At 41.3% G+C, this 141,984-nt stretch overlaps 11 protein-coding genes across 14 annotated transcripts in view; 6 read left to right on the top strand and 5 right to left on the bottom strand.

Annotated features, from left to right (window-relative positions):
• LOC130177945 (atypical chemokine receptor 3-like) overlaps window positions 1-2,487 on the bottom strand; it is a 6,366-nt gene extending 3,879 nt beyond the window's left edge. The window contains exon 1 of the mRNA XM_056389968.1: window positions 2,331-2,487. The gene's annotated coding sequence lies outside the window, so the exon portion shown is untranslated. The remainder of the gene's footprint in view (window positions 1-2,330) is intronic.
• Window positions 2,488-15,034: 12,547 nt separating this feature from the next.
• LOC130177708 (NAD(P)H dehydrogenase [quinone] 1-like) lies at window positions 15,035-24,532 on the bottom strand. Of its 2 annotated transcripts, XM_056389626.1 has the most exons (7): window positions 23,920-24,532; window positions 23,627-23,823; window positions 16,081-16,245; window positions 15,857-15,987; window positions 15,660-15,773; window positions 15,480-15,581; window positions 15,035-15,402 (listed from the first exon to the last, which is right to left on the bottom strand). In XM_056389626.1, exons 2-7 carry the CDS (start codon window positions 23,637-23,639, stop codon window positions 15,103-15,105), a joined length of 825 nt encoding a protein of 274 aa, XP_056245601.1. In that variant the 5' UTR covers window positions 23,640-23,823; window positions 23,920-24,532; the 3' UTR covers window positions 15,035-15,102. The 2 variants fall into 2 exon arrangements, with proteins under 2 accessions (XP_056245601.1, XP_056245603.1); XM_056389628.1 differs by lacking the exons at window positions 23,627-23,823; window positions 23,920-24,532 and adding an exon at window positions 16,385-16,410.
• A 2,565-nt stretch (window positions 24,533-27,097) lies between these two features.
• Window positions 27,098-27,436, top strand: LOC130177654 (helix-loop-helix protein 2-like). The gene has a single exon (XM_056389555.1). The coding sequence runs from the start codon at window positions 27,098-27,100 to the stop codon at window positions 27,434-27,436; it is 339 nt and encodes a 112-aa protein (XP_056245530.1).
• Window positions 27,437-31,025: 3,589 nt separating this feature from the next.
• On the top strand, window positions 31,026-51,444 carry LOC130177053 (vang-like protein 1). Its single transcript, XM_056388469.1, has 9 exons — window positions 31,026-31,226; window positions 36,306-36,557; window positions 37,453-37,624; window positions 42,971-43,399; window positions 44,073-44,248; window positions 45,342-45,475; window positions 47,476-47,626; window positions 48,476-48,710; window positions 50,983-51,444. Exons 2-9 carry the CDS (start codon window positions 36,487-36,489, stop codon window positions 51,241-51,243), a joined length of 1,629 nt encoding a protein of 542 aa, XP_056244444.1. The 5' UTR covers window positions 31,026-31,226; window positions 36,306-36,486; the 3' UTR covers window positions 51,244-51,444.
• A 3,526-nt stretch (window positions 51,445-54,970) lies between these two features.
• On the bottom strand, window positions 54,971-59,747 carry casq2 (calsequestrin 2). Its single transcript, XM_056389299.1, has 11 exons — window positions 59,234-59,747; window positions 57,566-57,650; window positions 57,313-57,413; window positions 57,086-57,197; window positions 56,525-56,598; window positions 56,318-56,448; window positions 56,157-56,202; window positions 56,025-56,079; window positions 55,697-55,797; window positions 55,500-55,574; window positions 54,971-55,420 (listed from the first exon to the last, which is right to left on the bottom strand). The coding sequence occupies exons 1-11, from the start codon at window positions 59,468-59,470 to the stop codon at window positions 55,160-55,162; spliced, it is 1,278 nt and encodes a 425-aa protein (XP_056245274.1). The 5' UTR covers window positions 59,471-59,747; the 3' UTR covers window positions 54,971-55,159.
• A 1,319-nt stretch (window positions 59,748-61,066) lies between these two features.
• LOC130177485 (potassium voltage-gated channel subfamily E member 2-like) lies at window positions 61,067-62,745 on the bottom strand. Its single transcript, XM_056389300.1, has 2 exons — window positions 62,437-62,745; window positions 61,067-61,519 (listed from the first exon to the last, which is right to left on the bottom strand). The coding sequence occupies exons 1-2, from the start codon at window positions 62,464-62,466 to the stop codon at window positions 61,190-61,192; spliced, it is 360 nt and encodes a 119-aa protein (XP_056245275.1). The 5' UTR covers window positions 62,467-62,745; the 3' UTR covers window positions 61,067-61,189.
• Window positions 62,746-70,015: 7,270 nt separating this feature from the next.
• Window positions 70,016-78,635, bottom strand: slc5a3b (solute carrier family 5 member 3b). Its single transcript, XM_056389297.1, has 2 exons — window positions 78,409-78,635; window positions 70,016-76,206 (listed from the first exon to the last, which is right to left on the bottom strand). Exon 2 carries the CDS (start codon window positions 75,914-75,916, stop codon window positions 73,784-73,786), a length of 2,133 nt encoding a protein of 710 aa, XP_056245272.1. The 5' UTR covers window positions 75,917-76,206; window positions 78,409-78,635; the 3' UTR covers window positions 70,016-73,783.
• A 5,174-nt stretch (window positions 78,636-83,809) lies between these two features.
• dop1b (DOP1 leucine zipper like protein B) lies at window positions 83,810-103,966 on the top strand. 2 transcript variants are annotated; one of them, XM_056389389.1, is made up of 38 exons: window positions 83,810-84,043; window positions 87,125-87,302; window positions 87,765-87,946; window positions 88,049-88,219; window positions 88,538-88,727; window positions 88,916-89,014; window positions 89,470-89,593; window positions 89,686-89,795; window positions 90,474-90,585; window positions 90,676-90,796; window positions 90,929-91,048; window positions 91,214-91,322; window positions 91,717-91,953; window positions 92,043-92,347; window positions 92,447-92,850; window positions 92,955-93,226; window positions 93,313-93,465; window positions 93,634-93,734; window positions 94,098-94,288; window positions 94,407-96,000; window positions 96,446-96,545; window positions 96,643-96,834; window positions 96,991-97,113; window positions 97,217-97,351; window positions 97,465-97,520; window positions 97,622-97,726; window positions 97,962-98,028; window positions 98,766-98,925; window positions 99,387-99,469; window positions 99,553-99,662; window positions 99,755-99,904; window positions 100,499-100,560; window positions 100,932-101,021; window positions 101,133-101,269; window positions 101,365-101,420; window positions 101,517-101,660; window positions 101,811-101,943; window positions 102,749-103,966. In XM_056389389.1, the coding sequence occupies exons 2-38, from the start codon at window positions 87,165-87,167 to the stop codon at window positions 103,004-103,006; spliced, it is 6,894 nt and encodes a 2,297-aa protein (XP_056245364.1). In that variant the 5' UTR covers window positions 83,810-84,043; window positions 87,125-87,164; the 3' UTR covers window positions 103,007-103,966. The 2 variants fall into 2 exon arrangements, with proteins under 2 accessions (XP_056245364.1, XP_056245363.1); XM_056389388.1 differs by having other exon boundaries at window positions 100,893-101,021.
• A 1,783-nt stretch (window positions 103,967-105,749) lies between these two features.
• On the top strand, window positions 105,750-114,354 carry morc3a (MORC family CW-type zinc finger 3a). Its single transcript, XM_056389791.1, has 19 exons — window positions 105,750-105,839; window positions 106,621-106,693; window positions 107,218-107,350; window positions 107,705-107,931; window positions 108,189-108,345; window positions 108,559-108,697; window positions 109,019-109,147; window positions 109,298-109,417; window positions 109,525-109,622; window positions 109,729-109,836; window positions 109,942-110,070; window positions 110,722-110,796; window positions 110,968-111,010; window positions 111,193-111,303; window positions 111,511-111,655; window positions 111,746-111,818; window positions 111,907-112,978; window positions 113,362-113,564; window positions 113,723-114,354. Exons 1-19 carry the CDS (start codon window positions 105,798-105,800, stop codon window positions 113,892-113,894), a joined length of 3,249 nt encoding a protein of 1,082 aa, XP_056245766.1. The 5' UTR covers window positions 105,750-105,797; the 3' UTR covers window positions 113,895-114,354.
• Window positions 114,355-115,738: 1,384 nt separating this feature from the next.
• chaf1b (chromatin assembly factor 1, subunit B) lies at window positions 115,739-124,125 on the top strand. The gene is made up of 14 exons (XM_056389792.1): window positions 115,739-115,788; window positions 116,182-116,309; window positions 116,806-116,938; window positions 117,059-117,179; window positions 118,136-118,239; window positions 118,431-118,527; window positions 118,663-118,747; window positions 119,176-119,269; window positions 119,365-119,434; window positions 119,514-119,605; window positions 119,728-119,887; window positions 120,114-120,695; window positions 122,481-122,569; window positions 123,556-124,125. The coding sequence occupies exons 2-14, from the start codon at window positions 116,184-116,186 to the stop codon at window positions 123,654-123,656; spliced, it is 1,854 nt and encodes a 617-aa protein (XP_056245767.1). The 5' UTR covers window positions 115,739-115,788; window positions 116,182-116,183; the 3' UTR covers window positions 123,657-124,125.
• A 3,185-nt stretch (window positions 124,126-127,310) lies between these two features.
• Window positions 127,311-136,212, top strand: si:dkey-229b18.3 (uncharacterized). Of its 2 annotated transcripts, none has more exons than XM_056389725.1 (7): window positions 127,311-128,733; window positions 129,129-129,202; window positions 129,414-129,639; window positions 131,596-133,577; window positions 133,832-134,050; window positions 134,834-134,974; window positions 135,227-136,212. In XM_056389725.1, the coding sequence occupies exons 1-6, from the start codon at window positions 128,397-128,399 to the stop codon at window positions 134,936-134,938; spliced, it is 2,943 nt and encodes a 980-aa protein (XP_056245700.1). In that variant the 5' UTR covers window positions 127,311-128,396; the 3' UTR covers window positions 134,939-134,974; window positions 135,227-136,212. The 2 variants fall into 2 exon arrangements, with proteins under 2 accessions (XP_056245700.1, XP_056245699.1); XM_056389724.1 differs by having other exon boundaries at window positions 129,411-129,639.
• Window positions 136,213-141,984: the final 5,772 nt, after the last annotated feature.

Below are 141,984 nucleotides of genomic sequence, written 5' to 3'. Positions count from 1 at the left end.
GTCATTCTGCAACATCTGAGTCTAATAAGACTTGAACACAAGCACGCAGTTTTAAATACAGGGTACAGGGGTAGTAGTCTAGAGCAGCTTGGCATGCATGTAACCTTTTGAGTTTAGGGCCGCTGATAGGTCCAACCCTGCATGGTGGTATCTGTCTTGTCTTCAATTTTCCTTTTTTTTTTTTTAGCTGTGATGTCTCTCTCAGCTCCCTAAATGGCAGCCTGCCAGTGTGAAAGCTCAGAGGTGAAAGGTGATAGATCAAAACCAGAACACGGGTGTCCTAACCCTGCGCTTTCCCCGGACTGATTTGTACGCCCACAGAGTGAATTGTGTGCGCAGATCAGCGGGAGGCTTGACGACTGCAAACTGCTCGGACCACGATTTAAAACGAGGGTCACAGGCCACTGGGTGACACAGCACGCCGGAAAGCAGTGAAATGTGACCACAGCAGACATCTGTCTGTGTAGGAGGCTTGCGCTGTACACAGGATAATTGGCACAAAGTCACAGAGGATGGTGAAAGAAAAAGGCGAAGTGAAAATAAGCATATACAAGGACACCTGGACCATATTAAGATGTGCAGCTCTGTAGTGTGTCTTATATCTGTCTTCATTCACTTTACTTGAATATTCCCATTTCACACTGCTTTATTCCTCTACCCCACCATATTTCAGAGGGAAATATTGTATTTTATTTGACAGGTACAGTTAGTGGTAACTTTGCAGGTTCAGGTTTTATACATATGAACATATGATCAGCTTGTGAAAAAAGATATCTAATTACAAATTAAACTACCTAACATTATATAAAGGGGCCAAGGTTGGGCGATATGACAATATACTGAGACAATATAACTTTGACTTCCACCAGAGAATTTGCCATACTATTTATATCTATAATATAATACTTGTGAGTGAACAATGGTGCAAATTATTGAGGAAAATTGCTTTATGGAAATTGTCTTTTTTCCCATAAATGTGATAAAGTAACTTGACTTTTCCAGCATTTAAATACACTAGATTTAGCAAAAAGCAGACATTCCCATTTGGTTATTTTATCTTCTAACTGTTCCATAACAATATAAAGTTCCATATACTGTGATAGAAGTTTTTGTTCTACAGAGGCAAATGAGTGGCTTTATGTTTTTTATGCATTTGGCTGATGAATATTTATGCACTTTTACTCAATTTAAATCCAGTGCTTGCTGTAGAGTATTTTTACATCTCTGCACTGCTTCTTCTACTAATGTAATGGCTATATATCTTCCACCACTGCCTGTGATAAAGCTCTTTAAAGAGATGTCAGATACCTCACATTTAATTTAACTTTCGATTATTTTTGGCCCACTGGGGAGGACTATTCATTGGAATGGAGGGGTTTTCTATGCTGAGATAATCCTTCACAATGGTCTCTGTCTAATTCCCTTATATTATATGGAAAATACCTGGAGGTGCCAGGTAGCCCCACAGGCTTCAAGCTAATTAACCTTTTAACACCCACACCATCAGATAAGAGAGACAGCACATGTAGCCCATCTCTCTCTCTCTCTCTCTCTCTTTCTCTTTCTCTCTCTCTCTCTCTCTCTGAACCTCTCTCTCTCTCTCTGAACCTCTCTGTTTCTCCCCTTTTCAACTCGCTAGTATCCAGTTACAAATTGGCTGAAAACGTCTTTTGTTTCTCAATACACATGAAATAAAAGCGATGGAAGGCCATTTTCATGTGCTAATGCTGCCGACTACAACGGCGCAGGTGCGGCATGTTTGTCACAAGTTTCCACTGCCTGTCTCAACCTACAGGCTTTTAGCTTGGGATAAAATCTTCGCCCTTTAGGACAGGACGTCATGTTTCCGCGTAGATTGCCAACAAATGTGTCGCCTTGTGCGTCATGACAAATATACTGAATCCAGGGAAAGATCCCAGACTGCAAACACATAAGAGTGTCATTGTTGTCATTGTTGATTTATATCAGGCTGGAAACAAACTGCTCTTATCAGATGTCAGCTTGGTATACAGTAGCCTGATTCCGTGTTTCAATAGGGAGGCAAATAAATAGCACAGGGGCACGCTGGGATCATTGTAATGTCCAAAACTCTATGTGTGATACCAGTAACGTAGATAATACAGTAAATTACAAGTGGCTATAGATTTCATCCTGGTTTGGTATCTGCAATAAGTGTTAACAAAGCTGTTCAAAGTTATGCCTTAAACTACAAATATTTAAGACGTAAGCAGTTTAAATGAATCGTAGGTATTGAGCATCTCTTCGCTATTCAAAGTGTTGCTAGTAAGCCGAGAAACTGAGCTTTTCATGAGCTCATTCGATCAGCTTACCTGGTTTCGATTCTTCCTCCCTCTCTGAAGTCTCTTCTCTTTAAATACCAGATGTGTTTTCGCTTCGTGTAGTTGATGGATAACTTCAACTCCACTGCAGGAAACTTGTGCGCTCGATTCCCTCCGACTCCGTAAATGAATATGAGCCTGTTCCTTTTCCTGCACTTGCTGATAGCGTCCTCTCAAGAGTTACGCCTCCAAGGTTGGTCCCAACAGCAAAGCGTATTGACTTGGCATCCCCTCAGGCGTTCAATAAACAGCAAGTAGCCCAACGAGTTTCGGCCAAGCGGGAAAAAAAAAAAAAAAAAAAAAAAACAAGAACATGCTGAAATTCCAGCTTTTCATGCAACATACTGTTTGTAAATGTAATAGGCTACATGATACAACTTTCAAATATACAGTTTGATTGTTTAAGTCAAGATTTTATATGACATACAAAGGTATCTATCTATCTATAACATGGCATGCACTGCACTGTAAGTACGGATTATTCAGTTGTTATGATATATATGTGTATATATTATACACAGTAACACAGTATATGAAAACTTAGGAAATAGTGCATTTTACATACAATCTCAAAGCTTATGTTCTGTAACAGTGATTTAGTTAAGATTTAGTGACTGGTACACATAGGCCAATAATAAAACATGCATCATTCAACAGTAAACTGTGCATAATTCTATATCATTATTGTTAATATTATTATTTAGGAAAGTTGCTATCAAACTTAAGAAATTGTAGCTACATTCTGACACTTGATTTTTAGATGCTGCACTCATGTTCTGTAACATTGATTTTAGTTTTTTTTTCTTCTGCATTTCTTCTGATTTTTGTTATTATTTAAAGGAAGCTATAAATTTGCTTATAATACATAATAGATAATATAACATATTATTAGCATCGTTTATTATACAGTCTAATGTATGAAATCAGTACAAAAGGGGCTCATGATATAAAAACAAACATGTTATAGTATGTTATGTGCTATGTGCTTTTTAAGTGGCGTTGGGATTTTATGATGATTTAGTGACTAGCGTGACTGATGACAAACCTTGAAACCACATGACATAGGGTAAATGTATAATAAACGTAATGTACAATACAAATACACATTAAATTATTCTACATGGGCACCTCCTTGTGCTCCCTGCAGTGCCCCGCCCCAGCTACCTCAATATGAAACCAGAGATGCAGACTTTCAAACCATACAGTCTATACTGCTTCCATCCAAAACCAAAAAAGAGGGTCAAACCCAACATCCAATACCACACAGGTAACTGAATAATGAACCAAAAGCCAGTTTCATGATTCAGTTCACGTTTTAATCTGATGCCAGTTTCTGTTGTCTAGAATCAGTTTGAACAATCTGAGAAAATGAAGGTGCAAAGGGTTTTTGTTTTTTTGTTTTTTTTAAAAATCATTATTAATGCAGTATTTGTCCTGAAACTATGAACAACAACATCAGCTGCATGATCCTTGTTGTTTCATTGTCGTTTGAGCGTTAGTCAGTCTCATTTCAGGCACATCCTCTGGAAGCAACACAAAGCTGTGTGGGAGGCTCATGTGTTTGCTGAAAGCAGCTGAAAGCTCACCTGCAACTCTGGTGGCCTGGCAGCTGCTCCCACCAGGGCAATTAACCCCAAGTTCAATACAAAGACAGGATCACACACTGAAGTACAAGCTGTAGAATCTCCTTAAAGAACGCAGATAGATAGACTTTAGTTTGAATTGTAAAAATTGTGATAATATACTTTGATCTAGCTCAAGTGAAAGTAATTCTTTTGATGTCATGCTGAGTGATTGAAGTACTGACATCGCTAGGTACAGTGAGTCCAGCATGTTTTGCTCAGGAGGAAGATATCATTGACTGGTACAGGTCACCTTACTGCAGTTTATTATGACTGTACACCCTGTTTTCAGTGATGAAATACAGCCAGCAGGCTACTCTGACCACATTAAAGAGCAGAGTAGTGAAGTCGGTTTCAATGAGGCTTTAAAGTGAGCTCCCACTACGCACGCATACCCATTGTCCTCCATATCAGGAGCATCAGGAGGGATTTGTAAGCCTTTCTGATAAGCATCCGTAGCCCTGCAGACTGCTGCCAACCTCTGTTCTGCAGTCCCCATTCACAGGGAAGCCAGACTGGGAACTGCAGGGGTGTTCGTGTGTGTGTGTGTGTGTGTGTGTGTGTGTGTGTGTGTGTGTGTGTGTGTGTGTGTGTGTGTGTGTGTGTGTGTGTGTGTGTGTGTGTGTGTGTGTGTGTGCATGTATGTGGTGTTGTTTGAGAAAAGGCAATCATCATTTAATGTCTGAGGAAGAATCTAATGAAATGAAATTAAGTTACACGGTTGCTTGACATTTTCTTTGTGATCCACAGTCTTCACACACTTTACCTGAATCTCATCAACGTTTACTGAATATTATCTGTTACGACTTAATTTATTTAGTAATTTTTTTTAATTCACTTAAAGCTGCGATAATGAATTTTTAAGATATACTGTATATATATATGATCAGTGAAATGACTTCTTGCAAAAATGAACGAACCAAGAATTATCACCTAACTGTGCAGATCCTCTCAGCTCGAGAGTATTTCAGCTTCTTTCAACTCATTGTTTCGGTTTTCCGGCTCACAGCTTTACTGTTTTTTGGCTTACTCTCAATGCTCTCGACAGAGAGACGCAGCCGGAAGCTGTTTTCATCAAAAAGTGCTGATAAACCCATCGCACGCTACCTCCCCAACACCAAACAATGGACAGACCAAGTTAATAACTAGCTGATGAACATAGTGGAACATTTAGTTACTAAAATGGCAAATATTTCCCTCTGTAGTTGGTGGTGACCAAAAGAGCGGGAAAAAAAAGGGACTGAACATTGGACTTTTTTTTTTGTCCAAAACAGTCCAAAACAGATGAACTCAGAAGGAATGATAATGTTTCTCTGTATCAGCTGGATGTTTATACGTTGTTTATATGCTGGAGTTTTCCATAATAACTCAAAAGGATGAAATGTCATTGTTGTGTTGACTGTTTGTTTCTGCTGCCCTGCATGTGGCCAAAAAATGTTCTGCAGATCAACACCTACATATTGAATGTATGCCTGTCCTGAAAGAGGAGTCACTGCTCCATTTCTCTTGCTTAGATTTCTCCCCACTGGCCTCCTGCTGATACCGAGTTCTTCCTTATCTGAACTGAGGATTTAAGGTCTTACGTTAAAACCCAGCTGAGACAAATTTGTGATTTTGGTTGAAATAAACCAAATTGACTGGATCTGGTACAAGTTGCGACAAGGGCTAAGTTTTCCTTTCGTTGTATATGTTTGAGTTTTATTTGTTTGCTATGCAAACACATTCCCACACAGTACAAGCGGTTCTCATCTGTTCTTTTAATACTTCAGACAAGGCCAAGTTCATCACACATGTCACCGACAGGATAAACAAAACGATCAAGAGATAAGGAGATGGAAAATGGAAGGCGACTGCAGGAGGAGAAGTGGTGACGTAAAAGAAAGAGGAGGGTGGATGGTGGTGTGGGAGAGAAACTTTGGGGAAAACAGAGGAAGACAGATTGAGAGAGTTATTCCTAATGACTGCCGTTTCTATTGTAGTCTAGCCCTATGTCACGGTGGGGGGTCTGACAGACTCAGGCCTATTTTCGTGCAAATCTCCATTCAGAGGGTCCCTCTCAAACTCAACCACATCTTTACCATCAACTGTAAACCTCTATCCTGCCCTGAGGTTCCCCCCTGCATGTTTCTACTCCCTCGCATTCCTCCCTGTCCCCCGCTCCTCTAACCTCAAACATCTTTCACTTAATTACTCATTCATTTACAATTATCTTTCAGGAGGAGAGGGGTCTGTGTGAGTGAAACTGAAAGCAGTTTGCAGAAGGAGTGGATGGAGCATGCAAAGGAGTGTGTGAACATGAGGGACTGCAATGAACCTTTGAAAAAACTTTCACTGAACAAAAGAATGGGTTTTTTGAGGCAGTTTTTTTTTTTTTTTTTTTTCTTTGTCGCTGCAGATATTCTTAACGCTTGTGATGAGGTGATCTTTTGTGTCTCTTAGGGATGTGTTCATGCAGGTGCGTGTTTGGCAGAAAGAGCGCGTCCCTGTCGGGATATGTAGCAATGAAGGCATTCCTCACTTTGACAGAGCATCTCTTACACCAGCCTATGAATGTGAGTGAAATCTGAGAACTGCTCAGATATCCATTCTGCAAAAAAAAAAAAAAAAAAAAACAGAGAAAACACTAAGAGGCTTTGTGTTAAAGAGTGAAATAGTTTTCTTAAACCTACTTTTTTGGCCAATTTGAGGCAGCGAAAAACAAGCTGTAGCGGCATATTATCAGCGTTTAGGTTGAGATGGTGAACTTGTTCACAAACAACAGCGTATTTATACGTCCAGGAGACATAGAGCAACAGTATCATTCATTCGGAGATGTGTTTGTGGCCAAGTGGAAAATGTAAGTCAAATATTTACTCTCCTTTAAGTTCTGGCTTATCTGCTCTACACAAACTCCTGGGGGAAATATTTGGCTCTTGAGGCTTGGTAAATGCTCCCCCTATGCTCATCAGCTATAAGTCTTCATTTTTTGTTTGTCTGTCATCTGGTGCCGGGCAGGTAGCTTACGGTGGGTTAAAAACAGCTGCCTACTCCAGCTGAAAACACCACTGATGAGAGTGGTGAGAGGGAACCAAACCAGTAAAGTTGTGGGCTGTAAAACCCAAACAAAGGGCTGAGAGACGCTCAGAAAGCTCTATAAACCTAGAGCGAGCTGCAGAGTTGGGTGATAATTCTCTGTGGGTTCGTCAGTAGGAATGAGACCTCTCCCACTACATGTAGTAATTTGATCCATTGTTATTATAAAGATACTGAATATAGTAGCTTTAAAATCTTGCCCCTGATCATTGTTTTTCTCTTGCTGTCTCCAAGAGCTTTCTCTTTGCTCTCTCTTCTGCCTGTCTCTTCATGACCTCACTGAATCTGTCAGTGCCTTCATGCTTAGCTTTTGACCATGACTGGCTGTGGTTCATACAGCCCATTAAGTTCGTCTGTCATCTCTTTACGCTGCAGTAACTCAAACAAAATGCATGTTCGGCTTTTCCCCAAGCCATAAAAGTTAGTGTTCACCCCCCGCACCCCACCCCCCACCCTCTCTGCATTCTTGCACACACACTCACACCATGTTCATTAATAGGAGTCAGGTCATTGGGATCATGCAGAAGATGGGTGATAGCTGAGGAAAAGTCTTGCCCTAGGGGACAGTGAGTGTCCAGTATGGATTAGCGAATGACAGAATCTGTCTACAGGCTGCATGAGATGGTGTCCGTCTCACCGCGTTCCCTTGGGGGCTGCAGCTCTAATCTAGAAATCCTATCCTGACAATACTAATGTGTGCTTTACGACACATTGCCTCACCATGCCGATGACATCGAGTTCACAGATAAGGTGGCTAACTTTCACCCCTATTGTCCTGTCACGCTAAATGAAAAATGGACCATCAGTGCTGCAGGAATGTGCTGTGTTTTGGGGAAGCCTGCAGCGATAGCTTCACAAGCCATGTTACTTGTAGGTGTTGCCTTGCCTGACTATGCAAGGGGGCCTCCGCCTTGACGTATAGTCACAGGGATCAAGTTCATGGTTTGACTTATGTTTTAAACTTTTACGTTGCATCAGTGGTAAACAGACTGAAAAATTTATCACAGATAGTATGATGTTTCAATTGAAAAAAGAAGTTTGAGGGAGGCTGAGGGGAAACCGAACACGGTAGGCTTTGTTGGATATAAACACAACTCCACAACACTCAAACAAGATGATGGAATAAGTAATGTAGATAAACATGCAAGAAAAATGATGACACATGCATGAGTCACTTCCACGGAAAAACATCTGAACGGCGATATACAGTAAATATCATGTCATTTAAAAATGAGCCTGCAGCATAAAATTATTGATCGAAATCACCGGAGCAACATGTTACGGAAAGTTACCTAAAGCCATATTTCACTGTCCCAGGTGGCTCCCATTCATGGTCTCGCCACCGATCACACACACACACAAGCCAACGCAGCACTGAAGGGGGATTACGGTCCGGATGTGGCAACCCAGGCAGCATCTGGAGTTGAGCCCTCTGCGCCTGGAGCTCCTAGTGAGGCGCACTAGCGCTAGCGCTCCCATTCATCTCGTCTTTTCCTCATAGTCTCATCTATAACTCTGAGTGTCTACTTACATCTGTTACTCACAGACCAGAACATATGAGGCCATTTGTAGTCTTTCATTGTTTATACTGATGTATGGCAGCGGGAATACATCGGTATTATATCAAGGGAAATATCCAAGTGAGATGCATGAAACAAGAGCCAGAAAGAAGATTGAATCAAAGATAGGAACAAAAGAAGAGTCAACGCTATAGCAAAGGATCAAACAGGAGTGAAGGACAGGATGTGCTGTGTTCACCATGTGTCTTTTGCTTCCGTCACTCTGCAGCCCGTGGTGGAGATAGTAGGTATCTGCTTCTCATTACAATATAGGAAGGGATTTAGAGAGGAGCGCAGTGGCTGACTGCAGTCTTAACCCTGTCACACTGATGCACCAAACCACCAAAAGCCTTCCCCGAACCTCCCAGCCGCACTCAACCTCTGCTTGTAAATATGAAACAGCTTTGCGGCCTCACGTCAGCCTCCCACCACCAGGCACCCTATACATCAGAGTCTGAGTGGAGGCCAATAGCTTTCTGTCCACCCATTCGTCAAAACCACGATGGCAGGCCTTCCGTGCAAGAGTTTTCAAAGTTGCAAAGTGCAGGCTTGCCTGGGCTCTATCACTGCCAGCCGAGCTGAGTGAAGCGCCTGTCAGGAGCCTGATTTGTGAAAGTGTTTGCTTATACGGTGGTGAGCTACGGTCCGGTCCCCTCAGGAATACGTCTCCAGTGAACATTCTAATCCCCATTGAGCAAAAGATGTGTGAAAAGTCCCATTGTGGCAAATGTTTCCTGTGTATTTTCACACTGGTGAGAGGAGAGGACCAAGACAAAAGAAGGATGGAGATGAGGATGAAAAGAGCAAGCCATGAAAGACACATCCTGTAGAAGTTCGTGAAAGGAGGAAGGAGGCAGTGATTGTTATTATTTTTTCCCCCCGTATGTTTTTCTCCCCTTTTTTCGGACCTTGTAAAGAGCTCCTTGGCTCTATTTGTGATCGTGTTCCTCCACAGCTGTTAGTCCACCCTTTTTATAATGTTTCTTACCAGCTGTTCAGGCTGTGATCACCAGCATTGGGCCGTGAGAGAGTTATCTTTGATGCACACGCACACACACACACATACACACACACACACACACACACACACACACACACACACACACACGTTATGTAGATACTTATTTGTATTTATGAGAATATAAAACCATAAGAATACTTTATTTCCTGTCATGCTAAAGGCAGATCAACCTGAGATATTGTGTCTACTGTGGCAGGTATGCCGTCCAGCTAACAGCAGGATTTTCCCAGAAGTAAAACTCCTTTAACTATGTTGTATGTTTGAGTCAGTTGTGAGTAAAGAATTGTTTTGTTGAACTATCAATCTCAGAATTTTTCTCTTTAACAAGGTCTGTGGGAACCTATCTACTTACCGCAAGAAAAGCTTGATTTAAGAGGGTACTGTGATTGGTCTAGTTTAGGGGGATGATTGTGCTCAGATGTCAGAGTGAATTCCTCAGTTTCATAATGATGGGGGACATACAATGGACACTCTGTGATACGAAAGTAAAGGGGGCAGTTGGAGCCTAAGTTAAAGCATAAAAGTAAACGCCGGTAGTTCTTCATTACAAACCTTTCCTGCTGCCAATCTTAATATAACTGCCCCGAACTGTGCCTCTCTTTCTTCATGTATATGCACACATGGACTTACTAACACACACGGGCCAAGTTTGACAAGCTGTGGTTTGCGGTGAGATGTAATTGATTGGATTTTAATGAAGCCCCTGAAAGAGTGAGAGGATGGATGATAAAAATAATTTGCCTAATTTCTCAGCCAGCCTCTTTTTCACCTGAATTTTACCAGCTCTCTCTTTCCCTGCCTGTTTTGGGTCATAGTGTTTAATGGCAGGCCTGTTGTTAACCCTGTGACATCTGGTGGAAACACAAGGACCCATTTACGGCCTAATCAAAACACCCAAAAGTCAACAAAGAACAATCAGTCACATCTGGCTCAGCACTGCATTCTTAACTCAGATTTCACCTCATTTTAAAGAATCAAGTCTTAATGTTGTTTGTGTTTGTCATATTTGCATTTTGAACTTTATTCCAATCCTTTAAAAGGTAAATGTAAGTTTGTTTCATCGCTGAATGTGGTTTCTTGCCATGTAGCGGTGGTGGTGGTAACAGTCACATGCCAAGAGCTTTAGCCATTGTTGGTTTACGAGACAAAGAGGTTATAATACGCCCTGTGATCAGTGGTACTTCGCCATCCTCTCAAGATGAATTGAGGGCACACTGAATGCTACAGTGATGCTAAATTCAGTAGAGAAGAGGTGACAGAAATAGGAGCAAAACAAGAGTTAACATTGGCCTCACTTGTCAGTGTTGGAAACAAGGAATAAAGTTTGATGCTGAACTCATAACATTTCTTCTAGAATTGTAAGTAAACAGCTGTTAATGTTAACATTGGCTATGCAGCGATAGCAAAAACATAGTCATAGCAACTTTAAAGGGAATAGTTTGACATTTTGGTGAATTTGTTGATTCACCACTTAAATGAGATGATTAATACCACTTTAACATCTGTATAGTAAATATTAAGCTATTCCTGGTAGCCAGTAAGCTTATCTTAGCATAAACAACGTAAACAGAAAGTAAGCCTGGCTCTTTCCGAATGTAACAAAATCAGCCAAACAAGACATTATGATTTGCAGCGTGGATCGAAACGCAGGCGCAGACTATCACTTAAGCTGAAAGAAGAGGATTAATAAAAAGGGTAGGGAGGAATGAGTGTGGAATGAGTGTGGAGGTAGCTGGCTGAGGCAGTGGGCAGGAGGGCGGTGCAGAATGGCCGGACCGGCTGGGCAGGGTGGGTGGATGAATGGGGGAGAATGGCGTGGGCTGACTGGAGGTAGCAGGTGGTCGTGGGTTGGAGAGCATGCAAGCAAGCAGAGAGGCGGTTGAGTTAAGAGATAATGATTAGCTAAGGAAACAACAGAAGGAAACAATTCACCGAGAACACTAAAGAGGCCCGAAGCGATGACTACGACCATAGCAGAAACAACGATGTGGCGACAAGTGAGAGAAGAGTCAGAGTAGATATACTGCAGGATGATGAGCTTGATGAAAAGCAGGTGTGTGTGATCAACAGGGAACCGGGAGCCAGGAGAGTCAGGGAGGGAGCGCCACGCCCACACCACACAGACACAGACACAGACACAGATACAGAGAGACAGACAAGGCAGCACAGGAGACACAGGGGAAGGGGGGAACACAAGGAAACACAAAGGAAACCCAGAGGCATGGCAGTGGCCGTGACACAGCACATCTAAGGCTCACTAATTAATACCTTACATCTTGTTTCTTTAATCTGTGTGAGTCCCAAAATGTAAAAACATAATTTTGTTGTTTTACAGAAGATTATGTGTCTGACTAGTCATTCACTGGCCTGAAGGAGTTGGCAGGTTCCCACTGGAGACTCCAGGAAGTTACTGTGCCTGAACAAAGGATTGTTCCGCACTTAACCACCTGTAATACCACAGCGTTTCATTTTTTCCTTTTGTTTTTTGTTCAGATTAAACAAACAAGATGTAATGTGTTCATTAATGAGCCTTAAACGTCCTGTTTGGTGGATTTTGTTACTTGAACAAAGCCATGCTAAATGTTGCTCTCTGTTTCCATTCATTATGCTAAACTAAGCAAACCTCCTGCTACCAAACAGATACAAGGCTGGTGTCAATCTTATAGAAGTTTTAGCAACAAAGTACTTGTTCCAAAATGTGAAACTATTCTTTAATACAATCTTAGCTTGATGTTAATTTAAAACAAACTCCTTGCACTGTGTGTTTGGTGAAAAGCTGGAGTTCACTCAGACTTCAGGCTTCCTCTAAACGTTTTGTTGCTATTTTTTATCTGAATAAATGTGTGTATTTGAGCCTAAAACAGGACTGCGCTTCCGGAGACTCTGTTCCATGCCTGGTATAAGACGGTGCCCACTTCCTCCCATTGAGCCAGCCAAAAATGGATTTCCCTGCGGCCAGGGTGGGAGAGCTGGGATGGACAATGGGAGAGCAGGATGGACACCCGATCAGATAGGGTATAACCCTTTCATACATAAACACTCAATGCCCACCACTGCAGCGATTCTAACTCCAACACTATGGGTCCCTGTCTGAGACAATGATGCATGAAAGCACTCCTTAAACCCTTCAAACTGATAATGGTAAAGATTTAATCATGTTGCCGTGGAGATCTATTGATACAGAGTCAGTGTAATTACGAGGATGAAGTAAATAAGCGCATAAAAGTTCACACATTTCAAACACTTAACGCTTCTGTCATTTCTCAAGGCACAATTTAATCACACTGTCATCTACGACTCCTCTCATGTTGTAAGAGAGTGTTTAGCTGTGAGGCCCCATGTAATATTAGACTGCAGAAATGAAATGCCATAACCAGCTCAGTGGGTAACTCACTAAGCTTCTTCTGTTTTATGACAGGAAAAAAAAAAAAAAAAATGGAAACGATCTGAACATGCTGCAGAGACAGGTGATTATGAAACTGGACCTGACTCCACACAAACAAACACACTTGTGACCTTGTGAAACCTCAGCTGTGAAATATGTACACTGTCAAGTTCCTACATGTCACAGGCAGTGGTCTGGACATAAGAGTGCAAGGCCATTTCCTTAAGTGTGCCCCCGAACCCCCACCCCCACCCCACTCCTGCCTCCATCTCATTTCCTCCATACCCAAACAAAAGCTGCTTCTCTGGGAAAAGAGCTCGGCCACTTGCGTTTCTGTGTAGAGCACGAACCTGCATGCAAGCAGACTCTGGTCGCCAGCTTGTCTGTATACAAAGTAGAGAACTCTTCAGGTCAAACCAAGCAGCATGTGGGGACATTTGTTTGATTTGTTCAAAATAACAAGTCCAAAACAAAGTGCTCAAGAGGACATTAACTCAGCTCACCCAAACACGAGGGTTAAAACTTCCACAAGAATCAGCAAGAGATGAAGCATTTATTGCACAGGCAGAGCCAAAAGAGCTGTGTTCATCACCACCCTCCAGCTTTGATCTGGCTGCTGGGTAGGAGTGGTTTACCCAGGTGGGTTCCCGCTGTCAGAACAAGCTCCTTGTTTAGCATGTTTCTCATGGACCGCAGGCTTCAGCTAGAATCCCTTCTCCCCATCAAAGAGGGAGTAAAGGAAAAGGGGCGTTTCTCCCGAGAGACCCAGCAGATCTAAGGAGTCAGAACCATATCATTCTGGATATGGAACAAAGAGGATACCAATTTTTTTCTACTTGGGGGTCAGTGGAAGCAAGCTGTGAACACAACACTGACCTCTTAAAAGTTGATATAGCAAACTTGTAAACAGTTGCTTATTTACACATCCTGCAGTTTGGAACACCATTAGCATTCATTTGCGGTTGTGTTTCTGGCCAACTGTTTTTGGTTGCTACCACCTCCTGAGGGAAATGTTTTTTTTAGCTGTGAAATGCTCCACTATTTTCCACCAGTTTGTTTGGTGCTGAGCAGGTAGTGTATGATGGGTTTTTCCACTTCAAAACAAAAATGACACCTTGCAGTGAGAGTTAACCAAAACACTAAAGCTGTGTGTCAGCCAAGCAATGAGCTGAAACTCGCTATAGGCCTTAGTCGCAACAGGAGCTGCATATTTGGGTGATAATTCTCTGCAGGATCATCACTAAGAGCAACTGCGCTTAGTGCTATTGTCATGGTACATTATGAATTAGATTATAGCCGCTTTAATATAGTAATGAATGCACTACACATAAGATTAATGTGCAGCATTAAGACAGATTAAGACCATTAAAATGTGAGTAACTTGGAGAAGCAGGAATTTTCACAATGTCAGAGTTGGATCCAAGTTGGGGGGGGGGGGCAGCTGATACATTGATATCATCTGTGCATAAATGTGAAGTCTGAAATCAGGAAGACTGGTCTTATTTAAAAACACCCAAAGTCTTGGAACAAAATTGAGGGGAGAAAACCCCCCCACCACCACACACCTTGAAAGTGTTTACTTTAAAACCAAGCTGAAAATTTAATCAGCCCAGCACAGCAGAAAATTTCTTGCTCTCAGTTTAGAGACACAATGCTGTAGCGTCATCTACGCATCAGTGAAATATTTGCTAATAAGATCACAGCAGAAGCTTGGAAATGGACAACATGTGATGTAATACTTGCCACTTGTGCAGAAAACAGCCTATAAAATACTTGTTGCCAGCATGTAACAGTCAGTGTATGTCTCCATTAAAGCAGGACACAAGTCCAACAACCATGCAGTGGTTAATGCATTACACACAAGACTGTAGAAGATGAGTGAAATATTGTACAAATGCTGACCATAAGTCTTTTTCCATGACGATTACCTGGCTGTGCCTTCTGTATATTTACAACTCAGTAGGAACCATTGGTCCAGCCCTTCATCAGGGAATAACCAGCAAGAAACTAACCAAGACCGTATGCATTACAAGAACTCAGAATATTAAAGTCAGATTTATTGTAATTGAAGACAGGTATGACACTAAATGGAGCCCTGCATTTTTCAGACTCCACATTTCATCTGGTTGTTTGGTGGCAGTCGTTTTCCCAGGTGGATCCCCACTGTAAGTCCAAACTCCTTGGTGGCATTTTTCTCATGGACCTCAGGCTTCAGCTGGAAACCCTTCTCCACGTCAAAGCAGTCCATGGGAGTAAAGGTAAGCGGCTCTTCTCCCAGGAGAAGAGGCAGCCGTTTACGCCATTCCTCCAGCATGGTGCTGCGAGCCTGAGAGGCAACGTGAGATGGAGCCCAGAAGATCTGAGGGGCCAGAACCTGGAAGCCACAGTAGTGCAGAATACCGTTCTGAAGAGAGAAATAGTGTTAGTTATTGGTCAAATTACTGGGTGTTTGATTCAGTTCATTCATGCAGAAAAATATACCTGCAGTGGCCACAGTGTGACATTCATGTCTCCATTGATGCCAGTTGCACTGAACATGGACTCATGAGAACCAGTGGTGAAGGACAACACGGTTTTCTTGTCCTGTGCAGAAAAGTCAAGAAATTGAGTTGAGAGTTGGGCTTTAGACTAGTAATGCAGACCTCTTGCTTGATCCCTTACCTTGAAGATTCCATGGCTGTATCGCTTATCATGTGAATAGGCAAAGCCCAGGGTGAGTACCCGGTCAAACCAGCCCTTCAGGATTGCAGGAAGAGAGAACCAGTACATGGGGAACTGAGAAAAGCGAAGATGTTAAAATTAGTTTTAGTAAGAGCTTAGGGCTTAGCACAAACACATTACTGCCACTCAGGCTCTACCTGAAAGATGATTAGGTCTGCTTCAGTGACTTTACGTTGTTCTTCAGTGATGTCAGCAGACAGTTTCCCTTCCTCCCACGCCAGTTTTGTCTCCTCTGCGTAACGAAAGTGTTCCGCATTCTTAGGTTCCCCTGCAGCAACAAAATAAAGAGTTTCCTGTAGTGCTGAAGAGCAATCTAAAAAAAAGGTATGACATTTTTAATGCCTGTAGGAAATGTATATACCAGTGATGTCTTCAGCAGTAGCAGTGGCTTTAAACTTCATAGCATACAGGTCAGATACTTCCACCGTGCACCCCTGAGCAGTTAGAACTTTTACTGCAGCATCTTTGGCTGCAGCGCTGAATGAGCCAGCGCTCTGATGGGCGTACACAATCAACACTTTCTTCGCTGCCAAGACAAAAATTGCAGATTTGAAAATGTTATCATCAGACACAGTGAAAGCCAAACCCAAATGTGTGATATTCAATCTTAATCAGAGAATCGAATAAACACTCCCAAACTTTTCAACAACTCCAAAGAAACTCACCCATTTTCAACTCCTCAAAAAGCAGTTTAACCCACTGCAGAACTCAAGATGCTGCTTTTATACACCAGGCCTTGTTGCTCATTTGCACTCTCACAGGTGCTGTCAGTCAGCAATCAAGATCATTAACCAATCAGCAGGCGATGTAGGAGTATCTCTCAGGACTTTTTTTTTTTACTGACTCTGGAAAGCATTTTTAAACAGGGAGTGGAATTTATGTCCCACTAAAAGCCAAGACTATGTAGATTTTATCAGTGAAGCAGCTGCTGATTTAGCCACTTTTAAACACAGGGTAAATTTACCATAGTACTCTTGCACATGCATCTCCTACTAGTAATGTATGTCTTCCTATTTTAGCCTGGCCAGAAAGAGAAAGAGTCAATGTTTGCCCGGGCCTGGGTTTTTGTGTCCATTCTATATTATGTGTGTGGGTATTTGAGAGCATGCGTGTCAGTCTTTTTCCCCTGTCTACAAGATGTTTAAAAATTGTGTGCCACTCCTTGTGTCTTCAAACCACATCCAAGCAAATGTGGTTGAGTGATCCTCTCACTCTGCTGTTACTGGTTTTCATCTCTGTTTGCCTTTACATTACTTTCCTCTAAAGAAACAGTTGCCTGCGGTTGACTCCGCTCACGAATGTTTCCCCCGTAAAAGAAAATAGTCTCAGCAATGGGCATCAAAGGCAGACATGGGCTGGCACACATCTGGGACCAAAATCAGTCCTAAGTACCATCTATGCAGGCACTGTGAGGGGGTGGGTGGTGAAGGTGGTGGTGGGGGTGAACAACTGCTTCACATTAGTACATAGGCACACATGCATGCAAAGACACCACATGAGTGAGACATATGGATACGCTTTGTCATCTGTCTTTCCTCCCATTGTCTCTCCTTTTTCTCAGTCATTGAGATTGATTTGAGTTTTAAGGGTTTGCAGGTATTTGTCAAACCACCCCATGGACTGTTCAAATTTAAAATCATGAGAATCATGAGGCATTCTGGTGTTTATGAGGCCGGCTCTTTTCATCTCTGGGGCCTCTCTATTTTTTACACCATCACCACACACGTATGTTGGTGTTCACTGCGCCTCACACCGAGCCGCTGGAGGCATTCCCTCTGTTGTGACAGGAAGGGATCATGTGTTTTTTTGCTGGGAGGTACGTTTTCATGGATTGTGATGTATTGAGCTACATGATCCCAGGCTGTTTTGTTGCAACATTGTGTGCTGTGCTCAATAGTATGTTTCACACTTTCTTCCACATGTGTCAGGTATTTGACGTGTGCTTTCTCGAGGCCTGGTTCACAGGTTTCATTCAGGCCTCCTGGTTTTTGACGCACAACATAAAAGGAACATCTGCAGGCCATCTTTAGGATTCCCTTTACAGTACCAATAACAGGCAAATTATAGCATACATAGGGGTATAAAAAAGGTACAGGCACAAAATTACAGAGGATTTCAGGATGTTTTACTTCATAGTAAATTCTGGTTAATTATATTAAAATATAACCTACAGTGCCATCATGTGGCCAAGCTGAGAACATACAGCAATTTTGCCCTCTATATCTTGCCACACTTTAAATAAAAATGCTCAAACATAAATAAGTTGCAACACCATCCAGATGCTAGAAAAGTAAAATAAGATTTGATTATTTATTGTAAATGTTACAAGGACCAAACACCATCCTGTCTATGGATGGATTAACAAACTGGTTCAATCAGCCTGTGCATATTCTCATTTGTCCAGTTCATAGTATCCTAAAGGAGTTTTAAATCGAAAAAACAACTGGACTTGATTATTTGTCTGGGAAGACGTTTCACCTCTCATCCAAGAGGCTTCATCAGTTCATGTACGCATCAGGACCAGTCCCAGCCTGTGTCCTTTAGGAAACTGGTTCAAGTTCTGTCATACTGAGTGTCTGAGTTGAGTAAGGTTACCACATTTGGTCCAGTAATTATTCATATCATACTTTTGTTGATTTGTTTTTCCTACAGTTGCAGAGCATATATTACAGCTGCAGAACAAACAAACAAGTTTGGCAGTAGCAACAATTAGTTTACTAGAAGAAAATGTTACCTGCATCACTGGTGCCCTATGATGATTCACTATGTTTATCCAGTAGTTTGTGTCTCTTTTACGACAGGATTTAGACAATATCCTTTTCATGTATTGCACAAACAGAATCGTGAAGTTCAGGTGAGGACAATTTTTTTAAAATAACATAACATTTTGAATATCTATCTGTACATACTATATTGCTATACTATATTATTTATTTATCTTTTGTAAATTTTTAATATTTGATTTTCTCATTTTGAATTTCTTTTGTGCTGTCCACTTGGCTGCTGTAACACTGCGAATTTCCCCCCTACAGGACTAATAAAGGACTATCTTATCTTATCTTATCTTATCTCATCTTATCTATTTGATTAAAATGTCTTTGGAAAAGAGGAAGAACTGCAATGGGGTGGGCTGGGAGCACCTTTTTTTGTATTTGTGCTTTGGACCTCATCGTCCCATACTCTCATTGCCATCCTTTTATTTACCACTAAATGGCGATAGTAGCTGGGTTCTCCTCCAGTCAAGAGATTAATTTGATTCAGTTTATGGTTTAATCACAGTTTGTGAATATCTGCCAGAGGGCTGGGTGGTTAAGGCCAAAGTGAGTAATGGCCATCCAGATGGTGAGTCATGAATTATCCTATATACTGGCAGAACAGAGTCATTGTAAAGCATGCAAACTGCAACCTTTAACAGATTAATGTCACTGATCTAATCACTGAGATGACTATAAGTAAACAGAGCACCAGGGTTTACTGTACTTCTTGATACTTTTGGCAGACTCTCGGCACTGCTGCTTGGCAGGGGTACAGATCATAAGTAATTGAAAACATGGCAGCCAGAGGAAGCTGAAGTCTTGCAGAGGCCTCTTTAAAAATTGTGGGTATCTTGCAGAGCAGGGCTCTTTCCCAAGTGATCAAACGCATAAGGTTTCTCTGGATAACGGAGAGTACTTTTCACATACGTGTTATCACTACTTGATGGTAAATTTATTATCAACATTGGACAAGATAAATCATGTGTGACTGAGATGAAAAAAATAACCTGTGTACTATGAGTATTTCCTTGACGTACAAGTCCACCAGAGAGCAGCTTACACCAGTTGCCTCACTTGCAGTGAGGACATCACCATCTGTCTTCACTTTGACTTGGTAGCAGCTGCACCATTGTTGGATATTCATACAGCATTTGGAGTTGGAGGATGTAATAAAAGTTTGTGATTGGTTAAATATTATATTCATATCAGGCAAGAGCTCCGTTTTATAAAGTTATATCAAACAGCTGCTTCTGTGGTTTCCACTCTCAATCCAAAAGCTGCTGTTGTGATTTTCTAATGAAACCGAAGTGGCCACAAGTAGGAACATCTGGTGTGTCCTTAAAGACTTGAGCGTGTTGTTGAGTCAGTGTTGACAGTGCAACAGAGAGCGCTAACAAGCAAGAGTCTGTCATTTGTACGCATATTCATTCAAAGTGTTGCCGTAAACACACATATCTAATCATCTGCTACATCTGATATATATTAGATATTTTGATTATCACCTGAAAAACTGAGTCAACTCTTTTATCCTCTGACTGTTTTTACTTTTTCAAAAACCATGTACATGTACATATATATATATATTATATATATATATATATATAAATGTACTGTATATATATCTTACAACAGGCATTATAGGCGTCATATAATAATAAAAATTATAATAATAATATTAACATCTCACAATGCCTTGTGTATTATCAAAGACAGTCTGTGCATATTACATTTTAGAATTACTTCTGACAGAAGTAGTTTGCATTCCTGGTTGGTATAGACCAAGTCCTCAGCTCCATTATAAAGGTACAATAAGTATTTGCTATTGCTATCAACTGTAATTCTGATTTTCCTGGCAACAGATGGTCCTGAAATAAGGAAAGGTTCTTGCCTCCTGTTGCAAGTAAACAAAAAAGAAAGCAAAGAGAAGAGGAAATGAAGCCAAATTGACATTGTGCATTTTCAAAATAGATAGAAATAAAGAATCTGGGGCGTCGTGTAGCGTAGTGGTTTAAGCAGGCGCCCCATGTGTAGAGGCTACAGTCCTCACTGCAGTTGGCCCCGGTTCGAATCCCGCATCGGACGGCCTTTCGCTGCATGTCATTCCCCCTCTCTCTGCCTCCCTGTTTCCTGTCACTCTCCACTGTGCTGTCCATTAAAGGCATAAAAGCCCAAAAAAATATACTTAAAAAAAAAAAAAGAAATAAAGAATCTGTATAAAAGTGCAGACACGACCTTGTGACTTTGATCACTTTGTGTCTTCTAGCTTGCCATTACTTTTCTCTTTCACTCTTTCAGGTTAAATGTGATTTTCAATGCTCCCTGCCATTTGCATTTTTTACATTTTGTTGAGTTTGAAAATTCTTATATATTTTAACTGCTATACTTCAGTGGACCAACAAATGCAACATAATCTTTTTTCTCTCTCTTCTGTCGTCATCAGGATAACAAGTCATTATATGTTTGTCAGCCAAGTAGGGTTTCCTGAGCCGTAACCCCTGAAGGCAACACCATAAAGTGATGTTCACTGAACTGTGATAGCATCTAGCAGTGAAACACTGTATTATTAATAGACTGAATGATAGACAGACCTTGTGCATATTTATTCAATGTTACAACACAAGCGCGTACTGAGATAAGAGTCACTGCTTCCAGAGTAAAAGCTCTGAGAGAAGTGAGAATCTCCGTCTTTACCTCTGTCACATTAACGTGTCTTACAGCTCTCCACTGTCCATTATTTGCCCCCTGAGGAGCTAGAAACAGGTGTTCTCGGTATTGTCTGTCTCACTGAAGTGGTTGAAAAGAAGTCCTGTTTAAGTAAACAACAAACTGAAGTTGCTGTTTTTAAGTTTGAAGGAGACAATTCTTAAACTTTAACTCGCATTAAACATCACACAGGCATTTCCCAGGTGTAATTGTCAGGTGTGCAGCAAATCCATCCACTCTGCTTTTCCATTTAAGCTTCTCTGTATCAATTATATTTAGTTAAGGGTCTGTTTAGTGCCTCATCCTCCTCCTCAGAGTTGTTCTTTCAGTTTCAGACAGTTGGGAATTTTGTGCATCGGCCTGAAAGCAAAACGGAATCAAGTGCCAGATTGGAATGAAAGCTGTATTTAATAAAGTTGTTTGTTTTGTTGTCAATAAACAGAAGACGGGGGGACAGCTCCATTGAATTAAATCAGGACATTGCTCTTCACTTTACTTGATTAACAGTTTTTCCTTAGGCCTATACTTCCCATACTTAAACGTTTCCTGAAAAGAAATAAGGAGACTCTATTCATAGGGAAAGGTTAGAAAACTGTTCGCTCTTATGTGTTGATTTTAAAAACACTCTTCAAAAGAACTGCTCCATTTAAAAAGTTAATATTTATTAATCATTAATGTATAGTTGTAAAATGTATTCCTTCATATACAGTATGTTTTGAGATTGGCTTGCCAGTAGATAAATTGCATAATGTGGGTTTAACTGACCTGCTGTACACAGATTAAAAGATCCCATATTATGTTGGCTGGAATAAATCAATTGGAAGTGTAACAACCAGAAGTCTGTCAAATAAAGTTACTACACACTTATTAACTAACTTTTCTGTGACCTGTAATGAAATGGACAGTTAACCAAACTAAAGGGACTATATACGTGACACATTATATACAACTAGATGATGTTGAGGTGTCAATAAGTAGCAATGTGTTTAAAGTAATGGGACTTTTTTTTCATGCCACAGACCATAGCTTTCATAACAAACCAGTTCATGGTTTGGTAATTCTATCTTCATATATAATCCTCATGTGTCACCCTAAAATCACACACTGTAAATGCAAATGTTGAAGTAGTTTAATTTTAATTTGATCCCTTCCTCAGTCGTCCTTTCTGTCTGGTTACCATCTGCTGTCATATTTTGTTTCTGCTGATTTGGAATCAGATATCTAATCAATCAGCTTTGTCACCATGGTTACAGCGGTGAGGAGGAAGAGGGGAGTGGAGGAAGGAAAGAGAGGTGAGACCATACAGCTGCATTTCTCAAGGCTTTTGGCACAACTTCCAAAAGAAGAAGAAAAGAATGAAGAATCGACTTTATCCTCTTTAATTCATTATTGAAGGAAGATGAAGCACTTCAGAGAAATAATGTCAATAACAAAAGCCTTCATCACAAATTACACTTCCATGAATAATGCATTTGTTGGGGAAAAAAAAGATGGGCAAGAATTGACTGATTGTATCAGGGCTGCAATAATTATTTTTCATTGTTTATTAATCTGGTGATTTTTCCCCCGATCAATCAACCATTGATTTTTTAAAATGAAAAGAAAATACTGAAGAAATACATATCACGAGTTCCCAGAACCCCAGGTGACGTTATCCAGTTTGTTTTATCAAATCAAGGGTCCAAAGACAAAAAGTTACTCAATTCAAAATGATATAAACAGAGGAAAAACAGCAAATCTTCACTTTCAAGAAGCTGCAACCAGACAATATTTATCATTTTGTGCTTAATGTTAAATCATTAAACCAAATTGATGAATTTTCTGACTGATAGATTATCGACTAAGATAAGAACCCTGGGAAGATGGGTTCAAAATGAAAGTCATCTTATTTAACACACACACACACACAAGTGCATGCATGAACAGACGAGGAGGAGGAGATGAAAATGTAAGGCTTGTGGCTCTGGCCTTTAAACAGATGGTGTCCAGACTGAGACAGATGAGGGAGAGAGGGAGGAGAGGACACAAGAGAGACTATGTGGAGAGTGGCACAAGGCAAAGAACTGAAATTAGAGATTCTGCTGAAATCACATGGTTACTGCTGTTCAGGGGTCCAATTTTACACACACACACAGCTAAGACAGCATGCTTTTTGTATAACTAAATTTAAATATTTCAAATGCAGGTGGGAAAGAACATTAGAACAGATTAGGTCATTTGGTTGATCTCTAAATCATCTTGGCATTGCTTGAACGTTATGCATGGCCAGGTGTTTAATGTAGACACCCAGTTAATCTCTAATAACCCGTAGAGTTAAAATTCTGACAGAATGGATGAGTGGATCGGGCATCACATAATCATCGAGCCTCCTTTTGAGGTGGGCTGCAGTCAAATGAAAGGTAGATAAATAAAGTAGCAAAAGAAGAATAAATACAGTTTATTTCTTACTCTTTGTTGCCATGGTTTCCTGTAAGTCACAGTGACTCGTCGATCCAAACTTTGTCTCTTTGAATGCCGATGCGCATGGTGATCAGGATGGAGGATGAATAAACGAAGGCCATTAAACATATATCCAATCCAACAAAACGTTTTATTCTCTCTTAATTAAACATGAAAAGAAGGAAGACACACATGGGCTCCAGGTTCTGAAAGGATAATAAAGATCAAAATACTAATTAAAGAAATAACGATGAAGAAGCTTCTCAAAGACAAACAAATTGAAGGAGTAACACACTTCTTACCAGAAACTGCCACTCCATGTGAAGGTGAAAAAACAGTGAATAAATGGAGTGAAGCCCTTAAATAGTCTTGTCGTGCCCAGTTGAACTCTATCAGGTAAATGAGGGGTGGAGGGAGAGAAAACAAGAGCCAATCAGTGATAAGGAAAGGAAAGGAAGTGAGGTAGGTGAAGAAAGGAAGAGGAAAATCAAAGAAAATAGGGATCTTTACAACATAATACTTGCAGCAGAAGGGCAGAATTGACATTATATAGATGATATACTTCTTATATGTGATCTATTTACTGATTTATGTGATTTGTTTGATAAAACCACCCGACAGAAAAGAACACCACAAGAGGAGACAATGGCTTTGGCCTGTAACAGTACAACCCTTTGTCTTGGTCTCATGGTCCGCTCCGTTCTTGTTTTTGGTTTAGATTTTTTTTTTTTTCTTTTTTGAATGATGTCTGTTCTGCAATTACTGCAGACAGCTGGGTTACAGCGAAACACACACTACAGCCACTACACACACACACACACACACACACACTCATGACCATGTCAACATCACACCCTCCAACCCTCAAGAGACTGACCGTGTCTTTCATTATATACCACGGAGCAAAGCTTTTCTCTGTAGCTCTCCCCTGAGTATTTTAAGCCGGGATGTTTCTTTTTTTTCTAATTGTTGTACCCACTCTTTTAAAATGTGCAGTGTATATGATGTTGATAGTTTAACAGTAAATCTGATGTTATATTCAGTGGAAATGAAACAGCTACATTAGGCCTAAACAGACTGAGGAAAAGCAAAGTAAAGGAGACATTTCCTGCCCTCGAATCCATCAGGTCATCACTTAGAAAGATACTCAAATATTCATGTTTACTAACACAACTATTTTGAGAAATCATCCTCATCACATTACGTGTCTTTCCTCCAGTGATGAGCAGTGTATCCAGGCCATTTCCCAGTTGACAAGAAAGAAATGGTCACATGGTGGTTTGGAGAGAATGATAATGATGTTAGCCATATGCCAAGGCCTTCTCAATAATCACACATGATCCCAACTGAGCATTTATGGTGCCATTTCTGACAGCGTCTGAGGAAACATTTTCTACCATCGGCACAGAGGTGGAGGCCCATCGGTGATTTACTCACAATGATTATGTTAGTAATGATTAGCACTGACATTTCCCTCTTAGAGATGAGCAGATCAAAATGCCAGAGCCACAAGGCTACTCCTACCACATCTGACCACACACAACAGACTACAAACACACAAACTCATCCACAATATTAGGCTGTATACTATTCTATATTTCAAATAGCTTTCATGGCAAAAGATAGAGAAACCTTTATTAAAGTTGGTGTCCATCTTTTTTTATTCTTGTTTGGATAAATGAGCTATTTTAAAGTTCAGCTCTCAATTCATTTTCAACACAGACTGCCTATCCCTTCCCAATCTCCTAACCCGGTGCCTCTATCACCACTGGGCCTATTAAAGTGCTGCAAATGGCAGAGCATGTGGTGAAATTTTACAGCTTATGATCAAACCAAGTGCTATCCACAGGCCCACTCACCCCTCTTAAAAGCCTGTCTTGTCACCAGCCCCAGCTCCACCAGCACCGATATGACCCAATCTTCCTTGACTTGAAGGCTTTTAATGAAGTCTTTTAATGGGTAGACCACAGAAGATGTTTCAGTCTTACCCCGATGGAGGCTTTTTTTCTTTCTTTTTTTTTGTTTCTGAGATGAGACTTTAAAACAAATTTTACAAAATTTTCTTTCTATTTAGACACAGGTGCACACTTGACCTTACACAAGTGAAATCTTGGAAAACATGGCGTCAGTGTTAGCAGTTTCATGTCACGTGGATTTTACTCAAATGACTTTCATCGACAACACAGAGTGAAACGTTTGCACAAACAAATCTGACAGTGAACGTCTCTCCTGAATAAAAGTGAAAGAAGGGAGAGGTTTGGACAAATAAACACCCTCTTATTATCCCGCCTTTTATGGAGAGATGTGCGGGGGTGGGGGAGAGGGGGGGTCTTATCTTGCGCACATCCAGGCAAAGGTTTGATGAAAGAAACAGACAGAGCAACAAACCAGACTGTCTCTCACACTGAAGGAGGAGATGCGTATTAGACACCATGATGGACAGGGATGAGGACGAGCCGGACTGCATGTCTACTTCACCCGAAGTCAAACCTAACCCCACGTCCTGTTCGCAGCTCTTTAACTCGACTTAAACGAATCAAAACCAGGGACAGCATGGAGGCTAATGGGGAGAAAACTTTACCCACCTGCGCTGACTGTTTACTAACGAAGCTTTATGTGACATTTTGAATCAGCTGCATCTGGTTCTTTGAATGAGCAAGGTAAGTTCAAATTTTAATGTTGTTCACTAATAGTGATTCCGCTCAGGCTCAGCTGATCGCAGAACTAAGATTGTGTAAAACTTTAAAAAGGCAACTCGTGTAAGAACCATGATGAAATTGAAACACAAAAAGAATAGAGAATTGACCTTCCTAGCTTCTCCTTCTGATCCCTGATAAATAACAAGTTTAACGCAGAAAAGAAATACGGTAGCCTATAAGTTACATCAATAAGAATGTTTTCCTTAAAACAAATAAAGAAACGCTTCCATCAATTTCCAGTGTTAATTATTTTTACAAGGCAGAATATATTCTGTTTTCTACCGCATATTGATTCGACTTTTCAATTGTTTTAACTGAACAAAACAGAATTTAAAATATTTATTATTTTACTAAATGACTCGATAGTGCACCTGCTGTTTGATTTTGTGGTTAGGAAATTGTTTCAGCACCTCGGACAGCGCCGGTGGCTGAGTAACAGTCACGAAGTCCCGTCACAAGGGGGCAGCACGAGTCCCTCATATTTTAGGGCTCTTTGTCCCATAAATGTTTTTCAACTTGGCCAAGAAAGAATAGAAATATGACAACTAAAAAAAGCGACAACCACAGATGTAACGAACAGAAAGAATCACATTATTGCTAAAATAGGCTAATAAAGGCTAACTGTAAGTCTAGCCTACTACAAAGCTAATTCTAGTTCCTAGTTCTTGGTACTTTATCATAAAGTTACAACAGAAGTCAAAACAAAACATCACAACAACAGTATTTCAACTAACTTCTGCTGTTGTTCTCAGGACATTTGCAGCTTGAGGACAGGAGCACGATGCTCAGTCCTGACCGGCCCGAGCCCGAGCTGTGCTGGGGACAAACAGACACAGAGACCCCGTTGGACGATGCTCAGTGTGGCTCCATGTCAGCCGAGCCCGTGCACGTGCCCGCCCTCAGCAGGGAGGAGAAGAGGCGGAGGAGGCGCGCGACGGCTAAATATCGATCCGCGCACGCCACCAGGGAGCGGATCCGTGTAGTGGCCTTCAACTTGGCCTTCGCAGAGTTGAGAAAACTGCTCCCAACGATCCCACCGGACAAAAAGTTGTCCAAGATTGAGATCCTGCGACTCGCGATTTGTTACATCTCCTACCTCAACCACGTGCTGGATGTTTAGGCTGTAACGTGGTGCCCAGCTGGAGGAAGGACAGAGGCAAAATTACTATCTGATAACAGCCAGGAAGGATATTGATCCAGGATTTGAGAAACACCCTGTATGTGAGGGGTTAAAGGTCATGTTAAACTGGTGGAGTTCCCCCGAACACTGACACACTGTAGCCTGCTGCAAATCCTGTGGTTGTTATGGGAATATCACATTGACTTGTCACCTTGGGAAACAGCAGCAGCCTGCAGCACTGCTGTAGGCTTGCGGTCATGGAAAGGATGGAGAGAATGTGAATTATTTCTGAGAGCTGCTGTATGATATTTATGTTTCCAAACTACTAAAACATTTCAGTGCTTGACCTTGTACGCCTTGTCTTTAGTCTGCTGGCCTCTATGTTGTGACTTGGATTCCTGTTTGCACCAATTTGTAAATATATTTATTTCAAATAGTCAAGTAGTCTTTTGTGCGCTTTTGCTATGTGGGATTGAGCTGCAGCTGAATTTGCATTCAAAATCCATATGTTGGAAATAAACTGTGACAGCTTAAAATGTTTAAGAACCCTGTTTATTGCTGTTATATAACAATATCTCCGAAGCCATTAGGTTTTGGTTTTGCAGAGGCTGATTTCAAGGCCTTTTTAGATTTCATCTTAAAATGTGTCTTCTAAAAGCATTTTTATTTGAGATTTTTATTTTTATTTATTTACTTATTTGTTTAGGGCTTTAGCTTTTGCTTGGGGGAGGGTTTTTCTCCCTCTGGATGGGGCAGGTGTTTCACCAGACAAACCACAACATCCATATGATGGCCGTTGCCATCCATCTGCCTCCTCTCTGGGGGCACACACACACACACACACACACACACACACAGACACACACACACAGACATACGCACACGCACACACACACACACGCACACACACAGACATACGCACACACAGACAAGCACACACATGCACACATACAAATAAGACATTAATGTGAACGAAGAAGAAGAAGAATCCAGGTCATGGTATCTCTTAGAACCACGGGACATTATATTTTAGGTTCTGTGTCTCTTAAAGCTTTATTTTATGTTAGTGTGTGGCAGTAACAGGCCAAATACACATTTTAGAATTGTTTCCAACACTGGCTATACTATCGTACTGTCAGCAGCAAACAGTAAAAGTCTATTTCTAAATACAAGTGGGACAGAACAGAGAAACTACGATCATATCTAAAGTTTTGGTTCAGTGTTTTCTGGATTAAGGTGAAAATGTTTTGTGTAAGATATGAATGTAGCAGCACCACAACAAGGGTAACCTTGTAAGGGAACCTGCTGTTAAAGCTTTTTTTTAATTATCTTCAACAATGTTTAGCACAACTGGCCTACTTTCTTTATCATTTCATTTAGTTAAAATAGATCATACATAATTTATAGTAAAATAAAAAGAATAAATAAATCATTGAACATTTGAGGTTTTCCTCAGTGTTTTGACATACTGCCCTGTCTTTCCACATCACCAAAAGATGCCTTTTATATCGTAGGAGATCAGGCTGTGAATGTGAAGTCCCATTTGTCTCCTTGCCTTTTATCTCCATTAGTCAGAGGCTGTCTGCGCTATTTCTCTCGTCCCTTTATGCGAGTCTCTGCGGTGTAATGTGGCCCAGGGGGCTCTGGGTATTGTTCATGTCCACTCCAGCAGTAAGAGTGACAGCCTTTTGTCTACACACTGCACATTACACACACTACACACTGATCTACTCACTGAGTATGTTAGGGAATAGAGGGAGAGACGCCGAACCTAACATCATATTTTAAGATAAATGGGGCAGGGAATGTTATTAGGCCCATACATAGCTTTTTATTTTTAGCCAATATGGGTAAAATACTAAAACTTCACTGGAACTGTGGGCTATTTAAGTCTGCCTACAGCTCTTTTTTACACCACAGTGTCTGGAAATTATTGAATTTTTTCTTTAAGTTAAATTTACTTTCATGTGTGAACAGGTTCGGAGCTGTGGTTTGATGTTTTTCTGGACATTCCTTCTCTAAACGTCCTTCCTGCAGATATAATCTTCAATTGGGAAAAGACTCGTAAGACAGTGTTTGGAAGGAGCAACACTGCCCTCTGATGGAGTTTCATAGAGGGAAATCTAACTGTAAAAAGTTCATATCCACTTCTTTTATATGCTTGGTATATATTTTGAAAGGAGTGTTGCTTGTATGGACATATGTATCTGTATCATGACAGTATTTTTTTTTTCTTTTTTGCACAAGATCTTTACTTGATTTCACCTGGCGTCACAGGTGCCATAACTGATTAAGCCTATTTTCTGTGTGTGTGCCTTGATTAATTGAAAAAGCTGCTTTATTTGCATTGAGTTACTGTTCTTCAATCATATCACATCAGCTTTATCAGCAAATGTATTGTCATTCAATTGCAGGTGTTCAAATTTAGAAAGAAGTGCCCGGACAGAACAGCTGAATTTGTTTTGAGGTCAAGAAGAAACTTTAAAACTCAACACTTCTATATTGGATATTACTGATGTTATCGTTGCTGTCGCTTTTGTTGTTGTTCTTGATGCTGACAGTAAATAAAATGTGGCAAACATTTCTTGAACTTTTTTTTTTCTTGCAGCCTGTTACCACTGTGGCATTTCTTGTATATTCTCTCTCTTATATTCTTATGCTGGCATATGTGGCCCTATTGTATGTGTGTGTGTGTGTGTGTGGTAATAAGATTACACAAAAAATAATTCAGGAATATGGACCTTCATTATTTCAGATTCAGCTGAAATAATGAAGATCTTAAAACTAGATTTTCACACATAATCAGATATTTATGTAAGACCCCTCTTAGAGTCCTTATCTGTGAACATGGGGCTTTTGGGGCCCCTGGGAGTTGCCTGGTTGGTAATCCAGCCTCAACCGTTTTTCACAAGCATACCTAATGATTTCAGTATAGGTTAGTGGAATGATTGTGGGTGGATATTTTTGGATATTTCTTTGATCTTATTATGTAATGAAAAACCACAGGCTTTTATATGTCTTTGCATGATAATAAGTGTTTGACAAGGTATTTCAGCAAATAAAGTTTGATAAAGTTCAAATTCTTAAAAACGCATTTACTCCCTTTCCCTTGTTGAAAAATTGAGTAGGTTTTGTGATTATGCAGGACAATCAAATATTTTTCATGTCAGAAGTTTAACTGTTGGACACAAGATAACTGTTTCACTGTGTAGGTGCACTGAAGGCTCCGAGTTTCCACATCACACCCTCTGTAAGTTTCACACTGGACCAGTGGCTTCTAAACCAGTGATGTAATGTCAGAAAAATCAAAGGCAGATTCAAGGTGCATATAGGGAAACTCCCCTCTTTCTGCAGATGCATGTGAAAACAGCCTTCTATGCACATACATCACTTTGCAAAACGAATGTTAATCATGCAAGTGAAGAAACAGGCTACACTTTTCTTCTTTTTTTTTTACTTGATTGGACAGGTGTCTTTAACTTGACAGGGCAGATACAGGCTACCAACTTCACCTCGTTGACGCTCCTGTACAAAGCAGCTCTAAAGCACGACCTCTTGTGGGCTACGGCTGAAAATAATCTTTTTAGTGCACTTGGAGTGGATTGTACCTCCATGCTGCCTTCCTCTCCTCTCTCTGGTCCTGCTTATCACAATGGCCAGGCTCGTATGAGGGAGCTGCCTCTCAGTTCACTACAGTCTCGCCTCACAGCAGCAGCCGCAGCAGCTCCAGCGTCGGCAGACTCACACCGAGGCGCAAGTGAGGGAATATGACACACATCTGAGGAAAGAGGTAGGTTTAAAGAAATGTAATCGCGATGCTGTGTTCATTACACCGGCTATATCCTGGCCAAAAAGCCTGAGACACAACCCCACAGAGGAATTACTGATGAAGTTCAATGCTGTCGTCGTTGGGGAAAAATGGTTTCCTTCAAACCAGACACCTTTAGTCTGTGCTCCTCCTAACCTACATTAATGTGGAGGTTAACCTATTGCTTTATATCTGCTCCAGTACCTCTCATGTGTAAAAGAATATACTGAACCAACAGAATGCATGTATTATTTCAGGTGATGCTCGCTTATATGTCCCACTGTGGGTAATTGGCTTCCGGATGCGACTTGAAACGAGATCTATTGTAACCGAAACTGCAGCTGTGTAATAGAGAAGTAACGCCACATGCCTTGCTCTCTCTGCCTCTCAGACTCAGGAGCCTATAAAATAAAGGGCGTTTCAGTGTGTCGCCATCGGCAGCAGCAGCAGCAGCAGCTTTCTGGACAGCACACTGTGCACAGCTGGATGAGGTGTTACTATGGCTGAAGACGTTTCACGTGTGACACTATCGGTGTCGTCTCTTTCACAGTGTCCCTCAGTCAGAGGCATGATGCTGCAGTGAAACTGTGCGGAACATACTACCATGTATTATTGAGGAGTGCTGATAGGTGATGTGTGGAGAGGCTGAAAGGACGCTGTGAGGTATGGGAACGCCTTCAATAGGCTAGATTAGTCAGCCCCTGGAAGCCATTCTTGCCATGAATGATCAAAAGAAAGTGTTGTTGGCAGTGCTTTTGTCATTGTTCTCTTTTTAAAGTGTGTTTTCTGGCTGGCAGGGCAGAGTCAGAGAGGTGTAATGAGAAATGGAGCCACCTTTCAGCTCCCTCCAGGCTACAGAGGAGCATTAGGATCCTGCAAAGCTGGGATAGCACGGTGTAAAGCGTGATGCGTTGTAGGGTTAGTGTACAGTAGTGACATGGAAGCACTGCTCTTACAGTAGGAATGTACTGAGGTATCTCTTCCACAACCCTCCCACCCGGTATCACCTCGCTCCCTCTCCCTGCTCTACTCTACTTTTACTTAGTTCCACATGAGCAGCTCAGAGGGGACTAAGTTTGCATTCCAGAGAACTGTGTCAGGTCTTAACTTTCTCCTCTTACTCTGTGGGTGTGCGTGCATGCGTGTGTGTGTGTGTGCGTGTGTGTGTGTGTAAGAACAGCAGGGTTGGAGTGATTGAGAGTCTATCCAGTCACTCAAAGGTCACAGGTTTAGCATCTCAGCACATACCCCAACAAATGTGTTTGTGCCAGGAATCCAATGTCAGATTTGTGACAGCAAACAATGAAAGGAAAATACACAGGAAACAAGTATGTAATTACATCATGTGTCCTGGTGGTGAGGTCACTGAAATAAGTTTTTTTTTTTTTTTTTTTTTTAAAGGCTGTTTCCATGGGGGTTTCGCATCTTTGCATCTTTGGCTCAGTTTGTGTTATTTGATTCAGTCAGCGATGCTATATGTTAATCAGCATCTGCTCCTCTGGGTTATCTGACATCCGTGACTGGACTGGAGATTACTATCACTTTTAATAACAGTGGGTGTCAACCTTTATTTTATTTCAGAGAGGTTTTAACCAGCTTATTCGACTATGTTACTTGTGTGTGCTTCTGCATTATATGTTCTATTTTTGCTCTTAAAGAAGGTATTTTATGTTTAATTGCACAAAATTGATATACAGCTGAAATAATTGCTCAATGAATTGATTAGTTGATCGACAGAACATGAACTGGCAACAATTGGAATATGAAAGTTTGTGGACATTGGTTGGACAAAACAAGCAATTTGAAAAAGACTGCGGTGTCCATTTTCACATTTTGTAGACCAAAATAGAGAATATCAGTTTAATTGATAATGAAAATAGTCATTAGTTGCTGCCCTAAAATATTTTCATTTGTATATTTTGTGCAGTAGATGGAAAATTTGTAGACTGCTTTTAAATTGTGAAACAACTGATAAAGGAAATAACAGAGCAGACAGACAGCTGCTGCATCTGGCAGATTTTGGCATGATGCCACCAGGGCAGGGCACACATGAAGGAGGGAAGGAAAGGCACAAGGGCTAATGGGTGTGAGGGCGGGCACAGATGCCATGGTAACCAGGCCTCAGCATGTTCTCTCTAGATGAGCTATGGGGCTGATCTGTGCCATTTAGGGTGATAATGCTGCATCACACTTCGATGCAATCTCAAATTCCACACCTCTTTTTCTCTGCCCAGTTTGGAGGTCACGTGCCCCTGCAGGACACTGCAATACAATCCCATATTCTCAGGATCATTATTAAGTGATGAGTTAGGTCAGCAGGGGGAAAAAATGCTGCAAAGAATCTGACCTATCAGATGTTGCAGCTCTCCCTACAGATAATCACACATATTTGTTGCAATAGTGCCTCTCTCCTATACATAACAAATAAAATTTAAAAATGAATCCATACTTCTACATGAGCCTGTACCATTGAGTTTGTCCACGTGCGATTACAGTAGCCCCCACTGCGCGACAACCTCCATCCGCTAAACAAACACATTAATGAGTTTGTTTTACATTAGTGTCACTTTCTGCCCTCATGAATCTCTTTCTCTGTGCAGCCAACCAGAACTGTCTACAGCGATGCCACTACGCTTCACCAGACAATATATTTCCTGCACAGACTCCCTTACAGAGGAGCGACAGAATCTTTTGGATGGGTCAACTAACAGTAAAAAAAAAGGGGGGCTGCAGCAGATCTCTGATCCGCGTTGTTATTCCCGCATGCTTTATTCATAGTTATCCGTTGGTTTGTAACTGATAGTTTTTCTTACCCCGTGGCTGCGATTTTCCACATGGCCTGGTTCACTAAGCCTCTTCATGCTCGTCTCGTGGATGAGTGGCTTCTCAGGGGGATCATCTTGGCCCACATACCACTGCCACACGTTCAGAGATCAGCACTCAGGGGGTTAACAGCTTTTATTCAAATCATAGCCTCATTCATTTAACCATACTGGTACTGGGTGTGATGAGAGGCCATTGTTTGCTCTTTGTGCCCCCTCCCTGTGCCCCCCCACCACCACCACCTCACTCTCTCACTCAGGCACACACACATAAGTGTATCACGCAAATTTACTCTCAGCAGGGGTGATTGATTATTGCTTCGAGATGGGGCCTCCTGCCTCCGGTGTTGCCAAGGCAACAGTGGACGCTCTGGATGTGGGTTATAGATGAGAGATATGACTGTCCTCTGTCAAAACTCTGGTTTGTGTTTAAAATTTGATGCTGCGACATCAGCTTTGATGCTATGAGTGCTATGTTCTACTGTGTTGCAAGTGCATTATTCATTGACGTCCTGCATATCTGCAGCTCCATCTTTTTCAGCACTATGCTCCCTTGCTTTTAATAGCACAAGCAATTGCATCAGTGGAGAATGATGTCATACTCACTCTCAGAGAAAGTGGGCTTTCTGTCACTACAGCATCTTTTTATACCTGGATGCTACAGGTCTGTGAGATAATACAAATTCTAGCATTTGTCCTACATGAGTAATACTATAGGTTCTGGCAGTGATACTATGTAAAAGATATGCATTATATAAAAATCCTTAATGGAAAATCTGTGGTTTCTCATATGCATCAGCCACATTTCCCTCAATCGGTAATGAAGGGAAAGAAAAACACTCATATCATCTTAATGGAAATCAGCTACATTGCAGTGTAGCTTCTTCCAACCATCACTTCCACAAAATGATGTCTATGCTGCTGTGTGGATTCACATCCTAATATGCTGAATGGGCTAATTTAGTGTTTGTATGCACCACTGGCTGCAGAGATAACAAATAGCCTGTAAACAATGAGGGGAGTATAATCCCAGTAAGTGAAAGGAAACTGGGCCGAGGTTTGGTGATTGGCAGGTGGACAGGGTGTAGATTAAGGTCTAAATGAATGGTCATGCATGATGAAGCAAGAAGACATCCTCGTGCATCACACAGTGAGTCTGGTGTTCTCAGTCGGAATACAACAACAGGATGGAGAGGCGGTTCATGTGGATACAAACCTGAGAATTCATTTTCAACTATTTAGTTGAATTTTTATGAACCATACTGAACCATAGCTATCACAGATTTTGTTTTTCATTTACTTTAATTTTATTTTACTGTTTTGTCCATTTTTAGATTTTAGCAAACTGGTAGGAATGAAAAACATATGCTTGCTGGGTATATTATATATAAGTGAGTTCAGTCCACTGGTTTTAGACTTTTAGAATAAATGAAAAATCCAAATCATAAAATGAAAATTTCCTTTACATGAGATTTCCTAAATCCAAACAGCAGCCCAGTCTATCAATCTATTAGCATCTTGTAAAAGTAGATATCGTATTGTTTCCAATATGGCATTTCCTGTCACCTCTTCTAATAGTGCTGTTTGAAACTGGTTGCTCTGGCCTCTGTTTTCTCCCTGAAGCTCTTGTAGGTTTTCTCGACTAAGAATTTTATTTGGTTTAGTTTTTATTTACCCTCACTATATTTAACCAAGAAGTCTCCTGAGATTCATTATTCCTTTTACAAGAGAGACCTGGCCAACGTGGCAGCATCAAGATGAAGTCACATTAAAAAAACAAAAAAACAGACATAATTAATTTGAGAAGTGTAGGCTACATTCTGGCATGAAGGCAGTGTTTCCAAATAAAGTTTGTCTTATATGTAATGAATATGTAGTTTTGCCAAGTTCAGAACCGACTCTGGGGACACCGAAGATTATCCACTCATTATCAGTCCTACCGCTGTTATAGGAACACGCATTATACAGAGGTAGACAAGAATAAACCTGCCTGGCCCATACATTAATAATTGATCATTTTATGTATCTACCTTCCTTACCAGCCCTACAATACAGAGCAGTTGTAATAAACATGGTTGGTTGGTTACGCTGATATTTCGATCACTGGTCGTTCTGTTCTCCTTGGAAACGCGTTGAATGGTAAGAATCAGCAAAGTCTTGAAATGTGTCAGCTGTTAGCTGGCTCTATCTGATGCATGATTTGTTCCCTCTCATACCTTCCTATTTCTCCATCTCTCAGGTCAATGTGGCTACTAAAGCAGCTCTCTGGGGTAGTAGTCAGCCATCGTGGATTCCTGAGGCTCGTCTCTATAGCAACCCATTCCTCCTCCTGAGCATTGCTGCCAACTTACCCTCTCTGCCACGCGACGACTCTCTCCTCATCCCCCCTGCCCAATCACCGCCTCTGACCTGCGTTTGGAATGGACACTGAGTCGACCCACTCGGGCTACTCCTATCACTCCAGCCGCTCCGGGAGATCAAACCGACATGGGTATGTTTCCTGTCTGTCTGCCTCTCCATCTGATGTGTCTGCTCCCCCACTGTACCTGTCTATCCCTCCCTTTTTGTTGTTTTTGCTGGATCATCTGTTGCCCCTTTGCTTTGTTTTTTTTTTTTTTACCTTCGGTGCATATTGAGTTTGTTGTGTTTGCCCTCTGTTCGGGCGGGCAGCATGTTAGTCGTAGCCAGATAAATGAGATGAGAGACTAAGAGAGAGACAGAGCGGGAGCAAGCAAGAGATTGAGACAGACAGAGCTCATGGATTAGGGTCGTCACAGATGAGTGGCTCTAACCTATTTCAGTGATTTACTCTACTGTCTATTCTGCAGATGAGAGAAGCATTTGATTTACGTCCTGTCCATTCCCCATTCCTGTGATTGTCTGCTGGAATATTCATAGTCTTCCCTTCCCACCAGCTTTTTGCCATGAAGGGCTGTGGCAATTATTTTCATTATCAATCTGTCCATTATTTTCTTGATTTTGTTGATTAATCATTTGATCTATAAAATGTTGGTAAATGATGAAACATTTGAGATGCTGGACCCAGAGTTGTTTTTTTTGGCATCTTTATTTCTAACAATATTTAAACAATGATTCAAATATCAAAATTCTTACAATCAACTTATATACTTAATGTTTTATCTTTAGTTGTGTATGTGTTTTGCTTGTTTGCATGAATATATACCTGAAATGATTAATTATGGGGATTTGAACTCCCACTTCAAACTTTTACTGTGTTTGTGTGGTATTTTTTTTTCCAACATTAGATGAGCAAAACAATTAATCAAAAAAATAATCACTAGTTAGTATATTGGAACATTAGGGTTACGATCTTATATTTATGTTTATGTGTCTATATTTCTCTCATTCTTGTGTTTGTTTCCCAGGGATCGAAGCCGTGAGCGGCACAAGGCCAGCAGCAGCAAAGACAGCAGTCGCTCTGAGAGGTCTGTTGTCATCAACCCCCCCGACACACCATCCCAGGACTCCCCTGTTCACAACGGAGAGCCGCTGCCCGGAGAACCCACACCAGCGGTAGATCCTGGCGATGAAGCCCAGGTATTGATACTGAAGACAGCACAGTGCAGACCGGAGTAACCTGTGAACAAACGCAGGCTGTGTGTTTTTGAGAGGCATAGTTTCAAACAGTCTTTGCAGTAATCACATTCCTGTAGAGGAAATCAGAAGGCCCAGTAATCCAGCTATGAACTCCACACCCCGACCTTATAAACTCATCCTCACACAGCTGGCTACGCATTGCCTCAGCGCCTGACACATAATAACAATGGTGACAAGGGATCAAATAGGTCACAGGATTAGCATCCCTCTTGTATGCCCGAACGGATTTGTACAGACAATGCTGTGTGTGTGTGTGTGTGTGTGTGTGTGTGTGTGTGTGTGTGTGTGTGTGTGTGTGTGATACTGGGTATAACTGTCAGGCCTGATAGCTTTAAAGCAGAGCAAATTGGTACCAGTCATCGCATAAAGCTGATTTTGCTGAGCTCTGCGAGCAAACTAGGTTTTAAGTTGGCACAGGGAAGCGAAATGCTGTGATAACACAGCTCAAAGGCAGAGTGGATCTTTAACTACGTCAACTGTACAGGGATTTAGGATGCAGTCCAATATTGTGATCACTGTTTAAAGAAGTAGGTGGATGAGAAGATCAATACTACTTTCATTCTGCTATGCTAAGCTAATTTCCATATATTCTAAATTCCAGCTTCATAGATAGATAGATAGATAGATAGATAGATAGATACTTTTCTTATCCCCTAGGGGAAATTCATATTCAGCAGACAGAAATAATGGTGGCATCTATCTTCAAGAAAGCGAAGAAGTGTATTTTTCAAAATGTCAGACTACTTTTCAATGCAGAGGGGTCAGGTAATGAATGCAATGAAAGGTAAAGAAAACATGGTGAGATGCAGACAGACATTTAGAGGAGGAAAAAAAAAAGAGTTATAGATATCCTTCTCTAGAGGGAACTCTGCCCAAGGCTGCCGTCACAGGCTCTCTGACCTACTTGAAATCTATAGTAAGAGGAGAGTATTTACTGTTAGTTTATGTGTAAGAGAGAGCAAGAGAGAGAGAAGAAGTGCGTGTATGTAGAGGGCCTGAGTACGAGTCGCCTGCAAAAAGGTGTACTTCCCCACACTGATAGTATTATTTAATGTGATTAGGATTTGGACATGTTTTCAGCCAGACTTTCTAACACTCTGAGGTCTGACCTATTTTGCCGTCTATGCTCAGCATCCCCTTCTGTCTGGGCAGCCACATTCCACGCTGTCATGTGATTGTCAGCTTGTAGCTTACATCCATTGTCGGCAGTGTAAGGTAATCTGCCATTGTACTGCATTAGCCCTCCAGACTAATGTGTCCAAATGGCACACCAGCGCACCACCGTTACCATCACCACCATTACCAAAACTTCACTCCTGCCAGTGCTTTTTTTTTTTTTTGGAGCAGATCTTTTCGAAACATGCAGACAGACATTCTCACAGACTGAGATTAGCCTTAGTATCCAGCCAAACGCCACTTTGAGGAAAGCTGATATGAATAATCCTCTATGTTTACACGCATGCCTATGACATAAGGATACGCTCTTGCACCACAGCTTCTGTGCATGTGTGTGTGTGTGTGTGTGAGTCATAGAGCGAGTGCCAAATCTGTTACTGAGACTGTCCACGCTGCTTTGTGAGACTTAGACACTGTGACTTTGTGCCAGAAGGCAGCAGCTTCAATTTCCTCACGTTAGCTCTAGCAACAGCAAAGCGTATGGTGAGGAGCACATATCCTTGTTTTGGCATTCCACACTTTGCTCAGCTTATTTATATGGGTGTAAAAACACCTAGTCACAGCTAACCACCACAATCAAAGGAATGGAGTAAATTGAATGAAACCTGTCTTGTCTCACAGGTCCTATGACTCATTTTAACACAAACACACACACACACACACTCTGACACTAATACCCTCACCAACACCAGCGCAAACAAACCAACATGTTAGTGTCAGTCTAACCTCCACCCAGGCCAGTGGGGCTCAGCCATTGTGTTTTCTGGCTGGCAGACTGTTATGTGTGAGTCTCTGTGAGCAGTGCTAATCAGTATGTTGTTGTATTGTTGTGCTTTGTGATGGTGGAACAGGCCTAAGCATAATCCATATTCACCCTCTGCCAGAGGAAAAGACTGCCAAGCAAGTGGGCAGCCGACGCACTGCTCCCTCTCTCTCCCTCTCCTGCAACCCTCCTCCGTTTCATTCTCTCAGTTATTTACACTTTCCCCTCACTTTACAGTATATAGAGATCAGGTCTGATTAGTGCAGCGTTAATCTTGGGGATTAATCCACTGAGACTTAATGGCTGCTTTTAACAGTCTATTAGCTCAGTCAATGATACACTGTCTTCCTCCACTAAATGAGACATTAGCATGAAACCTTGTCTGTATAAAAGTCTGGCTTTATAAACACCTTGGCAGAGAGACTGTGTGTGAGACTGAAATATTCAGATCGCACATTCAAATAGAGGCTGATGAGCTATTAGGGTGCATATGTTTAAGTGAACTGTGGGGAAAAAAAAATGTAGTTGAAATAAAATAGATGCAAGCTATTTGCATCCACACTAATGTTTTGAGGTTGTTACCACACAAATACGACAGGAAAATAACAAAGTAAATCTCTTTATTCTCTCTCAGTCCACAAGCAATAAAACTGTGCCTCATAGCCAACATCTGGTGAGGAGTGGCACAGACAGTCTGGTTTCTCTGCTGAGTCTGAGCTAGTTAATCCTGTGATGTGTCCCCTTCTGCTCTCCGTGAAGTATTTAAAGGGAAGAATTCGACATCATCAGAAACATTTTCACACGCTTTCTTGCAGAGCACTAGATGAGTCGGTTGTCTCATACTGTGTCTATCTGTTCAATGCGAAGCTACAACCAGCAGCTGCTTAACTCGGAATAGTTTAGTCGCCAGACAACAATCAGAGACACCAGGGAGAAGTCACTGCACCCAGCCAACAAAAACTCCCACAAAAAACAAGTCATAAAAACAAAAATTGTCATTTTTACACTTTGATTTGTGTACAAATGAAACAAAGGAGATGTAATGTGTTAAATAGTGAGAGGAGTTAGCGGTTCCAAGCTGTTCTCCAGTCTTGCGAAGCTAAGCTAACAGGCTGCTGGCTCCAGCTTCGTATTTATTGCACAGCCATAAGTGTGGTATCAGTCTTCTCATCAAAATCTTGCCAATGAAGTGAGGAGGCATATTTCCCTATAATGTTGAGCTGTTCGTTTGATGCTGCCAAACTCAGTTTAGTTGCACTCAAATGAATCTTTTTCTGTTTCTGTCGTCAAAAAACAGAAGCAAAAGCATAAAATACCAATACGATCAAGTTCATTAATGATAACTGTTTATCTGCCAAACAATAATTCAGCTACAGGATGCTGATGAACTCAGGACATCAGTAACTTATGAATGTGAAGTCATGTCGTGAAATAGTCATAGATAAAGGTGTAATTACCATACCTGTACCATGTAATCGGCTACATTGATTTAAAATTTTGTAAAAGCTTCATTATATCCAGTCTGACCAAAAACCCAAGGACGTATTTTCAGATTTCAGATTTTGAGTGAGAAAAAACATCAATCTATTGTGGGGAGAAAAGGAAGCATTTTCAAATTTATCCGGCCCCCGGTTTTCCAAAGAACTAATTAGCGTCTATTGAGGTGTGGAATGGCACACAGTTTACAGATACTGTTCTAAAAGGTTGGGACCCTGTTAAAGAGAGTTGGCTTAAGAGAGAAAAAGGAGCAAAAGAGGAAAGATGTGAGCTGAATAAAAATGAGACTGGACAGTAAATGGAGCTGACGTTACACTTAACGAAGCTGACCTCTGGCTTCATACATTACTCTGGCAGACGGATACCCCCGTTGCTATCTTACACTCTCATCGCTGCCATCCCCCTCTCTCACTTTCCCTGCGTCTCCTCCTCTCATTCATCTTCTGGCTTCTGTTGGCATCTGCTCCTCCTGCACGGCTCAGTTAATTGGCTGTGAACAGTAATAGGGGCAGAATTCATATTTATGTTGCATTTTCGTGATTGGAAATATGCAAATTCAATGTTGAGTTCATAGTTCACATTCCACAAATAGCAGCAGGGTCAACTTTATCTGTAAATGTTTAAAGTAACTTTTAAATGGCCCAAAATAGCACATTTTAGAGTGGGATACAGGCAGGTGAAAAATAATGTGATTGTCGTTTCCCTGCAGGTTCATTTCAGGTTGCTTAGGGGTGTGTGTGTGTGAAGCCATAAAGGCTTATTCTGTTCAGCTTGTCATTTTTTATCCCTCATCCCTCTCACTGCAGCTGACACTCCTGTCAATGGTTGTAGTTGGAGATATGCACAATACAGTGACACTCTGGGGGACAATGAATGGCTAATTACATGAATTAATGGCAGGCCCACAAAAAAAAAATAAATGCCTCTTTAGAACAGACTTGTCATTAATTTATTCTCCCTGTGTCTCTTTGTTGAAAAGATTTATGCTTAAAATTACCCTGCTGGCAAGGAAGAAAAAAATGTGACTCTAATTTGCAATGATGGGCTTGGAAAGCTTCAGTTGTTGCGGTTCAGTGTTTGTGTGTGTGTGTATGTGAATGTGTATGTGTGTGTGTGTGTGTGTGTGTGTGTACCTTCATATGTCAGCATGTGCAGCTTCCTGCCAAAGTGAGCATTACTCCACATCCCATCCTGTCATCCTATATTACTTCAATGGGACTTTGAAGGCTTGTCATAATGAGGCAAAACTCCAAGAAAATCAAATGTCTCTAAATAGCATGAAGAATGTGCTGTGCATCATGCAAAGAAGGGAGTAAAATAGAAGAATGGAAGCATTATTGTCTGTGTGATTCAAGTTTCTATTTACCAGTTAATTTGCTACTTTCTGGTGAACTTTACTCTGGTTAGTCTATTTTTCTAATGGGTTTTATTGACCCTGCAGGTTTTGAGATATTTGGCTCAGCTTTATTTGAAAAAAACAAAACACATTTAGAGCTGCACTGAGCAATATTTTTGCATCAACAATGAATCAAAAGAATATATGAAATGTGAAAGGTATCAGCCATAGAAACAGATCCACAGAAACTTATCCAAATCTGCAGTTCCCCTCCGCTCTCCAGAGCATCTTTCAGCTCACTGTTTTGGTATTCGGAACCACAAAAAAAGTTCTGATAAACCCACCATATGCTACATGTCTGTCACAAGTTTCTGTCAAAAATCAGTTTTTTTTATCTTTTGTTTGTTGTTTGCGTTTTAAATTTGAGCGAAGTGACCCACTAAGCTCCAACACAGATAATCGAGAAAAAAAAAACCCACCTTTCCTTCACCTTTCTTTCCGTTTCCCCTTTCAGGATGATAACTGGGGCGAAACCACCACCGCAGTGACAGGCACCTCAGAGCTGAGTGTTTCCCAGGAGGAAGTGGTTGGACTGGGGAAGGGAATACAGGACAGGACCCAAGGCTTCCGTCGCTATCTTCCCCTAGCTGTGGGCTCATGTGTGGGGCTGCTGGTGCTGGCGACGCCCCTGGTCTTCTTGCTTCTTCCAGCTGTAATGTGGCCCGACAGACTGCAGGCTTGTGGTGCAGCCTGCGAGGGCCTCTTCCTCTCCATCTCCTTCAAGCTGCTCATCCTCCTAGTGGCCATTTGGGCCTTGTTTCTCCGACCGGGTCGCGCCAGCCTGCCCAGGGTGTGCGTGTACCGTGCCTTCCTCACTACACTCACGCTCCTGCTCACCATGTCTTATTGGCTCTTCTATGGAGTCCGGATCCTCGATGCACAGGTGGGTTTGAGACTGTCGTTATGGCTATAAAGATTATATGTACCCTCTGTCATTCTTTACAAAACATTTGTTTTAAATTACTGCTATTCTAGGTTTGAAATTATATTTTTTGTAATTCAATCAAGAGTTTAAGGCATTCATTTTAAACAATGCTGAGGCTGATGTATCAAAGCTGCGATCTGAAAATAATGCACAACCAATCGGAATCAACAAATGATTGTCCTCAAATTTATTTTTCATTAAGCTTATTCTGACTTTTTTTTCGCACACACAAGCATATATCCATCCATCCATCCATCCATCCATCCATCGTACACTGTGCTGTGTATGTATATAAGAAGGACTTGGTGATACAAGTGTAAATCACAAGATGGAGTTTTTTATTGTTTGATAGCTTTGGGATTGTTTTCAAAATGTAATTTTAGGAGGTTGAAATGAATAACCATTCCAATTAAATGTTTTATCTATTATAATTGTGTTTTGGTTCAATCTAATTTGTGACATATTTTATGTCATCTGTTGTTTGTATCTAACTGTTATTGTCACTGCCTCATGACTGTTTTGAAAACAGAGAACATTTTTCATCTCAGTGGTAATTTGAGTTAATAAAATTAAAAGTTTTCATCCAACAGCAGTGAACGCTCTCATTAAACATGTGATGTGGTCCAAGCAGGATGAGGACTACCATGGTATCGTCCAGTTTGCGGTGTCCCTCGTGGACTCCCAGCTGTTTGTCCACTACCTGGCCGTGGTGCTGCTGGAGCTCCGCCAGCTCCAGCCCTGCTACAGCGTGTGTGTCATCCGCTCCACAGACGGGGAAACACGTCACTACAACATAGGACAGCTCAGGTATAAATGCTCACTTGCTGTAATTACCTTGTCTATTATCATTCTATATATGAATTTCCTGAAGAAACCGATGAGGATGTCAAATAAGCCTGTACTTTTACGTGTAAATATGACCTCTCTGTACAGTGCACACTGAGATACACACAGTGTCACTTGGTCAGTCTTTACACTCTACCATTGAAGTATGTGTGTAATTGGAGGCCCATGTCCACAGGGAAGACTGGCACAGGCAGTAATTGAGTTACTCATCAGTCTCCTTGTCTAGTTTGCTCAAGGCGGGTTATTCTAAGAATCTGGGGGGAGGGATGAGAAAGTGCCGGACACAGACATTCATCCTATGGCTGTTTTCCTTTGTTTGTGCTTTGGACAAGCGTGTGAGAACGACAGCATAAGGAAACAACAGCGATAATTAGATAAGATTTGTGTGATGCGGCTAAAAACGTAATGGATTTATAATTGACTTATACTTGTCTTGTTCTTGCCGTGATTTAGAATGAAATTGCACATAGTAAACAGGAAGTTAAGACCTGCACAGGAGGCAGAAACAGACTATACACATTGTATCAACAGCTTCCAATAATTTAAAGGGGAACTGCACCTATTTCACACACCCTTTTGTGGGTTTAGAGGGAAACGTGTGAACTCTGATAAATTGGGGCTGAGGACTACAAGTTTGAAAAGGAAAAAAAAACTGGGGGTGTGGAAGTTGAAAGAAGAGAGCTTGCCACACCTCTGCAGCCCGCTCCTTATCTCCGCTTGAGGCTACATTCGCAGCTTCTGACATAATGCACCCAAAATCTCAGACCGAACTGTCAGCAGTCGAGTTGCATTGTGGATAATGCAGGTGCTAGGTTTTGAAGAATGTGTGGAATGAGAAAGACAATATCTCTGATTCTGCTGCATCCATTTTGATCCAATAAAAGAAGTGCAATGCAATATTTTACCTGAAGAAACATTTTAATCACAAAGAAATTTTCATCAGGCTTTAACAGGCAACATACAAAAGCAGATCAAAAGAATCAACAGAACCTTTTGTTTGTCTTAATCCTACTGTCTCTGAGTCTCCACTTTCTACCTGTCTCATCTTGCACAGCATTCAGAGGGCTGCTCTGTCCATTTTGGAGTATTACTACAGAGATTTTCCACTCCATAACCCAGCACTTCTCTCTGCCTCGAAGCACCGGGCTGCCAAACACCTGGCCGGGTTAAAGGTCTACAACGTGGACGGTTAGTCGCCGCATCTGTCCCTATAATTCCCTCCCATATTATGTAATGTTTCAGTTGATGTCCCTCTCAGTGCTTCACTGGTTCCCAGGGGCCAGTTTCACAGAGATGTTTTAAACTGGTTAAGTATGATCTCAGATTAGTCTAATGCAAGTTAGTTTCACAAAATAAAGACTGACTTGTGTTAAACCTAAACAATTAGCCACCTTATCCACAGGCTAACTCAGAACTAAGAGCTGTGTTTCCATAGTAACAATCAATGACACCTGTTAACCAGTGTTTCCAGGATATCAATCAGTGACACCTGCTGACCAGTGGCACCCAGCAGCAAAAAAAGTTTTTAGACATCATTTTTAGACATAATTTAGACACATAACTGAAGTCTGATTATTAGTTCGATCTAAGCCATAGTCAGAGTCTTTCTTTACTATGTCTTCCGCTCTCTTGTGATGTTTTTTACCTCCATCTCCATCCTATCTGCAAGCAGCTTTTAAAAACAAACTGAGAACATACCTTTTGGACAGTAAGTACAGATAAAAGTCTTCAACATCACTCTGCACAGCACTTAATCACAGGAAGCTGCTAATTTCACGGTTCAGTTGACTCCCTCTTTACAGCACTCTAAAGCCTCCGTCCCTCACATAATGTATATATTGCATCTTCAGAAAGCACTCTACTGCACACACATACACCAACTCTTGATATATTGCTTCCCTGCACACATCCTGTACTGCCACATATTGCACCTTGTCCTGTAGTGAAAAGGGTCCTCCGCTCACCACCCCTCAATCCCCGACCTATAGAGTACAATGGATTTGATGATCTATGGCAGGGATGCAGTATGGGGATATGGTGTCCTCATAGCACCTCCTACCCACCCACCCCACCCCCTTCACTATCAAAGTGCAGCGGAAAGGCCTCTAGAGGGCTGTGGAATTTCAAGCCTTAAATAATTCATCAGAGTAACGCTCATTTCACACATACTCCCACATCTCTCCTTCCTCCCGCTCAGCCCCGTCTCCAGCTCTGCTCGCTCTTGCTCCCCCACCTCCCCCTCTTCCCATTTCATTTTTTCACTCACTTCAACCCCCTCCCACCCCCCACCCTCTTTCTCATTCAGTCATTCACAGTCACTTTTCTCATGGCATGAATATGTAGGCCAGGAAGTTAAAGACACTAATGTTTACTCATATTTTCAGTGGAAAATATTTACAATGCTCCCTGTGCAAATTATCCAACATTCTTTCCACAGTATATACTTAGGTGGTTTTCATCCATGTTTTATTACTACACTCAATGTCTCCATCTCACCTGCACACACACACACACACACACAAACATGCAGATTAGATTATTAATGATTTATATCCTTACCTGACCTGCAGCGTTTACTCTCTATAACCTCCCCCAAACTGTGCTGATCTTCATGAATATGGACCAGCTCTTACTCCCCTACAATGAAACCCCAGGAACTGTAATATACTGCTGTACAAGCTCCATTAGCTTTATGAGTTTGTCACACAAATCAGTAAATTCACAGATCAGACAAGAACTATGGCCTTTGAAGTGTAAAATGATGAATATCTAATCCACCCCACCCCCTACACGCCCAGTGAAAAAGGTTTCTGTGGAAAAATGTGCATGCTTCCAGTGGAAATTACCTCTTTTCTCAGTGCTATAATTAACATTCTCTGTGACTGAGACACATGATCTGGCAGGATGCCCCAGATAAGTTACGAAGAATAGCACACAGAGTCCTTAAATCTTTCTCAAAAGTCTGTGGAGCACAAAATGGGGGAAATAGTGACCAAGTTGTTTGATTTACAGTTCTTTTACACCTCCAGTGATGTGTTAGATCTTAGCTGTCCTCCAATGTGACCTTTTCTTTCCATGCTTCAGATTGAGAAACAGCCCATTAATCAGAGGCTGGTGGGGTCAGGTACCATTTCTTCCAGCTCAAACTGATATACCCAATTTGCCTCTGTCCTCTCCTTTTGGTGCAGCCCCAGGGAACGCGGCAGGGGCTCAGCCTGGTAATGGGAATCAGTCACGGGCAATGGTTACAGCTGCCGCCAAACGCAAAGACAGCGCCCACAATGAGCTGTACTACGAGGAGGCCGACTACGAGAGAAGAGTCCGCAAACGTAGAGCCAGGTGAGTCGCATGGAGGAAATTAAAGCATGTCAAAGGGTGAATTATTTATCTATAGGCTCTTTCAGACATGCACCTCAGGAAATACTGTAAATATGACTGCAATTTCACATGTCGGTCTATGTGTGAATAAGTTGCTTTCACATACAAGTTAGAACGACAGTGTTTCAAGCATTACTGTATTTCTTCCATCAGCTCGAGACAAGTGTGAATTAAATGCTGTCAGATTAACACAAAAGCTACAGCGGCATAATTATAAATACAATGAGAGACTGAATGCACTTTTTAGTTTGCCTCAAGAGCATTGTAAATTTATCATTTAATTATCATCTATTATGCACAAAGCACATGAAATTGGTTTAATAATCCAGGAAATACTATAAATAACCCAATGTTTCTCGCTCAATGGTTCAGGTCAGAAGAACTGAAAAAAAAACCCTTGTACAAAGATAATTTGACTTGTCTACAATTTTCATTTGTGCCCAGCTGCATTAATTTAAAACTAAATATTCAGCAAAAAGAGTTTCACCTTAACATCATGCAATTCTATGTTTGTAACACATACAAAAAAGGCAGCAGAATTCACTGTCTAATATATGATTAAATTGATGACAATTAATTTAGTGATTTACAAGTGAGAAGCAGAGACAAATGTAGGAATATTTATGAACACCTATGTATGTATGACAAAAAGCCATTACTTTGACAGATGATGGGCAAAGCCATCTATATTATGTATCCCACGTCTGAAACGGGCAGTTGTGCTGGTACATGTGGTATGTGTCACTTATTGAACAGTATGGATTAAAAGCAGTAAGCTCGACAGCTGACGGTAAGCTCCTGCTTTGTCAGGCTTGTGGTTGCTGTAGAAGAGGCCTTCACTCACGTCCGGCGGATGAAGAAAGAGGATGAGCGTGCGGCCCCCTCTGACATTATGGATGTGCGTGAAGCTGCTCTGGCAATATTTCCCTCTATGGCACGTGCCCTGCAGAAGTACCTCCGCACAACCAGGAGGCAGCACTGCCACAGCATGGAGAGCATCCAGAAGCACTTGGCTTTCTGCCTCGTCAATAACATGAGCCCAAAGGTCAGTTTGAATTTCGATACTTTAATACTGTCATAACTGAATTCTAATAAGAATGGATGAGTTGTAAATATTTTAAGCCACTTTACATTACATTATATTTGACAGACACTTTTATCCAAAGCCCCTGCTCTGATAGCCTTCGGTAGCTTGTTCCACCATTTGGGAAACACAGACAAAAACAGTCTGGACTGCGGTTGCCTTGTGTGCAGGGATGGCAATGCCAGCCGACATTCCTTGGAGGAACACAGGCTTACACTTCATGAGAAGGAGCATAAGCCTGTGTGATTGAGTTCAAGTAGATTGGTGCAGACCCAGAAGTCACTCTGAAGGCAAATATTAGTTACTTGGATTTAATTCGGTCAGCCATGTGTAGCGGCCTTAGACCGGCCTTAATTTAGCTCATAGACCAGTCTAATGCAAGTAAGATTGTTTCACAAAAAAGATTAGACACCTTAACCCCCAGGCTAACTCAGGTCTAAGACTAATGTTACCATGGTAACAATCAGTGACACCTGTGCTGGCCAGTAGCACCCACCAACAAAATACAACAAAACATGGCTCATAATTTGTGGTTTGCTAACATTATTATGAAAAGAGCAATGCGACGGGAAAGAGTTTTTAGAGACCGCAGTAACTGCCTCTCCTCCTCTGCTCTCATCCAGACCGTCCAAAGATAGGGTCGCTAAGAAAAATAAACACCGACAGCACTACTTTATTCTGAAGGCCAAGTTGTAGCGTTTGTTGACAGTTAACTTGCCGGTAGCTTGCACATTAGGCTGTATCGTTAAATCGCTAGCAGCTAGCTACCGGCTCAACCGTTAGCATACCACAACTACCATCTTAAAGTAAAACTTTTTTCTTTTTACTCCTGTCATTCAAACAATCACAAGAGACATTATTGGCCTAATGTTACCTGTGTTCTCTTGGCTGTCACTCAGTGGCCGCTGTTGACCCCGCGGACTCCGCTCTCTCGTCCACCGTTTATCGCCCATGTCTTTAAGCTTTTCTTGTGGTCTTCCTCCTGTATTTTCTTCTTTCAAACATTTATTTCTTTGTGGGGGATTGACACTGTTTGCAGTCGCTGCAATTTTAAACTTATTCTTACACTTATTGTTAATTTCCCAAGTAAAACGTCCATATAGCTGTTGAATTCTTCCAGTAGACCAACATTTTCTGCTGAGGGTAAACAGAGCTGAGCGGTTGGATGCGTTGACTCAGTCGGCCATTTTATTTATTTTTGAAAAAAAGTTGATTTACCCAGAATTCATTGTACCACAGTCCGATTTAAGATAGTCAAGACTTAAACTGCTTTGTGCAACCGATGAATTTATACGTCTGTTATATTAAAGCCATAGTCAAAGTCTATCATTGTGAAACCAGCCTAGGGGGCTGGCAGGGAACACAATGTCATTGCCACAACTAAGTCCAACAGGGCAACCAACATGAGTGCGTTGAGATCACACAAGCTGCATACAAGCAAACACTTTGATCTGATTATCCAAACTCCAAATACACAAAACATCTTAATACTGTGGTGTCTGTTTTCTTTTTTTTTTTCTTGTTTTTGCAGCGCTGTTATCACAGTTCATAAGCTGTTGTCACCTCAGCAAATAGTTCAGTTGACTTGGACGAGCATACCTGTTTTGAACTGTATTTAAACCACTTTATTTGAAGTTAAAATATGTAAATTAACCACCAAAATGTTACTAATTATCCCTCATGACACACAAAAAAAAACTGTGCACAACTGCAGCAGAATTGGCAGGTCAGTGTAAAACAGCTTGGTTGGTCTGTAATGGTTGTTAATTGTTGGTAATAATATGTCACCAGCCTGGGGGTTGACAGAAAAAAAGACTTGGAGTTGTCACATGCAGAAAGGTGAGAAAATGGTATATTCTAGATATTTTGAACACACAGCACTCAATGGTTTGAAGAACACACAAAAGGCTTGGATCTGGAGCTATTTTCGCCTGCAACACTCCTCAGGCAACATCAGCATCTGGCAACTTGTTTTTTACCTCGTCTAACTGTTGCTTAGTGCTGTTGCCATATGCCCCAGATCTCAACAATTCACATAGTAATTAATGATGTGTTTTTGCAGTTAGGAGTGTTGACCAAAACTAAGCAAATAAGACCCACCCATGTTGTAATGAACTGGGAATATCTTGTAAACCATCCAATAGGTTTAAAACAAACACCTGAACATCAGGCCGCTGTAAACTGATTGTCTTGGTGAATATTGTAGAATCATTGACTGTTTGTGTTTGCTCAGGCCTTCCTCGAGGCCTACCTGGCCCCTGGTCCCACCCTGCAGTACGGCCCCGAGCGCTGGATGGCTGATCAGTGGACTTTGGTCAGCGAGGCTTCTGTCACCAATGGTGTAAAGGAGGGGTCAGAGTTCCTGCTGAGGTGTCTGGACTTTAACTTAGCCGTTACCGTCAAGAGCATCCCTTACATCCGACTGACTGAGGAGTACATCGACCCCAAGTCTCATAAGTTTATACTGCTGCTTCAATCAGAAACCTCAGTTTAACAGACCGAGCGGACGAGTGCTGCTGATCTGGACTTGCAGGGCTGTTAGGATTATCTGACTGAATTTTTCACACAAAAAAAAGCTTTTTGTACTGTTTTTTGTACTTAAGTTTATGTTATTTTCTCACATAGAGTATCTTCGTGACCATGTCGTTGTCCCGGGAGACACGAAAGACAATAAAAGACAGAAAATAGGAGGGAATATGCTTGGATTTCTCTGTCCTGACATTTGCAGAACACAGTTCAGGTATTCCTCTATGCACCTCAGATGACCCTCACAGATGTTCCTCTTCCTTTATCTGCATGTGCCAGTGTGTGCCTGCATGGGAGAGATCATGATTTAGGATGCAAAAGTGTGTGTGTGTGTGTGTGTGTGTGTGTGTGTGTGTGTGTTTTGAAGTATAATATACAACCGGGGTCTGTCTTTCTCAGCTTGTCTCCCTCTTTCTCCTTAGCGTTACTATAGTGACCAGGACATTTGATATAAACTGAACCCTTTTAACCAAACTGCTCTTTTTCAGTCTTAGCAATGATTATTTAACTGTCCTGTATTACAGATGTATGTACAGTATTTATATGTGAATATACTGTAACCCTCCACACTTTTATATCAAAACTGTGCTTGGTTTGAATGATTTTTTTAACTTGTCTGTCTGTGCTGTATTTGTGGAGATAACTGGACTGTAAATAGCTGAGGACATGTGCGTAAATGTCAGACAAATCACTGGAGTATCTGGAAGTAAATGCCAAACACAGTACAGCTGAATACAGACGGTCTAGCCAATAGATTGTGAATGAACACATCTGACTAGTCATTATGTTTGCATCTGTACAGTTAAGTGCGTGCAGTGTACACTGATCTTTTTGTAGTCCAGTAGAGGGACTTAATGTTTGGATGGCTATGCGGTTCATGTGACTGAAATTTAACTGTAGCCTTTAGTTTCCGAACATATGCCCCTGATTTGGGTCTTAATTCACCATGAAGAGGGCGTGTTATTACGGCACCTCTCTGCATACCATAGATCCAATCAGCCGAGTGAAACAGACTGAGCCATGAGGTTCTCAGCTGCATAAGACAATGCATTAAATATATAAATGTATAGTTAAATCCACATTTCAGGAGCTGTTTCGACAGATTGAACTTTCTCTCTGAAATAAAATCCCTATCTAAAATGAAGGGGCACTTAAATCATGCTGGCAAGTGTTTAAACAAGTGTTAGAAAACTAATAATTTAGTGTAAATTAGCTCAACCCAGTGTCAGTATTTCTGCTGTCAGTATTCTGTCTGTGGAAACTCAAGTGTCGCAGTACTGCCATCTATCTACCACTACTGGAACAGGAGCTGCCCTGTGCATCTGTCAAACTGTTCATTTCTATGAATATTTGATCTGTATTTTTTAGATCTTCTGTATGTGCGAGGCATGTCATGTTGTAAATTTATATTTACACAAGTGTTACTGTGGTCACTGACGGTGTAGTTTTGTTTAGGACTGTTTAGGAGTGTTGATGGTTGTAAATACTTATTGACTACACATGTGCCTCAGTTATACATATTTAGGATCTGCTCAGCGTACATGTCAAGTTTTCAAGTGTGTGTGTGTGTGAGAGAGAGAGAGAGATAGAAAGAAAGAGGAGAAAAGAGAAAGAAAGGGAATATAATGAAGAAAAGATATGTCCTGCAGCTGGCAAGTCATGAGTCTTAAGTTGTCCCTGTCTTCTTTTATACAACAGAAAATGTAAAATCACAGCAGCTGTGTCAAAGTCACATTTGTAAAAAATAAAAAATAAAATAAATATTTGTATTGACCTTTTCAATGTATTTGTTTGTATTTTTATGCAATTTGATTGATAAGCATGTCAACCCCAATATTTTATTAGAACAGCAAATGTTCAGTTTTTAGAAGTCTAGTCTGGTAGTTTCACTTTGAAAAACTAGCACTTAGCCTAACTACAGTTTGCAGTAGTTTGATGATGATAGCTAATACTCGGATAGCTATATTGTAGCTACATGTGTCATTTTGCAGTTAGTCATATAGTTGATTTGGTATTATACTGATCATATAGAAACAGGAAATGTTTCATTCTCATTATAGATTTTTTCAGAATCATTTTGTATTTTTTATTCAACAGGAATGTGAGTTTTCTAAAATATTTTGTCTGTGAATGAATCAAATGAAGTAATCATGTTGGACAAGCAGCGGAGTGCAAATGTGATGAGATTAACAGTGAAAAGAGCATTGATATTTATTGCGCTAGACTTTGTGTCATGCAGCCATCAGTGTTTGGCATAATGAACACAATTCACTTCACATTTGCACTTCATATTAAATAAAATATGTTATTGATAATCTTATGATCATAATTTGTCTCTAACAGATATAGAGAAGATCACATTTGCAAACTCAATTCTTTCCAAAGCTGGAGTAATAAATGAAAATTGGGCCTAGTGCAGTTTTGTGTTGAGGATTATTCTGCTGCCTTTAACTTCCCGGTATGAAATACTGTGATACCTTTTCAAAGCAGTTAACCCAACTCAGAGTTAGTTGCAGGTCTGTGTGAGAGCAGATGTAAAACTTGCCGCCCACAAATGGATCAGGAAACCTCCCTTGTGATTGCAGATTGTGTTTTCTTTGACTGTGCGCAGAGAGAGACGAAGAGCAAACAATGAGTCACGCAGAGAACGAAGAAGAAACCAAGCAGAGTGCGAGCGCTGGAATGTAGAGAGGAAGAGACACGAGGAATTAGCATTCAAATGAGCTTTCTTGCTTCAACCCAATAGTGTGATGACAATATTATCTCCCTGTGCAGCTGCTGCTGTTAATTCAGGTGAGAAATAAACCTGATGAAGAAAGGAGAAGTAGTGAGAGATGAGAAGAGGAGATTACAGCTTTGCTATTGAAAATGGAGAGTGTCAGCATGTGGCTTTACAATGTCTACGCTGTAACACCCCTAGGCAGAAACTGTAACTTTACACCAAACATTACATCTGAAGTCGTATTACCTGAAAGGAGGATGGAGAAACACACATTTACCACCCTGTTTGGTTTATTGACAATGAGGGCAATGGGCCACAACTCATTTGATTGAACAGGTAAAAACATTTTATAAGTGCGACTGAGTGGTGGAAGAAGTACTCAGAAACTGTACTCATGAAACATGTATAAGTAAAAGTACAAATGTAAACTACATGTTGAGGCATTGTTTTGTTTGTTTGTTTGTTTGTTTGTTTGTTTGTTTGTTTGTTTGTTTGTTTGTTTGTTTGTTTGTTTGTTTGTTTGTTTGTGGGCCACAAGAAATTCTGGAACTACTGATTCAGTTATTAATATTATATTGTATTTTGTATCTATATATTTTGTTTCATGTAAACTCTTAATCTGAAAAGTAACCAGGAAATAAATGTAGAGCAGTACAAAGTGCAGTATTTCCTTCTGAAATGTAGTAGTACAGGTATGAAAATACTCAAATAAAGGACCTCAAATTTGTACAGTAAAAATACAGTATTTGAGTAAATATACACTTTCCACCATTTTTTGTTGCTTTTGGTATTAAAGTTTAACCCACTGGAGAAATTAAATAATGTCTCTTATTGAGGACTGATGCTTTCACAGTGCTCTGGATAAAAAGAAGAAATTGTTGAGGGGTTTATTATGAACAGTCATTCATAGATGGATAAATGACTGTCTCATGATGTGAGGTGAATGTCTGGTCCAGACATTTAAATATATATATAAATATTCATATATTTGTTTTATTTTTAATCCCAAACCCGTTCTAGGCTTATTTACACTGTCAGGTACATATTCAATACAAATTTGGAATTATTTCTAAGTGAAAAGTTACTACAGTTGTTTGAAGTTCACGTTCAACTCGACCTGATGAATAAAGACTGAGGAGTCACAATTTATTATTCTCATGAATTACTCATCATCATCATCATCATCATCATCATCATCGTCGTCGTCGCTGTCATCATCATCATCTTCACTGTCATCATCATCATCATCTTCATTATTGTCATCATCCTCCTCATCATCATCGTCGTCGTCATCGTCGTCGTCATCATCATCATCATCCTCGGTATTGACTTTGCCGGACAGCACATCTTCAATCCAGTCCTCCAGCTCCTGAGCGCTGGGAAGATCCTCCTCATCTTCCATCTCCATCCACACGCTGTCGGCCTGCTCACAAACACACAGCGGTCACACAGCGTCACCACAAACTCAGCACAACATGTCCAACAGGTTGTCATGGACTTACATCTGTTACATTGACTACTCCAATCTGTGGTCTGTACAGGTCCACCTTGAAGGTCTTCTCCCAGTAGGGGATCAGCTGAGGGTGAAAAATACAGATCACATTAGAGCTGCAGCTTGTGAGCTTTGGTTTGATGTTTCATTGCTTTCTTGGCTGCCTGCCTCTGCGCCTGTCTAAAGCCTGGAGGTGTCACGGCTCACCAAGGGAAAATCATCGGGGTCGATCCAGATGATGCTGAGGTCAGGAGTGTGGGTGTTGTCCCTGGCTACCTCCTTCAAGATCTCCAAGAACTCATAGCCATCTGGAAGAAACACAACACTGATTGATTCAAACCTCCTAATTAACACGTTACAGCTCGTTTGTTTAAAAAAAAAAAAAAAAAAACATTTTAGTGGCATTTTCTTATTTAAATGCTTTATTTGTTACATTTTTTATTGTTTATTATCTATTTCACTTTTATTATACATATGCCATTAGCCTCCAGATGTTTTAGTGTTTATGTGAATAGTCTTCATAACAAACTCTTACCAGGATCCTCCTCCTCTGCAAAGGCCACAATGTGGATGCCCTCGATATCATCCTCCTGGGATAACAAAAGAAATATAAATGTCAGGTTGCTGTCACATGTTAAGGAAAACTTAAGTTAAAGTCATCACTCACCCAGGTCTCAAACATATCTTCTGCACGCAGTTTCCTCAGAGTTGGTCTGATGGTACAGAAAAGACAGTATTTGATTTTACAATAAATCCTTTTTTTAAAACGTGACACCGAAATTGGTAAAAACACATTTGAGTATTAGGTCAGCGTTGCTCTTTGTTTACCGTCTGTGTTCGGTTATGAATTCCACCAATTCCTCCTCAGAGTGAGGTTTGCCTGGGATGGTGACGGGCTCCTCCATGAAGGGTTCATAGAAATCCACCTCGTTCAGCTTCAGCGTCAGCTCCTTGGCCACCTGAAGCAGAAATGACAGCTCACCCAATAGTAATGATGTGTCTGTTGAATTGTTTGCGTGTTTGTTTGTTACTCACAGATTTCTCAAAAGTGGCAAAGAATTTAATGTAGGGCTGGAACTGCTCTGCAGCTTCTTTAAATGCTTCATAGTCTGAGAATAAAAGGGAACAGGGAAGGGAAAGGAGTTGTGTTATCTTATGTGCAACAGGGTTTTGTTGTGTTCCTATTTTCTTGATCACACATCTGTTTGTGTTTTCTTTGGCTGTTGTATACGTGACATTTGCACATCAGGGAGCGGAAATAGCTGAACTTTGACCTCCACTTAATGCTCCCACAGTTGGTCAGATGGGGTAAGCTGCGGCTCATCACCACAAGCAAACTACTCTAGACTCAGTTCTCCCAACGCATGTGAGAAGGGACAAGGCAGTGGCAGCTGTGTGAGCAGCAGCGGTAAAAATGGATCCGTAAATCCATGGAGATGAGGGGGTTAAAATGCGCTCATGTTATAATGAAGGGCATGAGCCACAGAAAGCCCATCACAGGCCGGTCTAACAAGGTAGCGTGCTCTGTTCAGACAGCAAAAAAACATACACGTTTTACAAACATTTCAGTTTGAGCCGACAGCCTCGCACACTCACGCTCAGAGTCTTCGCTCTTGAAGTAACCGATGAGGCGGATATCTTCCTCCATCCGATCAAAGGCCCTCAGCTCCAGAGCATTTCCTATCACCTCTACTGGCTCCTCTAATAGCTAGAGACAGACAGAAAGAGGAGAGAGAAGTTCTAGGGTAAGCTTGTTACTCTGGCTAGACTGGTGTTGATCAGCGCTGGCAGCTGGGAATCTGCCCTTAAATCACTCTACTCACGTCCAACAAAAACTCCACCAGGGTGTTAGCAGAGAGCAGGCCGTCGAACTCGATCACCCGATCCTCCTTAAAAACATATACACTGCCTTCCTCTTCCAAACCTGTGATTGATGGAAATTGCATATCATTATTTACATTTAAAGTCAGCCCTTGACTAAATAACTGTTATTAATGGCAGTCCTCTTTCGAGACTTGCTAATCTCACGCAAATAAATGAGGCTAAATTAAGGTTATGCTGCATTCAAGTACTCACCCAGTTTCTTTGCCACCTTTGCATCTTTGTGGGAGTCCACCATTCCAAACCCAATGTCCTTCTCTTCCATAACCTGAGCTGCAAGCTGCAGCCAAAAGAAAAAGATGATTTGGGAGTAAATGGTAAGAACAGGACAGAGCACAAAAGATGTAAAGAGACAAGACAGAAAGAAAATAATTCATTTTGGGTTTGAGGTTCAGTAAATTTGATCAGATATTAAACTCCCAGTTCAGTTAAAATGTTAACTGAAGCTGCTTTTGTGAAAAAAAGGAGGAGCTTGACTGCAGTGGTAAAAATTATTACCAAAGTTGGCAATCTGACAGAGGTGCCCAAGCTGTCCAGGGGCCATAAAAAAACAGTTACATAATCATCCAGACTGCCTTGTTCTAAATATAACCAAAGAGAACACATAATTATTCTGGCAGTTGTTCTGTGAAGTACAGTAGGTGAGCTGATTGAAATTTGGACTGTGCTGCCACAAATGATTCTCACACAAGTTTATGTTGGTGTGATTAATGTGCTGTCTTCAGCGCATGAGGAAAAGCTCGGTACCAGACAGTTAAATGTATCCGGTGGGGTTTCTGACCACTAGTAGCGGTATGTGGTGAGGGTTTTACATGCGCATTCACGTTTTGTTTGTATCATGTACTGTAGGTGATCACACGCTTATGTGAACATGCACGCGGTGCCACCAGTTTTACGCTGTTCCACTGATCTATGCGGGAATGTGCCAACAAATGTAGCTGTGGCATTGAAGAAGAAAAACTGTTAACAAGCAATCATGGACGTAAACAATGTATAAATTATGTATAATGTTCACAGGTCACATTAGTTTTCCACCAATGAACAACGAGAAAGTAAACAGACCTCGAACAGGTTGTAAGGCTGCAAAAAACCCCTGCAAGTTGTAGATATTTTGGACATATGTTGTAAACTGTAACTACTCACTAACAGTCACTAATGTGCAATAGACTATTCTTTCTACATGGTTACTGCCCATGGGGGTGTCTGAATCTAGCATGGCCCACCTGTGCAGTGTAAAATAAGTAAAGCTAATATCAGAACTGCACGGCTGGGCTCAGATTACTTCAACAGATCAAAGAGCAACTCACCCTCAGCCACGTGTAACACGAGACAGGGCACACTTTTTCCTACTGTATGGGATTCATACAAAGAGATTCATTTAATCTATCAATTACGCATGTATCCTGCTGCTTAGCTGAGCTTGAATGCAAAATACCCTCAAGCTCTCTTATTTTGGGTTTGACAATTCCACAAAAAGCCACAGTAGAGCAGGAGGCAGCTGTGCCCTTCACATATATAGCTCAAAAACATAAAACAAATGAGCTCTTGGCCTATTTCTGCCAAAACAGTAGAGCCACAGGGAGAACTAGCATCATACATTTCTATGGGACTGTAGTACATATTGAATTAGGCTGAAATAACCTTAAGTGACAGCACTGTATCTCACTGGACAACAGTGCATTCATAGAGTGCACACACTTACACACTGACCTTGAGGAAACCTCTGCCACCAAACCAATTCTTTTGTATCCCTGCTCTTCTCTCTCTCTCTCTCTCTCTCTCTCTGTCTCCCGGTCCTTTAATCTGACCTGCACCTTATCTCTACCTACTTCCTACCTTGTTTTCCTCTTCTTAATACTTTACCTCCAGCACCAGCTCAGTCATCTGGTGTTGTTTCTGTAGCTCCTTGCTGTCTGGTATGGGCTCATGGTAGAACAGGCAAAGCATGCTGTACTTCTTCAAGGCTTTCTTGTAATTCTTGTCATTGATGTCTAGGACACGGTCTTTCCCGTCATACTGTGGGAACTCCAGGCCCTTCTCAGCCGGCGCCAGAGGAACGAGGCTCAGGCAAGGGAGTAGGAACAACCACAGGGAGAGCATGGTCCAGAGCTACCACACACCCCCAAAAGTCAGAGAATGGTTTGGTTTAACAAAATAAAACTAGATAACCAGAAAGGTCACCTAAAATCCTGTGAAAGAGGAGGGAAAAGTAGGAAATGCTGTAGAAAGTTTAAGATTGTAAAAAGTGGTCCTTGAGTGGCAGTTCTCAAGCATCCCAAGCTGTCCACCGAAATCCAGTTTCTAAAGCATCTTCAGGACCCAGCAACTCCTTCTCGCAGTGTGACACTTTCTCTGTGCAGACACAAAGGCGAAAGAGGAGTACTGTCAGTCCGGTGAGGTACTGGGGTGGGGTGGGGGTGGATACCATACATAGCAGTGCTCCTCTCCCCCTGCCCGTGCAGGACAGGCCCATTTTTAGGAGACCAGTTGTTTGAATGCTAAAAATAACATGGCAAGTGAGAAAGAGAGATAGTAGAGGACAACAGTGGGGTTGTTTAATAGTATGTACTTTCTCCCATGTGATGTCTCTCTGAGGGAGTCAGGGATGTGGGATGAGAGAGTTGAGCCCTAATGATTTGGGGGTTCAAGTTATTTTGAGGTGAGGACCAAAAGTACAGCGGACGTGTGGTTTGGTGCATGAGAAGAAAATGGTGGCGATTTTTAAGCAACGGCTCAGGAGACAATCTGCCGACAGGTGTGCACAGGGCAACTTAAATAGTCTGCCTATAGTGGCTCTCCTGCGGATGTGGTCCTATGAATTTAGAATGTGCAATTTGCTATCTGACCATGTATAACAATGTTTGGCTTTCATTTGGGTGCGATTTGCAAAACCTTTGTCAGAATTTAATCTGCCTTATTTTTCAACAGCTTTACTCATTTAGCTCTTCACATACATTTACACACTGACTTAACTGACACTATCTTCCTCTTAAACTTTTTTATATAATAACCACATACATTCTGAACTACTGACAAACCAGCAGCAGCTGCACCTATTTTTACCTCCCTCTTTAGTCTTCTTGATCTCCACTCTTGCCTCAAGTACAATAGTTCTTTAGCTGCTTTAAATAGGGTTTCTGCTGCCCTCTGCAGGTAGAACCGCATACGAGCTGGTAAGTGACAACACCAGGCTTAAAACTGAATCCAGACACTATTAATTCAGTCAGTGCTTTACGTACTGTGACGAGTCAAAATATCTTCAGACAAAATGTCCTATAGCCAATAAACTACAGGCTACAATAGGTCAGCTGCACAGGATAACCAAACTGCGACACCACCAATGTTGTGAGTGAGAATGCATGAAAACTAGTGAGGAGAGAAGTACAAATAAATGGTTGGAAGTAAAAAGTAGTAGTAGTATAAATGTAAATGTGAAGATTCTTACTGAAAATGAAGGAAAAAAAGAGTCTTTATATCAATTATACCCAAAACTTTATCTTTAGCAATAACTTTTACTTATATAATCAATAATATATCAAATAACATGCAAGTTAAAATCAATTCAAATGAACACACTTGGAACATCTGACATAATTGTGAGGGAACAGTATAAATATAAATAAAAATAAAAGGTTGGGGGCATCTTCCTAATTTATTATCGAGAGTAATGGATTAAGGATGAAGCTAAACCACAAATTAGATAATCAAGTGGACTTTATTATTCTGTTGCAATAGAAAAGACATGCAGTATGTTGCCCTGCTGCTTCTGTAACTGATGATGATGATGATTTGCTGTGAGTTACGTATCTGTGTGCATTATTAAACTCCGAAGTTAGTTATAACCCCGCCCTGCTGTAACCGAGCAGTCCAGTCCTCCTCGATGTATTGGTGGTAGGGGTCATTCGAGTGCTCCCTCCTCTTGGATTTGACGGTGCTCACCAGGATGGCCACAATAATGAAGGCAAATAAGCCGATCATCACCGCCAGATACCAGATGACGTCCCTGAAGTTCTCCTCAGCCAGTGTCTTGTCTAGAGCGTTGGCTGCAGCTGTCACGTTACGCCTCCAGTTGTCAAGATAGTGACCCAAAGCACTGGTCAGGGACCCCTCCAGATGAAGGGTCAGGTTGGACCAATCAGAGGCACTTATCTAGTTGGTGGGAAAACAGAGGATGATTTTCTTCTATTTTAAAAGTTTAAGAATATATACTTGTCTTTAAAGTACACTGAGTGTGTTGTATCCAAATTCTATTGGTACAACTAAACTAACTTCTTTTCCGCAGCTATACAAGAATAAAAGACAAAAAAAAAGTAGATATAAACAAAAGTAATAAAAGTAATTTCATCAAATACTCATAATAAAAATGGCAATTTTAAAGAAATAAGCCCATTAATATAGGTGAACAAATATGTAAACATTTTAAGGGGACAACTTCTCTACAGCATAAAACAGTCTTAACTAAATGGGAAACAATCACAGTTTAACTCACCCCACAACTGTTGCTAAATTGTGATGGGTGCATAGAAACACAGTGATATCCCCTTTTTTTTAAAAGTAAATCCCACCCAATTCAAGTCAATGACAAAAGCATATAAATAAAAACACAAGAAATTTGTCATGTCAAATAAACAAAACTGTTCTAACTTTGGCAGAAAGTTTTTCACACTTCATTTACAGTAAGAAAAGTCTTTAAGGGCCTTAGTGACCACAGCAAACACAGCTATAAAGCCGGGTTATATTGGTCCAAATACAGAGAGAGAAGATGATTCAACTGTAAAAGAGGCCTGGTCATCAGACTGTGACATGCAAGACATTAAAGCAACATGCAACAAGTTCTGCCAACACAAAATTGCCCACATTGATTTCATTAGCATTAACTAACATTGCACCTTTCTGATTTAGTCTGTGTTTTTGTCGACCTACTTATCCTCATTCAAGCACAACTCTACAGCCAACCTTATGAATAACTACAGAAAAAGGGTTCAGCAGCCTCAAATCATATTACAGTTGAAGAAGATTGGGACAAACACTATGGTGTAATTTCAGTTTTTACATACTGCACCAACCTTCTGCCAGGTTTTCGAAGACCACATCATGAAATTAGTCAGGAGATGAGTGAGAAAAGATCAAAATAAAGACGGCTGGTTAGAGGAAGCTGCAAAGTCATTAGCTCACTGCTTCACAGAAACGCAGTTAACCACTGCTCATATTTTGTTTACTTTTATAATCTTTTCTGCTTGGCTGAACATTCGGTTTTCAGTTTGTGTGTATGTGTGAGAGAGAAAGATACTGCGGCATGACCTTCAAAATGTTAGGCACACAAACTGCTGATATCTCCTCCAGTTGATAAAGAAAATGGAGTGCTGGAAGTCTTTATAGTCCAAACACACACACACACACACACACACACATACACAAACGAAATGAACACATTAAATAACAAATAACAGCAACAAATACAGGGCAGGAAAGGGAATAATTAAAGATTGACCTGACAAAGTGCTTTACAGAGGCATGGAAATACATTAAAAAATAGAATATTAAGATGGCATTAAAATTGCATTTAAAAACAATAAAAAACCAATTTGAATGAATAAAACTGTTTGAATAAGTCATATCAAAATTGCATACAATCATGTCGGAGACTTAGGACACCATTTTAAAAGAAGTGCTGAAGCAAACAGTAACATTTTAAGCCCTGATTTAAATGAGCTGATCTCGGGTGTTCAGGAAGCTTATTCCACAGGTGGGGAGCAAAGAAGCTAAAAGCTGCTTCACCTTGCTTGGTTCTGATTCTGGGAACACTGAGTAAATCTGTCCCAGATGACCTGAGGGGTCTGGATGTTTCATATCGTGCAAGTAGAGCGGAGATTTATTTGGGCCCGAGACCATTTAGTGCTGCATAGACAAGTAGTAGGATTTTAAAATCTATCCTTTGGCAAACAGGAAGCCAGTGCAGTGATTTAAGGACCGGCGTGATGTGCTCCACTTTCTAGTGGGCAGGTGTTTATTCACCTGTAATTCCTTATCTGCTCACACAGAGGGAGGACATTACAAGGGGGATTTCTGGAATCAGTCTATAGGGACTTTACTGTAGCTCTCACTAGATGGCAGTATAATGCTACACATTTTCGGTCATGCACTTAATTTTTTTTCAGAGACACACAGTGGGGTCGAAAAGAAAAGGGGGTCAAAAAAGGTGAAAAAGGTAAATGTGTGCTTTTTGGTTCCGTGAGGAATTGAAACTGGGTCTTCATTTAGGATAATGTAAGGTATCAGTTTCAGCACCCTGGAGTCATTACAGGGCCTTTGTCTTGCTCAAGGACTCTTCAACGTGGTGTCTGTTTGCTGAAGGGATTGTTTGAAACCAGATCCTGTGTTTGAAGAGGCGGCATCTCTCCCCCTCAGAGCCACGCTGCTGGAGTGGATGACTCCCACCATCAAGATCATTTATGTTTTGCAATGCAGTGCCAGCGGGTGGACGCTGCGCTGACTTTTTTTTTTTTTCACTGTAAAGTGAAACAAGAGAAAAATGGAACAGTAAGTACAAAGAGCACAAACACAAAAAGACAGATGCACACACGGAGAGAAAACTAGAGCTGAGAAAAGAGCAGTAAACTGTTGAATTCCACAGCCTCAGAGGAAAGACACAGATGACAGAAGTAGACAATAACACCTTGACTCTAATCTGATTAAAATTATATGCAAAATTTCTTTCAAATTGTAGAAACTGTTCTATGTGAATATAAACAGAGGGGTCCAAAAGTCTGAGACCACTTTCTGATTTGGACCCCTCTATATATTGTAAAATAAAGAGGGGAATTTTATCTACATTGCAAATACAGGGCTCTCCTCATGCAAAATCTACGAATTGGTGTCTTATGCAAATGGCATTTCCATGTGCAAATATTGCAAAGGGAGATTTTGCATATCAAAATAAGGAATAGTCAAAGTGTATAACAGCCTCCTCCATTGACCCTGGATTTTTGTTGCCTTTGTTTGTCTTGGTCTCTGGCCAGTTATCAGCATCTGCACATCTTAATAATATGGCATCTCAGTAATCTGATGTTTCATAATCAAACATTTCTTTAAAACATCAGGACTTTGTCTGTTGGCTCAGTGTGATGAAAGCATGTTACAACACAATGTGTGTTGAAATGAACTGACAGCAGGGGACCAGAACATCTGATGCTTTTCATAATAAAGGGAGAGGGACATTGCATCAACCCGAAACAGCTTTGCTATATTTCCATCATTTCTATCGTTAATAAAGTAAAATAATATAGTAAGGTAGAGCAGACAACACTTTTGTTATGTGGCAAAGGCGGAAATACCCTGGTACAGAATGCACATGTATGTGAAAGTACTCATAGTGTAGTAAAATGGCTCGTGTCAGTGTTTTATGATTCAATTTTGGGTGACATGACGGCTGAGTGGTCAGGGTGCTGACTCCCGGCTGGCCAGACGCTTTGCTGCATGTCACTCCCCTATTCTCTTTCCCAACATTTTCTGTCTGTCTTCATTTACCCAATAAATTCAATAGATTTGATAAATTGAACACAATTTTATTTATTTAATTCCATTCAAGTTAAAGGGGCTACTTGTGAGTTTACTCTGTCACTGAACATGGTTTCTTGCCAGGAGCAGGTGGTGGTGAGTCACTTGCTAAGAGCTTCCGCCATCATTAAGTTTACGATACAAGAGGTTATAAAATGTCCTCTGAGCAGCACCGCTTCTTCAGGGCAGACTTGACACTACAGCAACTGGCTATTGGAAAGTGACTGAATTCATTTCAAAATAATTTAACTCAATTTGTATTTAATTTATTTTAATTTTTCATATATTATATGATTCTGGACAGATGTGGATGCAAACTTCAACTTGACTGGTTCCATATGAACTCAAGTGTAGCATTAGTAAGCCCACAACCACTAGTGGGCAGTAAAGTCATAAGGAGCATTCATACCCAGTATAAGAAACATGTGGGCAAGTCTCTATTTGTTATTATTATCATTATTTTAGTTGACAGCTATGGACTCTAAACAGTATTTCAGTTCTGCACATAATTTGTTTTTATCTAATTTGATTGATTTAACCCTCGAGATTGAATTTGATCGATGAACAGTACATTATGATTTGATCTATTGATGATATACTGCCTTGCAGTATTTCCAGTTCAATCTGTGTTAGATTTTACTTTTCTTTTATTATTAATTTGTTGGGGCACTTTTTTCTCTCCTTCATTTTTTTCCTCATGTTTTGTTTTAAGGCAAAAGGAGAAATAGAACTGCCAGTCTGATTTAAAAGATTTTTTTAATGACTGACTTGACTTAATGTACTTTATAGTCACATTGAAAGGACAGCATGGCCCAGATGGTTTTTCAACATTGGATTTGGAAATGGTTTATAAAGACCGGACGAGTTGGTATTAGAGCTATTGGTGTGTGGGTGGTGGTGGTTCTGGTGTGGGTATGGCTCAAGGGGCCCACTTGGGAAAATGTTTTCAGCCTATAATTCCTAATAGCTAATTAGCCAATTATTCTGAAGCATTTTGCAAACAGCTGATGCCAATCAGCCATTACAAGCACGACTTTAGTGCTCTGCCTGAATTAACGTAATGCTTCGTATGATGCAAGTGCAGCATCCCCAGGTTGTAAACAAGCTAAGGACAACAAAGTGATGACTGAAATAACCTGAGGCCATCGGAAATCATCACAAGCCTGGATCAAGCATCAACGGTCAGAGACGAACCAGAACAGCAACAGAAACCCCAAGGCGAGGCTGACATATGCAAAAGAGGGGGCAATACCACGGGAGCCAGTGAACCATAAAACCCATGCTCAAATGTTATGTAAAACCTGACATGTAAATTCACACACGCACATACACACACACACAGACTCAGACACCATATACCATAATATACTGCCTATTTATGCATACAGGAACACACTATACAAAGCATATTCTGTTACTTAACATGTTAGTGTTTGTCTGGATATATGTGTGTTCGTGGCACACTGAGGTCATGCCATGAATAAAGTGTTAACATACTGTAAATCAGTGTTCTGTGAGTCACAGGAGTCAGCCTACATCATTATATAGATAAATATAATCACAGCGTTTTGGTTGGCCACTATAGTTATCTGGCCATAAATCCAGAAATACCTGTCCATGTGACAAACAACTTCAGCTTCAACGGTACATGCTATACACGAATGATTACTACTTTTCAATTCAATACAGTATTTCATGTAGTAACTTGATTGTGATGGGAGCAATCCTCCATATCTCCTCTCTGTTTTCTTTGTCCTTGAGTGACAGTACGGCAGTACTTTTCCACAAATGCACATGAGGCTTCTTGCCTGCGTTACCACTCCCTACTCCTAGTGAAGATGATGATCACTCCTTTTATCTCACTGAGGTTCTGACCTAACGCTTTAAGTCTGACCTTGAAGCCTGACCTAACAAGGGCAGCAATAAATGCAGATTGGTATTAAGTTGAAATATAAAGTCACACTATCTTCATCAAGTCACAGTCTATGTTGCATAACTGTTGCTTGGCAATGCGGCTCTAAGACAAGATTCCTTTGCCATGTCTGTCTGGCATTGAAAAACTTGGAATAATCTGTTATGCAGGTTCAAAACAGAGATTACAAAATTGAGTTAATCAGCGCTCATTGTGATACCTCAAACTTTTTAGAGAGGCCATTTTGTAAGCGGCCACAGCAACAGAGCTAAATCAAAACCTACATCATGGTTTGACTACAACTCCAAACAAACCACTTCTTGGCATTTGTAGTACCAGTTGTTTATTGATTTTAGCTAGTTAGCTGTTTTTTTCCATGCTCCGCCTCCTTAAATTCCTCCACCCATGCATAAGGCACAAAACATGGTCTGACAGCCAAGTGCATGATAGCTGGGTCCCAAAGATCTTTTGTTTTCTTAACAGACAATTACATTAGTTTTTAACCGGTCAGACAGGTCACACTAGCCTTCATCTGTCATTGAGTTGTTATAGCTATGTATAGAGTGTGAAATGGTTAGACATGGGTGCACTCGGAACTAGTATTAACAAAAAACCAATATGGTTGAAAGAAATTCAGTAGAGTGTTAAATTACAAATAACTTTGTTGATTCAAATCAGTTGGTTTAGATCAATTCGAGTTCCGTCAGGAGCACTGGGACATTTTTTCCGGTGGCCTGAGGGTCGTTTTGGCACCGTAAACTGATAACTTGACCAGCCAGTGGAATGAATTGAGGGGCCACTCTGAATCCATGCATCAGACACATGGATGTATCCATGATCAGATACAACGTCAACCTACTTCTCCACCAGTAACATTTTAGACATGTCGCCTGGTGAAATGGATCGGTCGTCGTCATGGTGAGAAAAAAAGGAAAGGTGAAGCAAAAAACAGGAGATTAAAAAAGAGAAACAAGTAACAAGGTAGTGACCCCATCAATTTGTAGTGATTACTGGTAAGTAGACAATATTTTGATCTGGATCTACTATCTTACGAAGGCCATCATGCCACTACCATGGTAACACTACTATCTATCATTCATCAGCAAAATGCCATAATTCTATATTACAAGCCCTTTCCCAGAAAAATACATCTCCCTGGAAAGTGCAAAACATAGTGGAAGGAGAATGAAGTTCAGGCGCTGTAGGGGGTACCTAAGGGCACTAGAAGGCTTGAAACATTACATTCTCAACTTTGAACCTCAGCCATCACTGTTTCCCTCTTTCTTGTCTTAAATTTTTCCACCCTAACCTATTTTCTGAACAATGTGGCGGTGAGTTCATAGTCCTATCTTATCACAGAAACATGTGAGAAGAGTGATAAGGATTGTTTTTGACTACTTACATTATGACTTACAAGAATGAGTCCTGTTGCTAAGGTTAGCTTCTTTACATATGAACTAACCTTCTATTTTTCTGCATCATATCAATAACTTGCTGTTTCCAAATCAGCAAACTCTTTATCAGCAGTTTATACTTGACACTCCAGCCGCCATGCTGTTGATTTGTCACTAAATCACTCATCAAGAATGTTGTTGTCAATGGTCAGTTTGACCCAGTAAGATGGGAAAAGGCGTCACTGGTGTATGCCTCATTGATTCACATTCATCATGTCGCGGCCCTAGACACTATTCTCCCTGCTGTTATTACTAAAGGAGGTAAATATTTCTTTTTGCCATTGAAGGCCTATTCAATAGATTAATGCCAGAATACCTGGCATGCCGCCATAGTTTAGTCGGGGCTGTGAATGGGGAATGACAGGAATGCATTGACTATGTGTTTGCTGTATATTTGAAAGGTCACATCACATTCCCTACATGGCTGCTTTCGTTGCCACCCCAATAAGAATGAATAACAGTGATGTTTTTAAAGTTTCAGAATGGATGAACACCCAGCGGCCCCAAGGCTGGGCTCAGAAAATCCCAAAAAGTCATTAAACATGATTGGAAAACAAACAAAAAAGCAGATATCGAAAAGAGATTTTTATGTGTAATGTATTTTTCTACAACACACTAATAACAGAAACAGCTAGCTCATCATAAATCAAATGCATCACTTATAATATACAATATACAATATACAAAACCAAACATTACATTTTCATTCCAATCTAATGAGTTTCCTATAGATGCAAAGTGCTGAGGTGATGGAAAGACATTCTCTGCCCTTCCTTTACGGGTGTGAGATCTGCGTGGGAATGAAAAGCTATGCAGGTGCAAGTATGCCAGTATGCTGATCATTGATTGTGGTTTAAATAATGCAATCTGTTTACTTTTCATGGTTTCACATCACAGGAAGAATGGTAGAACATTACTTGTTTCAAAATAGCTGCATGCCATGCCAAACCCTGAAAGATACAAACCCTGATATAAACAGCATAGTTAGCAGAATTAAACTGTATTAGCAATGGTTTTCAAATCAAATCTGTGCATCATATACCAGACCCCAATACTGGATGGAATTGATTAAGTGGGCTGCACCACCAGCCTACAAGTTGCACCCAGGCAGCAGCAAAGGATTTGAAGAAGTAACATCCTAATTTCTTGGAAATACACCACAGCCAAAAAAGGGTGTGTTTAAGAGTAGCCTCTGTAGCATTAAGGTGCAACTAGAGCCAAATGTCTCCAAGAGAACAAAGAAAGTTATGGGCGTTAAGAAGCTTAATGGACTGTGTTGACAGTTAGAACTGTTGGCATATTTTGTGGTTTTATTGTTTGTTAAACTGAAAGAAAACATTAATAGGACTGTGTTCCAAATAAAGTTATACCTACAACAGGCTGTACCTCATCTCGGTACATCCCCTGTGGTACCGTACCAAAAAGAGTTACAGCACAGTATCTGTGGTATTGTACCATAGATTTACCACAAACTACATTTTCTAAGGTAACTAACCTGTGGTACAGTAACACAGAGCCTGTTATCCTGTGATAAATGTTCCCAAATACCGCACAAAAATTTACCACATAAGCACGTGGTACAGTACCACAGGATTTATAATACAAATCCAAAGAATGTATGGTACAACACAACCAAAGCCTGAGGCCCAATCCTGTGGTAAATGTTACAAAATACTAAACAAGCCTCTATGTACCACAGGAATCTTCCAGAGGAGCATGTGGTATAGTACCACAGGGTCATAAGGGACTAGTACCACAGACATTTCATGTTTCGTAAGGGAACCAAACACTGCTAAGTGATGTTAGAGCTAATAGTTATCTGTATCTTTTCTTTCTTTATGCTGGGTGTTTAGCTGCTAGTATCCCTGCTAGGTCTCATAAGTTGAGAGGCAGGCTTGAAAAACCATTTATCAACCTGTTTTTGAAGGACTGACCAAATTTAAAGGTGCTATATGTATGTTTTTGCTATCGCAACATAGCCAACGTTAGCATTAACAGCTGTTTACTTACCAGTCTAAAAAAAATGTTGAAGCATGCTCAGCATCAAACTTCATGTCTTGTTTCTGACTTTGGAAAGCAACAACAATGTTAACTCTTTTTTTGCTTCTATTTGATTCTATTTGTATCACTTATATTCTTCTACTGAAGTTAGCATGATAACCAGCACTGCTTAAAGGGCGTATACTAACCTCTGGCCTAGCAACAATTATGGCCACCACCGCCGGCTCCTGGCAAGAAACCACGTTTGGCAGCAGACCACCTTAACCCCAATCACAGCCCTAACGGTTATCTTAACCGTCCATCTAACCTGAACCATTTGATTACTAGAGCTTGTTGGTAGCAGTAGACAGCATCTCAGGAAGTACTACCTCAGAGGATCTGCTCTGGGCATTCATGACCTACTATGTATTTCATACCCCTTATCAAAAGATATCCATTTTGAAAGATCCCAAACAGTGATAATAAGAATACAAAATATAGGCAGATGGCTGGGGCACTGCAAACACTTACAGTCTACCAACAGGATGTGAATGAAGACCAACTAAATTATGTTTGCTTTATGGTGTTTAATTTTGGTAAGTCCTGCTTTATATGTCTTTAGGCAAAGGAATAGTATCTTATCCTCCACAGAGTTCAACTGACACTGATGTGTTGTGCTATAGAGAAGGCTGTATGAAGGCTATAAGAAATGCAACATTTACATTTGTGAATACGACTTAAGCAGTGTTTACATTTGGGCTGAATTTGCAAGCCTGCATAAAACATAACTATTCAATATTCAATAATATTCATATAAAATGACTACATTTTTTATGTAGCTATTGACAGATTGCAATGCATGCAGCCTAATTCATCATATCTAATAAAATCATCATTCCAAAGTTGTGAAGCCAGTTGGAGTATTTGTTTCACTATTGTTCGACTATTGTTCATGTTTTCACTGTCCAAAATAGACAATGAACAAAGCGTGGCCTGGATGCCAGTACTTTTCCACAAGGACAATATCATTAGTTTCCTCATGGGGAAAAAGCGAGGGCATGAGTCGACTGGGGGTTTGGTGGAGGAGTAAGCAAAATGTGTGAGAGTTGAAATGGTGCATGACAAAGAAAATTCCACCTAATTTGAATTACTCAGTCAAGTTGTCAAATTTCTGGTGTTGCAATGTTCTGAAGTACACAATTCAAAAAGTTGTTTCTCACACAAAATAAATAATGGGTACACATTTGTTTTGTTTTTTTGTCTCAATGGAAGTTTTATTTTCAGTGTCTAAAAATAAAATACATAAAAATAACTCTCAGAAAGAAAGACAAGATTTTAAAGCTCTTTCCCATACAGCAATCACCACTTATCAATCCTTTATATCTTATGCATCATTTATGCCTGACATTGATAAGGATTGGCCTGTCACATTACGACATTGACTTTTTGCACTGAGGTCATTCAACACTGCTTCCAAATTATAAAATACAACAAATACATTTTTTCTTTTTTTTTTTCTTTTTTAATTTCTGTGTTGGTTGTGTTCATATCTGGGCACCTTACATTGTGGAAGTAAAGAGCACAACTCAGAAGGCCAGTAATTTTGTATACCTGGTTGAATTACCCTTGATAATGTCATGTGTAAACTCATCCAGCGATGTTCTAATCCTGTAACAAACGTCTGAAATGTCATTTACGATTTACATTATATAATTCTCTGCTGATATGCAGCTAATTCAAAAGGGAAATGCAGAAAAACTTTCAGGACATAAAACTTAACACTTTTTTTTTGTTTTCTTTGACTTTTTTGTGTTTTTTTCACTTAAGCATTGCACGCTAAGACATTTGGTAGGTGGTGTATAAAAGATACACATGAAACAAGATTAAATGACATTTCAGCACTGCAGTGCACTAAAGGTACATTGACGCACAGTGGATACACAAGAGATAGCCTAATATAGAAGAAATGTATACTGTCTGTGATCCAGTGAGCCTTGTATTACATTGTACACAATGTTAACATAATGCAACAGACTCCACACACTTTTCAACAATGTAACAATGAAACATAAAACCAGAGATGCATAAAATGTAAATTGATACAGAATCATGAGTATTGGTACTTGGGGCGTTTTGTTATGGTAGTGTGTAATAGTGTAGTGCATAAAAAGCTGCATGTTGGTGATACAATAACAGAAAACGGACACAAAAAAAACAGTTGTAGAAAATGCAATATTTAAGCCATAAAAAAAAAACAGTACAGCTCCAGATGTAACATATAACAGCCAATCAAAAAGAATACGTACCACACAATATTAAGTTTGGCTATTTTTTCTCTTCCAATGAAAAACAAAAAATCTTAAAAGAGGATCATTTCTAATATTGTGCTTCTTCTCTTTTTTTTCTGTGCCATAAAATATGTACATATTCTAAATACCTTGTATTAACTGCAAGCTTGGCAAAATGATTTTTTATGCAATACCTCCAGTAGGCTAAATGAAACCAGTGGATATAATTATCACCATAAACTTAATGGTCATATGCAACACCAGCAGAGAAGCAATGCTTCTTAGCATTTTATATTAATTCTTGTTTTATAAATGTCATAATGATCCCCCTCATAAGAGATAAGCTTGGATATCATATTCTCTACAGCAAAACATTTGGACAATTATCAGGTGACAACCCTGAAAGGACTGTCCAGGGAATAATAATTAAATTGTAATAACATACTTGAAATTCTATCAATATTAATGTAGTAATAGTGTTCAGAGGCAGAAACATGTAAAAAAAAAAAAAAAAAAAAAAAAAAAAAGGGCAATAACCTAAAATAGTTTTTACAGACATATGTATGCTATACCAGCAACTAAACTTACAGTCACTGTCAACAAGAGTGGAAAAAAAGCTTCTATCACAGAATACATGTTTTTTTTCACCGTACAAAAAAAGAAAGACATGTGCATATGTCAAATAAGGCAAATATTAAATTCGCTTAGAGTACTACAATTCTAAAAATCCCAGTAGATATTCTGAATGAAGGATTAACAACAAGAATTGTACAAAATGGACACACCATTGCCAGATAGGCTTCATAGTCATAAAGGAGTATTGTTTTTTTCACATGAAGAAGCTTTAATCATTTTTTAAAAATGATTAGAATAAGCTTAGATCCCTGTTAGATAGCTACAAAAGACAACTGTAAATATTACAGACAGAGCGTCTCAAATCTCTGAAAATTCAACAGTTTGAGCCCCACATACCTTCCACCTTGATAAAAGTCCCCATTAGTTCGGTGCAGGGTTCAACTACAGTGAAAAATAAACAAACAGGAAGATGCCCACAGAGCAGACACAAGTTCAGGAGAAGTTTAACTCTAGGTGGCTCGCACAACATCTCTGCAATGACTCCTGCATCGTCCTGCACCACTTTTTGCTGTGCACTCTGTGCTCCGTCCTTATATCAACAAAACCAGTTCCATAAAAGTCCCCATTAGTTCGGTGCAGGGTTCAACTACAGTGAAAAATAAACAAACAGGAAGATGCCCACAGAGCAGACGCATAACAGACCCAAGTTCAGGACAAGTTTAACTCTAGGTGGCTCGTACAACATCTCTGCAATGGCTCCTGCATCATCCTGCACCACTTTTTGCTGCGCACTCTGTGCTCCGTCCTTATATCCACAAAACCAGTTCCGTAAATTCATGCACCTGCTACTCTCCCCATTCCCATTGCAGCCTTCCTCCGCTCTGATCATCTCCATCCTTCTATCACCAAATCGTTCTGCAGGGGTGGTTGCAGGGGATGTTTCTGTACTAGGGGTTGCTGGGTCATGTTCAGTGGATGGGACCAGGAGTTTGACATCCGCCCCATCCAAACACCTCTCCTTTCTGACATCTGTTGGCAATTCTTTACGTAGGCTTGCCTCACCATTACAATTCTTGTCAGACAGCCTGTACATTTCCTTTCGGTCCTTTGCAGGAACAATTTCAATGTTGCGGAGCCCCCAGATTGTGGTGGTGCAAACCTGCTCTTTATCTGGTGGAGAGGTGCAGAGGCTGACCACCACTGCTACCAGCCCTGAAATCCAGAACAGCCCAGCAGCAAAATACATGTAATGAACATGAATGATGAAGGCAGGCCTATTATCTGGCTGGTCACAGAGAGGCTGGCGGTAGATAAAAGCTAAGATCAGTCGTATGGTACCTAGTATGAAACCTGTCATGCCTCCGCAGAATGCACCCTTCTCATTACACCGTGTCCAGAACACACCTAGCAGGAAGAGGGCGGCGACTGGTGGAGTGAGGTAGCCAGCAACTTCCTGGATGTACAGGTATGTTTGTCCACCTTGCATTTCAATGATAACAGGGACCCAAGCAATGCTGATGACCACCATGAGTACAACAAACAAGCGGCCCACAATTAGCAGCTCACGCTGTGATGCCTTCCTCCTAAAAGTTTGGTAGATGTCCAGGGTGAAGATGGTGCTTGCACTGTTGAAGATTGAGTCAAGATCACTCATCAGGGCAGCAATCATGACCGCCATCATCAGACCCCTGAGTCCCACAGGCATCACAGCCATGACCAGACGAGGGTAGGCAATGTTTGAGCAACCGGCCTGAGAACCACACACAGCCATGCAGTGCTCTGGCCCAATGCAGGCGATCTCATCCGCAAACAAGATGCGAGAGATCATTCCTGGAATGACTATGACAAACATGGGCAGGATCTTGAGAAATCCAGCCATGAGTGTCGAGCCCTTAGCGTGAGCAATGTTCTTTGCTGCTAGTACTCTCTGAACAATGACCTGGTCTGCACACCAGTACCAAATAGATGCAGGGGTCTGGCCAAGAATGAAACCTGGCCAAGGGATGTCTTCATCCAGAGGACCGTGAAGGATGCGTAGTGAGTTTGGTTTAGGCTCAATACGACAGGAAGGAGAATAGGTGAAATTTCCAGTAGCCATTATAGCAGAAACATTGGGAATTGCCTGCATGTACTTAGTTCTGACACCCTCTAACCCACCGACTTTGACTAGGCTGATGATGGTTAAGGTTAGGGCTCCACCAATCATCAACACTGCCTGAAGGGCATCCGTATACAGAACTGCCACCAGTCCACCGGTGACAGTGAGCAGTGCAGTCATACTGATAAGCAGTACAATGGACAGATAAAGGTTCCACCCAAGGGACTCCTGAATAAAGAGAGCTCCAGCATACAAGTCCACAGATAGCCTGGTAAAAATGTAAAGTAACACAGACAAAAAAGCAAAGTAAACCTTTAGCCTGTCGCCACCATAGCGTTTCGACAGGTACGCAGGCATGGTGTAGACTCCTGAGTGGATATACACAGGGATAAACACCCAGCCAAGCAGCTGCAGAAGAAGAAGTGCATTAAATTCCCATGCTCCAACAGCAAAGCCACTTGCTGCTCCTGATCCAGCCAGGCCTATGAAATGTTCACTGCCAATGTTACTCACGAAGAGTGATGCACCTATCACTATCCACGTCATGGAGCGTCCAGCCAGGAAGTAGTCACTCACAGTGCTGCGATTGGCTTTCCACATGGCAAAAAACCCGATGACTAGCACCAAGACAAAATACAGTGCTACCACAGCTATGTCTGCTGCTTCCATTCCAGGACCCATTTTTACAGATTACTTTTTTAAAAATATGTCTTTGAAGCTCACAGCTACAGGAATCCTTCCAAAAAAAGGGAATATAAATAGTCAAAGTTATGGATTTAATTAATAAAAATGGAGCAATGGAAATGCTCTGCTTTGGTTTGCTGTCTGGATGGAAGCTGTAGTATCCACTGCCAGTTCAAATTCACTATAGGTGTGCTTCGGAGGGGGTTATCCACCGGCACTAAGGTCGTTCTACATTTAGAAGAGGATGTTGTAGGCTTCTGGTCTAGAAAACCCTAGAGTTAACATTCCTGCAAGACAGCAAAGACAAAGAAAAACACCTCATTAGAGCTTTAAATTTGAGAGGGAAAAACAGCGGACACAAATGCTTTTAAGTTTACGTTGACATAAAATGATCAAAATCACTAATAAAAGACATCGAGAAATATGGCATATAACTCTATAAACCACACGAAAATGAATACGATTGTTGATTTTAATATATTCAGTTTTCCAACTGCAGTATTTTTTAAATGTCGGTCATTGGGTTTAGCCGGACTTTACTAATGAATCTTTTTAACACAAAGGACTCAAGACGTGCCACTATAACAACATCAAAGAAAGCTTAATAACATTATATAAGAAAGTCAAGAAGTAATGTGTAGCCAAAAACTATGTACTTTCTACATTGCCTAATAATTGTCCAGACTTGTTTCATTTTGAAAATTTTGCACAATTCCAAACATGCCTGCACAGTCTCAAGCATTTCTGGAAAATGCTAAAGGCAGTCATTCTGTGCTGGCATAAAATTGTGACGTTCCATTTTATGGTTTTGGCCATGAATGAATAAAGAGTACAGGATGCACTAGCCAATAGAACATTACCCATTCACACACAATATTATAATACTCCATACACACACCTAATTCAGTTACACTAACACATCTAAACCCTTAGAATTGAAAACACCAACTTACATTTAGTTGTATTCTACGGTATAAACTGAACATGTGCTGAACAAATTGATACTTAAAGGTAATAGTGAGATAAATCACATTAAATCTCTTTCAGCAAATAATAATATGCATGGTGATGTATGAGCACATCTGTTTTGTGTCAATGACACACTCAAGCACACACTCTTGGATGTCTGGCCTCTTTTGAGGTTACAGCCTGTCATGCATGTTTGAAAATAACCCCACGCCTTCCATCTTCACAATCAGGCATTATGCATCTTTCTCTATAAAAGAAGCCTTTGTTTTCATTTTATCATCTCACCATCCATGTCTCCATGTGCTCCCCATAAAGTGGCCAAGAGTCCCCTGCTCTGAAATACAGTAATGTTATTCAATAGATTAATAGAATTTTATTTGAAAAGTGATATGTGGGATTTATAACATAACATAATCACTTCCATCCCAATATGCCAGAAACTACTTGTAGACCCTTCACCAAGACTGCTGCCAAAATAATATGGTGTTGCCATTGCCACAGTGGGACACCAACATTAGCCCAAGTTGATTCATATATTTGCCTCAACCAAAAACAGCAGGTGTAATTCATTTATTCTTCCCATCCCTGCAACAGAAGCCAATAATTAACTTCCACCAGTGGTGATGAAACTGGAGCTCTGATATAAGAAGTGTGAGAGTCTGCCCAAAGTATTCAAAAGCCAAGAGATGCCAAGAGGAAACAGCACTGACATGCATGAAGCACATGGAAGCACCTTAAATAACCCTTTAGATATAACAAAGTAAAGTACCAATTGCCAAAAACAATAAAAGCCAAACTTATGTTACAGCTAAGAGGAAATGCAGATGAGTGGTGCTCCTGCACAGGTCCACACAGCTTAAAATGTGAAAGACTTAAAAGCTGTTTCAATAAAGAACATAACATGAAATCCAGGCTGAATTCAGCTGCATGTAAGACAAGCTGACGCCACCATGGAGCAGTGGCATAATGGAGAGATGGTGTACAGAACAATGCCACTTTAATTGGTGGGCAGATGTATCCGAAAGCTTGAGACTGCCTTTGTGAATACAAAGAGGCGACATCAGTCCACGGCCAGGCTTGTACTGCACATATGCACCTATCAGGCTGTAGGAAATTTCTAGAACAGTCCTTCATTCATCCGACTGCGAAGGATGCGCATCCCCGAGGAGCGTGTATTTCTCATTAACAACTATCTTAAATGCACTACAAGACTCGGGTATGGATATTTAACACTACAGGCGAGTATGATATGCAGTGTTACTCAGATGTTTGAAGCATTTCTCCCTGGTTGACGTCAGTGCTAAAATATAGGCCACTCAGTCTGTTGAGACATATCTGACAGAGATAATCACTGATACAATATCTGCCATAAGCGAAAACACGGGTACGCAGGCTTAACACTGACAAATGATCGCTTATTTTTAAATATAAAAAAAGTCACTCGAGTGGTCAGGTAGTCACCTCACGTACTGACTCACCGGCTCCGCAGTTTAAAACACAAATGAACACTGAACATGTACCTTGGTTTGCTAATGCTGGCGTTAAATATGCTAAACACAACACGCCCCAGAGGGAAGATGTGGATGAGGAAGAAGTGACTCCGTCCTCAAGACCTGTAGCCCCCTCCACTGACGGTCGCTGCCTCCTCGTACCACACACTGTGGTCCTTGTGGTGGTTAGATGCGAGCAGCTCCTTGTCTTTCCCTGTATCTCTCCCCTCGCAGGATCTGTGAGACCCGTCAGACAATGCTCCCCTCTCCTTAAAGGCACCAGTTCAAGTCCACGCCCCATACGCGCCCATGACGCGTTTGGGTGCTAAACTGCCCACGAGAAGTGACTCCAGCCAATTATCCCGGACTCATGTATTGAACTACATGTTTTCATTAACTAAAGTACAACAGGCGCGTATATTTTAAGTAAGAAGTAATTCTAAAGGGGAAGTCAGTGGCCATTAGACACACCAACTTTCCACAGTGTGTTTTTTCTTTTTCCTGCAGAGGAGCTCTTTATTTTTGGCTTCTTTTAACCTAACACCACATTTATGGCACTTATAAATTATATCGAACTGATGGATATTAATGACAGCTCTTTTTAACATTACTCAACTGAAGATGACATTTGTATATAGATATTTGGTGATAATTGGAGAGAGTGTCCAACTTTAACCCACAAGCACTCCTTATAGCAAACAAAAATATATATACACTTGAGATGAGCCAATCCTCCCCAACATGCAACCATAAATAGGTATCAATGTGGCTAATTAGCCAGTAGTAATAGCTGTAATGTCTCCAAGCTGCTGCAAAACTTCCAATCGGATTTTTGATGAGAACAGTTTCGAATTACGGTGTTTTGTTTCTTAAGCCTCACTTGAATGGATTTTCATCCCGTGTGCCAATGATAATGCCCATAAGAGATAAAGTCACGCAAACTTGACATGTTTTTGTTTAACAAGTGATCTGGCACAGATGAAGCTATTCATTGGCAAGCATAATAGTGATCCAGAGGAAATGGTTGTCATTTTAGCACAATAGCAGGGAACTAACCGCTCAGCCAACTACCATCAGTGTTTAAGCTATTGTGCCATAATTGTATGAGGTTTCAACATAATGCTGTCTCTCAGGGTTAAGATGAGGTCACTCTACAATAATAATCATATTATATGAAATATGGGAGAAATGCACATCTCCAATTCTGATCAGGCAGCAAAACTTTGCATGCAGAATGAGCCCATGAAATACGTAGCCTACTGTATTTACACAAACTAGATATGCAGGTATGGTGTGGGGCTTCACATTGAGACCCCCCAACTAAATATTTCAGCTTGCTAATGTGCGCATGCGTCACAAAATGTTGCACAATATTCTGTTATATGGGCTATTGTAATCATACTGTTAATAGGAGGTTCAGAATTGATTTAACTATCACCATGGGCTTCGGGTCAGGATGCAGGATGAATAAACGAAGGCCATTAAACATTTATCCAATCAAACAAAGGTTTATTCTCAGTTCATTATTTTAACATGAAAGAGGAAGACACATGGACTACAGGTTCTGAAAGGATAAAGAAAATAAAATTAGCACAACAAATCAAAAAAGTCTAGTATACTAATTAGAGAAATAAGGACGAATAAGGATAAGTGAGACTAACAAACAAATTATAGGAACTAGAGTGTCACAAACTTCTTACCAGAGACCGCCCCATGTGAGGTGAAAAGAGAATGATTGAGTGGAGTGAAGCCCTTAAATAGTCTTGTCGTACCCAGGTGAACTTTATCAGGTAAATGAGGGGTGTAGGATGAGAAAACAAGAGCCAATCGGTGATAAGGAAGGAAAGGAAGTGAGGTAGGTGAAGAAAGGAAGAGGAAAGTCAAAAGAAAATAGGGATCCTTACTGCACATACTCTTTAAAGTGCAAGGTCCACCTGACTACCTGATGTGTGTGTGTGTGTGTGTGTGTGTGTGTGTGTGTGTGTGTGTGTGCGTGTGTGTGTGTGTGTGTGTGTGTGTCAGGTAGGCTACATAAATGAATGACCCTGTTGTACTACCACCACTATTAATATTGCATACATACATACATACATACATACATACAGTATAACCATAATCGTCAAAATAATAGTGATTTTCTAACGATCAGATGAGAGATTTGTTATCATGGTTGACCTCCAACAAAACATCTTGCAAGGCAGACACGGTTCTGCATACTACAGAAGGAGGGAGACTGTAAATTTCCACTGACTGATATCTTGGAAATTTCCATTTCCATTAGAAAAACCACATTTCCCACTAAACCTTGCGCGCATGTAATGCGTATTTGTTATGCGACAGTGATCGGTCGCTCAGAAATATATGGCAGCTGCCGTGGTGTGAGCACGGACGACCTGAGCTGGAAGCAGAAGTGAATTACCTGGTTATTTTTACCTTTTCGCTTCGTGCTGCTCTTTTACTTTCGCCTGGAAAGCTCACTTGATTATATTTACACCTAACTTTAGATCATCGTGCCCTCAAATGTTCAAATATATGGTATTGTTTAATACTATATTGTATTTTAGAATACTATGTTGTACAAAACTGTATTGTATTGTTACAACGTTAATACATTTTAGAGAAGAGATTAGACTCATTAACAAGTAGCCTACGTCTTGTGTGCACAGGTAGGCTATCATAACAAAATAAAAGAGGTAATGGGGAAAGGGAAAGATTTGGTGCAGGATAACTTCAAGTTAATGCTTACCATTTCCTTCTTTTCTCAGTGAGGTGGGAGCTTGATTGTTATTGGTAATAAATACTATTATTAATTACCTTTGGAAGGTACATAGGAAAGTTATGACTGTGACTACTATTCAGTATGAATCCTCACAAGGCTATTTATGGGCAAACTTCAGAATAATAGGGGTTTATGTACAGAAAAGCACCTTTATGTTTTGTGTCACCCAACTTTGTTGTTAGTACTAACAATCTATGTGTAAGACCCATGTTAGATATAACATCCGGTGAAAAACTCTTCCACAGGCAGTCATCTGCAGTTCATAGAAATATAATATCATCTGTAAATCAGCCATGTTCTACATCAGGTGATTTAGAACGTTTTCCCCTCTGTCTGAAGTTGTCCTAATTAGTCATATAAATTTGATTAAAATTGCTCAGTTCCTCTAAGAATTATGGCACAAGGCAATGCTTACAAGAATTCAGAAATGGATTGTAGGTTATGGTGTAGAAAATCAAAAAAAAACAAATGAAAAACTTTCATTTGTTCTTTATTGAACAAAAGTGTCAAGGGTTAGTGGTAAGTAGGACCAAAATGCAACCAACTCTTGGGAGAACGGTTCAGACAGGTTTATTAACAAAAGTGAATGTGACATGAACAAACCCAGAACAAAACTGACGAACCAACACAGACAAAGGGGAGCACAAAGACTATATAGACACAGGAGGCAAGGTGATTGCACACAGGGGAAACACATCAGGGCGGGGCAGACAATCACTACACAGAAACAAGACCACGACAAGAAGCAAAAACACTGAGACAAACAAGGAACCTAATTACAAAATAAAACAGGAAGTGCAAAAGTCCAAAACAAAACTAACAAAAAGTGTCTGCCATAGCAAACCATGACAAAAAGTACAACTTTCCATTAATTGTCACTGAAATCAGCTGACCAGTTTTTGAGATACAGAATCTCTTTAACTGACAAACAAACAGACAAACAGGGGGAAAACCACCCCCTAGGCTGACGCTATAATAAACTCATTGTTTCCCCCTCCCTCATGTCCAACGTAGTTGTGGCCGATTAGAAACACCAGTGTCCTGTTCCACAGCACTCTTCATGTGTACTGTATACACACATCACCAGACCTCCCAGCTTGTGTCATATAGTGCTGGCTATCATTGAGTTAGCTGACCTCACAAACACTATCCTTGGGATAGTTATCTAGTGTTTGTGTTACATGTAAACCTGAATTGTCCAGACAGGAAATGAGCTTGTTTAAGTGCAAATAATTGATCAAATAACTAGAAAATACTCAGATGCCATATGAAGGTGGCGCAGTCCAACACATTTTTAAATCTGAATACATATCCATGGTCAATGACAATTTTTTTGAGAATTTTTCTGATTCTGTGAAGGTTAGAGCTTTGTACACTGATGAAAACAATCCGTTGAGTCACACACAACCATTCAAAATGTTCATCTTGCTATAGCGCCACCTTTTCTGTTATACTGTATATGTAAGATCACCCTGATTATTATTATAGTATGGACAGGCTCAGAAATGTTTGCATGTGCAGGAGCTCCATCTACAGACATAAGCCTGCACATACAAGCAATTACAGGGTCTAACCGAATAAGTTATAGGTAATTAAGATGAAGATGAATGCCCACCATGCTGTAGTGAAAGGGAGATCTGCCAGGTTGGTTCTGCAACACATGGACATTATTTTTAAGAAAGAGCTTGTTCAGATGCAGATACTGTTGGTAGTTGTGTTACATGTTTATTGGAATACTCCACAACCTTTATCTGATGGATATAGCTAAATTACCGTGCAGAATATGATTTTACATACATATTGTTGTCTTGTAATACAATGCATTTCAGTTGGTTAAACTACCCAGCAGCATATAAAATAGTTAAAGCTGATTCCACCAGTCAACTAGAACAGTAAGGCTGCTCACACACTAATGTATGAAATAATAGTCCAATAAGAGGACTGACAGGAGTAATTGTGCTCCATGAGTACTCGGAGCAGCAAAGTATGTTTTGGTTTTAATGCTTGTAGATTTAAATAAGATTTTGGATGCAGGACTTTTACTTATAATTAAATATCTTTACATTAACTCAAGTATGGGATCAGAGTACTTCTTCCACTACAGAATTTCTGAACCCTCAGATATTGATACCAGCATCAGCCCCAAAAATTACAGTTTGTATTATTTATTGCACCTGTGCTTTTAAGGCTATGAAAGGGGCTATATTGCCTATTTTCGTTGTATCTAAATGATCGTGGTCTAGTTCTATATTATATAACAATAACCACTTAAATACATATATTTTTTCTGACAACTTTATTTACAGTAACAATAAAAAAAAAATGTATGGACTGTATGGTACCAGTACATTGTGGTCATTGTCAAAAAATATCTGACGGTGAGGTGAGAGGTTTGTAAACATTGCACATCCTGGACTATACCAAAGCCGGAGGGCAGTGAGTTCACAGTAAAGTCTACATCTAATTTTTAAAGCTGCACGGAGAGAAACTGGTTTCTTTTTGCTCCGGGCGAGAATTAAGTAAAAGTTCGTCGTGTGTTGACTTCTTAATGACAGTTTAAAAACAAACATCCCCTTTACTCTTCAAAATACCCCCGCCCCACCCCTTCTCTGGGCGGAAGTGAACCGCGCGTCCGCGCAAGTCTCTGTATCAGCTGAGTTTGAGGATCCCGCCCCGTTGGTTGTGACTATCATCAGCCCTGGTACTCTGGCGATGGTTGCGGACCACACACATATACACGCATCCTCAGAACAAATTACCGGTTTGCCACCACCTTTCTTCGGGCCACGGTAGCGTGGGATATTCACCATGAGGACCGGACTTGTTGGAGTCGTGCTGCTTTGAAGCGAGTGTGTTCCGGTTCGTCCTGGGCTCGTTTCGCAGTTGGTGAGTCATTGATGCACCTGATATCTGGCTAATTTTTGTTTACGGCGGTGCTGTTTTTCCAATCGGCACATGCTGTCTTCATTTAAAAATAAAAATAAAAATGAAACCGTGCCATTTAAATGTGTGTAAAGTTACGTTATTAATAGCCAGCTGGCTATATCTTCGAATAATTCAATTGTAGTATTGGTTAAATAAGCTAGCTAGCTGTACACAAGCATATATCACTACAGTGGAAATATCTAGTCTTTTAAGCAGAGATGTTATCATCCAGCCTGTGGTCTGAGGTCGTGCAGTTACATAATACTGAGCAGTAGACTCCACTGATGCTACAGTATAATCACAGGCCATTTAAGATGCAGCAGCCAACTGCTTCCTTGGCCTCAGTTTATGTTGCATGCAGTGTCTGCTCGTGTGCAATCTCACAACACGTCACATTAAAGCCTGTTGTAGTGGTGGTGTCAGTCAGGTGACACAGTCCACAGCTGGGCTTGTTGTGTGCCATAGTGTCCACCCTCAAAGCACACACTCCTCTGCTCAGCAGCAGCCTGTAGAAATGCATAGTTCTTCTTTTTTTTTTTTTTTTTTTTTTTATTGCACTTGGTGTTTTGCTGATGCATACAATGGGGAAGTGTGAATGTACACAGTTCTGCTAGGCCAACATAATTTGATTATCAAGCTGTCACCTGTGACTAAGCAGGGTGTTTAGGATCCTCATTTGCTTGGTTGTCTTTTTGCAAGAAGAATTGTGGTCTGTGTGCATCGAAACATCTGAGTAAGATCTGTGTAGGATTCGATCACTTAATGAAAGGATAGTTGCCATTTAGACGGATTCAGCTTTCACATGCTGTCTTCAAGTACTGAAATATTAATATCAAAGCTGTCACTGGGGGGAAAAGCACAATGGAAAGTTTAATCCACCATTGACAGCGTGGTAGCCAGGGCTTACAAATGCTGAGGTCACGAGTCCCGCATGTCGCTTTCATTGGTAAGAAGGGTTTATATTTCAGCAATTTGATCACTTCTAAGCACGGTTTGTACAACGTGATGAAAGGTCTCAATGTAAATGATACCAGAAATGGCTGCATGTAAGCAAAGGAAATTGACGTCTTTAAACAAAGTTGATTGTGACACATATCACATAATTATATACAGTTAAATTATTTTATTAATTAAATATTGCACTGGTGACACAGTTACATTTACAAGATGGCAACAAATGCATTTTTCAAATGTAAAATGTCGTCACTAGTTGATAACTAAATGTAACTAAAAGGGTTGGTTTGGCTCCATGGTGGCAACCCTGGGTTCATATTTGAATATTTGCATCTTTAGTAAGGTACCACAGTGTCATTGGTTCATGGAAGGAGTTTGGGAATCACTGATGAGGTTTACTTGCTGACAGTTTGCACGGTCCACTCAGGAGATGAGAGGAGAGATGCTCTCTCCATCACTCTTCATCACTTGGCAGTTTGTTGTTCACTCTTTTTACTTATTATGACCCCAGTTTTCTCTCACTTGCTGACTGTCTCACTATACAGTTTTGTCTTCACAAGAAACAAACCGCCAAACAACCTCTTTCTCCATCCTATTCCAACAGGTCTAGAGCTGGGTTAGGTTTTTACTTAATTTCTTTTTTTACTTTATTATTGTACTGCAGATCTGCCCATCACAAGTTATCAGAGGCTAAACTAGTGTCCTTAAATTGCTTATTTTCATTCAAGTGTCAAAGAACCCACAGTATTTACTTTGTAGAGATTTAAATCAGCAAACCATCACATTTTCAAAAGTTTAACCAGCAGCTGCTGGGTAAAAGAGTAGTCAGTTATTAAATTATCATTGATCATTTTTCTGAAGAGTCACCTGTTTGTTTCAGCACTAACGCGCTGCCAACCTGAGCACGTGTCGCCAGGCTTGTCCACGATGGTAAAGCTCCATCAGCTCAGCCACGGGGAGTCCAGATGTCTGTGCTCCTCTAATCCTGCCATCCTACCCCCCCACCCATCTCTAGCTGTATTCAAATACACAACATGCACACACATGCACACACTCACGCTCTCACACCACCGCCTTTGCCATGTGCTTGAAAGAAAGAAAGCTACTACTATTTTTTGCTAGTGTAGCCTAAAATTAGATCTTTCCCATGTCTTAGTTCTTCCACAGGACCCTCTTAAATCTGCATAAATCAACATTATTATATAAACAAAGGATTAAATGACTAAATCTAATGTCAAAGTGGTTGCTTCTAGTGATGAACCCGCAGAATTAGCAGCGGGTCAGAACCGAGTTTTTAAGCATATTTTAACTCCTTTCTTTTGGTTTTATGGGCCGCAACTTTACTTTTTGGCTCACCACTCTCATCACTGTCATTTCCAGCCACAGCAGGCAGATGTTTCCAACAAAAAAAGCTCTGATAAAACCAGTGAAGCCTACCTGCACATTACCAATGAGCAGAGAGAAGTAGATGGTGAACATTAGTGGAACATTTCGCAGCTAAAGAGCCAGATATTTCCCTTGAGAAGACAAGGAGGGTGACTACTGGATTCAGCATTTGGCAAGAAACACAATTCCAAACAAATGGTTATGTTGGTCTGTCTCTGCTGTGGATGTGTAAAAAGGCCACTTTTTCCCGACATCTTTGTTATAACAGCTTTATAAGGTCATAATTTGTGACTGTTTTTTCAATTCATTCTCAACTAATGAGGCTTCAAGTTTCACTGTGTAGACGACGTAAACAAACTGTATCCCTGTGTATGTTTGTACCCAGTCCATAACTTGTTTTTCTCTAGAAGTGCATACAGAGTTTGTGTGAGGACTCCTCCCTCCTCAGACTGAGAGACAGGTCAATCAGACAAACACTGACCATTCATGAATGAGGACATTTGTCTCCTTTCGCCCTGGAGCTTGTGTATGTCAGTGAACAGAGCTAAATTGGCTAATTTTATTTGCTATAAACAAGCCTCAGAGGCAGAGGGAAATCCAGCAGGTTGCAGACAGACAGATACTTTCGCAGAACTCTTTTGAGCTTGATAAACTCGCTGTTTGTTTCCTCAAAACCTCTCATTTGTTTCGCCTCTTCTCCAGACACGTTGTGCTGAACATGCTGGGATCAGACTGATATAATATGGATCCTGAGGAGTTAGAGCTGCAGAATGACTACCGTTACCGTAGCTATGCGGCAGTCATTGAGAAAGCGCTGCGAAACTTTGAGTCTTCGAGTGAGTGGGCAGATCTTATCTCCTCCCTGGGAAAGCTCAATAAGGTACGGTATGGTGAACTAAGATGACCCGAAATACTGTAGCTGTTAATGAATTCACTGAATTCACATCAGTATTTCCTTTTTCTGTATCTATATTTTGCAGGTGTGAGTTTCACAGCTGCTATGTGTGTTTGAGTTCTCTGTAGTTATGAGGAAGTTCTTCTCTCTCATCTTGACTCTCTGTGTTATACAGCTTTATTGCTCAAGTCTTCTGGCCATTTATTTGGGGCATATATTTACTTTGGAGTGTCTTTGTGTGTTGATGCACAAAAATTAGTCCTTAAAGTACACAGAGAAGATGAGGGAGATAAAAATTTCATGTTATGCACAAAATCCTGTTCATCCAGTGTGTCTTTTGGCTTTATTTTATTTGTTCTATGGTTTTGCTAAATTGTCTCTCGGTGCATTAGCTCTTTGGTTGATGGGCGATCCACTCTCTCCTCATTGTCTCTCTCTTTCTGTCAGGCCCTGCAGAGTAACCTCCGTTACTCACTCCTACCCAAGAGGCTGATCATAGGGAAGCGTCTGGCACAGTGCCTACACCCGGCCCTGCCCAGCGGCGTACACCTCAAGGCTCTTGAGACCTATGAGGTCATCTTCAAAATCATTGGAACAAAATGGCTGGCCAAGGATCTGTTCATTTACAGGTGGAAAAAAAAATAGCTTCAATCTTTTACTGCTTCAAGGATTGTGCTGGCCTGATTATAAGTGGGGTGTTTTTATGACCTGTGTGTCTATCTGGTTTTTAGCTCAGGATTGTTCCCGCTGTTGGGCCATGCAGCCATGGCAGTGAAGCCTGTGCTGCTGACTCTGTATGAACGTTACTATCTCCCGCTGCAGAGGGCTTTGCTGCCCAGTCTTCAGGCCTTCATAACAGGACTCCTGCCAGGCCTGGAGGAGGGACTGGAAGTCTACGACAGGTACACACCACTTCTTTTTGTCAGGAAAAAAAGACAGAAATTATGTCAAACCTTTCTTTTGTTCTTGTTTTTAAATTTAAAGGATAAGCCTGAAGAATATCTTTCTTATTGTCAGAAATATAGATTAATTAGTCGATATGTTGTTGAACACATGTCAGTGAGTTCTCTCTCCATTTTGTCCTCTCTCTCTCTCTCTCTCTCTCTCTCTCTCTCTCTCTCTCTCTCTCTCTCTCTCTCTCTCTCTCTCTCTCTCTCTCTCTCTCTCTCTCTCTCTCTCTCTCTCTCTCTCTCTCTCTCTCTCTCTCTCTCTCTATCCAGGACTGATGCGTTGCTGCTCAAGTTGTCACTGCTGGTGGGTCAGCAGGTCTTTTACGGTGCACTATGGGGCAGTATGGTGGTGAGCCCCATGGTGCGGCTGCCCGCCTCAGTCTTCATTGTCACACATTTTGACCGCATGGTGTCCCTGCACCAGCAGACGCACATGCTAGGCTACGACCACCCCCTAGTGGTGAGTGTTTGTGTTTGTCTCACTGCTCACATGTGACATGAAAAACATTTAATAATCAAAATCTACTCTCATGGGGATATTTTTGTATTATGGACTGATTGCAATCATGTTTCCGTTTAGTTCTACAGTTTGCTCCATCACCACCTTTTGTCATGTGCCTGAACTTCTCGGCTTCTTTCTGTGTCCAGGTGAAGTCGGTGTGTCTTTCTCTGCAAGATTCAAACGTCCTGGTGCAGAGGAACATGCTTGAAATCCTGCTCTTCTTCTTCCCCTTTGCCACATGCCTGGTAGGTTCACACATATACACCCTTCTCTCTTGTTTTTCTGGCAAGGTGTGAAAGGTAAAGGATTCTGGGGGACTGGGTTCAAATGGCCTCCATTGTGTGTAGAACAAAAGAACTTGTGGTCTCTACCATTTGAATGGACTGAGGCCCAACAAAACCCTTTGCTGCTGTTCGAAACACAGAATATGTTGTACACCCGAGGATTGTCGTGGAAAAGATACACTTAGTGATGGAAAATGTGAAAATCTTCTTTAACCGAGTCTTAGTTAGATCACTGTGTGTAATATATGTCAGATATAGTCAATAGCTTAACATTTTTTTAATGAAAATATTGTGTATAACTGTCTTGTTTTCTGACTCTTTTCCATTGAACTTTACCACTGTCGTAAAATTACTCTGCCATTCTTTCCTGTTGTGCCTCAGCTTACTGTCGGTCACTGTTTGTGTTGTTGGTTTAGGACCCAGCGGAGACTTGTATTGCTTTGAGTGTGGAGGACATGATCACTGTGGTGTCCGCAGCTTCCCTCACACTGCTCCGCAGAGACATGTCCCTTAACAGACGCCTCTACGCCTGGCTCCTAGGTGCTCACTTTACTGATGAATCGTGTGTATCACACAATCATCATGTATCACTTGCTAATGTTGGTCCTCATGTGTATGTATGTTATTTTCAGGCACAGACACAAAAGGAGAAATGGTGGCACCACACCCCACCCTCTCCACCACCATAGAGGAACATACATCGTACTACTTCAACACCTACTCTAGAGATTTCCTTGTACAGGTAACTCACTCATATTCTAGCACACAAGCACCAAACTCGTAAAAATACATAAATATACTGTATGTATATGTTTTTTATTATAACCTGATTTGTCAATGTTGACATTTGGGGAAATATGCTTATTCATGTTCTTGCTCAGAGTTGGATAAGAAAATCAATATCACTCTCATGTTGGTACGGTAATTATTAAGGTACAGTTGGCCAGTTAGCTTAGCTTAGCTTAGCATAGCATAATGACTGGAAATGGGGGGGGCAGCTAGCCTACCTGTGACCTGAGGTAACTAAAACTATCTACAAGCACCACTAAAGCTTAGTGTCTAGTGGGTTTACAGTGTTTATGTGTAAGACTGTTTCTTGGCCAGGAGCAGTAACTGTGAGGTTTCAGGCAACCAGCAGACCACATAAGAAGACAATAAAAAAAAAAATAAAAAAAAAAGCAAATAAGCTGATTTACACAAATATGTCCTATATAAAACAAATGTCTAAACTAAACAATTCCTTTAAAGGTTTTAAATAATACGTTTCTGAGTGAAAAGAGTTACTTTGCAACTACAGTAAATGATAGGAGCCTTAATTCACATGTAACGTCTTGGTCAGGTGTGTCTATTTGAACAGAGTACTAATGTATGTTTGGCTCTTTTTTCTCTCATTCTCATCTGCTCATTTCTGTGACTTCAGGCTCTGATTAACATCCTCAAACAGAAGGATGTGGAGAGTGACCCAGAGACTGTGATTGGATACCTCAGGCCCTTTCGCATCATCATCAGCCTGCTGGATAAACCGGAGATCGGTTGGTATTACTTGATCCACCTCTCTTTGTCAATGTCTCGGCCTTACTCTAAGCTTGGTTCACTGTTGTAATGATGATGTTTCTGCTCAGGTCCAGCTGTTTTGAGCAGTGTGTTGTTGGAGGTGGTCCGAGCTTTCTACAGCTACTGTCGAGAGATGCTGGGCGAGGACACCATCACCAGCTCAGGGCTCTCAGGCAACCAGCTAGCCAGGTGAGAGTCATAGATGATAACACAGATGTGATGGCGTTCACTATTGAATACATATTTCACTGAACATGTGACAAAATGGCAACCAAGTGAACACAGAAACAGATGGTGATTTTGCTTTGTTTTCCTAAACAGCAAGATAAAAGAGAACAAGAATGCATCAGATATCATAAAGACGGTGAATATGCTCGCCAGTTCCATGAACAGTGAATACCTGTGGGAGTACATGATGCGACGCTTCTGCACTTCTCTCAGGTACGACAGGGTTGACTGACAGAAAGTTTGACTGCATGTTTATCTCTAAAACCTAGGTCTGCCAGGTGTTGAATATGCAGAATTTAGTGGTGACAGAAACTGCCTATGTGCTTTTCTTTGTTTATCCTCAAGACAGGATAATTTTATTCAATTCTTTCTCTTTAGTGGCAAAGATGACCCACCAACACCTCCTCTACAGGACCGCAGTCATCCTGCTCCCTCTGTTACAGAGATGTGCACTCTCATCATTTTCCTGCTTGATGTTCTTCCTCTGGTAAACAACACACATGCGCGCACACACACGCCTGCACATCAGTAGTTCCCTTCCTTGTATAACAAAGTTGGTGGCAGTAAAACTAAGACCAGAAAAAGACAGAGGGGTGTGTGTTTTAGACCCAGTACAACAGATAATAATTTAGTGGCTCTGGTTCAGGAGGTAGAACACGACATCCACTGACCACAGGTTGGTCCTGTGGATGTTGGTTCGATCCCCAGTTCCTCATGTCCATATTGGGCAAGAGACTGAACTCTTCTTTGGTTGTTTTCTCTTACTGAGCAAAACTGCATCCCTCTGCTAGTCGGCTCCAAAACAAAACAAACAAATACAAACCTGAATTTTTTTTTTAGTACAGAAACAATATGTTCTACCTGTTTGTTTTTATCCGCAGGAGCTCCATGCTGACATCCAGTTCCAGTTCCTCCCAGAGATGCTGGGTATCATGCTGCGGACCTTGCGCAGCCACATGGACTCCATTAGCCTGGAGGATGTCACACACAGCCTGCGTGCCTGCTTCAAGGTCCTCAGTAAGATCCAAATGCCTGTGGCTTACTTAGACATTGAGGCAGGGGCTCACACGGAAGAGAGCGACTTACAGACACCAGACGAGGAAGGCAAAGAAGTGCAGGTTAGACATTTTATTCATTTGTACCAATTTATTTTAAAATATTTTTAATGTTTGACTGTGCCTCACCAAAAAAAATTTGCTTTATCTAGGAGGTTGAAAAGGAGGGAGAGAAGGATGGCAGCGTTGATCAGGTTAATGGTCACCATGGAGATGAAGAGCTGAACAGAGATGGAGTTGATGAGGCAGAGCCTGCAAATGGTATTTACCCAGCGCTCAGGTCTGAGGACAGCGGATTGGGGATCAGTGCCTCACCGTCAGAGCAGCATCTCCCACCAGGGATGGGGGCTGAGGGGAATGGAATTTGCAAAGAAGGTGAAGGAGTGTGGAGGAAGGGAGGCAGTGTAGACACAATGACCTCGTGTCTGCAGGATATACTGTCCTTCATAACCACAAGGTAAACTACTGCGTCACTGTCACATTAGTTGCAATATGAATGGACCTCTCTGTGGGCGAACTGTGATCTCTAAATCTTTTCACCCCTGTCGTGTTTCAGATACCTGCTCGTGCAGGTGGAGGACATCAGGGGACCTGAGGAAGCACCCCAGCCTGACCTAACTGATGCCTCTGTGGATCAGAAGACTTTGTTGATGAGCATAGGCGGACGTGAAATTAAAGACAAACTGACTGGACTGTTCACTCCAAACAAACTTAAACCTCGCCCTACAGCTGACGCCCAGCTCTCAGCGGCCCCAGTGGAAAAGAAAAAGGAACGTGGGAAGTTAGGATGTCTGGACTGGGCGGCAGGCTTCATGCCCAGAGGCAGGGCAGAGATCTCTGAGGCCTGTCGACAGGCCTTCACCGCCACCTGCCACCTGTTGCTGGAGTGCACCACCTTCCCTGTCTACCTAAGTGAAGAGGAGACTCTGGCTCTCCACACAGACATGTTTGGCCACACAGGTCAGCTCACAGATGGGTTGTATTCATGCAGCTGACTTAATATGACTGTCATCTACATGCTTTAACCCACAAAAAAGTAATTAATATGTTGTTGTTTTCCTTAGGCAGTGACGTGGACAGCCTGCCAGTATGGCTGAGGTCCTTGATGACGCTGTGCTGCCTGTCCAGGGACTATAACATCCAACACACAGCAGTGGCCTCCCTGTTGGAACTTATCAACCACTCCCAGTCCTTGGCACTGGTCATCCAGGACAAGCACAGACGCTACCAGACCTCTGACTCTAACCCTCTGAGTGGGCGACTGCAGATGGTCACTGTGCCTCCCATCTACCCAGCTGTGCTACGGGCCATAGAGGAGGGCACAGATTTCTATCAGGTAAGATAATCAAAATGTCTGAATCACTCAGAGCTGTCATATAAATGTGGTATTTTAAGATTTTGTGATTCTGTGCTGTTACCCAGAGGGTGTCCCAGGTACTGTGGAGCCAGCTGGACATGGAGCGGAGAGAGCAGCACATTTCCTGTGTGGAACTCTTTTACAGGCTTCACTGTTTGGCCCCATCATCATCAATCTGTGAAGACATCATCTGTCAGGCGCTGATGCACAAAGACAAGGTGTGTATGTCTGCACTCACTGAACCACAAGTTGTTCTCACTTTTACATTTTTTCCCAGCATCCTCTAGATGTGTCAGTTTAACTGGGACGCGCAAACAGACCGACTTGGAAATGTAATCAGTTGAGCAAATAAGCTAATTGTTTTGCCTTGTGTTTTTCTGCCCCAGGCTGTTAGACTGGAAGCTCTGCACCGTTTCACAGTGTTATGGCACCTGACCCGGGAGATCCAGTCCAATAGGACCATGTCTCTCAATCGCTCCTTTGACCGGTTAGTGCGCAGTTGAAAAGTGGGATACATTTAAGACAAATGGAGGGTAGTGTCTGTTAATATATATACTGAGTCTTTGTCATTCCTGAAGACTTTATATTTCGTCTCAACACTTGTCTTATGTTGTTTATGTAGTTCACACCTCCTACATGTGGGTCAGTGCTGCTCTGATAGTGGATTAACCTGCTGCTCAAGGAGGCAAAGTGGGAACTAGCACAACAAAGCTGAGAAAACTTTATGCAAGTGTCCCTCAGTGTGACGAGTGAAACCTTAATTGAAGCAGTAGCACTTGATTCTGACAGCGGTTGCATATTTGTTCTCTAACAACTGTCCAAATGCTTTTGAAATGTGTGTCTCTCTCAGGTCTCTGTGTGTTGTGGTGGACAGCCTGAGCTGCACCGATGGTTCAATACGTGCAGCGGCTCAGTGCTGGCTGGTCAGGGCTCTGTCCCTCAGTGACGTGATTCGAATCTTGGAGCCTATTCTGTTGTTGCTGCTTCATCCCTCCACCCAGCGCTGTTCTATTCACAGCATCAAACAAAATCTCACCGCTGGTAAGTCTATGTATCCGCAGTATGTATGTTGTATGAGTGAATTAAATGTGAGTTTCAGAATCAACTTTTTTAGGTTGGCTGTATGCTTTATTAAGCTGATATACCTTTTGCTTTAAAGGTAACCTGAAGGTTCTAAGCAGCAGAAGTCGAAGTTCCACCAAAACATCTGGGACATCTGCGGATGCCATGGCGACAGAGGTCACCACCTTAAATCTCACCAACATTGTGGACCGGGAATCCCTGTGGGCAGAGTTAGACAGCGGTCCAGAGCTGGTCAAGCCACTTGACTCTTTAGTGCTGTCAAGGAGTGAGAGCGAAGAGACAGAAGAGGAGGAGGATAGAGCGGAGGATGAGGAGGAGGCGGAGAGTGAACACACAGAGTCAGCTGACACCAGTGGTGCCCAGGTATCCACAGAGAACTCCAGCTCTGGCTCCGCTCCATACCGCAGCATTGAGGAAGGAGGCGTGGTCAATGGCCTGAGGAGGGTAGAGTCTGAGCACACACAGGCTTCCGATTCACTGTCAAGTGAAGATGAAGAGGATTTAGAGCTGGAGGCCATGGCCAGGTCTCGCCTGTTAAAACAGGAGCGTGAGAAGAGAGAGGCCATCGACTCTCTGTTCCGACATGTACTGCTGTATCCTGTGGCGGGCGGCTGGCGCCATCTGCTCCAAGGCCTGGCACTGCTAGACAGCCTGCTGAGGAGCAGTGCTGAGTGCCCTCTGGTGGATGCTCTCTCCTCCACCTCTCTGGACACGAGCTCTGCTGCACATTTAAACCTGGTTTCTAATCTGTTACAGCGACATCAACAGGCTCAGGATGGCAAAGGCTTCTACGGCTGCCTGCTTTCCCCCTCCTCCTCCCCCTCTGTGCCTCCATCCCTTCTCATTGAACTGCTGGTGTCCCTGTGCCTGCGATTCCTGCGCTCTCATTACCCTTCGTACCTGAGCCTTGGACCTCTTGACCTGCAGGGGAACAGGGAGGTTCAGGTGAAGAGTGTGGAGGTGCTCACCCGAATGGTGAACCAGCTTAGCTGCATGGCACGAGGACAAGAGGCCAGTGGGGCCAGTCTGGAGTCCATCCGCAGACTCCTCTCAGGATGTAAAGTGCAGCAATATGCTCTGCTTACACTTTCTGCATCCATGTATGTCAGCCAGAAGGGAATAGACAAGGGACCACCCAGAAATGTGGAGCTCCTGGATGAACAGGGAGGCCTGTCAGAGGAGAGCCTGGTGAATCTTGGATCAGGAGTGGGGCAGGAACAATACCCCTTACAAATGGAATTACTCAAACTCCTTCAGGCTCTCATAGTCCTGGAGTACCATGTGTGGCTTGGTGGGGTTGTCTCAACAGCTGGGTCAGGTGGAGCATCTGGCCAGCCAGGGGATCCTCGCGAGTCGCCAACTGCTAGCACCCCCCTTGCTCGTGAGTGGCAAACTGCAGTCCTTTTCCAACAGTCCATCAAGGCAGCCCAGTACGTCCAAAGTCACCCCATCACAGCCCAAGGAATGTTTGTTTCTGCTGCAGCCAGGGCTCTGCAGCCGCAGTACGGCTATGCCATGCACCCCCACTGGGTGTCACTGCTGTGCTCCTCTCTGCCCTACTTAGGACGCTCATTAGGCATCATTGTGGCTCCGCTCATCAGTCAGATCTGCAGGAACTTGGACGAGCTGGTAAAGCTGTACGAGCATGATGGAGGAAAGACAAATCAGAGGTAGATTGCACCACTTAAAAACGCAGGCTCTCAGTTACAGTTGGACTGTAGGTGTGTGTGTGTTTGGTCTGTACCAGATTCCTCTTCCCACAACCTTGACAAATTATACATTGACTGAAAACCTCCTGATCCTATATCACCAACAGCTGTTTTTGATTTTGTTGTAGATTAAAATGAGCAACAGAAACATCGTTTGTGAAGAGAATTAGATCACATGTCCAAGTGCTTATAAACTACACACCATCTTCACCACAAGATTCCAATGAATAAAATGCACCCACGCTTTAGTCCAATGTGTTGTCATAGAGAAAAACTCCAAAAGCTTGACACCAGGGTTTTCTGTAACTTTTTGGGTACATTATTTTCTGGGCTTGTGCATAAAAATGCGAATGTCTGGTACCAGGTTATATCACATATTTGATTCATTATTGTGTCTTCTGATCAGCCTGAGTGGTAGGAGGGAGAACATCGCCCCTGACTACCCTCTGACTCTGCTAGAAGGCCTGACCACTATTACACACTATTGTCTACTGGACAACAAGAGGGTGAGGAGTTAGCATACATACACGCAGGTTTATTATCTGTTTATTATTGTTTATCTATGATAATATCAACGCTCATTTTCTTCTCTCTTTCTGTCAGTCCCTGGTTGCCTGTGATCCTGTGGATGTCCGTAATGCACGCAACGCTGTGATTGAGGCTCTACCGGACATGCTCAGTAGTATGGCATTGTTATGGGGCGTGGTCATGAGGGAAGAGTTTCAGAGGCGGGCATCTGACTCTGGCCAGAGCAGCAGACACACTTCTACCTCTGTCTATTTTAAAAGCACCAAGGTGTGTGTTACAAATATATTTATGCTGTAGTAGCTGTGGTGTTTATGCTGTATGTGTTTGTTCACCCACTAATTTGCTCACATATTTTCTCCTGCTCAGCCACGTGCATGTATTATTATGGAAAATTTTATCCATTCACGGTGTGTGCATGTTTAGATCCTACGGCAGCGAATACTGGAGTTCCTGGTCCCTCTGACTGGGCAGTATGGGATTCAGCTGATGGCTTCACAGGGAGTAGTATGGAGCAGCAGGAAGAGTAAAAGGAGACATAAAAACAAAGTAAGACCTGCAGTGGGTCTATAAATAAAGAAAGGGCACAGTCACATCCAAGTCACTGATTTTCTTTAGTGAGTGGCATCTTTACACTCTTATCTTCTTTTAGGTTTTACCTGTGGCCAGTGAGGCTCGTCTAACCATTGTGGATCTGGTGAAATCACTGAACACCTTGCATACAGACACCATCCTACAGTTAGTCAAAGAGGTGGTGAAAAAACCACATCAGATCAAAGGAGACCAGGTACACACACACACACACTCACACACACACACACAGATGCTCGAAACTTGTATCCTGGAAGTTTCTTTTCACTGATTTTCAAAACAATTCTCTACTTTTTTCTTCTCCATTAGAAATCAGTCTTGGTAGATATCCCCATGTTACAGTTCAGCTACGCCTACATCCAGAGGTAAGTAGTAGAATAGAGTGCCAAAAGTCCAAACCTCAGGGTTTAATACAGCCATTCCTCAAATACTCACTTATGTAATAATGTCTGTTTTTGCGATGCAGTATTTCAGCTCAGGCTCTGCAGGAAAACGTTGCTCCTCTTCTCAGTCTGTTGCGGGAGTCTGTTCAGCTCAACCTGGCCCCGCCTGGGCATTTCCTGCTGCTGGGGTTAGTTTGTAAACATTCATTGCTTATTCCACACTCTGATTAGTGGTAGTAGCACCTCTACATTGCAGAATAATCTGTATAATAAATGCACTGCAGTCCATGTTTGCACTCAACAGATCAGACAAACAATCATCAAAATATATTTTTATGACAATAACGAAACATTTTTCCTTGTATGCATTTTTTAACTTCTTTTTGGAAAATATAATATTCAGTTATCGTTCCTATCTTGCAGAATCCTCAATGACTTTGTTAATAGGCTCCCCAACCTGGACAATAAGAAGGATACTCGAGACCTGCAGGTATGATGCATGTTCAACTGCTACAGTTATGATTGAGATAGCAAGGGAGAGCTCGTGTGAAGCATTGTGTTGATATTCAGTGTGTTTTACATGCACTTAAGTAACCAAGTTATTCAGAGAAACCAGGTTACATGGGTAATCAGGGAATGCATTTACCTGAACCATAGTAAATGTAGCAGGTCAATAACAGATCAGAGTGAGAGAAGATGCTGCTTCCAGACAGTTTATTTTGTGTCTGTGTCTGAGCACACTGGAAACGCAGCGAGAGAGACAGCAGGCGGACAGAAAGAACAGAGCTCCTCTTCACAGCGTAAAGTGTCTGAATTTAACAACTTGGGCGGAAACTGACTTATTTAGATTTCTATAAGCCACGTTGAGTTAGTTTCAATTGTGGTCGAACGCTTAATTAAAATACAAGGATGCATCGCTGCATGTAATGACCTCTCCTTTCATCCAGCCAGTCTACTCCGCTGCTTTCCTTGTCTGCACTGTTGTGTCATGCATGTGCACATTTGTAAAAAGCCAATTAGAAATCTGGTTACCTTTATACATGGCAGGAGAAATCAACAGGGGAAATCAGGTTTCTCTAATCCCCAGTTACAGAAGCCAGGGTTCTCATTTACATGACAGTTAAGAAATCACCTCGCTGGAGAAAGCTGACTGTAACCTGGTTACTGAATGACATGTAAACTACATTACATGTAAATATGTGAATTTTTGGTGACATTATCATGCAGGAGGTCACTCAGCGAATCCTGGAGGCAGTAGGTGGGATCGCAGGGTCATCTCTGGAGCAGACCAGTTGGCTCAGCCGCAGCCTTGAGGTCAAAGTTCAGCCACAGGTGTGCCCTGAAGCAGCCGAGCCTGAGGACGCAGAGGTGGATGGTGAACACTGCGGTAACTTTCGATAACTCTAACACAAATACATGCATGCATGACCTCAGCTGCAATTCCTGACTACTGGTCGAGAAAATCAACACAGGGGATCAATATAGCCCCCAGCCAGATTGGACCAAGTGGAGATTACAAATCACCACCGTTGCCATGGAAATGCTGCTCTGGCTATGGTGCACTTACCCTTAGTATTCCATGGATGGATTTGATATTTTTTACTTTCTTTTCAAATGTGACCTAAGAGTAGACACCTGTCCCCGTATCCATGGAAACCCAGTGGCCCAGGTGATGCAATAGCCCCGGGTACCATCTGAAAGTAGCGCTGATAAGTGGTAATACTGGTAGAGGCACAGATGTAGATGGTTTATTCAAATTCAGGTTAATTTTTATTCCATATACTGACAGTGATGGGTGTGTGAACTCAAGTGAACTCACTATTCTTTCACTCCTTTTCTCCTTTTCAGAGTCAGTGGCTCAAGCTAGCACCATGGTTTCCTCCTCAGCTCCCTCGGCTTACAGTGTGCAAGCTCTTGTACTCCTGGCTGAGGTAGGGTTCTGTGATTTGATTTATGTTGAGCATTACTTACATGAGTGCGTTTGTAGTGTTTAACGCACTTTCTCACTGTGTAGATCTTGGCACCACTTCTGGACATGGTATACCGCAGTGATGAGAAGGAGAAAGCTGTTCCTCTCATCTCTCGGCTCATGTACTATGTTTTTCCATACCTGAAGAACCACAGGTAAGTACTGATGCGTTGTTATCTCAAAGTAGCAGATGTGGACCCTTCAGTGTTAATAAGAGTTCCTCTAACTATGTCTTTGTCTCGTCTAGTGCCTACAACATGCCCAGCTTTGAAGCGGGTGCTCAGCTGCTGAGCAGTCTGAGTGGGTATGCCTATACCAAAAGGGCCTGGAAGAAAGAGGTCTTTGAGCTCTTCATGGACCCCCTCTTCTTCACCATGGATGCCTCCTGTGCACCCAGGTTAGTTTGTTTGTCTGTTGGATGGGAATTTAATTCAAGAGAATTATGCACCACTCTTCTACAGTTAGGAACTTTTGGAATATGAAAAGATATACACACATAGAAGAGACATAATAACTTATATAAACAGAGGTTTAGCCAGAACCTACCTTGGAACGCTCCAACAGCATAATATGATGGATTTATTTAGATATTGTCTAGGACAGTTAAACTTGTGATCCCTTGTGTAATAAATGACATTCTATCCATTCAAACTCAAACCAAAGTATTGTGAGCGTGCAGATTGTGCTCTAACACATATAATTGTTCAGACGTTGGATTTTATTACCAGAGCTTACAGAAGGATGAAAATGAAGGAATGTTTTTGATTGGTCGCCCAAATGGATTAGGTGTTCTCAGTTCGTATTTAGTGTGGGTTCTGTTTAATCCTACAGATGTTTATTACCATGTCAAAGCTAAGGACACATACCCCATATCTTCATGAGAGAATGAAACTGTCTTGTCTGTCATGTGTATTTGATTTTATTACACAAATGAAGTTAAATTCATCCAATTTCTCCTGTCCTCTGCTTGACTTCCCTGTGTTCTCTATAGTTGGAAATCCATTATTGACCACCTGCTGACTCATGAGAAGACCATGTTTAAAGACCTCATGAGTGAGTACAGCCTTTAGGAAATGTTTGCGATGTCGTAAAGATACAATTGTCTTCTAGAGGTGTGAGCAAATCTGTGATACAGAAGGTTCATTTATTACTTTGGAGTAGAATGAAACATGTTGGGAAAGGGATGTACAGTGATGGTTGTGAAAATAATCAATTCATACAAAAGAGAATAAAGTTCAACCATCCCAAGGATTCAAATAAGTCATGTATTGAAATTATTTTCTAACCGGTGCAGTCAAAATATCTCTTCTGGAAGTGTCGTGGTCAAATTGTAGAGATGTTTTTGATTATTTGCTGTTACAAACCATTATTTATCTGTGATGTAGGCATGCAGAGTGGCTCCTTGAAACTGTTTGCTAATGTAGATCAGAAACCCATGCTGCTGAAGCGCCAGGCATTTGCCATGTTCAGTGGAGAAATCGACCAGTATCATCTCTACCTGCCCCTCATCCAAGGTGTGGTACTGCTACCACTACTGAATGATTATTTAAGTTTTTATCTAACTAAAAAAGAGACATTAAGATTGATTGTGTTCTTTACCGATTATAAAACCCTCTTCCTTTCAGAGCGTCTCACGGAGGCTTTGCGTATGAACCCTAGCCCTGCTGTTTTAGCCCAGATGTTCCTGATGTTTCGTGTTCTCCTGTTGCGGATTTCATCCCAGCATCTGACATCTCTTTGGCCAATCATGGTGACAGAACTGGTAAGAACCTGGGTTTATACACTGGGCCAATACTGTATCAGCGTCTATTTTAATTATTATAATGGATTTTTTTTTCTTCTTTTTTTTTTCTTCAGATTCGCATATTTGCACGTCTAGAGAAAGCTCTGCAGGTAGATAAAGACGTCTCAAAGTGAGTTCATTCTTTTACTAACAGATTCCTGTTTTGTTGACATCCTGTTGATGCTCTCACTCAAAATACTTTTTTGCATTCTCGTGTACCACCTAGGCTGGCTAAAGTGGTGCGTGGAGCCCTTGAAAGAAATGGACCAGTGAATTTCTCTCAAGCAGAGTTGGACATGTACCTGTCAGCCTGCAAGTTTCTAGACACCTCCCTGGCTTTTCCCCCTGAAAGGATGCCACTCTTTCAGATGTAAGAGCCCAATTTAGAACCAAAGAATTTAAAAATATGATATTTTTTATATTTTAGGTCTTTTTTTGTCTTAGTTCTGATGTTGCATAAGTTATTTTGTCTGGGTGTTATTGTCTGTCTTACTTTTGCTGTGTCACTGTCCATGTGCAGGTATCGCTGGGCATTCGTCCCTGAGGTGGATGTGACCCGCTACAATGGCCTGGAGACTGCGCTGATAGAGGGCGAGCAGGAATGCATACCCCATGTTGTCAGAGTACTGGAGGGGATACAGCACCGATATGGGGTAAGATCGTATGTGGGCTGGAGTAAAATTGGAGTAAAATTCAGGCTTGCAGTCATTTCCATTTAAAAGTGTACACTCTTCAATGGTCATTTTGATGAGATGCTTAGAATTACTATTAGTTATACTAAGCTCATTGAAAATACTTGTTTTAACCTACTTTAAGTCAACTGTGTTTTTGTTTTTTGTTTTGGACACCTCCCATTTCCACCCAGCATTAAAATACTATCTGGATACATTATCTGGATAGGAAAGAACGCATGGTAATGAGAGATGTAAATGTGTGCAAATCACATCAGCCAGGCCAAATTTTGGAGGTGGTCAGGCTCGCATTGCGATCGGATCTTAGCCAGGTGTAAGTTCTGTGTGTACAGCATGACCACATGCTTAAGGAAAAGAAATCTGATGTGCCCAACAAGCTGAAAGGTCACCGAACTCTGCATCCACCTGCTAACTCAACCAAGGCCTGTAAAGGGTGCAGGTAGTAGGAGTTACCACCTTACCTAGAGAGTCTTGTCTTGTTGCCAACTCATATTGAGTTCAAGACACACTCAAGATAATGAGAACACACTGATTGGATGTCATACGCATCGCATGTTTATACCAGGTGTAAATGGGACCCTTGTCATGCATTGTCACTTTGTGTTTGGTGATGATGTAATAAATATCCGTGTTATTTGGTGCATTAGACTCCAAGAGCTAATGTGTTTTTATGGAAGTGTAGTGTGATTAAAAAAACAACCCAAGTTTTGTTTTGTGAAATGACCACACCTCACTCTGATTATGATGTCCTGACCTTTTATTCCAGACACTGAATGGGCTGAGTGAGGAATCTTCCACAGAGCATTTGGAGTTTCCCCTCCTCACCGAACGCTCCCTGCGCTCCATCACCCAGCTGTTGCCTTTCCTTCGCACCCTTTGCTGTTCCTTCCAGGGCCCTCCCCCTTACAGCGACCCTATGCCCCACTGCCCAGTAGCAGACTACCCAGCAGCCAGTTCGGACGCAGTCCTGAGGAAGCTGGAGTACATCACTGAAGAAGAGTTCCTCGACTCCATGGAAAGTTAAAAACTCAAGCATGAAGCTTTCATGAACTAAGTTCCTCTTCTTAAGCTTTCTGCCCTGCAGCTATACAAGTGGAATACCTAAAATAGGCACAACCAGTGATAATGTTGTATTGTGAATTAGAAAAAAGGAAGTGTTTTTTTAATGTTTTAACTGATTTCTTCATAAATACTTGTACCTCTGAGGTGCTCTCACACTGAATCTGTACTGGAAAATCCAAGGGTCTTTCTTGTAGTTAATTCAATGGGCTTTTTGGATATCTGGAAAAAAAATATGGTATTAATTCTTTCTCTCTCAGTGATGTGTATCATCTCAACTGAAAAGTGTCATAGCATCTACTCTCTTTGCTTTACATGATTTTAGACTAAAAACCGTCACCACAAAATAATTATGTAAACCTCAAATTATTACCTACTGTGACTATAAGACATGCACCTTATAATAGAGATAGTTTCAGTTACAATTTTGTTTGACGTCAAATAGCAGATTCACTGTGAAGAACCTTCTTAAGTACTGTTTTTGTTCTTTTGACTTTTGACATAACTGATTAACCACACTCTCTCGTATAAACATACGTACTGTATGTCGGTCTGACTCTGAGATTGTAAAGACTTGATGTCTGCAGGACCCAGCTGAGTACCTTCTCTTTGATCGTTATTGGAGTCATTATGGGACCTCACATATTTACATTAAGAGTTTTATGAGTAAATTACTGAATGAGATTTGTGTACACCAGGAAACCCCTTTGTAATATTATTGGGTGTACCTCAGTAATATACATGTTGGTGTTTAAGGGAAATCAGCCTTTCTTTGTGGTTAATCATTGATAGTTTTTACAACTGCCTGTTGTCTTCTTTTTCCACAGTGTTGAATGTTTAAGTAATTTATTTTGGATGTTTAAAGGACGATGTCAAGTTTTGAATTAACAGAAAAAAGCTCCATTAAATTAAATATTAAGCGTAAGTACTGTGCTTCCTCTTTGCAGCTTCAGTTGCTTGTTTTCCTGCATTTGCATGAGAGGGACGTTGCTCAGGGACTCAAGCCTATAATAGGAAACACGGAGTTGGCAGTTCAGTCACCGGCTCCTCCTGCACACATGTTCAGATGTCCTCTGGCATGACAGTGAACACTGAACCCTCTTCTCCTGCTGCCATTGGTGTGTGTTTCTGTATGAGAGAGAGAGAGATAGAGAGATGAGAGGCAAATTGTAAAGCACCTGTGATAAAAACACTATAGTTACAATTTCACCACATGCCTATAGGTAAAGCATTGTGTTTCCTGCACATCATCCACACAATATTCAATGTCACATCATAATCACTACAACATGTTTTGCGCCACAGGACAGAACCTGTCTGTTCCACATTAAAGTTGTTCTCTATACTATGAATGGAGCGAGAAAATCCCTCAGTGGAAGCCGGAGGACATGACTGCAGAGAAAGAAGTCTGGATTACCATGCTTAACCAGCTGCCATGACCCAAACTCATGAAAGCCATGAACAATGGACAAATAAATGTACAAAAAGGGAGAAAAAATGATTTGCATATAGAGTGATCGGGAAATGAACTTACAAACACACATAATGGATAGGAACCAGTAATGCATTCTAAACAGAGCAGCAAAACCCTCTTCGGCTGAAACTGCACTGTGCAGACCATTTGTCTTTTTCACAAAGCTACAGACAGAAACCGCTGAGACTAAAGTCACAACACAGACCTTTTATATCCCATGATCGTCTTTTATTTACACTATACACAGCCTTCCAATGCCAGCACCATTCCTGTCTATCGTTTGGGTATTGAAATGAACTGCCCTAAATGCTTGTAGTTGTGCACAAACAAAACATTACTACCGTTTTCATTATATGATATCTATTGGGTATATAATCTATATTTGCTTCCAAGATCATGAAATCCGAATACTGTATGTGACGATGTTTGTGGTTATAGCTACCATTTATTTTATTATCATCTGGAACGTCACATCTGGTGTGATTGGGAAAAATTGCATTATGAAACCCTTCATAAAAAAATACAAACGTTACAGATATTTGAGAACACATGGGTTTGTGTCTGTGTTAACCTGTGAGCTGTCATTAATGGTGGGATAATAGGACACGTTCAACATATGTGTAAATAGTTATCACCATAGAAAACACTGTAAAGAAAGAATATAATTTATTGTAGCCTTTTGCAACTTTTTAAAATCAGTTTAAGTATCGTAATTTGTAAATTTTACGGTCCGTGCATGAACTTCAAGTAACCTTAAACAAATATTAATACGTTGATAAATAGCTACATACATGAATCGCAAGAATCTATTGTAATTCCAGTGTTCATTGGAAATTTATTGCAAAAAACCTATGACAGTTCTGAATTAAGTTCATTATTTAGACAGTTTGTTTGTTTACTTTGAAGACGGGCTGTCTCTGTTTCCGGCTCTTGACTTCCTTGTTCAATTTTCATTGTACAAGTTGTATAATGGAACCAATTGACGCTTTGGTGTGCTGAATTGAATTGCACGTCTTCATTCAATGGGACAATAACACACGCAAAGCGTTAAGAGTTTAGGCAGCATTGGCTAATGAAGAACGAGCTCACAAACATCAACATATATTTGCACTAACACAAGTGGGACAATGAAATTAGTCAGTATCCCCCTAAGATGGCGTTTTTCATTACACAACATGAACGACTACAGAAGAATTGTTTGATATTTTTTCAGTAATCAGTGCTGTCTTGCGCGTTTGGTTTGCCCTCACGTCCTCCTACTGGTATCCGTACTTATGAAAATATGGCGACGGCACAAACAGACCGCGGTGTTCCTCTTAGTACGGTGAGCAGCTTTTACCCCTGATTTTAGCACTAGATTTTGACTGTCTTACTGGTGTGAACAGTTGCAAATATTCTATGCAAATATTCTCCTACATATTCCACTAATGTGGGCGATACGGTTGCATACACTGTTTTGATATGTTGACTGCATGTACAGACTCCACGGTGCTCCGTGGTCGCAGTTTCTGTGTTTACTAACGAGTGAGAGTTGGCGATTGACGAACTAACGATAGATAAAATAAAATCTGTCACTATTGGTGGCAGCTCTGTCTGCCTGAAAATCACTCTTAGTCACGGAGTAAAGCCGATATAAAAGGCTGAAGTTGACTTCCGGTTAGCTAGTTGTGTCTCTCTTGTAAACGTACTCAGTCTTATCGATAGGTTGAGCCCGCTACTTTGTCCCGATATATTTACGATATATACACGTAAGCTTCATATCGCTGTGCTATGCTGTTCGATCGCCGACCTAAAAACATCAGTCAAAGTGTGTCTTTGTACCACCTGAAATATTGTTGGGATAAAGCAAAACGATTTCCCAATGAGTTGAATTGTGTGTTTCCTTTTAGTTCCGTTGTTTATTATATTTATTATGCAAAAGTGTCAGTAGCACACAGCTCTCTCTCTCCTCCTCTCTCTTCCTTAACAGTCTATATTACCTCAATTAAATGAATCTCCCTAATGCAATAAATAATGTAATAAAGCCACTTCAAATAAGGTTAAAGACACGTTGATTGGTTGATTTGAGTAGACTGATGTATGTAAATAATTTGCTCCTCTTGCAGCTCTGTCCCAAGTTTCTTCATACCAACTCCACCAGCCACACCGGGCCCTTTAGCGCCATAGCTGAGCTCATAGGTGAGTCATCATCCTAAGGTTTCATGTTCACGTGAAACCGGGTGTTTTACTTTTGTTTTTCTTTTACCACGTGCTATTGATGTCCCCAGTTGACCTGCTTGACTGAAACTCATGGATGACAAAATGATGATCCTATGCTTATGTGCTATACATTTTTGTGATCTAAACAAGCTATGTTTAAATGCATTCAAATGCAAATGATACTCACCAGGACAGATTTATGTCAAATTGAAAAGAATGTGAAATGTAAAATATTAGGTATCTGTTCTATCTGTTGATGTTTTATCTGGTTCACTCACTCTTTGTCTGATGTCATTCAGATTTCTGTCAAATGAAACATGAATTCACATTTCTTTTCCACACAATTGTGTCTTGTTTAAATTTTTACTGAAGGGAGAAAATTTCTACGCATAAACTAGCCATTGCAAATTATTGTGTGACCTTATAAACCCAGTCGAACACATAATCAACCTGTTGATGTGACTTTAATATGCCCCCAAAAAATGTTTTATTTTTTCTTAAAGACAATGCCTACGATCCAGATGTCAGTGCCAAACAGTTCTGGATTGATAAGACTGTGGTCAAACAAGAACAGTGTCTCAGCTTTATGGATAATGGAAATGGACTGGACCATGAAGCTATGCACAAGATGCTCAGGTACAGACACTGCTGCTTGGTATTTCTGGAAAATAATTTGAAAATAGCTTTGAGAGTTCATGCACTTTTGCAACATTTTTGGAATTGGAAAAGTAATGATATCTTTGAAAACTCGCCATCATTTTTAATGTTTGACATTTGTTAATAATTTGTTATTCACTGTAGAGTATCATGGCTACTTCATAGTCACGTTATCACTTCCATTATTGTAGTGATAATGACCACTGTCTAAACTTTTTAAATAAAAATTATTAATAGGATTTGGAAAAACTCAAATTTTTGATGATGAATGTGATTTAACTATGATGCAGCTCGTATCGTTATTAAGGAATATTTGCATTTCTCTCCCTTAAGTTTTGGGTACAGTGATAAGACTGCTGTCAATGGTCAAGCACCAATAGGAATCTATGGCAACGGCTTCAAGTCTGGATCCATGCGTCTTGGGAAAGATGTCATCGTCTTTTCCAAGTCGAACAGCACTTCATGTGTGGGGATGCTCTCTCAGACCTACCTGAAAAAAATCGACGCTAAGCAAATAATTGTACCAATTGTCTGCTTTGAACCTACAAAAACAGGAAAGTATATCCTTTATCTGATGGATTAATTCACATATCATGCTCATGGATGAAATGTTATATCTTAATATCTTCTTGATTTATTGGCATTATTAAAATACTGCGCTCTACAAAACCCTGATCTGACACATTTTTAATTTTTGTCTGTTAATGTGAAAACAGCCTAGTTATAGTTATGCCTCTAGAGAAGCATATTATATCTCAGTCATATTTGTGTTTGTCCTAAGTTTCCATTTGAAGTTGTCCTTAACTTAAGCTTTTACTGTCTGTAAAAGAGGAGCACAAAACCTGTCTGCAGGACATCCTCCTACATTCCCCTTTCAAATCACAGGCGGAGCTTCTCACTGAGCTCGATGCCATTACCCCCCCCTGGTCCACAGGAAAGACTGGCACGCGGATCATAATCTGGAATCTCCGCAGGTCTGTCAATAGTCCACACCCACACACACACACACACACACACACACACACATACACATGCCGATTTTTAGATGTATGTTTTATTTCAGAAGCTAAGGTGTAGTTAGCTTTAGAAGATAATTTACACTGTGTTGTGCTATGGCTCTAGTCAAAACCTCTGATTTGTACAGTGATGTACATTTATAGAGGCCCATTATGTTATGTTCTTAACAGGACATCTACAGATGCACTAGAGTTTGATTTTGCGAAGGACCAATATGATATTCGAATTCCATCCGATATCTACGAAGCAATGAGTGACACTACTCAACAGGTCACGTCATACATCCCTCAGAGTGTTTACTCACTGCGGGTAAGGAACAATATTGTCCTCAAAAGAATCATTATGACTAATATGCCTATGCAAGGCATCAATTTACCACACACATTCACTTGTTAACATATTATACACAAAAACACACAAAATGTATTTTTCTTTTCTTTTTGTGGTTTAATCAGTGAAGCTGAGCTCGTTGTTGTGAATGATGTAAATGCATCTTATTGTATATAATCTCTTGATTGTGTGTGTCCAAGTGAAAAAAATATCATAAAAATGAATCTCTTGACTCCCGGCTTTACCACTTTTCCTTTGTTTTTGTAAATAAATGAATAATTGTGTTTTTGATGGGTGTAGGCATATTGCAGTGTTCTGTACCTGAAGCCGCGGATGCAGATCATCATACGTGGTCAAAAAGTGAAATCGCAGCTCATTGCTAAGAGTCTGGCCTCCGTCAGAAAGGACCACTACAAGCCCATTTTCCTGGTATCCTTTCATCACAGGTTCTCTAGAGCTGTGCCTCCTTAGGTTTCTGATATGTGTTGAGCATATATAAATGTGTTGGGACAAATGGGTGTGTTCCCAAAGTGTTTACATGTATCTCGGCTCTTGGGTTTTCCTTAAAGATTATTTTAGACCAAACGCGTTCCTATCATTTTCGGGTATAACACCAAAAGCAAAGATCACTATGGCATTATGATGTATCACAAGAATCGGCTCATCAAAGCCTACGAACGTGTGGGCTGCCAGCTTAAGGTGAGTTTCTGCTGTGACCGTCAGTGTGTCTGTCGATATCACATTTTCAAGGGGTTCTAAATGTTATCATCTGGTGTTTGTCTCTTATGAATCTTTGCCTTCTACAGGCCAACTTCCAAGGGGTTGGGGTCATTGGGATAATAGAATGTGACTTTTTGGATCCTACCCACAACAAACAGAGCTTTAATGAGACAGATAAGTACAGGTAATAACAACAATTCTGCATTCAGTTTCTTATGTAATCTTGATCATATTCTTGGGGTTTATTTATTTGTTTATTAGAGGTGTAAATTGCCTAATTTTTGCTACAGGAAAACCATGAACAGTTTGGGGATCAAACTGGAGGAGTACTGGAAAGAAATCCGCTACAGGTGGAGCAAAGAAAATCCAAACAGCACCACACCAGTGGAAGATGCCATGTTAGTACCTTTGAACTGACCCACAATCTGTATTCCACATGCATATTTGTCTATCCATGCTAACTCCCCACATGCTCTGATACATGTCTCTGTCTGTGTCCTCAGGAAGCGACCAGATCAAAACTGGGTGCAGTGTGATGACTGTTTGCGCTGGCGTAAACTCCCCGATGGGATCGACTGCAGAAAGCTGCCAAATAAATGGTTCTGTCGGATGAACCCTGATCCTCAGTTCAGGTAACCAGAACTTTATAAGGGAAACCTCTGGCAGTAATCATAATCTGTATGAAATAAACAAATGTAACTGGAAAAGGATGTTCATGTTCATTTCAAGATTTAAGGATCAGCTTGACTCTGGAGTATTATTTCTAGAAAAAAATAAAATAAATGTAGCATCATTTAAGAGATCTCATCTGTTTGTAAAACTTTATTTTATGCATAGCTTTTTATAAATATATATATATTTTAGAGCTACTAACACACTAGTAAACATAAACAGATACAGAATATAAATTGTTGAATCACAATTATTACACAAACATGAATCCAACAGTGGAGAACTTGCTTTGTAGGTCTAGACTGAATTAAGCTATTGGGGACTGACTGAATTCCCTGCAATTTCTTTTGCAAATGATGCTACATTTAAGTATAGGATGGGTTTCAGAATACAAAAACCACATCAGGATATGAAACTAGATGTTATCTGGAATTGTGGCGTCGTTGTAATAGAGCTCAAATGGTGTGTCTCCTTCATCTTTAAGGCTCCAGTTTTCTGCTCTTGTTTAACTGTTCTACCTGAACTCCACCTGCTCGGCCACCATCATCTTCAAATCACTGCTTATACTGCTTTGCTGATGTTTTCCATCTCTCTCTAATTTGCTCTCCCAGGAGCTGCCAAGTAGAGGAGGAGCCCGAGGACTCTGACGATGAACGACCTTCATACTGCAAGACCTATAAACAACAGTGAGTCACAAATTTCCATTAAAACACACGGCCACACCTTTTGCCCAAAAATGTAATTCAATATTTAGACTCAATAATAATTGTATAATATATCAAGCTGCCAAAATTAGACCTCACGTGTCAACTCGCTCCTTGTTGTGGATCCTTACCTCTGTGATTTACATTTAACAGAGAGAAGGAGGATAAAAAACAGCAAAAGAAGAAAAAAGAAAAAGTAAGGACACATTGTCTGTTAAAAATGATCTGACATTTTTCCTCCCTGCTATTGTTAGTTCCTCCGTATGGAGCACCAGATTTCTGTTTGGATTAAACAGTTCTTTTACTCGTAGTATTGAATTCTGATTGAATGGAAGTGAAAACATCATTAATAGTGCTTTTGGGAATTTTTTCATCTAGGATGAGGAGGATCGAAGGCGTCAGGAAGAGCAGCGTCTGGCAAATCTTGCCAGGCAAAATGAGCTTCTTAAACGGAATCAGGAAGACCTGAAACGGCGGCTGCATCAAACAGTGCGCTTTCCATTTGACACTTAAGGGGCAGGGGGTGATGATGATAGAGTTGTTTCATTTTGATTTAGGATGAAGATTATGTTTCCAGTCTCATCATTTTAATTAATGCAGAAAGTGGATATGGTTTAAGAAAATGAACAAATGAAAATAATTTTAAAAAACGTATCTGTATCTCTGTTTTCTTTTTGTTGTTATTCTTGTTGGTAGACTGTCCACGTCAACTCTCCCGCCACTGTCCACTCCCCCACCACTCCCACTACCCCAAGGAGTAGGTTAAACACTGAGTCCCGACAAGGGGGTGCAGCAAGGGCTGAATCCTCTCCACTGAGGTCCTCCACCATTTCACAAGCTGGTGAGTAAAATTGCTATTTGTGCATGAGTGACAGTGAGAAATAACATTCTTGTATGTGTATGAAAATGTGTCCGTTTTCTTTCTCCGTAGCTTGCAGCCCCTCCAGTAGCAATGGTCTTCCAGTCATTTCTAATGTATGCTCTCTGGCAGCTGGCCCCGTGAGGTATGATTGTTGTGTTGTTTGTGACCTTGAATATATCAATTTCACTTAATATAAGAAGTATATGAACTGTGTGTTGTGTACGCTGCAGGGGGAAAAGAACACAGCCTGCTACCCCACAAAGAACGCCCAAAAGACCTCGAGTAAACGGCTTCCGCAGGCACGTCTCAGATGCACCCTCATCAGTGGATGTGAGCCCGCTTCGCTCCCCATCGCACCAACCAGTGCCTGTAGTTGATGGTGATGACGATGATACTGATGATGACATTGTCATCTTGGAGAATGCCAGTACGCCCAAGCCAAAAAAGCCAAGCTTTGATGTGACTAAAGTGAAGAAAGAGAAAGAACCAAGTGATGCTGCAATGGACGTCGCCACAGCAGGACCAAGCAATACAGGGTCAGCAGCTGTGGGAACCAGTCCATCCCCAGCACCTCCTCCAGAGATGACCAACACCACCACCCAAACGGAAGTACACAAAGTGAAGGAGGAAGAGGAGAGCCAAAATGAAGCAGAAGGGAGGGAGGATACAGAGCAGAGCACGTCTAACACGAATGGTAACAAACAGAGTTCACATGCGGACATTGGTGTCTGCGACGTCGAGCAAAGAGTAATTAAGCAGGAGAGCGAGGGAGACACTCAAAATGGCACATTGCAGAAGGGAATGAGACGTCATCTGGAAAGTGACGAAGCTGCAGGACCGTCCCGAGTAGATGCCTCTGATAGACAATACTCTCCACATCACCACCCAAGTATTACTGAGGTACAGGAACAGCAAGACCAGCTCCTGGAGCTCATGCAGGCGACAGCTCAGGAGAGAGACCAGTTTAAAGAGCAGGTCGACAAACTCACCTGTCAGCTGCAAGACATGCAAAGCAGACTGTCTCAGGTTAATGTAAAGAAGGAGTGCTCTCACCAGGCCAACCAGGTGGAGGAGACGGAGGAAACACAGGGGGGGAATGACTACAAAAGTCTGTTTGAGAAGGCCAAACAGAAGGTCGATGAATTGATTAAGGACAAAGATGCTTTACTGGCAGCTGCTGAGACCAAGCACTTTAATGGTCATGGTTTGGAAAACGACCTTGATGATATTGCGCTGCAAGTTGACTGTTTGATCCGGGAAGTGGATCAAAGAAACAAGGAGAACGATGAACTGCGCTCACAGGTCAGTGTACCAACAAGTCTTTCAATGTACACGTTAGCATGTGTGTAGTGTTTTAAGACAAAAAGCTTGTTGTCATCATGTGATGCAAGTGTGGAATTTGGAGATTAGAAGACCATGTGATGCACTTGAGAGCTCGGAAAAGCTAGTAAAAGGGCTTTTTGTCACACATGCGTCTAAGTCTGCTTCAAACACTGTTTACAATTATGAATACTTGTGTACCCCACAATAATTCTCAAACAATATTTCCAAACAAGCCTAATGTCAGTGCACTCTGAGTTCGTATGTTTGTATATTATGTATAATTCATCGTGTATCATCCATGTTGAATTTCATTATGTATCTTTTTCTTTCCTCTTGGGGTTCACTGTGTGCTACGCCATCAGTTGGACAGTCTGACAGAGGAAAAGGCGAACCTTGCAGCCCAGTGTGAAGAGCTCAGGTTGAGCCTGGAGCAGCAGAGGGAAGATGCGCAAGAAGGAGGCGCAGCTGCACAAGCAACATCTGACTCTTCTGTACAAACAGACCCAGAGGAGGCAGAGGGGACAGCAGCATCTGGCGCAGAGTCGAGCTCAGATACATTCAGAAGGTTAGATTTTTGGAAAATCACTGTCCTTACATGTTGTATGAATAATCACAGTGTCATCATGATGAAGTATCACTCTTACAAAGACCTTTATGGCAAAACAGCACAACAGCAATGTAAATCTGAGTTTCCCTCTCTGTTTTTCTCTCCCTTATTCTCAGTTTGATTGAGCTTCGACAGAACATTGGTCGCCTTCTTATCACCTACGTGCCTGCTCTGGACCTGGGCCAAGTGAATTATGAATGTAATGTAGTCGATGAGATCCTAGAACAGGTTCTCTCTACTATGGAGTATGTCGAAGCCGAGCGGCGGGGGGACGAAGCAAGAAATTAATTAAAAAATCGTCAACACTTGAACAGAAGTATTGCACTATACCTGTAAATATTTAATGTAAACTCATAAGAGTAGGGAAATTAGGTCATATTTATTAGAGGGTATGTACATGACAGGTTTTTATATTGATGTACAGTAAATACAAAATGCTTTGAGTTGCATAGTTTTATGTTAAGTTTTTGGGTAAAAAAAAAATTAATCAGCGAAATATGAGATCTCATTGATCTATCCATTGTAGTATAGTAAAGTTACTATATTTCCTTGTGTTAATGTCCTAACAAAATGAAAAAAATCAGTTGTTTTGAAAGGATCATGGCTTTGCATCTGATTCTGTTGCACAATGAAAGCTGATTGATTTCTCTTAGGTTTCTATTAAATCATGTTTTGTATATATTCTTTGTCAGATATGTTTTTGTATTCCCTGTCTTTGCTCTGTGATAAAATGCTCTGTGGCACAGTAGCTCTGGTATCCTTGTCAACATTTCTGAATACATAAGATAGGGCTGGCAATGAGCCCTTCAGTATGTTTCTGAGTGATACAAACTGAAACATAACTGAAAGAGTTATCACAAACTTCCCACTAAGTCCTTGAACAGGGTGTGCTTGCTTGAGTAATGTCTAATAGGCTCTGAATCTGTATGGTTTCCATGCAGGCAAATAGTTCTTCCTCTCAGGGCTGAAAGGATGGTGAGCAGTCTTTGCTGTGACCATGCAGCTCTTCACGCTACATCTACACCCAACTGCTGAATCGGTTTTTGTCAAGACCAGTTTTTAGAATGTACTTCACATCGATTGCAGCATCTAGTTTTAACCATGATCAGTCTTAGCGATGCAGGTTCATCTGAATATCAACGTTTCTGTGGCAACTTGCCAAGCAGCTTGTTTCTAGGATACATTGTTAATCTCTGCTGTGTTGCTACTTGTATTATTTCTGATTTGGTCTAAATTATGAACGATCAGAGAAAAGAGAGGGAACTCTTATTCACTGAGATGAGAAATGTCACAGAGCTGTACAGTTTGAGCAGGAACACACTGACTGTTATTCTGTTTGTGAAATTGTACCAAAAGGTGTGATTTCACTGCTTTTTTAACATCCACACCACATTAGACCAGGGCTGTGTTCTAGATCGGTCTAGACCGGAAAAGAAAGGTTTCACAAATAAGAAACTGTGTTGCTGGAGACTAACTGGTAATTAGGTACAGGTTCAATAACTAAAAATGGTATATATGTGGTGGTTATTGATCCAGACCTGGTCCGGCCTATTGTCTGGATTTGATTTTTTTTTTTGGCTTTCATGAATAAATGTTAAAATCAAATTATTTAAAACTTGCACTTGAACAATCTGCTGGCTCCTTGGTACCATCTCTAACACAGAGGATAGGTAGAGAAGTCAGCTACTACATGGTATTTTTTTGTGTTTCAGTCCTTGCCTGTAAAAAAAAAAAAAAAAAAGGGGGTTATTACATAGCTACCAATAGGATATACTTCATACAAGAACAATGAAAAGCTCTCCAATACTTTTACATCTTGTCAAAAACTGATCAGTGAAGCTTCCAGGCCTCTAACCCCAATAGCTTAGTTTAATAGAGCTTTATAGTTCATTTTTTCGCTAGCACCTATAAACCTCTCTAAAAAGGAAAACTGCGAGAAATGTGCTTTAAGTCTTTAATACAGAATAATAGAAAACATACTGAAGTGTTTTGATGCTTAAGAAACCTTTTGGGACCATTCAACACAGAGCTGATCCTTGTCTGTTGTACAGCTTCAGGATTTCAGGCGCACCGCCCTTTCCGCATGTTTGTCCAATCACTGCAGCCCAGTCAACCGGAAGTTTTGAACGAACAGTACGCGGGAAATAACTTAAGTCTTCAACTGGAGTGGACAACAGAGGAGGTAAAACACTAAAAGACTTACTTTGAGATAACGTCAGTCCAAAGAATAAACAGACAGAACTCGTGTGTATTCGTAACTAACATACTTTTCAGCTAACAGTAATGTATGTATTTACTTAGCGTAGCGTTAGCCCCAAATCATCCAACAAACTCACTTAAACCCGCTAGGTTTGTTGCTAACTGCGTTAGCTCGGCGTAGCTTTCGTTTCCAGTGAGTGTTTGGGTAGTTTAGCTGTTTAAATCAATGTATTATCATACGCTGTACGTAATACAGCCTCTACATTTGCTAGCATGTAAAAATAACCAACTGTCTTTCCAGTTTCAGTGCATTTAAAACTGTAACGTACAAAATGTACCTGTTTTTTCCCTCCTGACTTCGGTGTTGGATATACAGAAATGAAGGTGGTAACGTGTGAGATTGCATGGCACAACAAGGAGCCAGTCTACAGTCTGGACTTTCAGCACAGCTCTGATGGACGCATTCATCGACTGGCCACGGCTGGAGTGGACACCACCGTCAGGGTGAGTGGAAAGAGAGGAATGAATGATGCATCTTTTTGCGGGCAGAGGTGGACAAAGTACACAACTGTAATACTTGAGTCAAAGTACAGATACTCCTGGTCAAATATGACTCCAATATAAGTGAAAGTTGTTCAGTCAAATGTTTTACTTGAGTTAAAATATTGGAGGATTTGATTTTAAAAATACTTATGTATTCAAAAGTACATTTTCTATGGTAACATATTTTGTTGTCTTGTTCCACAGGGCATCTACAGAACCTAATGACTTTGAAACAACCTACTGAATGAACTGACTTACTCGTAGAACCTGTGGAATATGATACAAAGTAGAAAAATGGGTTTAAAACTCAACTAAAGGAGCTATTGTAATTTTCATATTTACTTTTTTAGGCAGTGATGGAGCTTGGTCGTAGTAAACACAGCAAATATGTAAAAATGTTGTCAAACCCACTTATAGAGAGTGTTTAATGACCTTTGTTGCCCTGATGTTGATGCAGCTGTGGAGGGTAGACGTGGGTGCAGATGGAAAGGCAGTGGTGGATTTTCTGTCTAATCTGGCTAGACACACCAAGGCTGTCAATGTCGTGCGCTTTAGCCCTAATGGAGAGCTGCTTGCCTCAGGAGGAGATGGTATGTCTCGCATATTACACAGATGCTAAGTAAAATTTTAAGGGTTACTACTTACTAGGATGTTATTATCAAAACAGAACAGGTACCTTTTAGTAATCATTTGGCTTTTATTTGATACAGATGCAGCAATTCTGCTGTGGAAGCTCAATGACTCGAAGGAGCCTGAGCAAGCACCTGTGTTTCAGGAGGATGAAGATGCTCAGCTCAACAAGGAGAGCTGGTCTGTGGTCAAGACACTTAGGTATGCAGCTCTGATCCCATCAAGTTAGAGAGTTTTCATGACAATTTCTACCTCCTTTCCTTTGATTCTAAAGACTCTCAGGCTGTGTTCAGACTGACAATAGATCAGAATCCAAACACACAGCCTCCTCATTCATTTTGATGTGACCACATTGATGGCACAGTGTAAGGTCCCATCTAAACAGCTATACCTGGCTCAGCCTTTGCTGTAATGGAATGAAATGTTGGCTGGCAGTACACCGCACAGGCCAATCAATAAGGCAAGTGCACATTGCTGGTGGGTTCATTTGTAAGAAAACAGGGTAATACTGCAGTTCACCGCACAGTTGTCCAAACAGGATCAAATCCTCCCATCACAATGATATTTCACAGTTCCCTGTAATATTATAAATAACTGTTTATATTATATTGTTACACTGGTGTCTGCCCCGCCCAAATTTGATTTTCAGTTTGCATTTGAACTGATAATTTGTCATATGGTATATGTCAGTTTTAGACTTGGAAGAGAACCATTACTTTGTCATGAATGATACTGTATGCTGTTAGTTTAGTTTTTTACTTGAACACGTATCCAACAGCATAAAACCAGATAATAAAAATAAGACAGATGTGACAGAAGAGGGAAAGACACCAGAGGCTTATACTTATTATTCTATAGCTATACTAATTATGCTACTTTATATTAATCTGCATATGGAACTCTACTTGTTCTGTGTGTCTTGCAGTTTGCTATCCGATGTGTTTTTACAGCTGCATGTGGTTTGTACTACTGTAAATGTGGTTGATAAATCATTTTATGATTTTCCCCTTGTAATTGTATAAAAATGCTCCAGCTCAGTAGAAAAATTAGAATGCCTAATCTGAGACAGAGTTTAAGTACAACCATTGCTTTGCTTTTCAAAATTTGTAGTAATAGTATGGTTATACAAAGAGATTTCTTATTTGATCTGTCTTCAGGGGACACATAGAAGATGTGTATGACATCTCCTGGACACGGGATGGAAACTTCATGGTGTCTGGGTCTGTTGACAATACTGCTATTATGTGGGACATCAACAAAGGTTTGCTTGTGGTCATAGATACAAACTGTGTGTGTGTGTGTGTGTGTGTGTGTTTTGCATAGATTTGTTTTGTTTCATCTGTTTGGTTAAGCACTTCAAAGCATGCTTCATAGCATATTGTAAAACGTGAGGATATGTCTTATTTTTGTTTTGTATTTATTATGTTGGTTGCAACTGTTTTTGTGTTGTAGGACAGAAGTTGTGTATCTTGAATGACCATAAGAGCTACGTGCAGGGGGTGACCTGGGATCCTCTGGGGCAATATGTTGCCACTCTCAGCTGTGACAGGTACAACAACACACTCTTCCTGTTTCAGTAATGTCATTCATTACATGGTTGTATATGATGTTGCTTAGCCAGTCACTGACACTGGAGTTTCAGCAACTCGATGCTCAAGATGTTTTTGTTTTTCCTTCCCTTCAGGGTAATGCGTGTGTACAGCACTCACACCAAGAAGAAGGCTTTCTGTATCAGTAAAATGAGCTCTCTACCACTGGCAGAGGGAGAGGTCAGTATAAATTTGCTTTTGATCATGCTCAAATGAGTGAGATGAAACTAATATATTCAATGTAACACCTTTATTTCAATGGATGTTTTTTGTTGTTGTCAGAATTAAACATATTTCTCTGCAGTGAAATCAGAGTCTCAAAATCCCTCAGCTGACCTACATGTACACCAAAGTCTAATATATTTATTCTTACGTTTTGCATGTACCCTTTTGTGATTCTTCTCCATGAGCTCAACTCTCCATTCTCACTCATGCTTCTGCGTTGACCACCTGTTGACTAAAAATTTTTTATAATGCTCCCTATATTTGGTCTTAAAATTATGAGTTTGAACTCCCTAATATCTTCTGAGAAGTCCTGCTCTGCTGCCAAATCAGTGAGACATGTTATATACGTGCCCTCAGCCTCACACTTCTCTGTATCTTTGCAGGTCAAGCAGTATAGAATCTTCCACGATGACAGTATGAGGTCGTTCTTCCGACGTCTTTCATTCACACCGGATGGGTCTTTCCTGCTCGCCCCAGGTACATAAAGAGCATTGTGGCATTTACCTGACATTTATCTGGTGAAACTTAGTGTTGTAATATTCCTCTTCTGTTGTCACCTTTTTTAACCTTAGCTGGATGTGTGGAGATTGGAGAAAATGTCATAAATACCACCTACATCTTTTCCAGGAAGGGCCTCAAGAGGTAACTTTTCTGTGCTATTCAGAGTCAATGTTGGCTACATTAATGCTGGTAATTCATGTACAAATATCTGTCTTTTTAGGCCTATCGCCCACTTGCCATGTCCAACTAAAGCCACGCTGGCTGTGCGTTGCTGCCCTGTCTACTTTGAATTGAGAACCAAGAAAGGAGAAGGCAAGGACATACATCTCACTGGTTAACAGACAAAACTAATAAAGTCATTTTGGATTGTCCGTACTCGTTATCTCCTCTTTTCTTGTACGTTTTCTTCATTCTGCTACATTTCTGTTCCACAGATGGCTCCATCCAGGCTCTTCCCAACGTATTCCAGTTGCCGTACCGTATGGTGTTTGCAGTGGCATCAGAGGACTCCATCTTCTTGTATGACACTCAGCAGACCCTTCCTTTCGGCCTGGTGTCAAACATTCACTACCACACACTCAGTGATCTTACATGGTAAGCTAAGACTTTCCTCTATTGGCTTCATTTGTAGTTGAGCTCTTGCATAGCTTAACACCTCTTTTGAATAACCTAGGCCTATTTGCAACAAAATAAATTTTACCTGCATTTGTTGTGCATAATGCCCATTCAGTTGAAGGTTTACATTCTTACTAATGTCAGAAGAATGTGTGTCTCATTCATGTACAGTTCCACTGACGTGTTTCTATAATATCCTGTTTAGGTCTCGTGATGGTTCCTTCCTGGCGGTGTCCTCCACAGACGGTTACTGTTCCTTCCTGTCCTTCTCTCCTGGAGAGCTGGGCACTCCACTGAAAGAGCCCCCCACATTGGAGAACTTTGTCCCAAACAGTGGTGTTGAGAAAAAGGGCAAGAAATCATCAGCGGGCAGGACATCGTCCCCTGTGTCCCAGCCATCAAGCTCAGCCCCGACTCTCACATCCCAAACCAGCCTCGGCAAAGATGCCCCCTCTGTCACCCCCCCAGAGGAGAAGAAGAACACCCCCACTGCCAAGTCTAAATCTCAGCCCCGTAGGATCACCCTCAACACCCTAGAGGGTTGGGGGAAGCCCACTTCCACCAAAACCACCGCTCCTTCAGCACCTCAGACCCCAACATGTGGAAGCACAAGCGCTCCATCAACTCCCCAACCAAAGATTGCCCCCCTCACCCCAACCAGCTCCTCCAAATCCCAGCTACGCATCACCCCCCTCACTCCCTCCACCCCTAAAGTCCTCAACAGTGCTAATACTGCTGGGCCCGCTACTCCTAAGGGGACAACCACCCCTAAGGGGCCTACCCCAAGGTAAATATAACAGGGGGCTGTCATGTTTGATTCTGTCAGAGTGAGTGAAAGGCAACCAGGGAATTGACTTCTTACTAAACCACTGAAACTTATGAACACAGGTACATTTTTATTATTTAAATGTATGTTTTTCTTGTCATATGAGGGTAAGTGTGTGTGTTTTGCAGCTGCAGCTCATGATTATCACGTTATTGATTTAATCATTGAACCTACAATTTTCAGCAAATGGTGGAAAATACCCACCACAATTTTCTAGATCCCCCTGGTAGCATCATCAAACTGCTTGTTTTTTCAAAACGCAAAAATATTTCATTTACAATTATTGAGAAAAATCACAAATCCTCATGCTTGAGACATTAGAATCTGCGTGTGTGTGTGTGTGTGTGTGTGTGTGTGTGTGTGTGTGTGTGTGTGTGTGTGTGTGTGTGTGTGTGTGTGTGTGTGTGTGTGTGTGTGTGTGTGTGGTGTGTGTGTGTGTGTGTGTGTGTGTGTGTGTGTGTGTGTGTGTGTGTGTGTGTGTGTGTGTGTGTGTGTGTGTGTGTGTGTGTAGTTTGTGGATGTATTTTTCAACCCTGTGGATGTTTTTAAAGTGGTCCACACTGCAAAAATCATTCTTGTGATTTCATGCGATCACAGGCTGTGTTTGAAACATGATATTTATTTACATTAAGTGGGAAAACATGTATTAATACAGCACAGTTTAAAGCTAAGGTTACAAAATGCTCTTACCCCAGAGGGAGTCAAAGGTTTGGCCAGGACAGCAAAAGCTTGGTCACCATGAGTCTTTAACTCACTGATATCCGGTAACACCTCAAACATAATTAAAAGAATTTAAACTTCAATCCTGAATTGAAGGTTGAAAAGTTGAAATATCTTTATTATCCTCGAGATGCAAGTTGTCGTGCAGCCAGCAGGAGCCAAACAGATCACAAACAACAAGACAAGAAGCCCATATAGTGAAGCCAGCCCCGAAACGATATGGGAATGCTGTGAAGTTTCACTTGGTAATCATGCAGCAGATTTCTGTCATTTCTGTTGCAGTGAGATTATCCTAAACTTTATAAATCACCAATGGTATTGAAAGTTCTATTTAGATGTCCTGTAGATGAAGAATGCAGGTACTGCCTCATAGACGACTGCGTATGGTAATTTATGGAAAATACTTGAACTTTTCAAATGAGTTTTGACTTCAGACTGAGGAACTAACTACACATCCACCACCCAAATGATTTATAAAAAAAAAAAACTAAGCTGATTGTCTCTACAGATGCAGCTCAGAGAAATAAGTACTAAGAGCAAGAAAGCACTGTGCGCTTTAAAATGTGTAAAATATTGGGGGGATTTTAAACATTCATCTAAAAAATGCAGTAGAAATATAAGTGGCTGTGATCGGATTGTGGTGTTTTCGTTTGGTGTGGTGGTCTGGTGTGCTGAATACTAACAGTTGGAACAAAGCCCTGTCTGGTCTGAGGGATTCGTTTGACCCCCCACTGACTATAAAATAATAATCTCTCTGCCAGACTCTTGGTAGAACAATGGCAGGTCAGCACGTGCATTTGTATTCGCCCTTGTATCTTCTAAGTTGGAGCGTTCTCCTTGACTAGGCTTGACTACTTTTACTAGTAGGCAGCGACTGAATCAGAAGAACAAAAAAGAGGATGAATGCAGTGGAACAGCGATTAGCTTTGTTCACCATAGAAGAGAACATTTTATTCTAAGAATTTTTTGTTTGTTTGTTTTTCCATTGTTCTCTTTAACAGTCATTACTTTTCTGTTTGTTTTCAGGAGAGTATCTTTGACTCCCGTTGCATCCAGATCTGCAGCTGCTGGTTCGCTCTTCAGGACTCCGTCCTCCACTGAAAAGGCCAAACATGGTTAGTGAGGGCAGCTTTGATGTTGTAGATATCACAAGAGAAGTTTGATTTAAAAGCACATTTGATACAGATGGAAAAATCATCCATCCTTGTTGACAGAGTGCTTTCTATTGTGATCAGGGATGCATCGATCCAGCTTTATCTCTCCTGGTATTGATTTGGATGCATCATCACTGGGTATCTGAATACAGATTATCACTGAGATAACGGTGCTCTCTTTTTCCAAACTTTAAAACCTATTTACCTCACAGCGTGGAACTCACTTGGATTGTTGTTATGTGAGTAAACATGAGGCCAGGGATTGCTGTGGAACTAAAAAATGAGTCAGTGGCCCACCAGGAGTGAATGAAACTGATAGTAGAAACAATGAAAAATTTTTTATGATATCGACTGTGTATCAGTCTCGACGTGTCCCAATCCATTTTATCAGATCATAATTGGTCCAATACGGATGCTGCAGATCAGATCTGTGCATCCCTAGTTGTCATCAGTGTGCATTCACAGAACTTCAACATCCAACACTTAAATGATGTCTGCTGTATGTGTACTTTCTATAGCCCAGCCATATCGCCAGAATGCAGTGCGACGGGGCAAGAAACACAACACAATAAAAAAAATGTTTAAAAAGTTTTCTTTTGTTTTCTTTTTGAAATACATTTGGATTACAAGTTGGTTTGTTTGAGGCCTGTATATTGTCTGATTGCTCACTTTTGTGCAGTCACTAAATGAAGAATGACCAAAACTGTCAAAATAAGACCCAATAGTTGTAATAAAGTGGAATTAGTCTGTAAATGTAATGAAACAAACAACTTGACATTAAAAAATTTGGAATACCACGGTGCCCTGTCTTTACCTTTTTAATCAAATAGCTTGTATGGTAACCAGTCAGTGAGTTTCTCTCTGCATATTGACTTTATTTGCTTGATTGTACTGTGTAGTCCTGTGTAGCCCTTCTGTCACTGAGCTTTTCACTTGTGTTTCTCCAGAACGTCCTTCTCCTCCCACTGATCCAGTGTGCCAGCCTCCAGAATCAAAACGGCCCAAGACCAGTGATCCCCCTGCAAAGACCGGTGTCAGCCAGGACTAGTGTTTACTCAGAACAGTGTGGTGCTACATCAGAAAACAGAGAAGCTTCAGGACAAAACCACTGAGGCTCCCAATGGATTTAATTCCAGAGTGCATAGCCGTGTGTTTGGCTTTGATACGTCTGTGCTTGATTTAACTAGATGAAGCTTGAACCTCACGTCATGTAAACAAACTGCATTGCAGTAGGTGCCCTGGAGATAATTCTTTTTTTAGTCATGTGGGTTTTATATTATATATATCAACTGTATTATAATTTGATGTGTTTGACATTTAGGTGCTGTTATAAAAAGGAAAATTGTCTTACTTCTTATTAAGAACATGTTATTGTGAAACAAACCTGAAGAAGAAGAAAAAGAAAACATGCCCTTTGAAGATTAGTGCTTTGTGTTTAATGTGTGTGATGCCTGCGTGTAAAGCATCTAAGCGTCATTTTCTTACTGTCTAATAAAGGACGATTCATATACAGTGCATGTTAAAGTGGTTTGTGTTGAATAACTGGGATGATTCATGCTTTCTTAATAACAAGCAGCTGAAGGTTACGTAAAGCATTCATTTCAATTAGGACAATGATCATTCACAGGCTGATACAAACTCTCATTTCCTCTTTACAGTTATAGTGAGGACCCTGCTGAAATAGCATTTATGCTGCTATGTTTGCTGAGTAGATGTGCTGTCTGGACAGCCATTTGTCATGATGTATTATTTGGATTTTTCATATTGATTTATTCAGGCAGCCCTTTATAATTTCTATAGATTCTAATTAATTATATGAAGGTCTAAATGTTCTCCACACTGCCAGGAAAAAAAACTGAAAAGAGAAATAAGGAATCCTTTATTTCTTTATTGTCCCTGCAGAGGTTGAATTTAAAATGAGTCTTAAAAAATACAGTAAATTACTCAGCAGATGTTGAGTTGCAAGAAAATTAAGTGAAGCTTTTGGTATTACCTCTATGTATAAATATGTCTTAAAATATGGTCAGATCTCCATCCAAGTTCCAATTATGAACAAACAATATATATTAACTAATAAAACACAAATCACATTGTTCTTGTCCGTATAAAAAAAATAATCCAAATGTTCAGTGTAGGCTAGAAGAAGTATGTGATCCCCTCAGCTAATGATGTCAACAAAAGCTTTGTGACTGAGGAGTTAGTAAACCTGGAGTCCAGTCCATGAAACCAGATTGAAGATGTGGGTTAGAACTACTTCTACTTAAAAACACACACACATATTTTGAATTTGCTGTTCACAAGATCTGATCTGAACCATAACCTTGCAAAAAATAGATCTCAAAAAACTTTGGATCAAGGGTTGTTGATTTGCATAAAGCTTAAAGGATATACATCAGTGCAAAGTCAGGCAAACTGTCTATATACTGAAATGATTTAGTTCTGTGGCTACTCTCCTAGAAGTGGGCACCCAGCTGAGATGACTCCAAAAGCACAACGCAGAATTATCAGTAATAAAACAAAGAGCCTCAGTGTAACAGCTAAAGGCTTAAAGGAATCGTTAGAGCTGGTTAACATCTCTATTCATGAAGTGACCATATAAAAATCGTGGTGCATGGTTGCAAACAAAAAAAAAACACTGTGCCCCCGAGGTTTGCCAAAGTGCAGCTTGACTCTCCACAACACTACAGTGAAAATGTGTTATGGACTGATGAATCTAAGGTTGAATTGTCTGGGAAGAACATGCAGCACTATATGTATGGAGTAAAGGGCACTGAATACCAACATGAAGAAATAATCCCAAAGGTGAAGCGCGGTGGAGGGAGCATCATGATTTGGGGCCGATTTGCTGCCTCTGGGCCTGGACAGCTCGCCATCACTGAGGAGAAAAATTAACTCCAAAGTTTATCAAGGAATCTTACAGGATAACGTCAGGGTGACTGTCCACCTGATGAAGCTCGGTAGAAGCTGAGTGATGCAGCAGGACAATGACGATAAACATCAAAGTAAATCTACTACAGAATGACTTCAAACTAAGAAAATCCACCTGCTCCAGTCAGAGCCTGGACCTTAATCCACTAGAGATGCTGTGGAATGACCCAAAGAGAAACGTTCACACCAGACATCCTAAGAAAATGTCTGAGCTGAAGTGGATCTGTAGGAAGAAGGGTCCAAAATCCCCACTGAACATTGTGAAGGTCTGATCAGCAGCTACTGAAAGAGCTCGTTTGAGGTTATTGGTGCCAAAGGAGGTTTGACCAGTTATTAATTCCAAGTATTCACTTACCTTTTCCCCCTGACACTGTGAATGCTTAATGAGTGTGTTCAATAAAGACACAAAACATAACAATGGTGTGATATTATCTTGGGCACATTGTATTTGTCTACATTTGTGACTTAGATGGAGATCAGAACACATTTTATGAGCAATTGATGCAGAAATCCGGGTCATTCCAAAGGATTCACATAATTTTTCTTGCCACTATAAATTCTTTTTTGAAGAATATAAACTACTCCAAGGTTGATAAACCCTTAAATGCGAATGACATGACCACAGTGTGACCACTATTTTATGATTGCTTTGGCTCACTTTCACCATGCAAACCTCTCAATGCACACAGATTGGCTGTAGAGATTACAGAATCAGTGCAACGTGTTTGCAAGCATTTCTACTTATTTTAACATTACCCTGGTCCTGATGTCTTCACCTGCCTAAAATGCACAGGGAATGATGGAAAAGAAGAAAAAGGATATGTTGGGTGTGTATTCAGTAGTGTAAACTGTGTAGAGGTTGTGGTTAAATGTATATGCTCTCCATCATTACAGTGGAGCTTGCTGTCTTTTAAACGTACAAGTGACTGAAATGCACAAGGTTTGGTTTCTTGACAAACTTAGTGGTCGATACAAAACAGAAATAGTGAGCTGATGCAGTGAAGTACCACCACAGTCATTATTTTGTTTTGTTTGAATATTGGCTTCACTGTTGTGTAAAGTCAGACTCTACACCTCCTCATTTGTATTTGAAAAAAGTATACAAAAGATTGACTGAGTGAAATGGAAGTTTTTGAACACCTTTGCTTTGTTACTGTACACCATTCCCAGTGTCTTACTATTAGTATCATATATCTTAAGGAAATTGCCACTGCTTTGCTCAGAGAAAGTTACTGTTCAGCAGCAACTTTTATGATAATTTTATTTTAAAATGCAGCCATGAACCTATAATTGGGTGATGGGTGATGTATTCATTTGATACAGATGTTTTCATTTTATGGTGTCAAAATTTGGCTGCTTGCATATTGTGTATTATATATTATAATCTTGAAATTTTGCAGAATTTACATTATTGGAGTATTTGTGGCTGAAATTGAGATGACAGAGACAGCTAACATTTTAAAATAATTTATTTCTAATTCATTCTGACTAAATAATGTCATCTTATTTACAGAGGATGGGACAAAAATTGGGCAATATTTGCTTACACTGCGTCCTCAATGTGAATGTTGAGACACTCCACTGGGTGTATCATGTTTAACTTGACTGTGCAAGTGAAGCAAACACTAGTATACTGGCATCGTGAGCAAGCAACCTACCTTGAAAGCGAGGGGCCGAAAACTAAATGAGTGGCAGCTCCATCAGCCAATCGCGTCTCGTCTGGCCGAAGCTCTTTAAAGCTTCTGCTAATGGCTTTTGTCTGAAGGCGGGGAGGAGCTGGCTCGGTTAGGCTGCTGATTAGCAACAAACAGAAGGTTACGAGTTTGAAAAATCGGATTCTTTGATCACCGGACAGGCTTTGCGGTAAGGGGAGCGGTATGAATCATGTCGGGTTTCTGATCGGAGCTTGTTGGCTCGCTTTTGAAAGGACCCGGCGGTGATTTACAACATTTCGGGTAGACCGCGGAGACAACCTCGCTTTTAGGTCGTTGAAGTGGCGATGCTGAGCTGATAGCTGCGTCATCATGTTGCTTCCGACTCGAGTTGGCGAAAAGAAATCTCAAGTTAACGCCGGAGGTGAGGCTGCCCGCCGTCATCCAGCCCCGGAGGCCACTCCCGACCGCTGAAGTGGATGGAAGACGGGCTGCTGGTGAGAGGTCGGCTGTGAAGCCTGTGTGCGTGGTCGCTGTGAAACCGGTGACTTTACATCACTTGGCTCGGCGTTGTTGGCGCGTTACTCTCCTGGCTGAATTTATTATCTACACTTGGATTGACAGTCAAACATTTCTGTTGACGTTGCGTAACGTTAGAAACCACTAAATTGTACAAAAATATGACCGAACGTTTCCCAAACATAAAGTGCAACTGTGGGCAAAATTTTAGGGATGTTAGTCAGTTATGTTTTGGTAGCGAGAAGTGATGCCCGCATTGACAGCTAGGGTACAAAGCAGGACCCTCCGATGAAATGCTGCTGACCCCCATATGATAGTGACTTTCTTCCTAAGCGCCAGTTGAGGAAAAACAGTCTTTTGTAAGCCATAATGAGAGACGTTACGGTTAATTTTAGCTAACTGACACCAACGAGGGGAGGGCTACGGAGCCCGGCTACTAGCAGGGTGTCGAAGAGTGTTTGCAGGGGCTCATTGTTTGGTTTGGGGGTCTGTTGTTTGCTGTCACAGCATCCACGTGTACTTTGTCTCGGGACTGTGGGTGAAGTTTGGCCCGTAGCTCCCCGCCGTGACGTACAAGGGGCGACCCGGCCGAGCAAAAGGGGGGGGTGTTTTTAACTACTTCTCGGAGGAAGAGGCTTTCCAGACTGGATAAAGTTGCATTCTTACATCTGAATATAAAACCGGTTAAAATGGCCGGCGATTGCACCCACACTAACGCTCCCTACGCGAACCCTGGGACGTTTTGTCCGTCCAAACCCTGGTCGGATGGAGACAGAGACAGACCCGGCGATATGGAGTCAGTCGGGAACTCACAAGGGCGTGCGCTCCCTGCACGCTGGTCGCCCAACTTTGAGGTGATAGACGGGCTGCTGTACCGCAAGAAGCTAGAGAGGGGCTTCATCAACTACCGGGAGGTTTTGGATGAGGACCGGAGACATGAGGCCATCTCCACCTTTCACCTACGACGGCGCCACCTCTCCCTGGAGGAGACCTACAAATGTGTGGCTGAAAACTACTGGTGGGAAGGTATGAACATCACTGTTTGCCTCACATCTGACTTCACAGGACAGCATGTGTTTCCCTCCTCTGTAAACCAGCTTCTTCTTACTGGTTATCTTATCTATATGTAACTAGAGTTTATTCATTTCTTATTGTTGAAGCAACCACACACTCCTGATTGAATCAGTCAAAGATCAAGAAACATACTCAGACATTAAAGATGGTTGTTTATTATGGCCCTGGCTGTGTGTGTGAGATAATACATTTCATCCTGTGTCTTTCATCAAGATCAAAAGTCAGCTCTACAAGTGTCAGAGGAGTATCGAGCCTTTAAGATTATTATCTTTTGAAGTTGTACTAGAAAATCCCCACCTATCTTTTTTCCTCATAATCTTATCTTTGCATAACTGTTTTCTTAACAGGGATGTACTTCCAGATCAGAGATTTTGTCCTGGGCTGTCCAGAGTGTCAGAGCCAGCGCACCAACAAAACTCAGGTAAGGGAAGGTCAGAGTCACTGTTGATCTGACAAGTAACGGCACAAGTTTTTTTTATCAGTTCCTCGTTTTTCGGCATCCTACACATTTTAAATTCACACTTTCTCATGCTCAGTCTCACTTAATCTTGCTCTCACATTCCTCTCCCACAAGTGCTTTTTCACATGTTATATTATTATAATGATGAACTTCTATCTTCTTCTGTCAGAAGCTGGGTGGCAGAGGATGTGTCACAAAGACGATGGCATCACACAGCGCTGACATGCTGAGCAAGCTGAGGAGTCAGCGGGAGGCGGGGCTGTTCTGTGACATCACCCTGCGAACAAACGGCCGATCCTATTCAGCCCACAGAGCTGTTCTGGCGGCCGTCAGCGATCATTTCCAGGAAATCTTCACAGAGATGGACTCGAGCATGAAAGCAGACATAGATCTCACCGGTAAGAGCAGTTACCTAGAGGCTAAACTGACAATAGAAAATGTCACTGAGCTGTGCTCAGTTTAAGGGGCTGGATCTGGATCTAAAGGCCAGACTGAGCCTGTGCCTTCTTTTCAGATGAGTCAGTCTTGACCCACAGGCAACAAACAATGCATTTGGGCATTAGAATTTTCCTGTTTAACTTCTAAGTCAATTTCCAATCTAAATTCAAGGAAATGTTTATCAAAGTACCACCAAATACTAAACTGAAAGAAGGTTAATGGCGCTAGTGCTTGTTGGGTTGTTGAACAGCTTTGAAACCCCCCTCCCTCCCACAGATCTTTCTGGTGAAGCTGGTTCCAGTAGTGGTTCTTTCCATTCTGTATTTTCATTTCAGTCTTTTTTGTAAATGCTATCCTTAATGTTACTCAACACAGAAACACCAGTTTTCATTATTTCAGATTCGTTTATGATGAATCATGTTTTGTCTGACATTTTTGGTATGGTACTATTAATACTACAGTACCCATTGTTGCTGTTGCTGAAGAGGCCAGTCAGAGGTGTGAATTGAAGCGGACAGGAATTCAAAACGCTTTGTCATTGGAGTTGCTAACAAAATTGGGTGCCATAGCTTCTGAATTGGATCAAAAAACTGAGACAGTTTAAAAGTGAACTGATTTAAAGTGCAGATTGTATTTCAGTTTTCTCAACACTATAATCTTTAGAGATCGCCACCAGGGGATTACTTGACAGAATTTTATGCTCGGTAATGGGATGTTTCTTGCCAAAAAATACCTTAAAAGTGGTAGTTATCTTCACCCCTTAATATTTTATGTACAAAAGCTTGTACCTTCGATTTTTAACATGGAACCTGATATTTTGTAACTCAGTTATTAACCGTTTGCACTGATGATTGAAACGGGAGCATTTCACATCAATCTAAACTGCAAAAATGCTCCAATTGTCAGTCACGTAACATTGTTTACAGGAAAAATTAACACACCTATTACTTCTAGAATCAGTGGCACCCCAAAATAGTTCCTCCCACTTCACAACTCTAATTCTGTCAATTTTTGTGTGTACAAACAAGTACCACACAATGAACACCCTCCTGGAGAGACTGTCGACTAGAAATATGCACCGTTATCGCTATATTCGAACAATGTTGCATCTCTCTCTGACTTCACATTCAAGTGTAGCCATTCAGATCTGCATTTTTTGTTATTATTGATTAGCCTCCAAATTATACAGTTTTTCTCTGTAAAATGCTAAATGCCCATTATAATTTCCCAGAGCCCAGTGAATATATTTGCATATCTTACTTTATCTGAACAACAGTGTAAAATGCAAAGATGAATAGGAAATCTGCAAGTTTTTAGTGTTTTTGCTCAAAAAATGATTGAAACAATTAATAGATTATTAAAATAGACATATATCTATACATTTAACAGTGACTGGTGAGCCGCTGAATGCAAAAATCCTGTAAATACACAGTCACATGATCATTTCTGACTTTCCAAGTTCAGGTTCATTTCGTTATCCATGAAACAATGATTTTTAGGAAACTTAAAGCTGCAGAAGATACACTGGTGATGTAAGGTAGTTCAAGCCAAAGGGGGGGTGCATTTCTCAGCCACATTTTAAGAGACCTTTTGTAACAGGTTCGAATTGTGGCGTATTTGGTCTAGAAAGTCTGTAGTCTTTGGTCTGTAGTTGGAGGCGCCAGACCCTGAATTGGGACACAGCCATAGTCTGTTTTCTCATTTACTTATGTCTTTGATGTAGCAGCAGAAGTGTCCCTGATTAAAGCAGTTGTTATATTGTCTCTTAGTCTCCACTGTCATGTTTACACTTTGCTGCCACTCTTGCTGCTTCTCTCTGATCCTCTTTGCACCGAGTTGCTTTCATCTCCCTCATCTCACTCACTGATTGACCGGGGTTCAGCACATCTAATTAAAGCCTCCTTTTCCCCCCTCAGGTTTCCGTGAGGACAGCCTTCTTTCGCTGCTGGATTTCTCCTACTCCTCCACTCTGTGTGTTCGCCAGGAGGACCTACCTGAAGTCATCGCCATGGCCCGCCATCTGGGCATGTGGCCGGCAGTGGAAGCCTGCTCTGCTCTCATGAAGGAGCAGGAACAGCAGCTCCATCCTGGCAAAGGCTTTACCTCAACCTGTTCTGGTGCATGCCATGAGCGTCATCACCAGCAAAGGGAAAACAAAAGGAAAAAAGTTTTGGGACTAGAGGACAACATGAACGACAGCTACAGTCTAATGCTGGACACCTCAGATGATTCTTTAGAAGGGAGTCCCAGGCGCAATTTGCGCCGAATGGCAAAACTCCAAGGTCATAACGGCCTCCCTCTGAGTCCCTCGCACAGGATGAAGCTCATGGACTTCAAATCTCCCTCTTCCAAGAAAGTTACTATACCTCGACACACCATAGCCAACCTTCAGTCACAGAATTACTCACCCATACCTCCATCAAACACCCGTCTTCTCCGCTCAACTCCTGGTGCAGCCAAGGAGGTTCAGAGATTTCTGCCCGTGCCAGAGAGCCCGCGACGAAACAGAAAGCCTCACTCCATCACTCGCCTCTCTTGCACCTCCAGATCAAGGCCCAGCGCGGCGTGTAGCCCTGTTCGGGTGAAGCAGGAAGTAGAGGAGGTCGGAGAAGATGAAGAGGATTATGCGAGAGCACAGGAGAAGTACAAGTTAATGAATGTTCTGGGGCTACAGAGGACTGCTCTCCTCCCCAGACCAGAAGATCTAATTGGCTGGAGACAAAAGAAACGACTGAGGAAGCTGAAGGCCAACAACTATTCACTGACGAAGCGGCGGAAACCCCGCGCCACCTCCCCTGTTCTACCGTATGGGGATATGACACTGTCGCTTCCCCTCTGTAACCCCGTTAACACCCGCCTCCTCAACAAGTCAGTGAAGGCCAAGCCTGTGGGCACAATGAGCGTGGAACAGATTACTGCAAAGAGGCCAAAGACCGCCGTGCGACATATCCCTCCAAGCGACAGGAGCATGCGGAGTAAAGGTGTGTTGCCAGACATGTTCCAACCTGCATCCAGGCCTTCCTTCGGGGGGAGAGAACTCAGACGGTCAGTGAGGAAGGGTGACGGTGCCCACCTTCCTGCCCAGCAGCCTCTGCCACGGAGCACCAAAAAACCTCTTGTGAGAAACACAGTCAGGATCAAATCAGAACCAATCGAATGCTCTATCTCAGGTCTTTCTCACAGATCCCCACCCTCACAGAGGACACAGACCAGAAATAAGGTCCCTGTAGAAACAGTCAAAACGCTGCGTTATAACAGCAGCCGACCAGCAACAAAGGCCAAGCTGAAGCGGGGCTCCGCAAGAGAGGTTAAGAAGACCAAAGGTAAGCCGAGGGAGGAAGGGAGGAAAGTGGGGAACCAGGGGATGAGGGGGGTCATGGATACTAGACTGAGAGTGAAGGATAATGAAGCTGGTGGGCTCCAGTTATCAGATCATGGACCTCCACCCTCTATCTACAACCACCCTCTGTACAAAGTCATTAAAGAGGAGCCAGCAGACCCGGTGCCAGTTGTCGGACCTTTCCCCGATCCTCCCTCACCGGACCTGGGCAAACGCCAGAGCAAGCCCCCCATCAAATTACTGGATTCCGGCTTTCTGTTCAGCTTCTGTCGGCCAGCAGGGGGGCCCATGGCAGGACTGAAGAAAGAGGAAGAGAGCGTGGATATCTGCTTAACACGCTCTGTGTCACAAGTTGGGGAGAAATTTGGAGCTGAAGAGCCCCCCCACAGAGCACTGAGGGCCAGAGTGCCACCCACCACCCTGCCTGTGGTGAAGAGGGAGAGGGAGGAGAGGAAAGTGAGCCAAAACAGGGTTCAGAGACCCAGGGGAAACTCCCAAAACAACACTCTTCATCTGGCCAAATCTGCTGGGTCCAAGACCACACGGACCATGCCAAAGGTAGATAATAGGGAAGGTAGTGATGTATGATGATGACTGCGAGTTCTTTAGGGACCTTGAAAGGGCAATAAAGACACAACAATGTAGAAAATCACTAATGTCACCTACCTGTACAAGTTTTCTTCATAGTAACACTCCTGGTGTTATAGTATAAATGAGGACACTATCTATAATTGCAGTACATTTTTTTTTGTATCTACAAAAATTGAGTCAACTCATCAATAATCCTCTTTTCCCCGCTGTCTTCTCTCCAGCAACAAGGTAAAGTCCTCGCTCTGAGCAGCAGGAACTGTGTCGTGCTGGATGCCGTACGACGGGCACGACTAAAACGGCTTCGAGGGCCTCGTAGTCAAGCCCCTAAAGTCCCAAAGGCGTCCCATGCCTGTCTGCAGTGTGCAGCCACCTACAAGGACTGTGATGCTCTAATCATGCATCGCCTCAGGCACATCGAGGGCAAGCACTGGCCCTGTCCGGTAAGCACCCGCTTTCATATACAACCTAGAATAGAGCTCTCGAGTGGAGTTGAGACATTGGATTGACAACCATAACATGGAACACCAAAAGCATGCAAATGTATTATTCCCACTCAACATTATACCGGCCAATTTGATTGAAATATCGAAGGGTGCTTTCACACCTGGTGTTCGTTTACTCCAGACCAAGGAGAAAGACTTATGCATTGTCGTCTTTTAGTTCTGGTCCAGTGTGTGTTCACACTGAGTTTGAGCTGCACACACAGAGTTATATGGATGGACCGGTAGCTAACTGTCATGCTATTGCATTAGTGCTGCATGGTCCCATGTGGGGAAATCAAATTCCTGTGACTGACGATGGGTCTTACTACACCTTAATGGTTTATTTATCTTCTCTGGTGTTAAAGAGCTCACAAAGAAATAACTAACTGAGCAGTGTGACTTGAGACGGTAACTGGACCTTGTATATCATAAATACACGATGACGAACAGACAAACGGTACAAAATATATGTATTATTATTTTTGTAATATAAGGTAAAGATGGTTAATGTGTGGTTGTTATGTTTCATTCATTTAAGTCACTTTTTATTGGGAAACTGCTAAAACCCACAGAGTGAGACACACTGCAGAATCTTTTCACTCAGCACCTGGTTACAACTTCTGATCTAGACACTATGACATCACAGCTGTATCATCAGTGCAAGTCAAAGCTTCCGTCTTGTCATTCTCTGGTCACTTCCTGGTGTTAACTCTCCGGCTTACCCACTCTGCACTTCTGTAGCTCTGCAGCAAGACGTTCTTTCGACTAAGGAATGTACGGAACCACATCCGCACCCATGACCCCAAGTTGTACAAATGCCGGAGCTGCATTGCTGCTGGTTCCTGAGGAGGCTGGAGGGTCTGTTCGGCTAGCGAAACTGGGGTAGGTGAAAGTGACACCTTACAAGCCCGAGCTACACTCAACTGTTTAGTTTGCTCATCCCATCCCCTTGTGGTGCTGTGTAAAGTTGTGAAAGGAGGGGATGAGTACGTATTTTACTTTCACTCAATAAACCTCTTGCTGAAGGAACTGTCAATACACTACAGTGCAATGTGATCACATGTCTTCAATATCTGCATTGATTTTCTTTAAGCACCTTGTCTGTTTCTTAACACAAAAATGTTAATTTTGCAGGATGAAGGCTGTCAGTGTCTGACACCAGCGAACAGAACGGAAACCAGAGGCACATGATCGATCAGCAGCTTGTACATAATGCATCTGTCACACACAAGCACAACGGTCTGTGGAAAGGCATAATTACTCTGATTCTAATCATTGCCGTTGTCAGTGATTGCTAATGTTATTTAAATAACCAAACCAAGGTTGCTGTTACTGTTTGCGTTTCCATAGCTACAGAAGGTTAAACTTGAACATTACACTCAGGGGGCGGGGAATGTGATGCCACGGTATAAAGTGATATAACATCACGGTTGTGTATAAAATGAAATGTAAAGTGATTGTTAAAACTATTACTGCAACCTATTGTTATCATTATTTTTCTATGTATAGATGAATTTCGAGTGCACTTATATCATAGCTTATGTTGTAAACCTAAGAAGTGGTAATAAATTGAAGGTTTGGAGTCCTCGGCAGGAATACTTGAAGTGTTGCAGACGTTGGAGGGAATACTTGAAGTTTGGGGCGATCATAGGAGTGACACTGTCCTTTGGGTGTTTCCAGTGGGTCTTTGTCCTTTGGTGTGCTAACTTTTAAATGATTTGACTAGACTCCCTCCTTTCGTATTGATCTGCTAGTTTCACATAGTCCATGAGTCAAGGTTTGGACTCGGGGCTGGTCTGGTGACATCACTGCATGTGTATTTGCAGGCCATTTGTTGTCCACTGTCTTTTCTAAGGCTGCCAACTTTAAAAAGGGAAACATGTCTCGTTTTTAATGTGAATTTCTGACTAGTAATCAACACAACTGTGTCATTACTGATGTTTTATTGATCTTTTCTTCCACTTCAATCCAGGACACTCTTGTTCTACTTCAAATCCCCCTCCTACTGAGTAAATGCAATGTGTGCACATAAAGAGATGTTTCTTTCACAAACTGATTTTAGAAATAATTGAGCTGTCTCTCGCTGTCTGTTAAAAGACTGAATAAATTTTTGCCTTTTATGTCCTGTTATTCTTGCTTTAATTACACACATTTGCTTGTGACAAATGTCCTGACCATTTAGTGAGTTTTCCTGATTCAAACTACACACAATTTATATAGAGTTGGGGGAGTTAAAAATGTGGTCAACCTGAAATACAAGAGCATCGACTCTGTTGAGGATTTTTCTTGTTAAAATGGCGGAGCCTTTTTCCTAACTTTTATTTTATACTAGTAATTGTTTGGCAACAGCAGGTGTCACCTTTTCAATCGACATGTATCATGTTTGAGTGGTTCATATAATCATTTGCTGTATCAAATTGAATATGCTTGAGCACACAAGCATTTTGAGGAAGTTTTTCCATCATTAACCTTTTATAGACAAAATAATGAATGGAGAAATAATGTTAGCCGCAGCAAACACACGAGATACTTGTCTGGAGTACGGCTGCAACTAACAATTATTTTCATAATTGATAAATCTGCCAATTGTTTGCTGAATCTATTTGCCTCTATTACAGTTTTCCAGAGCTCAAGATGTCATCCTCATATATTGTTTTGTTCAATCAGCAGTCGCAAATAAATAAAAATAAAATAATAAATAAATAATAAATAAAACAATTATTTGATGATCAGATCAAGTTTATGTTTGACTAATCGATTAATTGGATAATAATTTCACCTCCAATCTGGAGAGAAGTTTGCCTATTATTACCCTTATCCAATAGTGAAGTGGGGATGATGGGAGAGATTGGACTGTTGGATGCATCTGAAATTTGCTCAGTATTGCATTTATCCAGTCAGGAGGAGGATGAGGAGATCTGTCTGGGATATCGTCATCCAAGAGGAATGAGGATGATCTTAACACATGAATCTCGTTTGTTCATCCTTGCTGACTGACTCATCTGCAGCATAAATGGAGGTCTTTGTGTTTGTAACATGTACAGTAAGACGTCAGTGAACAGAAGTCTAGTGAAATAATTAAAACTAATGTATGAAATAGAAATATTGGATATCTAAAATATATTTGTATTTGGCTGGCAACGCATGACTTTAAATAATTCAAATTTCAGATGCACATCACATGCACAGGACAACAAGAGACTGCATTTTCTATTTCTGTTCTCATTAAAATCAGCATAAGAAAACAGTGGGGATGGAAGGTGCATATGCAGACAAATAGCACTTGTGAACTGAACAAAAAGTGTAATGTAGGCATGAATAGATCCAAAAATAGTGAAAAAGAAATATAGTTCAGATAAACCCGAAGCATGAACAAGGGAAAAGTCGTCCAGGATGGATCTTATAGACAAAGCAGACACCCAGACCTGACAGAGACGGGATGTTTGGAGAGGGTTCATTGCTCTGTCAGTATAAAAGCATTTAGAGCAGGGGTGAACTGGAGGCTGAAGGTGCTGTACGGTGTAATAGCTGATTATAGAGGATGGGAGGTATTGTCTCAGATGGAGTTCAAGTTAAATCTCATCTTCCCTCGGCGACTGTCTCTGCTCTGTCTTTACCTTTAAGTCTATCTCACCTGCTTCTTCATAGAGAGAGATGAGTGATTCAAGAACAAATAAATTGATTCATGAAAATATTCTACATATGTTTTTTCCCAACTTCAAGTTCATTGTTCTCACATTTCCTTTACAAAGCTTCTTGTGCATGTAAATAGTTGAAAAAAGAACAAATTTTATGGCACGGTTTAGGGTTAGCAAAAAACAAATGTAAGACATACTGTTACACTGAAAATACATGTGTTGAAATGCTTGACGTTTATATAGGTTGGGTTCTATTTGTGGATATTTTACACATCTTTAAATTTGTGAGTCAGTAAACAAGCATTTTCCATGAATATTTAGACTAATTTATCCCCCCTCCACACCCCCACACCACTGCGAGCACAGCTCAGAGGACACATGCTGAAACCTCAGCTTCTGCGTGCTCAAGTGTCTTTGAGCAAGTTGCTGAAACCTGAACTGTTCTGCAGCTGAAACCAGCTCTCGCAAGCCGAGGGGGATCAGTCAAAAGAGAATTTTTCAGGAGAGAAATCTCAGTGTTGTATTTTCTGTAATGAGTACGCTCATCAGACCAGGCAGACAGAGGAAGCAAGGACATCTTTGTTCAGTAGGTGTTAAAGCAAAAGCCACCATGATTTACCTTCGAATTTCTCACCACGTCCCTTTTATGCAGGTTTCACTACCATCCTATCCATCACCAAAAAAAAAAAAAAAAAAAAAAATTTTCCCTCTTATTATCACTCTCTCTCTCTTTTTCTTTCTTTCTTTTGCTAGTGTCTCACTTGAATAAACAACGCTGTGGAAGTTGTGAACTGGTGCTTATCCAATTTCAAGTTTTCTACGGCGTCCCCTCTGGAAAAAAAAAAAAAAAAACACCCATATGTTGCTTCATTAAACCAACAGTACCTAAACCCAACACTAGATGACAGCCTACTCTAGTGGATAACAATGGCTGCTCTGTAACAATAAGACTAATGCAAAATGGTTCCAGCCATATCAAACCCTACCTCTGGAAACCTCAAGACACCCCTAATGTGCAGTACCTCAGAGTGAGGGGGAAAAATGAGAAGGATGTGGTTATTTTGTGAGTGGAAACCTTTCCATGACTTCTGCCTAGGCATAAAAATATGATTCATCTTCATGTTCTTACATTTAATTATCCCTACCAGCAGACATCACATTTATAATGATAAAAACTACACACACCGAAAAAAAAAAAGGTTTTATGATTGGTTTAAACTCTTAACTCTGAGAAGGTTAACATTGAGTGCCCTCATGAGTTGTGGCTTTGGATAAACTGTCCTTGCTTGCAGGAGAGCAGTCAGCGGCACACCGCAGCCACATGTATGACACTGCTTGTGCATATAACGAAGACTAATAATAGTGTGTTTGTGCTTGCATTAATAAATTAAAAAGGCCAAAAGGAAAGTATGTTTATGTTAACCTTGCAATACCATTAGCCTCAGTATCTGTTGCAGCTTATTATAGAGTGAAACTCTCAGTGCCTTCACACTGCAGCATTATTCGGGGGCCTTGGTATACTTTTTCAGACTCATAACCAACAGGGCTTACTTGGGTTACCCTTGTCCCACCAGCCACTGCATATGAAGGCTTATGTGAGTTTAGGGAGCCATGGAGAGTACGCCCAGGAACAGCTGACAATTTATGCTAGTGGGGCCCCCACATTCTCAGAGAGAGAGAGAGAGAGAGAGAGATGAGGGGGGAGGGAAGAGGGAGGAATGGGGGAGAAGGAGAGAGGAGGGAAAAGAAGGGGGGATGGAGAGGGTGGAAAGGGTAAGGAGCGAGGACGGGTGAGTCTGTTCAGTATACCTGGGTTGAAGGGGTAAGAGAAAGAGAGAGAGAGAGTGAGAAAGAGAGAGTGAGGGAGAGGAAAAAAAAGTGGGGGTGGGGGGGGGAGAGAATGGGAGGCTGTCTTGTTTGTAGCTTGTCAGCAATTGCTTGAGACAAGCTTCCCCTCCATGTGTGAAAGCTACTTGGCAGGAATGCTTGGGTTGTACCAAATGCGGCCAGGCGAGAGGGGGGTTCCACAAGAGGAACAGACCCGGATTGAGGGGGCCAGTGTGTGGCTGAAGTAATCCTTCGTCGGTGTCGGCTCTTTGATGTTGTATCTTTGTGGATGTGTGTGTGTGTGTGTGTGTGTGTGTGCGGATAGAGAGAAAGAGAGAGAGAGAGAGAGGAGGAGGGAGGGAGCAGTGTGTGGGTGTGAATGGGGCTGGAGAGAGCGTTCTGTATGGATATGTGCTCTCTCTCCCCAGCAGCAACAAAAGAGAGGGAATGAGACACCCCCCGCCCCCCCCCCCCCCGCTCCCCTCCACCCCCTTCCCCGACTCTCAAGAGAAAGAAAGCAAAAAAAAAAAAGGAAAAGAAGATGATGAAACCTGAAGTGGTCCTGCAGTGTGAATTGTGTGTGTGTGTGTGTGTGTGTGTGTGTGTGTGTGTGTGTGCAGATGCTCATATGTGCATCTGCATATTTGTCTGCCTGCGTCTCTGCATGCCAGTGTGAATAGCTTCTCCAATTTAATCTGTTTACTAACAATCTGTGTGTATCCTGTTTGTGCTATTTATGTGTGTCTGTTTCGAGCTCCGTCTGTGGGTGGGTTTTTTGCATGCAATTGTCCCTGTGTGTCTCAGTGTGGTCATGTTATGAGTTTTCTCCCCAGTAGGGGCTGTTATTGTCTTAAGAATGTGTGTGTGTGTGTGTGTGTGTGTGTGTGTGTGTGTGTGTGTGTGTGTGTGTGTGTGTGTGTGTGTGTGTGTGCGCGCGCGGGGGTCAGTCTCCAGTAGCCTGTTGCTTTCTGCTTCTGACTGCTCTCGGCTCTACATCAGGAGGAATGCAGACTGAAATGGATTCCTGCAGGATTCCTCTTCTCTGGCTTCATTATTCCCACTGCTGCTGCTGAACAAACACACAGAACACACACACACACACACACACACACACACACATACACACACACACACACACACACTCACTCACACTCATTTTGGCTGGTTTGCTGACACACAAAGCGGAAGATCCTGCAATTTAAACTTACAATGATTTTAATGATGAACACACGATGAGCAGTTTACTCCTTTTCTCTCCAAACTACTGAAACTTTCAGCTCTAAAATAACTGAACTTCCCATTATCTCCTTCCATTTTCTTCCCTTTCACTCACTCCCCCTATCTCTCTCACAAATGCACACACTTACACACTCTGCTGTTGGCAGTCACAGGGTTTTATTTCCTCGCTCATCCTTTGTGTGTGTGTGTGTGTGTGTGTGTGTGTGTGTGTGTGTGTGTGGAGAGGCAGTAAAGTTTGAGAACGTCCAGTCAGCAGCTACTGTAGAGCAGCAGCCTCTACATTACACAAGGAACTGAAAGCTCCTCTCATCCCTTCACCCCCGCTCATCATCTGTTTCCAGCGCTTGTGGTAAAAAAAAAAAAAAAAAGTAGAAAAAAAAAAAATGAAGGCAAGGCCAAGAAATGGGATGCAATTTTAAAATGAATTAGGCCGTGAATAATTTTCAGGATGTCAAAATGTATTGGGGTGAAGGCGTTTATGTAATTGGAGCACTTGGTTCACTGGTATACAGCTTAAGAGAGGAAATTCTTTATTAGGACTGGAATGCACCGCTCACACACAACCCATAATGAACACACACACACACACACACACGCAAATTCACATGTTTATTTTGTACATACATGTGTCGGCGCACACCTACGCCAACACCTGAATGATGTGGTTGATGTACTCGACTGTGCTGACCTCATTTACATGTCCTCTTGAGGTGGTGTACTGTAAAGAGGAGAGGAGAGGAGAGGAGAAATGAGGAGATGAGAGGAGACTGGAAAAGAGGAGATGGGATAAGGGGGGAGGGAGGAAAGGAAAGGAAGAATAAAGGAGAGGAAAAAAAGAGGAGAGGAGAAGAAGGAGAGAGTATAGGAAAAGGTAGAGGAGAGGAGTGAACAAGGAAAGGAAAGGGGGGGTGTTACTGATGAAAGAGATTAAAAGAAAGGAGAGGAAAAGGAAGGAGAGGAAAGAGGAGAAGTGAAAAGAAGGTTGAATGTTTAGCGAATAGGTGATGATGAAAAGAAAAAGGAGCTGCGCACATTAGGTAAAAATGAAGGTGAGGAAAGGCTAAAACAAGAGGGAGGGAAGGAAGAAGAAATAAGGCAGAGGAAGGAGAGAAAGAGGAGAGGTTAGGAGAGGAGAAGAGAAGGGATGATGAGAAGAAGAAGGGGTAAAAACGAAGGGGAGGAAAGGCT

Source organism: Seriola aureovittata, chromosome 11 (genome assembly GCF_021018895.1).
Source record: "Seriola aureovittata isolate HTS-2021-v1 ecotype China chromosome 11, ASM2101889v1, whole genome shotgun sequence".
In the NCBI taxonomy this organism is placed as follows: domain Eukaryota; kingdom Metazoa; phylum Chordata; class Actinopteri; order Carangiformes; family Carangidae; genus Seriola; species Seriola aureovittata.
The sequence above is the reverse complement of the archived record's forward strand: the minus strand, read 5'-3'. Positions and strand labels throughout refer to the sequence as shown.

Bases quoted from the DNA above. Each gene is read 5' to 3' on its own strand.
- LOC130177708 (XM_056389626.1), bottom strand. The intron at 15,988-16,080 runs GTATATACATTT...TTGTTGCTGCAG, and splicing joins TACTGCTGAAGACATCACTG to GGGAACCTAAGAATGCGGAA. The intron at 15,403-15,479 runs GTATATTTTTCT...TTCTCTCTTCAG, and splicing joins TCACACTGTGGCCACTGCAG to AACGGTATTCTGCACTACTG.
- LOC130177654 (XM_056389555.1), top strand. From the start codon at position 27,098: ATGCTCAGTCCTGACCGGCCCGAGCCCGAGCTGTGCTGGGGACAAACA.
- LOC130177053 (XM_056388469.1), top strand. From the start codon at position 36,487: ATGGACACTGAGTCGACCCACTCGGGCTACTCCTATCACTCCAGCCGC. The intron at 36,558-37,452 runs GTATGTTTCCTG...TTTGTTTCCCAG, and splicing joins GGGAGATCAAACCGACATGG to GGATCGAAGCCGTGAGCGGC. The intron at 48,711-50,982 runs GTCAGTTTGAAT...GTGTTTGCTCAG, and splicing joins TCAATAACATGAGCCCAAAG to GCCTTCCTCGAGGCCTACCT.
- casq2 (XM_056389299.1), bottom strand. From the start codon at position 59,470: ATGCTCTCCCTGTGGTTGTTCCTACTCCCTTGCCTGAGCCTCGTTCCT. The intron at 56,599-57,085 runs GTGAGTGTGCGA...TTTTATTCTCAG, and splicing joins CAAGAGCGAAGACTCTGAGC to ACTATGAAGCATTTAAAGAA. The intron at 55,798-56,024 runs GTAAGAGTTTGT...TGTTTCTTCCAG, and splicing joins TGCAGAGGAGGAGGATCCTG to ATGGCTATGAGTTCTTGGAG.
- LOC130177485 (XM_056389300.1), bottom strand. From the start codon at position 62,466: ATGATGTGGTCTTCGAAAACCTGGCAGAAG. The intron at 61,520-62,436 runs GTTGGTGCAGTA...CCCACCAACTAG, and splicing joins CTTCGAAAACCTGGCAGAAG to ATAAGTGCCTCTGATTGGTC.
- slc5a3b (XM_056389297.1), bottom strand. From the start codon at position 75,916: ATGGGTCCTGGAATGGAAGCAGCAGACATAGCTGTGGTAGCACTGTAT.
- dop1b (XM_056389388.1), top strand. From the start codon at position 87,165: ATGGATCCTGAGGAGTTAGAGCTGCAGAATGACTACCGTTACCGTAGC. The intron at 93,466-93,633 runs GTGTGTATGTCT...TTTCTGCCCCAG, and splicing joins CGCTGATGCACAAAGACAAG to GCTGTTAGACTGGAAGCTCT. The intron at 97,114-97,216 runs GTAAGACCTGCA...ATCTTCTTTTAG, and splicing joins AAAGGAGACATAAAAACAAA to GTTTTACCTGTGGCCAGTGA.
- morc3a (XM_056389791.1), top strand. From the start codon at position 105,798: ATGGCGACGGCACAAACAGACCGCGGTGTTCCTCTTAGTACG. The intron at 105,840-106,620 runs GTGAGCAGCTTT...CTCCTCTTGCAG, and splicing joins GCGGTGTTCCTCTTAGTACG to CTCTGTCCCAAGTTTCTTCA. The intron at 106,694-107,217 runs GTGAGTCATCAT...TTTTTCTTAAAG, and splicing joins CGCCATAGCTGAGCTCATAG to ACAATGCCTACGATCCAGAT.
- chaf1b (XM_056389792.1), top strand. From the start codon at position 116,184: ATGAAGGTGGTAACGTGTGAGATTGCATGGCACAACAAGGAGCCAGTC. The intron at 117,180-118,135 runs GTATGCAGCTCT...ATCTGTCTTCAG, and splicing joins TCTGTGGTCAAGACACTTAG to GGGACACATAGAAGATGTGT. The intron at 122,570-123,555 runs GTTAGTGAGGGC...GTGTTTCTCCAG, and splicing joins CACTGAAAAGGCCAAACATG to AACGTCCTTCTCCTCCCACT.
- si:dkey-229b18.3 (XM_056389724.1), top strand. From the start codon at position 128,397: ATGGCCGGCGATTGCACCCACACTAACGCTCCCTACGCGAACCCTGGG. The intron at 129,203-129,410 runs GTAAGGGAAGGT...TTCTTCTGTCAG, and splicing joins AGCGCACCAACAAAACTCAG to AAGCTGGGTGGCAGAGGATG. The intron at 134,051-134,833 runs GTAAGCACCCGC...GCACTTCTGTAG, and splicing joins GCAAGCACTGGCCCTGTCCG to CTCTGCAGCAAGACGTTCTT.